The sequence below is a fragment of the Castanea sativa genome, chromosome 1, assembly GCF_040712315.1.
Source record: "Castanea sativa cultivar Marrone di Chiusa Pesio chromosome 1, ASM4071231v1".
NCBI classification, from domain to species: Eukaryota; Viridiplantae; Streptophyta; class Magnoliopsida; order Fagales; family Fagaceae; genus Castanea; species Castanea sativa.
Genome location: NC_134013.1, coordinates 54,069,265 through 54,213,443, shown reverse-complemented (window position 1 = coordinate 54,213,443; position 144,179 = coordinate 54,069,265). Strand labels below are relative to the sequence as shown.

Sequence of the window (144,179 nt, the reverse complement as noted above, 5' to 3'; positions counted from 1 at the left end):
TTGAGATATGTGGGACACTCCTGTTTCATGTGACCGAAGCCTTGACACCCGAAGCACTTAGGTCTTGCGGGAACAGTGTACTAACCGCCATCCCTAGCATCCTTCTTCCCTTTATCTTGACTCTTGAACTGAGAAGAACCGGATCGCCTATGGTTCTTGTCGAAGCCTTTTCCATTGGCATTTTTCATGAATTTCTTGAATTTCCTGGTGATGTAGGACTTCATCTTAGAGACTTCATCTTAGAGTCTTCATCGTCTGATGACACATCTATCTCATTGCTCTTGGCCTTCAATGCCATGCTCTTGCCTTTACCCGACTTGCCAATTCTTGTCAACCCTAGCTCATAGGTTTGCAGATTACCAACCAGCTCAATCAGAGAAATCTTGTCAATATCCTTTGATTCCTCTATTGCTGTGATCTTGGCATGGAATCTCTCAGGCAAAGATCTGAGCACTTTTCTCACAATCTTGGGTTCAGGAATGGTTACCCCAAGATTGAAAGCCGAGTTCACTATGTCCTTGAGCTTGGCATAGAACTCATCGAACGACTCATCCTCCTCCATCTTAATTTCTTCGAAGCTTGTAGTGAGCCTCTGTAGCTTCGAATCTTTGACAGCCTTTGTTCCCTCATAGGTTGTTTGGAGGATGGTCCATGCTTCCTTAGCAGTTTCAGTGAAGGATATCTTCTTGAACTCCTCATTATTGACCGCACTGAATAAAGCATTCAATACTCTGCTGTTGAAGTTTGCTGCCTTGATCTTAGCATCATCCTAATTGGCTGGCACTTCTGTAGGCTTGGTCCAACCTATCTCCACAGCTTGCCACACCTTCTCATCTAGAGACTGCAAGAAAGCTCTCATGCGTACTTTCCAGACAAACAATGGAGGTATAATAAGAGATTGACCTCTATCCATGACAAACAGGGGTCAGTGGATCACACACAAAGATTAACCCTAATCAGAGTGTGTCTGCTCTGATACCACTTGATAGGCCAAAATCGTATTGACCCCTTGTGATAGATTAAGTTGATTAATTAGCCAAGTTATTAATTAATCAAATTAACATGCAAAGCGTGTGGTAGCACAAACAAATCGCCAATTAAAATAAGTATGCAGCGGAAATTAAATTACACGGTGATTTGTTTACGAATAGGGAAACCTACACGGCAAAAACCCCACCAGGTGATTTTAAGGTCACCACTCCTAAAATTCCACTATTATCACAAAAAATGGTTATAAGTAAAGGAATCCCAAGTACCTTACCAAACTACAGTTGAACCCTTACCCTAATACCCAATTGGACTTGTTCTGTAGTGACAATTTCTCCTTTTAATGCACGGCTTCCAAGTACGTGACTAACCAATTGCGCGGATCCCAGTACGCGACTTCAATCACCAACTAGAGAAGATTGTTGGTTGAAAAGTTCTTCAATTCATCCACACGATGAAGATCAAGAAGATGCTTGGTTACAAAACCCTACGGTGCACATTAAACAGCAACTTCTTCACAAGAGAGATGAACTAGTGAAGAACTTTGTCTCTAGTCACAACTTGCTTGAACAAGGATTTCTCAATGCTTGTGAAACTTGTGAATACTTTGATGACCCTTAAAATAATCTTTTTATATGTCTAGGGTTAGGAGAAAAGAAGGCCCAAAGACACATCCACAGATTCTTGAAGTATTAAACACATCCTAAATCTACCCAAATACAAGTAAAGTGCATTTTGTCAAAGGATTACTCAATTACATAAAAGAATGACATATGTTCTAAACAAGTGAAACACATATGTTCTAACAAAATATTTTCTACTGACAATGATAATGCTTAAACAGTTCCATAAAGGAGAAATATGATAATGTGACTATAGTAAGAATAGATTAATAACAAGAAAATTGTGTTAGTCCTTAATCAACCATGACAAATGAATAGAAGATTAGTCTGCTAGAGGAACAAACTTGGCTTCTTGACAGATTCAAGTCTAAGAAGGGAACTGATCTCCAATGTGGGTAACCTTAGAGGAGGATCCTGCTGTAGAAATTACTCACTTTGGAAGATGGACCTAAGTGACTTGATCTCAAATTCTTGACTTGCTAGAGAGTGGGCTATTGAGAGGAAGAGAAGTGGGTAGCCTATTGGTATATGCTTTTTACTCCTATCACTCTTATTTTTCTTACTCACTTTCGGTTTCCTTTTCTTTGTTTTCCTTTTCTTACCTGTTTTTCCTTGTTTTCTTTCTTTTTTCCTCTTTGTTTTTCATGTTCTCTCTTGTTGCCCCCATTTACTGTGCACATCTATGGATTTTTATACTACCTGTTGTGAAAAGATTTATCATTTTTACCCCTAACTACTTTTGGCCTATTGTGGGTGTCCTTCCTGGATTGCCCACTGGTCTGCCTACTGCCCAGCCACCACCACTACACTGTGTTAGTTATGCCATGCCTCATTCCCAGAAAAAGTAGTTTTTGTTTTGCTTCCTACTTCTCTTGGCACTCCAATCCAGATAAAGGCTGGGTTTCTTTCTTACTAACCCTTATACAATGCACCTAGTGATTCTAGCTCAAGTTTGCCTCTTTTGGGTGGGATGTCATCCCAGCAAGACATTTCCCCTAAAAGAGCTTGAGTGGGAACCCAAAACAGGCTCCCTCTTCTCCCTACCGCTATACCACACCCTCTCTTAGCTCAGACCCATGGCCCACCTCCCCTATATTAGCTGGGTACAAGTAGATGGTGCCTGAGCCTTACGTACTCCACTTCCATATGAGTCCATTGCTTTTTGGGCGTTCATGCGTTTGCCATTGCCTACAGGTTTATCTGACTCCGCTACACGTTCTGGTGCTTGTTTAACTCTTGCGACGTGGATGAGTTCTTGGGTCTTCATTCTTTGCATCTCATTTCTTCTTTAGGCTGAGCATTGCTTCGGTGTGGGCTTTCTCTTCTTTAATTCGGCCCATGTCTCCTTTCACCTCTTATCCGTGGGCTGGCTAGTGCTCTTGCCACGCCACTGCATTGTTCCTGTTATGATATCATTTACCCTTACTTACTGTACTACTTCTGGACTTGTAGGCTGAAGTGTCTGCCATGCTAGTTTCATAGGTTATTCATTCATTAGGTTTACACTGCCTAGTATTCTTGTTGGGGCAATTCATACAACATCTTGGGCTTCCCCAACCCATTTTATTCGTTCGGCATCCTCAGCCCGTTTCATTCTTTCCTACTTCTTACATTCTCATAGGCTTTTGCTAAATCTTTTGGGCTTCCCTAGCCCAATTACCATATCTTTTACCTTTGAGTTTATTGGCCTTCAAACCAATCCTATTTACTAATTCCTTCTTTTGGGCTCCTCCAGCCTCTATTTGCTTTGTTTCTACTTCTTATGATTCCTATGAGCTTACTATTTCATTCTTTGGGGCTCCTTTGGGCTCGTTCACTTTCTTTGGGGTCATTTTACTATTTTGTAGGCCTGTGGAACATTATTCCTGCCATTCTGGTCCAATGGTCTTTACTTTGCTATTTTCTTTTTTCATCTCTTTCATATTGTTAGGCTTCTTCTGCCTTTGAGCCCTTTTACCAAAAAAATAGGCATCAACAACCTGTCACCTCAAGATTTTGATGTGGGATTGATCTTGATGAAGTTCAAATTTGGCTTAGACTGGGCTTGTTTTCTCTGTAAATTTCAAGGTGTCATTGGAATTGTTTCTCAAACAAATTAAAGCATTACTTGTTGGTGTTATTTGAGTAAAGAGTTAATGGAATAAGGATCCAAGGAATGAAGCTAATTCTAACCGTGGTGTAGAATTCTCTACTCGCATTGAACCAAATGATACTCATCAAATTCAAATTCAAGAAAATGAGATTGGTAATTGAGGAGGCAAGTTTCTACCTTGACCAAGATGGTGTAATGCATGTATCATCATGCATAGGCCATAGACTTCTTAAAACATAATTATTAATTATTTAATAAGTAATTTAATTTACTCTCTTCTTCAACATTTAAAGTTTTAAGCAAACATGTGTTGATGCCCACTTTGGCAGGAAGGCCTAATGATAGGAAGAAGCCCAACAATATGTGATGGGATAAAGAATAATGACTTAGCAAATGGAGAAAAAACCATTCAGCCCATATGGCAGGAATAATGATCCATAGGCTCGTAGAATAGTAAAAGGGCCTCAAGGAAAGCAAAATGGGCCCAAAAGAGCCCGAAGAAAGAAGTAGTAAACCTGTGGGCATTATGAGAAATGGAAAGCAAGCAAAAATGGGCCGAAGGAGCCTAAAGGAAGGAACTAAGTAAATAGGAATGGTGGAAAAGCCTATAAACCCCAAAGTAAAGAATATGGTAATTTGGGCTGGGAAAGCCCAAAAGACTTAGCAAAAGTTAATGGGAAGGAAGGATTGAAATGGGCCGGGGATGGTCAAAGATGCCCAAAGAAATAAAATTGGGCCAAGGAAGCCCCAAAGGAATAGAATGGGCCAATGAAGCCCAACACAGCGTAAGCACAAGCCCAACAATAGTGCTGGGCTGCTGGAACCAAATGGAAGAAAAGTGTACAATAAGCCCAAAGAAGGTTCGGCAGGCACAAGTCAAATAACAGCATGGCAGAAACAACGGGGCGACGTGACAAAGGTGCCAGCCGACCCACACAGAAAATAAAGGCTAAAATGAAGAAGGAAAGGCCCATGCCCAACCAAGACCCAATCTAGGGAGGACGCAAGGTATAAAGAACAGAAGCCTAATGACTCATTCATGCCACAAGAAATCAAGAATGAACAGCATAATGTGTAGCAAAGGCCAGATGAACCACCAGGTCATGGCAAACGCATGAGCGGCAGACAAGCCATGGACGCACATGAAAGTGGAGCACACACAAGGCACAGGTACCTAAATACAAGAGTGGTAGACTATGAGTTAGAGCCTCTAACTCAGAGGTAAGAAAGGGTATGGTCCAAAATACAGGAGTGGTGGGCTATGACCAAAATACTTCCAAAACCCAAAAAATGACTAAAATACCCTCGAAACCTAAAAAACGACCAAAATACCCCTGAAACCCAAAAAATGACCAAAGTACCCGAAAACCCAAAAAATGACCAAAATACCCTCAAAACCCAAAAAACGACCAAAATACCCCCGAAACCCAAAAAATTACCAAAATACCCTCGAAACCTAAAAATGACCAAAATACCTTTGAAACTTAAAAATGACCATAATACTTCCAAAACCCTAAAAATGACCAAAATACTCCCGAAACCTAAAAATGACCAAAATACCTCTGAAACCTAAAAAAGACCAAAATACCCCCAAAACCTAAAAAATGAACAAAATACCCTCGAAACAAAAAAAATGACCAAATTGCCCCCCAAAACCCAAAAAATGACCAAAATACCTAGAAACCTAAAAATGACAAAAATACCCCCAAAATCCAAAAAATGACAAAAATACCCCTGAAACCCAAAAAATACCAAAATACTCCTGAAACCCATAAAATGACCAAAATACCCTTGAAACCTACAAATGACCAAAATATCCCTGAAACCTAAAAAATTACCAAAATACCCCAAAACCTAAAAATTACCAAAATAATTCTAAACCCTAGAAATTTACCAAATAACCAAAAAATCTAAAAATTATTGAAATAACCCTAAAACAAAAAGATGACAAAAATGCCCTCATAACTTAAAAAATGACTAAAATACCCTTAGAATCTAGAAGATGATCAAAATAACCCCGAAACCTAAAAAATTACCGAAATTCCCTCAAAACCTAAAAAATTACTGAAATTCCCTCAAAACCTATAAAATGACTGGAAGACTCTTAGAACCTTTAATTTGTCAAAAATATCCTCGAAACATCCAAAATACCCTAAACCTCTATTTCGGTAATTTTAGATGTTTCAGGTGTATTTTGGTCATAATTTGGGTTTTAGGGGTTTTTATCGACCATTTTTTTAGGTGTTGGGGTTATTTTGGTCATTTTTTAGGTTTTGGGGGTATTTCGATCATTTTTTAGGTTTCAAGGTATTTTGATAATTTTTTTAGGTTTCAGGGATATTTCAGTTTTTTAAAAGGTTTTGGAGGTATTTCGGTCATTTTTTAGGTTTAGGGAGTATCTTGGTAATTTTTTAGGTTTTGGGTGTATTTTGGTAATTGTTAGATTTTTGGGGTATTTCGGTCATTTTTAAGATTTTTGGGGTATTTTGGTTATCGTTTTAGGTTTTGGGGTTAGTTAAGTCATTTTTTAGGTCTTAGGGTATTTTGATCATTTTTTAGGTTTCAGGGTATTTTGGAAATTTTTTAGGTTTAGGGTGTATTTTGGTAATTCTTAGGTTTCGAGGGTATTTAGGTCATTTTTTTAGGTTTTGGGGGGTATTTTGGTCATTTTTTAGGTTTCCGGGGGGTGGGGGTATTTTAGTCCCTTTTTTAGGTCATTTTTTAAGTTTAAGGGGTATTTTGGCAATTTTATGGGTTTTGAAGGTATTTTAGTCACTTTTTAGGTTACGGGGTAATTTGGTAATTTTTTTTGGTTTCAAGAGTATTTATTCATTTTATAGGTTTCAAAGTTATTTTGGTCATTTTATAGGTTTCAGAGGTATTTCGGTCATTTTTAAGGTTTAGGGGGTATTTCGGCCATTTTTTAGGTTTAGGAAGCATTTTGGTCATTTTTTGGGTTTTGGGGGTATTTTGGTAATTTGTTGGGTTTTGGGGATATTTTGGACATTTTAAAGGTTTGGGTTGGGGGGTATTTTGCTCATTTTAGAGATTTTGGAGGTATTTTGGTCATTTTATGGGTTTTGGGGGTATTTTTGTCATTTTTTGGGTTTCGGGGGTATTTTGGTTTTTTTTAGGTTTTAGGGGTATTTTGGTCATTTTTTGTGTTTTAGGGTTATTTTGGACATTTTTAGGTTTCGGGGGGGGGGGGGGGGGGTTTTTTGGTCATTTTTTGGGTTTTGGGGGTATTTTGGTAATTTTTTGGGTTTTGGGGGTATTTTGGTCATTTTTTAGGTTTCGCAGGTATTTTGGTCATTTTTTGGGTTTTGGGGGTATTTTGATAATTGTTAGATTTTGGGGATATTTTGTTCATTTTTTAGGTTTTGGTGGGTATTTTGGTAATTTTTAGGTTTCAGGGTATTTTGGTAATTTGATGGGTTTTGGGGGTATTTTAGTCATTTTTTGGGTTTCAGGGGTATCTTGGTCATTTTCTTTATTTTGGGATATTTTGGTAATTTTTAGGTTTTGGGGGTATTTTGGTCATTTTTTAGGTTTCGGGGGTATTTTGGTCATTTTTTGGGTTTTGGGAGTATTTTGGTCATTTTTTAGGTTTTAGGGGTATTTTGGTCATTTTCTAGAAATTTAGATTTTATGTTGTTTATTTAAATTTTAGATGGGTTTAGTGGGTATTAGTGAATTTATCCATTTAGACCCATCTAATTAAATAAGCAAATGAGTCTTTACTCATTTAACCCAAATATTCAAATGGGTTAGGTTAAGACTTATCTAAATAAGGTAAGTAATAGGTGGGTTCATGGACATGGATAAAAATTGTCACCCTTAGTCAGAGGTAAGATAGGGTATGGTCTAGTAGTGAGGAGAAAGGAAAAGCCTATTCTAAGGTAGAGCTCAAGCTTTTTTGGGGAAATGTCCTATTAAGATGACATACCATCTAAAGAGGGAAAGATGAACTTGAATCACTGGGTTCATGCCATACGGGTTAGTAAGAGAGAATGCCCACACTAATCCGGATGGGAATGCCATAGGAATGCCACAGGTTATAAGAGAGAATGCCAGTGGGTGGTTTGCGAAGGATGCCTATACCAAGACAAAAGCAGTTAAGGGGTAAAACAGGAAAAAAATTGTCACGGTAGGCAGTATAAAAAGGGGCCTTTGCTGTGCACGGTGAGAAAATGGGAGGCACGGGTGACAGAACAGAAGTAAGGAAGGGAAAAATAGAGAAAAGGAAAGAAAAACGCGAGAGAAAAACATGAAAGAAAAATAGAGAAGAAAAAGAGAGAAAGAACAGAGAATGTGTTAGTAGGCATGGACCAATAGGCTATTTTATTCTCTCCCTCTAATAGCCCGGCTCTCTCTCTCTCTAGTAAGGACTAAGGAATTTAAGGATAAAGGCATCTAGGCCCATTCTCTCAAAGTGGGTAATATCTGTGGAAGGACTTCCTTGTGAGGTTACCCACATTGAAGAGGTTCCCTTCCTGGACTTGACTCCATTGAGAAACCAAGCACGACAAACTAACCATTTTCCTTTTCTTTCTCAGTGATTAAGCATTAATATTATTTCCTTGTCTTTTACTGTTGTTATTAACTCTTTTTTGCCATATTTATATCACTACGTTACCCCTTATTTTTGTGCATTTGGTTAAGTTTTTTTTTTTTTTTTTGGTCTTTGGCTAACAGTAAGTGTATTCTTCTTAATGTTTTCGCTATATTACGTTTGTCTTCTGTAACTCTTTTGTAACAGCATCCTCTACTGTGGGTATGCCTCCAAGCTCATAACAGAAGGGTCTTAGCTTGTGCACAAGTTGGTTTGGGATGTGTTGTAGCCATGCCAGTCCCAACTTTCCTACCTAGAATCAATGTGCTGTGACGTGGTAGGAGACAGCCCAGCCTAAAAGTTACAAAAAGGCCCACCACAACATGTATACTCACATAATTTTGACATTTATTTAAATTTGAGATGTGATAATTTCTAAAACATTCATTTAATAATAGATGGTTATGACTTACAAACTCTATGATGACGAGGAGTTCTAAACAATCTTATTCTAAGATTATGTATCTTTTTAAAAGAGTATTATTAAGAAAAAGACACAATATAATAGTCTTTTAATTTTTTCTTTAATTAAATGACATGAATTCCTTAACTGAATTTTAATTTCCTATTTTTTATGAAGCCTAAAGAACATAGTGAATACAAAATCATGCAAAAATAGCAAGAATAAAACACGAAATGTCTATCTGAGGACTGCTAAGAAAAAAGAAAGACATAAGGAGTAATACTCACAATTCTATGAGACAATTTTATTTATAGATGTAGATTAGATATTATTAAAAACCATCCGAGGGTATTTTTACATGAACAATTTTTAAATATAATTATACTTTTATATTTTTCAAAAAAATTAATAAAAATTAGCTAACCGAAATACATTAAAATGACAAAAATATCAACCACAATAATACAAACTGCATTCTCAAATAAGCCAATACTTGCACTTGAATTAGATATAAGCTTTTATAAAAGAAAATATACATCCAGAAAGTGATGACCACTAATAGAGACAGCAATCTTGTGTCAATTAAGGCTTAGAAAGGGTTCCCTTAATCACAGTGACCGGACATGAAGCATTTGTCACAACGTACTTGCTCACACTGCCAAGCAACACCCTGCAAATCACATAACCCTTTTTAGCTTTAATCAAACAGGTCACAACAAATTAACTATGCACCTTATTCATGTATATATACACACACACACATACACACATTGCTCAGCAAATTCAATATTTTGAAAAGTTACATGGCCAATAAAAGGTTAATTGAGTTTTATATATGATCCACTGGCATTGGTATTAAACTTATTATACTAAGCAGAATGTGATCTTCCATATGAAGAAGAAAACCTAATAATAAACTTCCAGAATACTTTCCCCCTCAATTTTATGCACATGTCAGATATGCAATTAGATGTTTGATGAGATCTTTCATAGGATTCATTTACAAATCAAGGTTTTTTTTCCTTAGATATGTAGGGGGAGGGAGGTGTGTGTGGGTTCAAACTCCTGCTCCTTTTAGAACCACTTGAATTATCCCTTATACCCTGATTTACAAATCAAGGTTAATCCATACACCGATCTGGTTTACATTGTTATGGCTACTACAGATTTTTTAATAGAAAAATAACATTTAATGTATCCCTTAGTCTTCATTAGGACACCAACTAAAATTTTATCTTCCTTTTAACATAAAAATATTATAAGGACGCCTATGTAAAATACTATGCTTGCAAAATTAAGTTGAAATTAAAATCTGCTGTTTTACTTTTAGTGTTCCATTTTATACTTTATCAACTATATGTTATATATCTTTTTTTTTTCTTGCCAATTTAAATTTTAGTTACTTTATAAGAAAAAAAATTAAAAAAGGTGTAGTAAGTTACGATTAATGAAGCATAAAGTAGAATATTTAGTATGAGATCAATACTTTTTATTCATTAGTTTGGTTTATTAAAATTTTAATCAATTTAAACGGCCTCAACATCTTTATCAATTGGTCCTCTCAATCTAATTAAATGATTAATTGCCTTATGAAAAAAATAATGATGTTCTTAGTAATTCTAAAAGATTCATTTAGATGCAAAATTAAGGAAAATTATTATTTCACATTTCTTGATATACACTTTGTACACATGATGTTCAAACTTCACATCAGATGTCTAAATTTTTCAAGAATATTTACATTTAAGACAGGAAATACTTCTTCTCAAAAAAAAAAAAAAAAAAAGACAGGAAGATACTTGATGTGTATGGAGAGCATATACAAGGCCAAACTATGTTTTATCCCTAATATAGTTAGGTTACCACTTTGACTAATGGAAATGGCTATTGGTGAATGATCCTGAATTCTCGAGTAAGCGGTGATAAAAGTTTACCTTTTGATAGCGCCTAGACCCCTGCTTCCAACAACAAGTGAGTCGAGCTTGAGATCTTCTACAGCATAGCACAGCTTCTCCCTTGGATCCCCCCAGTAGACCTTGGCCACCACCTTCACCTGTTCCAACACATACAGTCACACCCATGGCTATGCACAGCTAGCAAAACTTTCATGACAAATATGTATATATACAGCATGAAAGCAAATAAAATCAATACCCCTTTGGTCTTTGACACTGCATCAAGAACTTCAAGAACCTCTGGATCATTTGTAAGTCCATATTGCTTCGAAAAGTTAATCTCCCTAAATTCCTCAAGAGGAACTAAAGCTGCAAAAACAAAAACAAAAACAAAAAAAACAAAAAAACAAAAAAAGGAAATAGGGCTATGAGTGTTTACTATACACATGCCAAAGAGTAGTCATGAACAAAGATTATGGTAAAAGGTAGAGACGTGATCCAGTGTCCTCGAAAAGTTCCTTCCGGGTATGATCAGATTTGGGTGGCTGGACATGGATTAAGATGATACGATCCCCTTCCTCCAATAAATTATCAGTAGCCCATCGAAGTGCTGCTTTGCTGATTGGAGAGTAGTCCATTCCTACACCAACTGTACGAGCTTTTCCCATCTCGAGCTTCTGTCTCTCTTTCTTTCTTTCTTTCTCTCTCAATAATGAAGCTGCAGGCTAGAGCTTTTGAATTAACAGTATTGGCTTGCCACACAAAGTGTACTTATGCTGTTTGTTTGGATTCGATAGAATGAAGGAGAAGGTTCTTGAAGGCACTAGTGGGAACCCGTCATTGATACATGTAACAGATGCTGAAGCTAAGTACACATCTTTATTCCCTGATGATAAGATTGTCTCATATCAAAACCAGATAAGGAAAGTAAAGGAAAGCAATTTAGCATAACGCTAATACTTCTGCCTGTTGTATTGTTAAAAAGGACAGTATAAAACAGGTGTGCCATCTTTAGTCAATTATGTGATTCAAGTAGTCCTTTCAATGCACAGCACATCTACTTTACTTTGTTAGATACTTTAATTTTTTTCTTCCCCTTTTTTTTTTATGTGCCTCAAATTATAGGCATTGAGTTTTTTACTGAAAATTTGAGTCTTTTTTCCTTTGTGTTGTGTTGGGCTCAAGTGAGGTGCCACGTGAGAGAGGGTCTTAATTTTAAGATGAAAATTTTGATGACTAGTGTTGCATAGCATAGGATTGACTAAAAATTGTCTGATAAAAAAAGAAAAGAGAGACTATTGGAGAGGGAAAAATAGAAAAGAAGAGTTAAAAAAGCAGCTTGCTGCCTACCTTGCACCTATGTCAAAGTTTGAAGGGCAGGTCAAATTAATTGAAAAGGAGACAGAAGAATCAAATTAAACCTTGAGCTGCAGAGCACAAATTCGATTAGTCTCTAGAAGAATCCACTTTTTCTCTGGAATAATATAATGAAAACAAGCGGCCATAATGCCGATGTTTTTTAAGGGAAAATTTCAATGTCAAGGTACAATTAGTCGTTGTCAAAACCATTGCATGCTTTGAAGCTTCTGAAAATTATCATCTTTTTTTTTTTTTTTTTTTTGATGAACTTCTGAAAATTTTCATCTCAGACTATTCTCAGTGTGTGTATATATATATATATATATATATATTCATTTCAATGTTTGAAATTAAATATTAAAATTATGTTAAATCTTGTAGTCATTTAAATTTATTTAAATTGTAGATAATTATTTTGCAATTGTAAAATAATATATAATTTGTTCTCTAAAATTTATTAAAGATAATTTATTCTCCCTAAAAATTAAATAATTTCTAAAATTATTTCATCTTTCTATCTCTACTAATATATTATTCTTTTTTTTTTTTTTGGAGAAAGTATTATTCTATTATTTTGGGTGTGTTTGATTGATATTATTCTTTTATGAGATGATCCATATTCTTCTAAATTACGTTATATTTCTTAAGTTTTCAAATAAATTATTTAAGTTCCTCATTCTCTTAAAGGAGATTATCATGATAATAAAAAATCATAATAAAATTGCACTTAATATTACTCAAATGACAGGCACACTCAAATGCATAATCAATATTGTGTTTTGATATAAATTCAATTCTCGCTTCCAAAATAATTATGTAGTATCTCAAACAATAATCAAACCAAAGTTATAAAAGGGAGAGAGTCTACTTGTGATGTGGAACTCAATAATTTTAAAAAACACAATAATTTATCAACTTAAAGTAGAGTTGCAAGAAAGAATGAAAAATCAAGAGAGAGAGAGAGAGAGAGAGAGAGAGAGAGAGAGAGAGTAATCACTTTTTCAAAAGAAAATATTTACAGAAAATAAAATGAGAAGAAAAAGAGTAAAAAATATATATATATATAACATAAACATCAAATCATCCAAGTCATGCTATGTAATAGAATAACATTATACTATCTTTATAATGCAATAAGTTAACATTTATGAAATGAAAGAAAAGAAAAAAGAAGATAACTTGAAAATACAAAACTAAATCTCGCCAATCTGAAGTAGAGTTCTAAATAATACAAAAATTCATCATTCTAAAGTAGAGATGCAAAAAAAAAAAAAAAAAAATCCACCAAAAATAAAAATAAAAAAAATATTAGGAGAGTGAGAGAGAAATAACCTTGTGTGTGAGGGAAAACTATAGATAGAAAGCAAGAGAGAATTGCAAATTTATAGTAAAAAGATGAAAATCAGAAGAGCCAAAAATAAAGGAAGAGTGATATTAAGGGATATCAGTGGAGAGATGAAAAGGTAAAAGGAATGGGAAAGGTTAGAAAGAGTGTAACAATAAGTTAGAAAATTAATAATAAGAAAATATTTCATAAATAAGAAAGAATGAGTTGGAAGTAGGTGGATGATGTGATATGACCGCTAATGTAGCTCAACAAAACGTAGCAACAATAAATGCTATATTTTAATTTGTAGATATATATAGATATAAATTACTCTATACCCTATTTCTAATAAGCTTTGTTTTGATTTAAGGCTCACATTTGTTGACAGATACAATGACATCATTAACCCAACTCAATAAACCTTTCTTGCATTATTATAGCGATTCTAGAAATTTCACCCAATTTTTAATAATCCCGATTTCTTCAGGTCTTAAAACCATTTTTACGTCTCTCCTTCTATGTAATAAGAGATAATCAAAACCATGTGACATGGTGGAGTGTTTTCAAGTGCGAAGAATTCGTAAACCTTGAAAACCCACCAAAAAGGATCTTCACCTTTAAATTTCGATAACCCCATGAAATTTTGATGAAGTGCAACGGATTCATTCATCTCGAATTAACGGTTTTGATACCACTTTTAATGAACCTTCCGAGTTTTAAAAAAAGTGAATGGAAAAAAAATAATGATAATTAGTGAAAATTAACTTGATTCGAGGTAATTACCCACCAAGAGTAAAGCAAAAAGAGAAGAAGAGGGCTTTGAAAAGGAAGTATAGAAATTTGCATTGATCATATAGAAAGAGTTACATGATTTTTACAAGGTTTTATACTAGTGCCTATTCATGAAACTTATCAAGAAAAGTTAAAGAACGACCAACTAACTTGTAAAACCAATGTGTAACTAAGTAGTTTGCAACCAATTATCTATGCAAGTATTGCTCTTCCACTTTGATCATATCCATTAATTCACATGCACTATGTGTCATTCTAATGGGTTGGACTTTGGACTAGGCTCGGCTTGGGTTCATTACAATCATTTGTGCATTTCCTAAGAGGTCCAAATCTCCTATCTCACTCTTCCTACTCCACTGTATACTCCACAAATAAAAACATGCTACATGTCCATCTAATTTATTGTGTCCAAATCTCCTATCTCACTCTTCCTACCCCACTATATACTCCACAAATAAAAACATGCTACATGTCCATCTAATTTATTAAATGCTAAATTTATGCATTCTATTATTTCAATTTCCTAAAATAAATAAATAAATAAATAACCCATCAAATTTAGGTAATTGAAATAATAGAAGGCATAAATTTAGCATTTAATAAATTAGATGGACATGTGCCATGTTTTTATTTGTGGAATATATAGTGGAGCAAGAAGAGTGAAACAGAAGATTTGGACTCTTTCATATGTCCCTCACAACTCATAAGCAACGTGGCAAACTACTATTACTCTCTCGATTCGGGAAAGATTGGTGTATGGGGAGGTAATATAAGCTTTCATAAAGCAATTTTCTTATAACACCATAGGAAAAAAAATTGTCAAAAACACATATGATCAGGGGGAAAAAAAGACTCAAAACTTAGGAGAAAGAAAATATATTTAATCCCAATAATGGCAATGTTGGAAATAAAGGAGAGATAATACCTTAATTTTCCTTGGAAATTACACAATTTGATTTTACCAAAAAGAGGTGGCAGAGATGAGGCGTGGACCAAGTCACTGTCTTAAGACAAATCGTGTCGTCTACTGTATATCCGATGTAGTTAAACAAATAGTTTCTACACGTTGTCCCTATGATACAACAACCCAGCCACCTTTATTGATTATCCTTGCGAGCCTACACTGCTCATAGGATATAAGCTCTCTATAGTACTTTCTTTTTCCAGAAAGTTTTGTAAAAGATAAAATATTTTTGTGAGTGGTAAGAAGCAATAGATGGTAAGTGTTTAAGACAATAAAAAGTTGTTTTTGAAAAGTTTGCAGTTTTGTAATTCAAAAATAAAAATGTGTGTCTGAAACTTTTATTTCTTTCTATATATATAGAGCCAGACATGTTGCTTGTCCTTAGCCAAAAAATAAAAATTTTTGCTATCTTTAAAACTTTAAATGGTCATAAAATTATTGAAATCAATGTATGATGCAATAGCTTTCTTTATATATATAAACCGGTCAAAACCTTTTGCCAAAGTATATACGTTGAGGTGAGGTAAGTTAATAGACAAAATCAAGTTTGTCTTTTAGTGTCATAATGCCATTAAAAACAAAATAACAGCCCCTAACGTGGCTGTCCTTTAGATATCAAATAATACTTTCTATTGAAACTTTGACTATACACAATAATTACAACCAAGAATAGAAAGCAATATATAATGCCATAACCCATCAACGGTAAATTATATAAATATATAGTTGTACAATATCTGATACTTTCTATCTACAACGTTACTATTAAATATATTAAAAGAAACGTTTTAAAGCAAAAGTTTATAAAGGAAAGTATACTAAAAGATGATAATATATGGTATTAAAATTCACCTTAATTTTCAGAGATTTCTTAATTAAAATCATTGACAAAAGCTATTCAAATTTTGAATTATATTTGAATTTCAAAATTTAGCAATCAATGTATCTGACATTAAGGAATAATTTATTTCCTCAATTCACATAAATGAGTATTATAATATATATGATATTTTTTATAAAAATATCCAACAATCCCCAACTTATTTTTATAAAAAATAAATAGGTGAATATATATAAGAAAATTCTCTGGGTTAAGTAGAACATTATGCATAATGGGAGTGCCAATGGCTTGAACCCTCATTTAGTGTTTTAGCAACATTGTTTCAAAGTTAATAGTGAGCTAAGTCTTGAACTATAACTTTTTGTATGGATACAAAACATTACATCACACACATAATATTCCAATACTCTACTACAAGCTTCTAAGCCAGCACATTACGGCCTTGTGCTTAATCCCAGCATCCATGAGCTATTTAGAGAACTAGCCCCATTCTCAAAGGAAGCGGCCTCACTTCCATGCTCACTTAGGTGTAGCTATCAAGGATGTTCTTGTAACTCTAACATCCCATTCATAAGAGCTATAGTCCACATTAAGAGTTTTTTTTTTAATAAATAAAAACTCATCCTATATAATGTTACAAGATACATGCATGCACACCATAGGGAGGGACATGAGTATTATTACTCATACATATATTTAGAGTCTGTTTGGATAGAACTTATTGCTGAAAACTGAAAACTGAAAATACTGTAGCAAAATAATTTTTAAATGTGTAAAAAGTATTGTTCATGCCAAAAATTACTGTTCATTGGCCTAAAATCACTGTTCATGGTCAATGAACAGTGACAGGCACGCTGGAAAAAAAAAATCCAAAACGTGGACGCTGGATGTTGAATCCAAACGCCCTCTTAGTGCATGTCAATCAAACTACTCTATGATTAGTTTTTCCCTTTGAACCTAGTTCTTGGGATCTCCAGTCCCTAGGTAGGGTATCCTCATAGGTAGTTTATTTTTCTTTGGGCTTAAGTCCCATCCCCCTCGATGCTATCCAGATCTTTTGTCTAGCTAGAGCTTTAGTTAATGGATCCGCAATATTATCATTTGTACTAATATAATCAACATTTATGGTGCCATTATTTATGTATAATCTCACAGTATTGTGTTTTCTTCTAATAGATCTGGATTTACCATTATAGTATTTATTGCGCACTCTACCGATAGTGGCAGTACTATCACATTGAATTAAGACGGGTGAAATAGGTTTTTCCCACATGGGAATTTCATATAATAAATCTCGTAACCAACCTACTTCTTCACTAGCTGAAGATAAGGCAATTAATTCTGCCTCCATGGTGGATTCAACAATAATCTGTTGTTTTTTAGATTTCCAAATTATTGCTCCACCACCTATTGTAAATACATAGCCAATGGTAGACAAAGAATCACCTGATAAGGTGTTCCAACTAGCATCACTATATCCTTCAAGAACAGCAGGATATTTTTTATATAGTAAACCATAATGCGCAGTTCTTTTTAAATATCTTGTTAATTGAGTCATGGCATTCCAATGCTCAAAATTAGGTTTGCTAGTAAATCTTGCTAGAACTCCTACGACATAAGAAATATTAGGTCTAGAACAATCAGTAGCATATTTAAGACTTCCAATAATACTAGCATATTCCTTTTGATTTTAAATATCATTTTCATCTTTAGTAGGAAAAAGATGCACATTAGAGTCAAAAGGAATACTTGCAGGTTTACAATCAAAGTAATTATATTTTTTCAAAAATTTTTCTATATAATGAGATTGATCTACAAATATGCCATTTGAAGTTCTAGAAATTTTCATGCCAAGAATCACATTAGCTTCTCCTAAATCTTTTATATCAAAGTTATTTTTAAGAAGCATTTTGGCAGCATATATAATATCCATATTAGGACCAAAAATTAGAAGATCATCAACATATAAACAAATTATAACATGAGCATCATCAAAAGTTTTATAATATATACATTTGTCACTTTCATTTGTTTTAAAACCATTAGAAAGCAAACATTGATCAAATTTAGTGATAGGAGAAAAAGTACTGAAAAATCAATATATTCTTTTTGTTTAAAACCTTTAGCTACAAGCCTTGCTTTGAATTTTTCAATTGATCTATCAGGTTTTAATTTTCTTCTAAGTACCCATTTACATCCAATCGTTTTACAAACTAGAGGTAAATCTACAAGTTTCCAATTATTATTAGAGATAATAGAATCCATCTCATCATTGATGGCTTCTTTCCAAAAACCTGAATCAGGAGAAGATAAAGCTTCTTCTAAAGAAGTAGGGTCACCTTGTAAATTATACACATAATATTCAGGACCAAAAACCTTTTCAATTCTAGGTCTTTTACTCCTCCTAGGTTCAATCTCATATTCATTAATATCTTTTGACTTAGATGTTGAACATTCAAAATTCTCTTATTGTTCAAAACCCCCCACTATTTTTATTTTAAATGGAAATTAATTTATTTTCATGAAAAATTGCATCTCTAGATTCAACTATTGTATTATTATCAATATCAAAAAATCTATAAGTTGTGCTATATAAAGAATAACCCAAAAATACACATGTAGAAGCCTTTACCCCAAGTTTAGGTCTTTTAGGGACAAGTAGCCTCACATATGCTAAGCAACCCCAAACTTTGAAAAAAATTCAGATTTGGTTTATATTTTTTCCATAATTCAAAAGGAGTTAAAAAAGTCTTTTTATGAGATACTCTATTCAAAACAAAATTTGCAGTTAAAACAACTTCACCCCAAAAATATTTAGGAGCCCCAAAACTAACAAGCATAGCGTTAGTTAAATTTATAAGAGTCCTATTTTTACGTTCAGCTACTCCATTTGAAGATGGAGAATAAGGGGTAGTAGTCTTATGAACAAAACCAAGAGATTGAATATAATTATTAAGACCAAGAGTATCATATTCTTTTCCTCTATCAATTCTAAACCTTTTAACCTTTTTATCAAAAGTATTCTCAACTTCTTTTAAGAAAATTGATAATTTTTCAAAAGCAACACTTTTATTTTTCATAAGATAGACATATGAATATTTTGAAAAATCATCTATAAAGGTTATAAAATACCGATTACCTCCACATGTCAAATGTCCTTCAAATTCACAAATATCACTATGGATAAGCTCTAATAACTCAGTATTTCTTTCAATTGATTTATGATGCTTTTGAGTGATTTTAGTCATGCTACAAATTTCACATTTTTCAAGTTCATTTTCAAGTTTAGGAATTAAACTTAAACCACTCATATTTTTCATATATTTATTATTAATATGACATAATCTACCATGCCAAACATTCACACAAGAAACAATATAAGCAAAACTTGAATTTTCATTCATCTCAACATTAAGTTTAAACATGTCATGACAAGCACAACCTTTGCCAACAAACATGCCCTTTTTAGAGAGTACATATTGATCAGCCTCAAAGACTTGTTTGAAACCAGCCTTATTCAACAAAAAAACTAGAAACTATTCTTTCTAATGTCAGGAACATGAAAGACATCTTTGAGAGTGACTTCTTTCCCAGAAGTAAATTTGAGAAGCACCTCTCCAATACCCACAACTTCAATGGTATGAGAATCACCAAGCATAATTTTCTTTTTATCATCCAAGATGGTGTAGGTCTTGAACCAATTTTTATCATAACAAACATGTCTGGTTGCCCCAGAATCAATCCACCACCCTCCTAAGCCTTCGAGAATATTAATCTCGGTAACCATAGCCACAAAAGGCTCTTCAATGACATTGGCTTGAGCCATAGGCCCATGTTTTCAAAAACAACAATTTCTAGCCGAATGTCCAGGCTTTCCACATACAAAACATGCATAGTTGCTATTATTAGGGTGGATGCCATTATTTGGACCATTATTAGGATGACGCGTTTGGTTCTTTCTTTGATTAGAGTGGGTCTTATGTTGAGGCTGATTTCCATTTGGCCTACATTTGAAGTTTCTTTTCTTAGGTCTTACATAGTCATTATTTTTTGCATTGGCTTTTGGCATGTTTTCATTTGAAGAGATAAAATTTACCTTAGGACCATTTGCTCCATGGAGTTCAATAGCTTTGTCTTGGTTCCTTGCCTCTTCTTCCACTCTCAAACGGGTGATAAGGGATTCAATGGAGAGTTCCTTTTGCTTATGTCTCAGGACTTTGGCAAACTCCTTCCAAGATTCAGGCAGCTTGTCAATGATGGCTGAAACTTGCATTTGTTCATCTACTCAAATGCCTTTAGATCGAACATCTTGTGAAATCATTTGGAGTTCATAGGATTTTTCCTCCATGGACTTGCCTTCAACCATCTGAAACCTGAAAAATTGGCTACATGCATATTTCTTAGATCTAGCTTCCTCTGTATCATAATAATCATACAAATCATCAGAAAGACAATTATGTAAATAATTTCTACAACAAAGATGATTTTTTATCCCATAACATCTTTTTCATGTTGAGAAAGTTCTTCTTTAGTCAATTGTTTAGATTTCTTTTTCTTTGGTTTTTTCTTAGTTAACACATAAGCCAGATTCAAGAGAGTATGATAAAATAAAGTCTTTTGTATCCACCTCTTAAAGTTAACACCATGAAAGTGTAATGGCTTATTAAGATCACCCACTCTAGAGGAATTAGACATAACATTACCATTTTCCAAGGATGATTTTGTGCTCTCCATGTCAATTTGTCTCAAATTGTTGGAAATAAAGGAGAGATAATACCTGAATTTTCCTTGGAAATTACACAATTTGATTTTACCAAAACGAGGTGGCAGAAATGAGGCGTGGACTAAGTCACTGTCTTGAGACAAATCGTGCCATCTACAGTATATGCGATGTAGTTAGACAAATAGTTTCTGCACGTTATCCCCAAGATACAACAGCTCAGCCACCTTTGCTGATTATCCTTGCAAGCCTACACTGCTCGTAAAATATAAGCTCTATACTTTCTTTTCCTAGAAAATTTTGTAAAAGATAAAATATTTTTGTGATTTGTAAGAAGAAATAGATGGTAAGCGTTTAGGACAATAAAAAGTTGTTTTTGAAAAGTTTGCAACTTTGTAATTCAAAAATAAAAATATTTGTGTCTGAAACTTTTATTTCTTTCTATGTATATAAAGCCAGACATGTTGCTTGTCCTTAGCCAAAAAAAAAAAAACATTTGTTATCTTTAAAACTTTAAATGGTCATAAAATCATTGAAATCAATGTATGATGCAATAGTTTTCTTTTTATATATATATATATATATATATATATATATATATATATAAACCTGTCAAAACCTTTTGCCAAAGTATATACTTTGAGGTGAGATAAGTTAATAGACAAAATCAAGTTTGCCTTTTAGTGTCATAATGCCATTAAAAACAAAATAACAGCCCCTAATGTGGCTGTCCTTCAGATATCAAATAATACTTTTTTTTGAAACTTTGACTATACACAATAATTACAACCAAAAACAGAAAGCAATATATAATGCTATAACCCATCAACGGTAAATTATATAAATATATAGTTGTAGAATATTTGATATTTTCTATCTATAACGTTACTATTAAATATATTAAAAAGAAACGTTTTAAAACAAATGTTTATAAAGGAAAGTATATTAATAGATGACAATATATGGTATTAAAATTTACATTAATTTTCAGAGATTTCCTAATTAAAACCATTGACAAAAGCTATTCAAATTTTGAATTATATTTGAATTTCAAAATTTAGCTATCAACGTATCTGACATTAAGGAATAATTGATTTCTTCAATTCACATAAATGAGTACTAGCCTCATCACATGCACTTCGCGCGTGCGATGAGGATTTTTTTTTTTTTTTGGATTTAGTATTATAATTTTTCTTTCATTACAATTTGAAAAAATAGATAGGATTTTTTTTTTCAAAGAGAATAGGATTCATTTTTCAATTAGAAGCTTTTGTGTGTTTATCCAAATCCAATTGATGATGTAATAGTTATCAAAAAAAAATTGATAATGTAATAAATCCAAAAAAAATGATAATATAATAGTTTAAAAAAGAAACATGGGATAGTTTAGTCTGACACTTTTTTTTTTTTTTTAAGTGGGATAGTTTTTCCTTATTGTATTGGAGGGGTAGTTATTTTCTTTCAAACGTGAGTAGCGGGAAGTTCTTTTTTTGAGAAGAAAAGTGGAGAACTTTTATTGTACACGTTTCTTTTTTACGAGAAATTCTATTCAGAAAATGTGAGGAAGGTAAATACATGGGTAATTTTTTAAGCTATTGAGTAGAAGTAGGAATTTATTAGAAGTAAGAAGGCATTTTAACGTAGAAGTAGGAATTTATTATTTTTTGTTAATTTACTATTTTAACCCAATTTTTAAGTTTTAGGTAGGGCTATTTTTTACAGTAAAAAAAAAAAGTAATAACTAACTTTCTTTTGTCAATTTACTGTTTTAACCTCATTTTTAAGTTGTTAGTTAATTAATTTAGGGGTATTTTTAACAATAAAAAAACAATAACTAACTTTCTGAATCCTCTTAATATATACAGATTAGAATAAATATGATATTTTTTTATAAAAATATCCAACAGGCAACAGGCAACAAACTTAAAAATTTTGTACAACCGTTTCTTTTACACAAAAATTATTCAGTGTTTATAAAGTACCATATTAGCATTGTTTAGTATTCCTCTCATCCAATAAAAAGATGTCATGTATTTTAAATTAATTAACCATACATTGAACTGAAATCCGGATCCCTCCACCAGATGTGGCTTCTAACTAATCACCTCGTCCGCCGCCGGTAGAGCTACGACAGCTTTCAATTTCTCTGCCCAACCAACTCCAATGACTTTGACTTTTAAATTTGAACTCCACCAACGACCAGCCGCCGTTACTTTCGTTAATGGAAGTTTTGAGAATATGATGAAAACTTCAAAGAGGTATTGCCTTTCAAAGCGAAGCCGTTCTTCTTAAACCTCCTAATAATTTTACCAATATGAATGCAGATAATTGCCTCAGAAAATTGAACTCTGTCTCTATAATATTGTAACTAATAATTGATCGCTATAAATGAAATATACAAGAAGTTGATATCTCTGTTTATCAGAAGGCAAAAAAAATCCCAAACTAAATAAAGCGGAACTTGTTATCACACAATTTTAAACTTTGTCTGCTTTTTCTCTTTTTGCTCAGCAACCAAACTCTATCTACAAATACCATCAATACTTCATAATATATACAACTCAAATAACATTAAAATATACAATAAAAAATATACAGAAAGAACAAAAACCAATATTTTTTCCTTTCCTTTCCTGCATTTTCTCCTAAACGAAACACCATATCCATGCACACTCTTAAGTTATTAAAAAAAAAAAAAAAGAAGGTAAATTACAGATTTCACTCTTTAATTTTGTCCAAAATTCAATTTAGTCCCGTAACTAAGATGGAGACATGCGGTTGCTCCACCTCTATTATTATCACAACATTCTCTTGTACAAAGCAGTATATTGAGCAAATAACCGGATTCAAGGTGTAATTAAGATTTAGTCATGCACTTGTTCCACCTTGTTATTACAGTACGACACAAAATGAGTTATCAGTAATCATTTTATTTCATAATAATTATAACCATAACACTACAACAAGAGAAACATGGAAACTTTATTCTAGCTGTCTAATGCTAGCTTCATCATTATTATGCATGGAATATTTTCTCAAGATAATCAACCACCTTCTTGTCCAATTGGAAGGCCTTGGTGAGAATATCAGGTTTAATGGGAGGATTAGATCCAAAGATCGCGTCTGCTATTGTGATGGCCCCAGGATTTTGGCTATTGAAGAAAGCAAAGGCAACAGCATTGGTCTTTCCTATGTTGATCTGGAAGTGAATGAGAGCAATTGGTAACACAAAGACATCTCCTGGATTTAAAAGTTTGGTGAAGAGGCGGTTGTCAGGGTCGGAAGTCACAAAGCCCGCAAGGAGAGTACCCTCTAAGACTAGTATAAACTCAGTGGCTCGAGGATGAATGTGTGGAGGATTTAAGCCATACGGTGCATAGTCAACGCGAGACAAGGCAACAGCTAGAGTGTTGAGGCCTGCAAGGTTATCCACGTCCACATTTGTGACAGCCGTTCCTAGTTGATTTTCAGTGTTTCCAGGAATATCTAGCCCAGAGAAGAAAAAATCTTCCGGTGTTGCAAGCAGTGGGTCCTTGCAGAACTTTCCATTCACAAATACTACACAAAGAAAAGTTTGTTACTGTCTTGAGTAAGTAAGACATTACTATAAAAATGGTTGACTATATTTCATGATAAAAACAAACAAAAAAATCCATGCAGATATAATTTCACCTTCGTATTGAATTAATATTTAAATTTTTTACACAAACAAAATCAGAGGTTTGAAATGAGTTCAAACTTAAGAATATAATATATATAATACTAGTAGTATAATAAGAGTCTAAAATTGTATACCAGCAGAATCGGTATTGTTAATTGCAACGCAGAAATCTTGCAGAGGACTAGGGTCATACGCAAAAGCAAGGGTGGATGCCAAAGCCAAAAGGGCCACAGTCACAAGGTAATGAACACCTTTCATCATATTTGAGGCTATCTTGACCTTTCTAGTACTTTGTATTCTTGGTGGGGTGAGGAGTGAGGATTGGAACATGTGAATTTATAGAGGGGAGTCAGTGATGAGTGAACTGGTTTTTTTTTTTTTTTTTTTTTTTTTTTTAATAAAATACTAATGGCCTGTTTGGATAGATAGGGGAAGGAAGGAGAGTAGAGTAGTATTGGCTAAAAATGAGCTAATTTTGTGCTAAATCTACTTTACTCCCCCTTCCTCTCCTTCAATCCGAACGGACCATAAATATTTTTAACATGCACACAAAAGGAGAGGAGAGAAGGTTTTTTAAAGAAACTTACAGTAGTGTATATTCGAAAAAGCATAACTTTTAGATACACAACACATACTTTAAACCTCTTAAATTCACATTCATTTTTGCTCCTTTGGAGTAGTTAAGAATTAGTAAGTCATTCATTTTTCAACTTAATATTAATATCTAATGGAGGAACCATTCTTTAACCACAAATACATACTAGAAACTAATCAAAGTGGGCAACTTATAGGGTTAAACTTATTGCACACGCTATTTTACATAGTTTTCCACATATGAAAAGTCATGATTTCAATTTTTTTTTTTTTTTTTTTGCATGTATAAAACTATGTAAAATAACTCGTGTGAAATAAATAGTAGATACTGCTCCAATATCAATGCCATTCTACAGTTCAATTTCTTTAATTCTTTGCTGTATGGATTTCAAGGCCTCTTTTACTCTATACATCAAACATCACTTTTTTTTATTAGTGATGGTACTAGATGATTTTAAGTATTAATTCAAGGTAAGTTTAGACGTTCTAGAGTCAACAGTGGGAGTGCTTCGCATAAATTTTCCGAATCCTATGGTTTGACTTAGTGAGCGTTTGGATACAGATGATTTGGATCAACGTTTGCATTTGGCATCTGTCAATGGGTCCCAAGCACTGTTTACGGGACTTACAAACCTCTTTTTTCAGCAAAATTTTCATTAAATATGGATCCCACGACACTATTCACGCATTTAAAAATGATTTTGCTTCAGTGTTTTCAGTTTTCAATAATAAGTAGTATCCAAACAGACTCTTAGGGTTGGTTTGGATACAGCTGAAAACTGAAAACTGAAAATATTATAGCAAAATAATTTTTAAATGTGTGAATAGTAATGCGAGACTCATTTTTAATAAAAAAAAGTTGCTAAAAAGTGCATAAACAGTATGTACACAGTGCGTATCTTGTTAAGTTAATCTTCTTTTCGCTGATATAAAAAGTGTCGGTTGGGTGTCTAATGGTCTTCAAGTCCACCAACTACCAATGTATTTGGTATATATTAATACATTATTGGCTTTCCCATCTCTTACTTTTCTCTCTTCAAGTTAATGGTGTATTTAGATTTCTTATGGTTGTGGGCAAAGGAATAAACAATTGATTCAATTCAAACATATAAGTTATAGTTTAAACAATAACATATATATTTGAATTGAATCAATTATTTAGTATACGTTGAAGTTGAAGATTTCTTCCCATTGAGAGATAAAAGTCTATTCTTTGTATCTTGCAAGTTTTCCTTAGAAGAAATCAGAAAACAAAAATCACGTTTGAACATTTCGTACTTGTTGCCGACTCCTAAACTAGTAATTGGGAGAAATTATCTGCTACACTCGAAGGACCACATCAATCATGCATAGTGATCCACTCTATCACACTCACCTAACGTAGTAAGGCTATATATCGTTCTAACTTTAACAGAACCTTGAAAAATTAATCCATTAGAAGTACAGAAAACGTCTATTTTATTGCAAGTATATGGTTAATTTCTTTTTGTAGGTTGCATGCCTATTTAAGGGCTCCAAAAAAAAAACCTTATTTTCCATGTAAAATATTTATAAATTAATCCCTTAAAAACAACTAATACTAAAGACATAAAATCTAAAATCTAAATTTTTTTTAAATTACATGAAAATATCAAAATTTAATAAATTATAAAAATGAAATCCTATATTTTGTCTTGCATTAGATCCCTCCACTATAATGAAACTCGACCTCGTGTTTTCATTCAAAAATTGAATTCCTCCACTCTAAATAAAAAGAGATTTTTGAATACTTCAAAAGATAACATTTCCTAGATGAAACAAAAATTAGATTCAAGTAACAAGAGAAAGGTTTACCGTTCCTTAGCCGGAAAAATATATGGCCATAAAATAGGGATTAAGCATAACATAATTAATCGGGTGGTAAAAAACACTTTAAATTGTTAATTTATCACTAGTTCATTATCTAATGGATTTTCCCATTATATTACTCCATTTGATGGACGTGCCGTAGGAGTAGCTCATTTCCTTTCTAGGCGGAATCGTCCAATAACTTGATTCAGTTTTGAAACTTCTATCCTTGAAAAACAAGACAAAATCAATTAACAAACTTCTATCCAATAACATAAAATTTCTTCTCATCGGCCTTATTGATCTTCAACATCAATTAACAAAAAATCAAGACAAAATCAGCATTTTCTACTCCTAGAAAATCAATAGGCTTTGATGCTTTGTCAATGGGATCCTAAGACTTGAGGTTATGGGCTCACTATCATATTTAACTTCAAAAAATCATCCATAGTACTTCAAACAATCTCCTTCTCATTATTTTTGCCACTCTTCTCTTGCAACTCCGTATATATTTTTCTCCTAAGCCTTTCAAAAAATTCTTCTTAATAATTATCATCACCAGACAATTTTTTTCCAACTTTTTTGTCTTCTTCTTCTTCTTCTTCTTCTTCTTTTCAAAACTTTATCGTAATTCATACTTATAAAAGTTTTTTTTAATTAAAATTTTCTCCGCATCAATGACATCCAACTTTTCATCTTCCCAAATGAAATGATATTAAGATTCTTACTACAATCAACTTCAAATAAATTTGTTTGTCTATGACTATAACTTGTATAATAAAATATCTCATTATAATCATGGAGAAAGAAAAAGTAAACCATCAATCTTTTCATACTTGGCCATGAAGAAATTCTAAACTAACCTCTTCACATTCCAAAATATTGTTTATTAATCTACCAATTTTTCACATCACTTTCAAGTTTTCGCGAGTTTAAGATAAGCGGACTCAAACTGAATGCCCAAAAGATCTTTCGTAATGCTTGAGCAAACTTGCCCTCGGTTGTGAATAGCAAGATTAAACTGGTCACACTACAAAAAAAGTGGGTTATAGCTATGTTGTTTTTAGCCAAGTTTACAAAAAAAAAAATAGGTATAGGTTAGGTCTATAGCAACATTTCTCGGTGTTTTTAGCCGCATTTAGAAAACATGGCTGTAGGCCTAGCCAAATAAAATATATTTTTTTTTAAGATGACCTATACCCGCGTTTTCAAGACACATAGCTATAGGTTAGGTCTATAGCTGCATTTCTAGGTGTTTTTAGCTGTGCTTTTTGTGGTAGGACCTATTGCCACGTTTAGAAAACGTGGCTATAGGTCCAGCTGATTTTTTTTTTTAAATGACCTATAGTCGCGTTTTATAAACGCGACTATAGGTCATTTTTTTAGAAGTGCGGCTATAGGTTCATCTAGTTTTTTTTTTAAAAAAAACAAACAAACAAACAAACTACCTATAGCGATGGTTGGAGCCGTTGTAATAGGCTTGACCAGAAAAAAGAAAAAAAAAAGAAAAGGAATTTACTTGAACTGCTGCTATAGGCTGGGAATAAATATTAAAAATAAAAATAAAAATAAAAAACCAAACACTCTACTCAATCAAATCAAGCTCTCACTCTCACATCTCAAACTCTCTCACTCTTCATGACACCGATTGTCGCTGCCATCGAGTGCCAATCCATGCCGTCGAGCAGCCCACTCTAAAGGCCCCTCATCGTCCCTTGAGCTTTCTAACACCGAGCAGCTCCCTTTCAAGTTCTCTTTGACTCTCTTCCCCATCTCCACTCCACCACCCATTTCCCTTCTCCATCTCCACTCCACCAGCCACCATCGACCCATTCAAACACACACTCACAAACCCTAAAATCTCAAATACTGGCCTTTTTCTCATTGGAAAATCCCTAAAATCCTCGCTGGTACAATCACCGCTGGTGTTGACCAGATTTATCTTTGATTCCTAGGCCACTTCCTACATCGGACTTTGCAAAGAGGTTAGTTCTCTCTTTTGTATACATCAAATCGAAATAAAAATTACTTATATAAAATAGACACTCCATTGGTAAGCGGAGAGTAGAATCAAAGAAATGGATAATCAATGCTACAAGGGAGATAGCTAAAACCTTTATTTTACAAGTTCGATCTTATAGACTATAATGGTCAAATCCTATGCTTCTTTACATGAGCTAAATTAGATAAGTTGTTGGATTTCTTGTATTAGCAATAATTGTTATTATTGGCATCTTTAAAGCTAGTTTTTGGGTGGGCATTGAAGGTGTTTGTTGAAATGCTTCATAGAGTTTTTAGTTTATCTCTTTGTATTTTGCCTTCTTTTTTCTTTTCTTCTTTTTTATTATTTTTTTTATTTTTATGTTAATATGATGCTAAAACTGTGATGCTATGTGTATAGAAATTGGATTTTCAGGTTAGTGTATTATCATTTAGAACTTATCTTAGGCAGATAGTAGACAAATTATTCTCATAAAATTTATGATTTTGCCTCCTTCTTTTGCTGGGTTCCACATGTAGTCTGGGACCTAGAATACCAACAATAAGGATTGTGAATCAAATTGTTATAATTTATATGATGTTAAGTTATTTTTATTCAGAAATTTTTTGCTGCTTGTGTGAAATTCTTAAGCTAATTAGCATGCAAAAGACCATTTGAGCTTTTATACAAGGAAAAACTAGCTCTCTATTAGGAGAAGCATTAATTGTATGGTTATCAAATTAACAATTTATTAAGATAATACCGTAGCTGTCACGACCCAAACCTAATACCCGAATTTGTGACCATAACCGACATGCTAATATCAAGTTTAAACCTGATATTAACAAGAACCAACTTAACTGTTACAAAAGTTTTTCCAAAAGCTTTCCTCTTTCTTTTCATTCTTGTTTCGTTACTTAAATAATATAACTTTTCACTTGACATTCTGAGCATCTACACTGTACTCAAAAAATAACATAATCCACAGTTACTCAAATTCTAAAATCCACATAATACATCTCTTAATGCTTTAAAGTACACAACTTTCATTAGGTCCTAAAATACACAATGCTACAAAGCTAAACATCAAATTGCTAGTTTGGGATCTATACTTTTAAAACTAAAATCAGCTCCTTCCAAAACTTGACTAAGGCTCCCTCTGCTCCAAAATAAAAACCTGTTGACTAAAAAAGTGGAAAGGGTGAGCTACACAGCTCAGTAAGGGTAAGATACATAAGAATTTAATAAGAATGCATGTAAATCAAATCATTTCATTTTATAAATGTTTAGATAAGAGAACATCTTTTCATGCGTAGTATTTTATACTATTTATAATAATAACTTATGCGCTCTTAGTAGGAAAATAATTGTTCTTCTTTTTCTTATCAGACTAATATTACCAAAACCTTTCAAATTGAATTTCTTTTATTTCTTACAAAGTCACCAAATATAATATTGATTGTTTAAAATCACACACACACACACACACACACACACACACACATATATATATATATATATTCTTGTTACAAAATAATCATTTTAACTTAAATCAGATAATTGAGAACTTTGTCTCAAACTAGAAACATTTTAACAAATAAGAAGACTTTTCTTTATAAACTTCTTCTCGTAAAATATTATAACTTTCATAGTCATAAAACTTAACGTTTCTTAAAGAACAAATATCTGATGATTTTTTAACATAAACTTGAACTTTCATCAAAAGCTTTATCTTTAAAGCACAACAAAACTTCAGAAACTTTTATCTTTAAAGAACAACTTCTATTTTCATCATAAAATTCCTTTCATGAGAGCTTTTAACTTTTTATAATGCATTTATACAATTCATTCTCTCATGATCAATAAAATAATATAGTTGTTCATAACATATTGGTTAGTCCATATCTGATAAGTCTGTACTTATTTGAGAGGCTTCTAGCACCACTGTGCTAGGCATCTAGCATTCCCCACAATACCAGGTATTCCCGGGATCACATCATAATACATATCTTCAACCATGGGGGTAGGTTGACATCCTCCACAAGTTGGCCGTAACCAACAAGAGTGGGTATAGTAGAGCTAGTCCCACTTTAATGGCCAATCAGATAACATTTTTACATGAAAAGTCAGTAATTAAACCCCTATTGGTAGAGTTCAGATCATCAGAGGACATAACCTAAAAACATTTTATACTTATACATCATACTGAAATTCATAGTTTGGATAACATTTCATAATAAGAGTATTTACATTGTTTTCTTTAAACATCATGTTCGTGGAATTAGTAACAACATCAATATACTTAAATCATATACATAAAGTTTCGAGAACTCAGGAACATATCTTTGTCTGAAACATGATTATATGTCATATCTATAATCAAAAACCTTTTAATGCATAATATACTTTAAACTAACCTTATGACTTACCAAATACTCATATAACTTATCCCTTACCTGCAAGTAGAGGAACCAAAAGCCTACAGTCGAAGGAGCTCAGACCTGGGTACTGGTAACACTTAAACCAAATATCAAAACTTATTACTATCAATTATACCTTAGAATAAACTTACACGTTTATCTCAAAACCTATATCCTAAGAATCAAGGAAATTTTAATCTCACCTCAACGAGGTTCCCACAAACATACAATGCACACATCAACAAATGATGTACCAAACTAAAGAAAAACCATCATTTTTGTTAGGACATATGTGTTTCACTTGTTTAAAACATATGTCATTCTTTTATGTAATTGGCTAATCTTTTGACAAAACGCAATTTACTTGTAATTGGATAGATTTAGGATGTGTTTAATACTTCAAGAAACTGTATTTTAAGATCAAGTGTTGAAGTCATCAAGTCTGTCCAAGAAACAGTCTGAAAAGTGCAAGTTTATTAAATCTCGACAACTAGCATGTGTCGAGATTTAAAGAGTTGTTCCAGCCCCGTGGCTCGACAACATCTCAATACCTCTATCTGTTGAGGTTTAAGAAAAACAAATTTTGAGTTCTGTTTTGATTCCAATCCGTGGATGTGTCTTTGGGCCTTCTTTTCTTCTAACCCTAGGCATATAAAAGGATTATTTTAAGGGTCGTCAAAGAGTACGCAAGTTGCACAAGTATTGAGAAATCCTTGTTTAAGCAAATTGTGACTTGAGAAAAATTTATTGCCCTTGTTCATCTCTCTTGTGAAGAAGTTGCTGTGTCTTTGCACCGTAAGGTTTTGTAACCAATCATCTTCTTGATCTTCATCATGTGGATGAATTGAAGAACTTTGCAGCCAACAATCTTCTCTAGTTGGTGATTAAAGTCGCGTACTGGGATCCGCGTAATTGATTAGTCACGTACTTGGGAGCCGTGCATTGAAAGGAGAAATTATCACCATAGAACAAGTCCAATTGAGTATTGGGGTAAAGATTCAACTGTAGATTGGTAAGGTATTTGAGATTCCTTTACTTGTAACCGCTTGTTATGATAATAGTGGAATTTCGAGAATGGTGACCTTAAATTCATCCGGTGGGGTTTTTGCAGTGTAGGTTTTCCCCATTCGTAAACAAATTACCGTGTCATTTAATTTCCACTGCATACTTAGTTTAATTGGTGATTTGTTTATGCTATCACGCAATTTGCATGTTAATTTGATTAATTAATAACTTAATTAATTAATCAACTTAATCTATCACAAGGGGTCAATACGTTTTTGGCCTATCAATTTTAATATTCATATTCATATCATGTCAAACAACTTTAAAATCAATTTAGAATGTGTTTGAGATTGGAAGCAAAGGTGCATGCATAAACTTACACAAGGCAACATACAACATGTTGAACAAAATAGCTTTATAGAAACAACAGTCGAATGGTTTAGAACCTCTCCTTTGAGCACTAAACCTTGAGCCAAGTATATATAAAAAAATGTATCTATGATCAAGACATTCCAAATGATAAGCATATTAAATTATAGCTCAAAACATTCAACCTAACTTTAGAATTAAATCCTCAAAATTAGGCATGTCCCTTAGTATTCACTATTTTATTCTAGAAGCATATACTTCATTTATAAAATACAAATGGACTATCAATTCACATCCAAACTTCATGAAAATTTACAGAGAAACTCCTATGGATGTTTTGTAAATACCACATCAATTTTGGAGTCAAATCATAAAACCATAATTTACTAAAAATCATACAATATAGCATACTCAAATCTGTCCTGACATAATTTTATGCAACTTAGGAATTAAGCCATTATTTTTATATTGATCCAAATGTTGTGAAACCACTTCCATTACAACCATATGTGTCTTAGAATTCATAAGAAATATCCCTAGCATCCAAATTCACTATATACAATTTAATATATAATTTATCATGCATAAACACAGAATCTGTCACCGAGGCAGCTTTGAAACATTTTCTTGTAAAATCATAAAATGATTGCAAATAGTCTTATTATCATATGGGGATTTTTATACACTCATTAGACATGTTAGAAAACACTTACATAATCATTTAACCATTTAGAGCAAAATCAAACACAACAAAAATCCCTGCAGTAATATCAAAAGTACTCATCCCAACTTTTTCTTACTTCCTTAATTATATACAATCATTAATTAGTAAAAAACATAATCTACCTTCAACAAATCACCAACACAGATTCAAAGCTTCTTAAAATAGCATATATATATATATATATATATGGACTTACAAATTCATGATTTCCTAATTTTATAAACCACAAATTTCAGCTTCTAACAATCATATTAGAAAACATAGAAGTGAAACTAAAGCAAGCCATTCCACCATTAAAGTACCCATAATAAGATGAGGTTTTTATTTACTTACCCACAAATTTTGAAGCTAAAATCTTAGGGCTAATCTTTTAATTTCTTCCTTAGAGTGAGCTATATGGTTTTGGTGAGAAAGGGAGATTGTTGGCGAGAAGCAAGGGGCTACCATGTGAGAACAAGAGAAGAAGAAAGAGATGAGAACAAAGAAAGTAGATGAGCTGAAAAAAGAGTAAAGAAAGAAGAACGAAGTTTTCTGGTATAGCCAAGAAAAGATAAGAGAAAAAATCTTGGGTGGGGCACGTGGGTTGATAAGGAAAAAAAAGGTTGACTCACCTTTTCAACTTTTGGTATTTACACTTTTCACCCTTCCATAGTTCTATATTATAGAAATGCCCTAATAATAAAACAACTTTGCATATAAACCATTTACCTTAAACACTTAATTAAACAATAACAACTATATATCTAATAACTTAACCACTTAATATAATTTTGTACATACTTATATTTAGTATATATTTATAATACAAATAGCCATTTCAATTATTTATAATATTCACAATTCTTATCCAAAAGCATTATAAAGTAATATATTTATTAAATACTCTTCTATTAATTATAAAAAGAAAGTGGCTTAAAATAATAATTAACCATTCAAACACATAGTTTAACTATAAAGTTGGGTCAGGGTGTTGCAATAGCTCTACTTAATTTTATGTAGCTTATTAACTTCCACATCACTAGAACCCATGGTTGAGGCTAGGTTGGTTTAGGCTGCTTAATTAGTTGAAAGGTCTAGTTTTGTATTCAATCCCTTTCTTGTCATCACGCATGCCACAAAATTCTAAGTAGGATTTGCTAAATCACTTTTTTCTTATCAAACTTATTTGTGTGATGCAACTCAGGGCACTGGAGGCACCCCCTCCCACACCCCCCCCCCCTAAGCCAAAATTATCCCAAGTTTTTTTCTTTCAAATCTATATTTATATATATCTAAAAGTTGAAGCGTAATATTTATTGTTACTACGCTCCTGTTAAGCCACCTCACTCACCACACCATTAGTTTTTTTCATATTTATTTTTAAATTTAATTTTTTTACAATATTAACTATATAAATATATTGACTTTACATATTCATTTTCAGTGGTTTTAGCTTTATAAATTCATTTTAGGCGGTTTTAACACTATATAGTCATTTACTTTAATTTTGATGTTATAACTAAATAATAAATCAATGGAAAATCAAAACAAAAGTGTTGTTATAACTAAATTAAAATATTATTTTGCCCTTTTATCTTCCTTTATTTTGGCTCTTCTTATTCTCATTCTCTTACTATAAATTTGTTACTCTCTTCCATTCTATGCATATTTTTCCTATACAAAAAAGGTTCTCTCTCTCTCTCTCTCTCTCTCTCTCTCTCAATTTTTTTTTTCATTGGGTTTTTTATTATTATTTTTCTTGCATTTCTACCTTAGATTGATGAATATTCGAGTTTTTTAGAATTCTACTTTTGATTGTTTATAACTGAAAAATGAAATCAATGAATTTTTTTTTTTTTAAATAGTCTATAAAAAATGTTTTCACAAGTCTTGCTTAATCATTGACGGTAGAAAAGATACAACTTGATAGCTGCCCATAGGAGAATCTCCAACTACAGGTTTGTACCCTAATTGTCCTATTATTGACCAATTCATATGTGCTCTTTGATGCAATTTTTTTTTATCATTTTATTTACAACACTAAAATACTTTTAATGCATGGTGTTTGTTGTTGATCTAATTTGGAAAAAAAATCAGATTATAATATGTTGTATTTTGTGTTGTTGTAAGGTTTTAGCTTATTTGGAAAACTATAGGATAGTTTGAACAAGTTGATGAAGAACAATTAGTTCAGTTGAAGACAATGATTTTTGTGCAATTTCCATTCACTATTTAAAAATATTTTTTTAACAAATTACTAGTAAATTGTTATGTATTTTTTATATGATGTTTTTAGATGCTTGAGTGATTGTTTGTGTTTACAAATATTTTATGTTATTCTTCATCTTCTTTATCTTATTAGTGTATTCTTCAAGATTTTAAGAAAACAAATTTAATTTTGTGTTTAAAATTATTTATTTATCTATTTATTTTTCACATATTGGATTAGAATTTAGATTAGATTATAATAGCATTAACACAATACTTCTTCTTTTTTTAAAAAAAATTCTATAATTTTTCCCCTTTAGATTGTACTCTTTTGTTTCTTTTTTTTTAAAGGAAAAATGGTTACAATCTTTTACTTTTCCCTTTATTTTTTATTTTAAATGGTAGTTTTGATGAGATTTATTCATTTTTTTGGTTATGTTTCTTGGTGTTTTCGATTGTATGGTAGAAAAAAATGGGTTTGAGAAAGTTTGTTTAAAACTAAAAAAATAGTTTCCAAATTTTATATACTTTTTGATGATATACAAAATATTATAAACAACTTTTATTAAAATATTAATATTTTCACTAACTTACATTTTCAATTCTCGAGAAAAATTGTATTGTTTTGATTTTGGTACGGCAAAAATTATATGTATTACATTTGTGATTGTCACTATAATAAATGAAAATATGATTATGAATTATACAATGCTATTTATTAAATTATACCAAATTGAAAGATATATATTAATGAGATGGTAGAAAAAAATGGGTTTGAGAAAGTTTGTTAAAAACTAATTTTATATACTTTTTGATGATACACAAAATATTATAAATAACTTTTATTAAAATATTAATATTTTCACTAACTTACTTTTTTAATTCTTGAGAAAAATTGTATTGTTTTGATTTTGGTACAACAACAATTGTATGTAATACATTTGTGATTGTCTCTATAACAAATGAAAATATGATTATGAATTATACAATGCTATTTATTAAATTATACCAAATTGAAAAATATATATTAATAAGACTACTATAAATATATTATCACGCGCAACGTGCAAGGTCCGCAACTAGTATTAATAACAAATCAAAATTTTTGTATTGAAAATATTTTCTAATTCCCTAATATATTCAAGAAAACTAAAATCACCAACGTATATAGCCTTAAAATTATAAAATAGTATATTATTAGAACACCCCCATTATGATGTGTCAAATAATTGTATTTGCTGTTTTTTTTTCTAAATTCTAATTCCATGATGCTATATACTTCCTTTTCTTTCTTTTTTCTTTTTTTTTTTTCTTTTTTTGGCAATAAATCCACCTTTTGAATAATTGGAAATAAAAGCTAAGGCACAAAGAATAAACATTCATTCTGGTAAGTTCATTTAAAAAATAAAACCTCATACAATCTTCATGCACCCGAATTTTGAAGAAGAAAAAAATGAGAGTTGTATAAAAGTCATAGGTGGCTATTGCACTATATAATACCTCCAAATTTCTCACAAAAATTTTCAAACAAATACAAACAATGATGATTGTGAAACAAATTGTTATAATTTATATGATGTTGTTATAAATTATAATTTACCCGTACAAAATACATTGCACGGATAAGCAACTAGTTTGTTATTATATGTTAGACCATGACATAACCAAGTTGGCATGGTATATATGCGATAGCTTGATCGAAAGCTCCTGCACCTGCTTTGGTGTATGTTATCTTGCAAATTCAAGCTCTTGCAATTGCGTGGCATATATAAATGTGATAGTTTTGTCCAAAAATCCATAACTTCCATTATCTCTACATCATGGACATGCTAATGAAGTAACCTACTGCAGTTGATCTATTGATCTATTATATGTGGAATTTTTTCTATTCATACTACATGGTATATCCTAAGAGCTGGTCAATTTTTATTTTCATTTTCATTTTCATTTTTTTAAAGTCCTGAGATTTTTTTTTCTTTTCTTCAATGAAGTCTTTGTTTTAAATTCTTGCATGTGATTTTTCACCTTGTTTAACACTTCTATTGATTTTTGTTGTGTTAAACCTATTTAAATTTGATGAACCCTTGCTGACACTAATATGTGTCGTGGAAATTTGTTGGATTACAAGCTGGGGAAGAATTTCCATTGAGTTAGACGAGAACAACCAAGTGTGGTATGAAATAATTTCCTTCTCAAATGAGAAAAATGCTTGCCCAATTTAGCCCACATATGGGTTCTTCACATCTTTCTCAAGTACCAAAAAAATTTAATTTAACGAAACTCAACTTATTGCAATATATTGTTATGTGATATTAATATGATGCCTTTAATATATTCAGGATGACGATGATGATTGATGAGGACTCTCTATGGATATTGATCCAATCCTTTTGTATTCTTTTTTGGCTGATCATGAATGAATATCGTAGACAAGAATATTGTTGTGTTAATTTGAATGAATATATATAATATATTATTTTGATATTATAGACAGATTGATATGTAGACAAGTGTGTTAATTTGAATGTGTGTGTATATATATATATAATATATTATTTTGATATTATAGGCATATTGATACGTAGACAAGTTTACATTGTAGACATGTTGATATGTAAACAAGTTGAATATTGTAGGGGGAAAAACAACATATAGCCATGTGTAGGGGTATTGGGCCCAGTAATTTATAATGGACGGCCCAACAAGGTCTTTTGGGCTAGAAACCCAAATCCGAAAACATCGAAATGATCGTGGAGTATTTAAGTGTCCCATACCGTCCGAGGAGTAGATTTGTCCTCGGAATGTTAAGCCGAGGATACACAGTATACGTGGAGGACAGTAGAAAGAGCGGTGGAATGTCTAAAGTAAAGCTGCTACCACCGCCCATATATATTAAAGACCCTGTAATTGATACGCTGACAATATAGATGGAAGGATGGGACCTGAGCATAGAGCTTGGAACTTGGTCCCAAATCCCAGCGGGCTTTAGGGAAGAATGGATGGGACAAGTATCCAAAAATGAGGGTCGCGGCCATAAAGTGGAAGATGATGAAGAGAAGAGGAGGAGTATAAATAGGAGGGAAGGCATACAAAGAAGAGGGAGGCTTTTTGAGAAAGAAAAAGTGTATGATAATCAATATTTGTATCCACACTTGAGAAATACTATTAGAAACTATCCTCGGAAACAGTCCGAGGAGGAATTCTCCATCTTCCTCTTTGCAAACGATTCTTTGTTTTGTTCCATTGGGCCCAAAGCCCGTTCTTTTTGTGATTGTCTAAAGCCATCCTTGAAATCTAAATTATAAACCCATCCTCTACAAATTCATTGTGAAGAAAGGCCTTTCAAGCCCATTTTCCTCCTAGTCGTGGTTTCGGGAACCCGACCGTGTCCTTACAATTGGCGCCGTCTCCGTGGGAATTTAGTTTTTAAGGAAGTTTAGGGCATCATGGTAGTAGGATCGGAACCACCACGTTGTGCTGCGCAGTCCGTCGGCTCAGCCGTGAGGATCACTCCTTACATCCCGATCATGGAGAGAACCGAGAAGGAAGTGTACATACTACACACACCATCGAAGTGCTAGTCATTCGCAAGGAGGAAGTAGAGTTCCTTATGAGAGGAATGCCGTGGCCATGCGTAACGAGATTGACGGCCTAAAGAGGAGACTCGCGTCACGAGAGGAGAAGGAGAACTCCTCCGGTCTCTCGACCCCTCTTCGAAGGATCCGAGGATGACAATTACGAGCGGAGATCCGTAACTCCCCTGTGTGAATATGTCTCTTCCGAGGAAGACAACTGCATGGAAGGCGTGGCAGAGACTACCCCCAGGGGCTTCGGGAAATGACGCAATGGGAAGAGCGTTACACCAAATCTCCGCATCACCCTTCGCGCCCGCATTGGAGGAAGCGGAGGTTACCCTCGGCGCTTCACACAACCGGCCTTCACTCTTCACAATGGCCTGGACGGATCCCGTGGAGCACGTAAGCCATTTCGGCCGAGAATGGCAAGGCATTCCAGAATGAAACTTTGTTATGCAAGATTTTTCCTTCTAGCCTAGGGCCCGTAGCCACGAGATGGCTCGACGGCTTAAGGGCAAAGTGCCCATTGATTCTTTCAAAGAGCTTACTGTGAGCATTCGGTTCTCGCTTTATCATGTGCGTAGAAGTTCCTCGTCCATTGGATTCTTTACTATCCATGGCCATGCGAGGGAAGGGGAAAACCCTCGAAAACGTATTCGGATCGATATTGGGAAATGTTCAACGAAATCGACGGAGACTTTGACGATGTAGCCATAAAGTGACCTTCAAGGTCGGCCTACCAACGGAGCATGACTTGAGGAAATCCTTGACGAAGAAGCCTCGTAAGAAGCGTACGTCGACCGATGGATCGCATCGACGAGTACAAAAGGGTCGAGGAAGATCGCAAGGGGAAAAGGCAAGGCGAAGGTTATCCCACAAGAAAGGAGGGATTTCGTGTCGGACCGATACAACAACAATAGGCCTACGCGGGATTTTTCCAGTGAAGCCGGTCACATACCCCCACAGTGGTCAACACCGTCTTCAGAGCCAGCTTGCAAAGCTGTTGGAGAAAATAAGGCATGAGCCTTTTTTCAAATGGCCGAATAAAATGGCAGGAGACCTTCTTTGAGACGCAACCAAAATCTCTACCGCCATTATCACCGGAGAGAGGTCATACCACCGAGGACCGTCGCACTTTGTGGAATCATCCGGAACAATTGGTTAAAGAGGGAAAGCCGAAGCAAGCTTCGTACCAACCCAACGGCGAGGAAACCAATCAGAGTGGCAAACCACGACGGTCCTTCATCCGCACCTCCTCTAGGTACTATCAATGTCATTTTTGCAAAGACTCGGTAGGATCGGCTCGGCCCTCCTTTCGTGGTAATGTCGTTGGCTCGAACATTTGCCGAGGAGTCACGGGATCAGCCGAAGAGGATTAAGGCAAGTATCCCGCGCTCCTAAGTTTCTCCGAAGAGGACAAGATGGGGACCATCCAGCCTCATGATGATGCCTTAGTGGTAACCTCGAATAGGAACTATGATGTAAAGAGGGTAATAGTTGATCAAGGTAGTGGTGCGTATATCATGTACCCCGACCTATTTAGAGGCTTGAAGTTAAGAGTTGAAGATTTTATGCCATATGACTCACCCTTGATAAGCTTCGAAGGGAGAGCTGTCGTTCCAAAGCGGATGCATTAGACCGCCCGTGCAATCGTCCGGAGGTGGTAGACGTAGATTTCATCGTGGTCGATGCTTATTCTCCCTATACGGCTATTGTGGCAAGACCTTGGCTGCATGCGTGTGGGCCGTTTTCCCTCAACCTTGCATGTCAAAATCAAATTTCATTCGGAGACTGTGGTGGAGTTACTGGGAGTCACTCCGTGGCTCGACAAGCCGTGTCACGGCCGCAATTCCGCGTCGACTGCAACCGTACTCCCCGTCCTCGGCTAACGGTGAAGCATAGCAATCAAAGTCTCTTCCCATAGCCGAGGTAGAGTGCGCATGTGAAGAATTGGAGAAAATTATCATAGACAATGATCCCGAAAAGTTCTTCCAGTTGGAGTTCAATTGCCACGTGAAGAGAAGACAGAGCCGATTTTATTTTTAAAGAAAAATATGGATGTGTTCGCTTGGAACGCGTATGAGGCCCCCCGGGGTTGATCCGAACTTCATATGTCATCATTTAAGGGTCAATCCAACCGTAGAAGGCCGAGGAGGCAACCACCTCGGAGGTCCTTAAAAGAACATTCCGAAGCCGTAAAGGAGGAAGTGCTCAAACTCAAAGCGGCATGGGGCTATCAAAGAAGTGTTTTATCCGAATGGTTAGCCCATACGGTGGTGGTGAAAAAGAAGAACGGGAAGTGGAGAGTTTGTGTAGACTTCACGTATTTAAACAAAGCTTGCCCAAAGGACTCATTCCCGATGCCTCGAATTGATCAATTGGCCGACGTCATCGTTGGACATCCTCGGATGAGTTTTCTCGATGCTTTCCAAGGTTATCACTCGTATACCTTTAGCCGTCGAGGACCAGAGAAGATCGCATTCGTCACTCCTATGGGAAATTATCATTATAAGGTAATGCCTTTTGGTTTGAAAAACGTTAGTGGGCTACCTACCAAAGGATGATGACGAGGATGTTCGAGGCACACTAGGAAAAACTATCGAGGTATACGTGGACGATATGGTGGTAAAGAAAAGAAGTTTCTCGCACATCCGGAAGATCCGAGCAACACTTTTCGAAGCCAAGAGAGTATAAATTGCGGCTCAATGCCTCTAAATGCTCTTTCGTGTGGGGTCGGGCAAGTTTCTAGGATATATGGTGACTCACCGGGAATTGAAGTGAATCCGCTCGTGTTAAGGCAATAAACAACTTACACCCACCTCGGAATCCTAAAGCAAGTGCAAAGGCTAACAGTATGACCGTCGCTCTCAACCGATTTATATCTCGGTCCGCGGATAGATGCGTGTGCCTTTCTTTCAATTATTAAATAAATGGAAGGGTTTTGAATGGACCGAGGAGTGCGCAAAGTAGCTTTCCGCCAGGCCTAAAAGAATATCTCTCGCGACCACTCGCTATGTCTCGACCGCAGGCCGATGAGATTCTCGTTTGCATATATTGCGGTGGCTAACCATGCCGTTAGTTTGGTTCTTATCCGAGATGACAATAACATCCAGACCGGTTTATTATGTAAGCAAATCTCTCGTACGAGGCCGAGCCGAGTTATTTGCCACCGGAGAAAGCTATCTCGGCGGTGGTACATGCTACACGAAGACTTCCCCATTACTTCCAATCTCATACGGTTGTTGTTCTTACACAACTCCCTCTTAAATCAATTCTCGCGAAGTGCAGATTATATGGGAAGAATTGCCAAATGGGGAACCGTCCTAGAGCTTTCGATATCAAGTATATGCCCCGCACCTCTATAAAGTGGACGTCATCGCGACCTTGTGGCGGAATTTGCCGAGCCTTCGTTGGAAGACTATCAAGAAGGCATGGGTAAAAAATCGTAGGCATGATTTCGTGTGAAGTGGCCTCCATTATGGAAAGTCCATGTTGATGGAGCAAACAAATCGTAGGATCGGGTATCGGACTAGTTTTGATATCCCCGCAGGGAATTGCTTTTGAGAAATCTTTGAGATTGGGATTCTCGGCCACCAACAACGAAGCAGTATGAAGCCGTCCTCGCAAGGATGAACATGGTTCATAAAATGAGAGGAAAGACGGTGCGTATGTTCTCGGATTCACTATTGGTGGTAGGCCAAGTAGAAGGCAAGCTAGAAGCAAGGGATTCCGTAATGCGAGAATACCTAACCCAGGTCAGTATATGCAATCTAAATTTGAGTCATTTCTACTATTGCATGTATCCATGTGGCAACACCCATGCCGACTCATTAGCCACGCTCGCGACGTCCTCGGCACAAAGTCTACCACGAGTTATCCTCGTTGAAGATCCGTTGAAACCCACTCGGGACGGATGGTAACTCCACTCAAATTCTTCAAATTAGGACAAAGGCCTAGTTGGATGGATCAAATAGTAACATTTCTCGTAAATGACATCCTCGCCCGGAGAAAAGGCCGGCGTATAAAGTTCGCAGTGAAAGCCACTCGTTTCTCGGTTATCCGAGGACCAAAAATTGTACAAACGTTCCTTTTCGGGACCATATTTGCTATGCATACACCCCGAGGCACCCGAGCTACTTTTGGAAGAGTTACACGAAGGGATTTGCGAAGTCACACAGGAGGAAGGTCTTTAGCTCACGGCCCTTACTCGGTGGCTATTGGTGGCCAAATATGCAGAGAGCGCAAGATTATGCAAAGAAATGTGACCAATGTCAAAGGTTCGCTCCAAATATACATCAACCGTGGAGTCCCGAATCCTCTATCTAGCCCATGGCCTTTTGCCCAATGGGGCTTGGACATTGTTGGACCCTTCCCCAAAGCAACGGGAAACAAGTGGCTTCTCGTGGGAAATCGCATTACTTCACCAAATGGGTTGAAGCCGAGCCATTATCAAACATCGAGACACTAAGCAAAAAAGTTTGTATGGAAGAATATCGTTACCAGTTCGGCATTCCTCATACTCTCATTTCGTATAACGGTTTACAATTTGATAGCAAAAGCCTTTTCGGAAATACCGCCGTGATCTTGGCATTACGAATAGATATTCCACTCGGCTTATCCCCAAGGAAATGGGCAAGCCGAGCCGGCTAACAAAGTAATAGTGAGCGGACTCAAAAAAGAGGTTGGGTGACGCCAAGGGGAGGTGGGTGGAAGAACCGGCCACATGTCTTGTGGACGTATAGAACTACACCACGAAGATCCACAGGAGAAACACCCTTCGCCATGACTGCATGGGGCCGAGGCAAGAATCCCCTTAGAAACCGGGTTCCCAACCCCCGAAGAAAAGCTCCTTTATTCCGTATAGCAATGATGATCCGTTAATGAGAAACTTAGACTTAGTTGAGGAACGGCGAGAAAGCGCCATGGTTCAACTAGCTTATTATCAATATAAGCTCAAGCAGGGGTATGATTCTCATGTGAAACTTCGACCTCTTGGACTGTGTGACTTAGTACTAAGGAAAGTTTTGGGCACGATGAAGAATCCCCGCGTGGGGAAAATTGGGGGCCCAACTCGGGAAGGACCTTATCGTATTACTTCGGTAGCAGCGTGAATAGGGGCCTACAATCCGGAGGATTTGGACGAAAATGTTGTACAACGTCCCCCGGAATGTAAATAATCTACGAAGGTACTATTACTAAATAAAAGGCACTTCGGCCGTTCTTTGTTGTAAACTACATTATATTCGTTATCTTCATTCGTCGAAGTATCAAGTCGAAACTTGGTATGTTCGGATCCTCGGACCACATACCTCGTCTAAATTGATATTATTTACTAAGTGTTAAATGTAACCTAAGTTACGTCCGGTCCCTCGATCACCTACTTTGGGAAAATTAACATTTAAAATTTATTCGTCTAAGTATCAAGTTTCGAAACTTGGTATGCCCGGATCCTCGGACCACATACCTCGTCTAAATTGATATTCTTTACTAAGTGTTAAACGTAACCTCAAGTTACGTCCGGTCCTCGATCACCTACTTTGGGAAAATTAACATTTAAAATTTATTCGTCTAAGTATCAAGCCGAAACTTGGTATCTCGGATCCTCGGACCACATACCTCGTCTAAATTGATATTCTTTACTAAGTGTTAAACGTAACCTAAGTTACGTCCGGTCCTCGGATCACCTACTTTGGGAAAATTAACATTTTAAATTTATTCGTCTAAGTATCAAGTCGAAACTTGGTATGCCCTCGGATCCCCCGACCACATACCTCGTCTAAATTGATATTCTTTACTAAGTGTTAAACAACCTAAGTTACGTCCGGTCCGAGGATCACCTACTTTGGGAAAATTAACATTTTAAATTTATTCGTCTAAGTATCAAGCCGAAACTTGGTATGCCCTCGGATCCTGACCACATACCTCGTTTAAATTGATATTCTTTACTAAGTGTTAAACGTAACCTAAGTTACGTCCGGTCCGAGGATCACCTACTTTGGGAAAATTAACATTTTAAATTTATTCGTCTAAGTATCAAGCCGAAACTTGGTATGCCTCGGATCCTCGAATTCACATACCTCGCCTAAATTGATATTCTTTACTAAGTGTTAAAATGTAACCTAAGTTACGTCCGGTCCCTGATCACCTACTTTGGGAAAATTAACATTTTAAATTTATTCGTCTAAGTATCAAGCCGAAACTTGGTATGCCGGATCCTCGACCACATACCTCGTCTAAATTGATATTCTTTACTAAGTGTTAAACGAACCTAAGTTACGTCCGGTCCTCGATCACCTACTTTGGGAAAATTAACATTTTAAATTTATTCGTCTAAGTATCAAGCCGAAACTTGGTATGCTCCGGATCCTCGACCACATACCTCGTCTAAATTGATATTCTTTACTAAGTGTTAAATGTAACCTAAGTTACGTCCGGTCCCTCGATCACCTACTTTGGGAAAATTAACATTTTAAATTTATTCGTCTAAGTATCAAGCCGAAACTTGGCATGTTGCCCTGGATCCCCTGACCACATACCTCGTCTAAATTGATATTCTTTACTAAGTGTTAAACGTAAACTAAGTTACGTCCGGTCCCCATCACCTACTTTGGGAAAATTAACATTTTAAATTTATTCGTCTAAGTATCAAGCCGAAACTTGGTATGCCCGGATCCCTGACCACATAACTCGTCTAAATTGATATTCTTTACTAAGTGTTAAACAACCTAAGTTACGTCCGGTCCTCGGATCATCTACTTCGGGAAAATTAACATTTTTAATTTATTCGTCTAAGTATCAAGCGAAGCTTGGTATTGTTGGATCCCTGGATCATTTACTTGGGAAAAATTAATACATCGATATTTGCATAGACCATATGCCTTATCTTTACATAGTTCAAACTAGAGATCCAAAACGAAGAAACAAATACTCAAAATGCATCACTTAATGCGCTTCGCATAATTAAGCCTTCCCGGAGTATCAATTTCAATTCAAGCCGTTGTTAATAACTTTGGTAAAAGACAAAGAGATGATATTTATGGAATGATATGATCAGAACAGAGCAAAAAGTAAGAATCATCCAAACAAGTAAAACAAACATTCGTGCTTATATTAAATTCAAAGTAAGTACTTTCTCAATCACATTTAGAAATTACACTTAGAGATAAAACAAAATAATAAAAAAAAGGGGGAAGGAAGATGTATTGTGCATTCATTGTTTCACTTGATCTTCGCAGGGCCTTTGGGGTCTTTAGGAGATGGAAGTTGGACCGAGGACTCAACGGCAATTCCTTTGCTCGGGGATCATCTCGTCAAGGGTATTGGATTAGCTTGATCACCCAACTCATCCTTCGAAGATACCCGAAGGTCACTTCGAGGCCGTACGTCTTCAAGCGCCTTTTCTTGTACCGGGATCGCCTTGTTTAGAAGCATCTTCGGAAGAGTTGAATCCTCAACCAAATCAGCCCCCTTATCCTCGCATGATCCCCGGCGCCTTCTTGGGCAACTTCGTGAATGGAAGAAGCGCGAATTGCGGGAGGATAGTAGACACTCTCTCGCTTTCCAAAGAGTGGAAGAGGCATCAACCCCGCTACTGGGAAAGTGCCTCATTCCACACTTGGAGTGCGTAATGCCTACATACCCCTGGAACCCGAGCCTTGAAGGTTTCGCTGACCTCCTTCACGCCTATATCATAACCGTCTTGTTCGGCTTGGTCCTTGAGATCTCGGCCTCTTCTTTGCTTTCTCGGCCTTTTTCTTCTCCTCAATGGCTTCCTCTTTTCCCTTGATGGCTTCCTCTTTGGCCTTCTCACACTTGTCCGTATCTCTCTTGAGATCCTCGGCGAGCCTCGCGTGCCGCAAGAGGTTGTTGTCGGCTTCGCGGAGCTTTAGGCGCCGATCCTCGGCTTGATTAGTCGTAGTCATCGATCAGCCTCCAAGCCCCGCCTTATCACTCTCCGCCTTGGCCAACTTTGCCGTGACCTCCCGGCAGCTTCTTCATGAAGGTCCGAGATCTTGGGCGGTTTCACGCCCGGATTCCTCGGCCCTCAAAGATTTATAGGAGTTGATGGCAATCTCCTCTCGCCCTACGGGCGCATTGAACGGCCTACGAACAAAACATATAAAAATCGACATATATATATAGGAAATAAAAACAAAGGCCAAGATTTTAGAGAAAGAAAACTTACCATTGCAAGCTCCTTCTTCAAAGTCATGAAGACGGTATGGTCCCTTTTCTTCTCACTTCAACCATATCCTCGGGAGTAATGCCGGCCTCGCTCCAAAGCATTCGCGACGCATGTACCGTCCCTTCATCGAATTCTACGGACGCATCCACGTAATGGCCTCGTCATCCATAGACATATCCGTGGAGCCATAAAGTGCGCGCACGGCCACCCCGTTGGTCGGGCTTCTTCTCTCCGACCTAGTCCGTATAGTGCGGGCCTCGTTTGCACCCTTTTCCACCCCGGCTCCTTGGAAACGCAGCCCTTCCCCTCGCCTCCACCACTTCCTTTTCCTTTCGGCTGATCCCTTTTTCTTTTGAGATCGGGCTATGTTGGTGCGTTGGGTTTGGGAGGACGGGGGAGGAGGAGGAAGCCTAGCTTCGTGGCCTTTGTCGCGCACTTTTCGAGTCCGAGGGCGCACCTCTTTGGTGGTTCTTGGACTCGTGGCCTTATCGCTGCCCTCAAGGACATCCTTTAGACCGGGCTTAGCCTCGCTGAATGCCCATAGTGTCAAGTTCTTCGCAGTAGCCTTTAAGATATGGGTAGAGGTGCGAGGATGGAAGTTGAATCTTCAGGAGAGTAGGGTTGATTAAAAACCTCAAAATCGTCCTCGGAATCTGATACCTCGACTATTTCTTCTTCTTCTTCCTTTACAGTGGAGTGAGAAGGCGCGGCTTCACCAAATGTGAGAAAGGAACTGTGGGAATCCCAACCGGAATGAATTGTGGTGGTTGGATTGGTTGGGTGACCAAGGTGCCTTGAGGAATGGCAGTCCCCTCCGTAGCAAAAAACCCTCACGCAACACCGATCCGAGGAAGACGAGGATCGTGGGCTTTGATCACGCACTTCGGCGCCCGAAAGGCTTTGGATATTGGATTGTAGCCGAGGATCGATGAGCCGGCCGGAGTCGACCGTCGCATGCACAAAAACCTCGCCTTGTAGGATCCTATCCAACCGTCCGAAGTCAACGAGATTGGGATGACGATCCGCGGCGTGTGGATCTGTAGAGTTGTCCAAGTAAAAGAGGGTAAGAATAAGTAAAAAGACAGAGGATAATAGTATGTAAAAGAAATTTCACCTGGAGTCCCTTCCCTTGTCTATTGTGGAGGCCGTCGTGCCAATTCGATATGATCGTAAGTCATTTTTTAGGCCCTTATTTGATTCGAGCAGACATTGAATTAGCCTAACCTCTCGGGTATCTAGATTTTAGGTAATACTCATCTTTTTTGCTTAGGTAATTCGAGGTTGTAAACCCAGCTTCACGTCGTGGTGAGTGAGCCCTAAGTTCATCTTCTCATTTAAGGCATCTATGGAACCTAGGATCCTAAAGACATTTGGGGCGCACGGGTGGGAGCTAATCTAAAGGCCCTAAAATAATCCCTAGTCACGGCTCCTACGGGGATTTTCATTCCCCCTTCGATGAACGCAATCATCGGATTACGACTTCCCCCGTTTTCTTTTTGTATAATACTCTTCCTCGTTACAAGACGTAATGGATACATCCGAGGGAATTTTGTACTTAGCCTTAAATCGCATTTTTTTCGTTCGAATCTACCAGGGACGCGAACCTACCCATTCTTTTTGAAAAAAAGGGGGTGGGAAGAAAACTAACTACGCCGAGGATGAAAGACACAAAGTGAAAAGGAGAAGACGGGAAGGAAAAGAAACAAAAGAAACAAAAAGCCGATAAGGAGGGGAAAGAGTATTGAAGAACTTACTTTTAAAAGAAGAAAGCACGTCACCTGACAGAGTAATTTGATAGAAAGAGAGAGTACGGGAGATGGAAAGTGTGGCAGTACGTTATCGTTTTCGTAAGTGTGAGGAAGTTTGAAGAAAATTAGTATTTATATGTCAAAAGGTGCTAAGCGGCGAATTCCCGCCTCAACACAGAATCGCTCTCGACCGTTGGATATGTGTCATATCAATGAAACGTGGGGGACATAGAAGCGCCAATAATAAATTCGGGGGCGTTTCGCATACCGAAGCACGGAACACGCGATGGGTAATTCAAAGTTATTTCCGTTAGTAATATTCCAGATCCCGCAGGTGAAAAGGTCTTTAAATCGAGATCCTATTTTCCTCCCGAGGTGAAAGAAAAATAAAGAATCTCGAGGGGCTATTGTAGGGGTATTGGGCCCGCAATTTATAATGGACGGCCCAACAAGGCCTTTCGGGCTAGAAACCCAAATCCGAAAACATCGAAATGATCGTGGAGTATTTAAGTGTCCCATACCGTCCGAGGAGTAGATTTGTCCTCCTGGAATGTTAAGCCGAGGATACCGTATACGTGGAGGATGAGAAGAGCGGTGGAATATCTAAAGTAAAGCCGCTACCACCGCCCATATATTAAAGACCCCGTAATTGATACGCCGACAATATAGATGGAAGGATGGGACCCGAGCATGTGAGCTTGGAACTTGGTCCCAAATCCTACGGGCTTTAGGGAAGAATGGATGGGACAAGTATCCAAAAATGAGGGTCGCGGCCATAAAGTGGAAGATGATGAAGAGAAGAGGAGGAGTATAAATAGGAGGGAAGGCATACAAAGAAGAGGGAGGCTTTTTGAGAAAGAAAAAGTGTATGATAATCAATATTTGTATCCACACTTGAGAAATACTATTAGAAACTATCCTCGGAAACAGTCCGAGGAGGAATTCTCCATCTTACTCTTTGCAAACGATTCTTTGTTTTGTTCTATTGGGCCCAAAGCCCGTTCTTTTTGTGATTGTCTAAAGCCATCCTTGAAATCTAAATTATAAACCCATCCTCTACAAATTCATTGTGAAGAAAGGCCTTTCAAGCCCATTTTCCTCCTAGTCGTGGTTTGGGAACCTGAATTGTGTCCTTACACCATGTTTTAAGAACGCGGCTAAAAGAACACCTATAGCCGCATTTGTTAAACGCAGCTAATGTACACGCTAAAGCCGCGTTTTTTTAACTAGGCTAATGTACAACCTATAGCCACGTTTAAAAAAACACGGCTATAGACCTATAGTCACAGTGTATAGGCCACATCTAAAATCACGGCCATAGACCAAATGGATCTATAGCCACGTTTTTAGGAGCTACAATCGCGTTTTAAAAACGCAGCTATAGCCCGCGTTTTTTTGTAAAGATAGTTTAGATCATTGTGCATTTATATGTAACTTGTTATTGAAAGCTTATTTGCTAAAAGTTAGTTAAAATATAGTTATATTTGTACTCTGTTTATTTCGATAAAAAAATCTTCTGTAAAAATAGTTTTTCGTGTTTTTCAGTATTTGGTAGTATCAAAAAAAAAAAAAAAGTCAAAGGAGAACTATCTTTGGCCAACAGAAAAAAAGTATGACTTATTTTTATAAAACTTTTCTCATTAAAATTTTTTGAAAAACAACTCTATCTCACAGCAAGCTAAATAAGGAAAATTAAAAAATTATTTTTCTACTCATTTAAGGTTATTACCAAATATAAGAAAGTGACATAATTTTATCATAAATACTTTTTGAAAAATAACTCATCTTCTTAAAAAAAAAAACATTTTCACCTGAAGTACTTTACAAAGTCTATATAAAACAAAAATGTTAAAAAGCTAAATAAGAAAGTTGTTGCCAAATAGGCAGACACCATGAAGATCTAAAGATGTTTTTTTTTTTTTTTTTTTTGATAAAAAAAGATCTAAAGTTGTTTGATTACAAAGGAAGGCAAGATTGGTTTGGCTTAGTGCATTTAATGAAACCTAAGATTGATGATGAGTTGGTATGTTTAGCTTAATTAGTTAACAATTGTTTTATTAGACTCGTTGGGTCCTAGTAGAGTATTAAAGAGGATTTATCTATATTAAAGAATGAGAAATGATATGTCCACAATATTTTTACAATATTTTTACAACAAATTTTAAGTGGCAGATTGTTACTGGTTGTTATTGTTGGGACAAAAAAGTAATCTTAGTGTTACGTTCAAATTTGAACCAATAATAACTAACCACCTATAATTTGTTGTGATAATATTATAAAAATGTTGTGGACGTAGCACCTCCCTTAAATTATTGCAGTTGCAGGTGATATCTGCGTTGCATTGGTGAAAAATCAAACGAAATGTGATTGGGTAAGCGACAAAATTGTGTTGACGTTCCTTTGCTCTCACGCATCACAATCCAATTGTCGTTGGTGAGGATTGTTTTCCACTCCACAAAAAAGGCGCGTGGGAAAAATCTCTAACTTCCTCACCCCCTAAAACATTGGTATATGTTTCTCTTCTTTCGACTCTTCCCACAACACAACAACATTATCATCATCGTTACCTAAAATTTTGTTCTTTCTCTCTCTTCGTCTCTCTCTCTCTCTCTCAGTCTGTGTTGTGTTAAGCACTGAGGAGAAATGGTGTTGGACATGAAGAAGAAGATTATGGCGTGTTTGGTGGCAGCCATAGTGATCCTCTGCAGCCTAACCCACGTCAGATCCGATGCTTCCAATCATCGTTACAAAGAAGGTGACGATGTTCCTCTATACGCTAACAAGGTGGGACCCTTCCACAATCCCAGGTACTTTGTAGTTGTACGGACCTACTACGCATTTCTGTTTTCCCTTCAATCTCACTATTCATAATTGGATTCAAAGTTCTTTCCCCTTTTACGTGTTTTCTATAAAGATTTTGGGGTTTGGGTTTATGATAGAATTCCCAAATCTGTTTTTTATTAGAATTTGGATCTCTTTGGTTGCCAATTACGTTTAGCTCAAATGGGTGTTCCTTGCTTTTTTCAATGGAGACTTTGAGGATTCGAATTTCCCTTCCTTCCCTTAAAATATATCAAATAAAATATGAGCAAAGTGGAGGGTGAGTTCACTTTTTTTTGGGACTAAATGATGTCTGAATTTGTTGGCCTCTCTATTGGTTCCTCTTTCTGTTTAATAAATTGGGTTTTGAATTTTTATTAGAGTGATGCTAGCAATTTTTTTTTTTTTTTGTGGTTTTGATAAGTAAGACATTTTTATTAAAATGAAGGCCTTATAGAATTGCAAACGAACATTCATGTGATCCAAAAAATCAACTATGGAACAATATGACAACCCCCGATCGAAGTACTATATTCAAACAAACATCTTAGAAAACTCTTCATAATTTCCTCCAAAGATAGCTCCTCATTCTCAAAAGATAGCACATGAGAAAATTCGGAGTAACTTGCCGCACTACCTTATCACCTGCCTTGGCATCACCCATTTTACCCTGAAAGCTGTGTACAAAAGACCAAAGTTCACTGGCTATGGGACAATAAAGTAAAAATTGCTCGATGGTTTCACAACTGAACTTGCACATTATGCATCTATTATCAACCACCATCTTCCATTTAATAAGATTATCCATAGTCAATATGGAGTCCACAAAAAGAATGCCACTTTACGATGGATTTTACTACCCCACTTTCCAAGGGAACCTAGCTGCAATCACATGTCTCAAACATATGTAATAGGATTGAAAACTAAACTTTACCTTCTTATCTTATACTACAAATTTTACTACATAAGCTTTAAACATAATGTGTCACTAATCACAAACTATTACTTCCAAATTTTTCTACATAAGGTTTATAAAGTAATTTAAATATTTATTTATTATGCATTGAAGTAGACCAATCATATTCATTGCCACATTAGTTTTAAACCATTTGTATTAACTTTAACATTTCCCTTTTTATTATGTTAAAGATGGATCTAAATTTTTTTTAAGAAATGGGAAGCTCGCTGATGCTTTATTCATTATTTTTTTGTGCACGTGTTAGATTAATCAGATAAATCATTTGATTAAGCTTTGCATCATCAATTTATATCTGTGTAAAGGAAAACTACTTATAACAAAAAATCTGTGTAGAGGAAAACTAGAATCATGCTAGTGTAAGCTAGATGATAATCAAATTGGAGGCTTTGTAATATTTATATTGATCTTTGGTAGATAATTCTGAGAATATCATGTAGTTAATTTTGAATCTGTTGAAGCTTCGTACTCATCATTGTCTGTTGTTGTTAAGTTGTTCTTTGTTTTTCATGCAACAGTGAGACATACCGTTATTTTGATCTCCCTTTCTGTTCACCAGGTTTGTGCATATTCATGTTTCTCCTCTTCAAAATTCTCTAATTTCAATGTAAAAGCTTCTTTTCCCCCCCAATATTCTGTTGATGGGTGTTGGTTGCAGCCCATATGCAAGAAAAGAAAGAAGCTCTTGGTGAAGTACTGAATGGGGATCGTTTAGTTGTTGCCCCTTACAATCTTGAATTCCTAAAAGACAAAGAATCTGAGATTGTTTGCAAAAAGAAGTTGAAACAGGAAGAAGTTTCTCAGTTCCGCGCTGCAGTTTCAAAGGACTATTACTTCCAAATGTACTATGATGACTTGCCCTTATGGGGTTTGTTAGGTAAATTTGACAAGGAAGGAAAAGATGACCCCAGTGAGCACAAATATTACCTCTTTAAGCATCTTCATTTCGACATCCTTTACAATAAGGATCGTGTTATTGAGATTATTGTAAAAAGTGATCCAGATGCCCTTGTGGACCTGACAGAAGACAAAGAAGTTGACGTGGAATTCACGTACTCAGTCAAATGGAAGGACACAGAGATTCCATTTGAGAAGAGGATGGAGAAGTACTCTCAAATTTCTTCGCTGCCTCATCACCTGGAAATCCATTGGTTTTCAATAATAAATTCATGTGTGACTGTTCTTCTCTTAACTGGATTCCTTGCCACAATTCTCATGCGAGTCCTTAAGAATGATTTTGTTAAGTAAGAACCATTTCCTAGCTGTCAATTAATAGACTGTGTGCACATAAGTGGATCAAACATGTCTTTGTTTAACATTTACATGTCCACGCTCTTATTTGTAAAAGGTATACCCATGATGAGGAGGCAGCCGATGACCAAGAGGAGACTGGATGGAAGTACATTCATGGTGATGTATTCAGGTATCCAAAGTACAAGTCATTGTTTGCAGCAGCGCTTGGTTCCGGCACCCAGCTATTTACTCTGTAAGTATGCTTTTGGAGTTCACTTGTTAAAGTTTAGCACAATTAGGCTTATTTATTTATTTATTTAACTTTTGATGTTAAGCAATCTGGTAATGTTGTTTATGTGCACATGTTTTCAGAGCGATTTTCATTTTCTTGCTTGCACTAGTTGGTGTGTTTTATCCCTATAACCGAGGAGCTCTGTTCACGGCACTTGTCGTCATATATGCACTTACGTCAGGGATTGCAGGCTATACTGCAGCATCTTTCTATTGCCAACTAGAAGGACAAAATTGGGTATGTACTTACAGATTATTTGTTTTGTTGCCTGTTCTATAGATATTTTATGGGAGTTCCATTTTGAGCTTCATATTGTTGGGACTCCTTTGTAGTTACATGTCTTGAATAGTGACTGTACTTAGTTTCACAATATTATACCATATACAACATGGTTTTGAGTTGTTTGAGTCTTTTAAGTAAATTTCCTTGTTATAAAACAATGTGATTGGATTCAAAAATACTGCCTTCTGAAATCTGGTTTAAGGGTGGAAGAAAGGAATTAATAATCTTACTATTTTTATGGTTGCTATTGAGTGATGCATTGTTCAATGGCAATGGTGTAATCTAACTATTTTTATGGTTGTTGTTATCTTGAGTGATGCATTCTTTAATGGCAATGGTGTAATTGTATCTCTTGGTTCAATCTTTTCTTTCTCAAATGAAGTGTTGTAAAAATAAGAAACCTCATGTCAAAAAATGCCAGATTAAACAGTGATGTTTTTGGCATGACAGGTGCGAAATTTGTTATTCACTGGAAGCCTCTTCTGTGGACCACTGTTTCTCACCTTCTGCTTTCTTAATACCGTTGCAATTGCTTACAGTTCCACTGCAGCACTGCCATTTGGAACAATTGTGGTGATTTTTCTCATATGGACTCTTGTAACTTCACCTTTATTAGTATTGGGTGGGATTGCTGGGAAGAATAGCAAGGCTGAGTTTCAAGCTCCATGCCGCACGGCAAAATTTCCTAGGGAGATACCATCTTTGCCTGGGTATCGTAAAACCCTTCCTCAGATGGCTATGGCAGGGTTTTTGCCATTCAGTGCTATCTACATTGAACTTTACTACATATTTGCTAGTGTATGGGGCCACCGGATTTACACCATCTACAGCATTCTGTTTATAGTATTCATCATTCTCTTGGTTGTCACTGCTTTTATCACCGTGTCATTGACATATTTCCAACTTGCTGCTGAAGACCATGAGTGGTGGTGGAGGTATTATTTTCTTTCTCAGTTTTCTGATATTGTCTTTTTTCATCATGCTTAGCACAAAGTATTTCCTACTGCAGTACATGCTGTTTTATTGGGTGCTTATGTTGTCAATATATGTGTTTTGTTGCCTCCATCAATGCTTGCATTAATTTCTCAGACTTTACATTGTGCCACTTGACCATTTTTTTAGCTCAATTGGCTAGTCCAGTTTGTAGTGCAGCTTGTCAATAACTGTCAATATGTTAGTCTCTTAATTATATCATAGAAAAGGCAAGATACAATACCGGGTACTTAATAATTTGGTGGTCTTGTGTATGTGTTTTAGAAGTAAAATGCAAGACAGAGAGAAGGGGGCAGGGGATGAGGTTTGGTTTATATGCAGTTTAGGTAATAAAATGCAAGGGGTGGGGACAGGGGTTGAGGTCTGGTCTGTATGGGATGATTAGGGAGATGTTCTCATAATATCTATGTACATGATTAAGTTGGTGATATTGTGCCTATGGGTTTTAGGAAGTAAAATGCGAAGGGGTAGGGCTCAGTGATGTTTGGTTTTGACATAGAATTTTTTAGAAGTTTAGCACTAGAATAGGATTCTTGATAAGAGCTTGGTGGATTCTTGAATGCCGTTTGATGTTGAGAAGTTTTGGTGTGGTTAGGTGAATAAAAGAATGGTTTTTTGTGGGAATTTGATGGCTGTTTGGTTGGAAACATTAAATTGAGCAGGGAACAAAGGATCACACCTAGGTTCCCTTTAGCGGTCTCATTTAGGAAAGAGAAGGCAATCACACCCTCAAAGTTTAAAATAAGCTGCTAACTTACCAAGATCCTTGTAGGTCAGGCTTAAAGAGAATTAGTGTTCAAATCCCCCTCCCCCACTTGTTATAACAATTGAATTTTTTTTTTTTTTTTAAGTTCTAAACTTTTATTAGATACAATCTCTATATGAATATTATTGACTACATAAAAGCATTTATGTAGGCTATGAAAAGTACTTAAGAACTTTTATTAGATACAACCTCTGTGTGAATATTATTGACTATAAAGAGTGACTTCTACATATTGTTTTCCTAAATTGACTAGGACTCCTAATTACAATGAAAAGTACTTAAGAACTACTGGAATCTTGCTCCCTTATGTTTGATGTGGACTAAATGGAGGGAAAGATATCAGCGTACTTTTGAAGATACGGAGTACACGTCAATTCAATTGCAAGCAACTTTCATTAGTTCTCTTTATGAGTGGTCTTTTGTATTGGATCTCATAGATAGTATATAACTATATCCATTCCTTCATAGAGTCGATCCATATGTAGATATTATTCCAATTGTAATTATTTAGGTTACTTCGTGACTAGAAATAGAAAATAAGATTTATGTGCCTTTGTTCAACCAGTTCTAGAAAATATGGATATATCAAGATGAAACTTATTCTAGTAAAACTCAATTAAAACTGAAGTACTGAACCAACAACTTTCTGACTAAAAGAATCTTAATACTCTAAGACTCAATTATAACTAGAGTAGCCTATAAAAGGTTCCAATAAAGGCCCCAGATGGAAACTAATTCATATTTCGTAAATCTCTTGGTATTTAATCTTGTTTTACATCAAACTCGTTCTTGACTGCATTAGTTTTGTGTGCATTTGTATGAGATCTATTTCATTTTGTTGCACTTTGGATACATACATACATACATACATACATGTGTGTGTGTGTGTGTATTACTGATAAAAGTTAGATCATTAGGAAGATGTTCATGTAATTTATGTCTTTCTGTAAATGTATCTAAATTTATTTGCTGGCATAATGGAATTCAAGGTGCATTAAGTGACCCGATTCGAGGAAATTTTCCAGTTAGGGGTTGTTTGAATTCTGTTTATTTCTTTTGCAATCAGGTCTTTCCTTTGCGGTGGATCAACTGGCCTGTTCATCTATGGCTACTGCTTGTATTACTACCATGCACGATCAGATATGTCAGGTTTCATGCAAACATCGTTCTTCTTTGGGTACATGGCTTGCATTTGCTATGGTTTCTTTCTGATGCTAGGGGTTGTCAGTTTCCGTGCTTCTTTATTCTTTGTTCGTCACATATACCGATCTATCAAATGCGAGTAGCAAGTCACTCGGTCTCCTCGAAGTTCAACAGGTGGTCTGTTTTTTCCTTTAGTGGGCTCATTTCTGGATACTAAACCAAGTTCATCAAAAAAAAGACTGTTGATAATGTTTCTGGTATTCTGGAGAAGATTGAGGCAATGCAACACAGACTTGTGTTCAAGTATTTCTTATCATTCCTTCAGGGGATTGATTGCACAGTACGTGATCCATTAATGTGGTAAGAATATATTAGCGGAGACATCTTGTCGAACTGTAGGATTCCTTAGAAGCTTATACTGCTTACCCAAAGCAGCACCTTGTAAAACTTTATTCATTCCCTTGTTCCTAGCTCCAAAAGTTATATTAATAGATTCTTTTCATTTTATTTTTCACCTACTATGTTTCAATCGCAGTATGTGTATCCAATGTTTCAACCGTAGTATATTTTTTTATGCAAATTTTTAATCTTACTAGTCCTAAATGTGTCCATGTCCTTAAATGACAAGCTTATTTTACTTTACCTTGATAATCCTATGCTCAGGCTCCATTTATTTTAGCATAAAACATTTTCTTTGCAACACCCTTAATTTTTTTTTTTTTTTTTCTTTTTTGAAAAGTAGTTTGGTGGTTTTTTTTTTTTTTTGGTTAAGTTGAGATCTCCAAAATTATATTCAATTAGTGCTTGGTCTACTAGAGAGGTAGTGAGACAGGATGGGTGCGATGAAACAGAAGGAGAGAGATGGTGGTGGCGGCGGTGGAAACAAGTTCAGATTGAGATGGTCCTGACGACAGTTTGGAAGACTAGGGGAGACAATGAGGGGGGTGGGAGTGAGGGAGAAATTATTAGGTTCACCGAGAAGATTGTTGACGTGGTCCCTTGATCTTTCTAATTAATAAAACACTGTTATTTATGCATATGTAACATAACCTAGTTGTTTTTATTTTTAATTCTCTCGCCTTATTTATATATGACATCACACATTTTCATAAATGACATTATTTAATTGGTTGGGGGGATCACGTCAACATTCCTTCCGGTAAACCTAATAATTTCTCGGGAGGGGAGGGGAGAGGTGACTTTAATAATTGCTTTCCTCTTTTGTTTTACTTTGTTTCAATTATTTCCAATGCAATTAAACATGAGTGAGGATATTATATTTCAAATCAATTATTTCTTATATAAATTCTTAAAAAAATAAAATAGAAATTTATTTCATATATATATAATTAATGCACCACATATAAATACATGAAAATAAAAATGCATTTATCCTATTAATATTCTTTGTAATAACATAGTATAAATTAAGGTTATTATAGTGTTTGTTATATACTACATTATTAAAAGGAGGAAAAACAATCAACAGCAAAAAATGAACAAATAGAGCATTATTATTTTGTACCTCTTAAATATAAAAGAAGGCAAGAACCAAAGGAATTATTCATTGATTATAGGCATTATTAAAAGGCATTATTATTCATTGATTTTGGGCAAACTAAAATAAACCACATTCAGTTAAAAGTATTCTTCAACATTTAATCAGTGTTAGATATAATATTACATGTTCCACAGATGTCTCTGAAACAATTATCCAATAACAATGCATTAAATAGAAGGTAACAAAATACCCAACCAAGAAAAAAAAATTCAGAATAACATCTAATATACAGGCAGCCCGGCAACAGCACATGGGCAATAGATGAGCCAGTATGGATAGTATCCATCAATCTACGTAGAGAGAGGCAGAGAGAAAGAACAAAAAGGATCATGTAATTAAGGTGTTTGCTTCTTGATCCAAACACGAGCTATCCTGCTTAAAGACTTCAATGACACATCTGACACAGGAATTGCATGAGAACCACTTAGCACTATTTCCAAGAAGAACCACCTAGTCTAATAACTTCTTCACCACTATTATCCCTCCTAGGAATCCTTTCCATGCTAGCATCTCCTTTATCATTGCCTAAATCACCATAGAGATCCTTAAGCTTTGCCAGATTATTAGACACAGATATCTTCTCCTTGATCCCGTCTCTTTGTGGACTCGAATGCCGATCATCGTTTCCAAGGCCAGCTTGCAAGCTCCGACTTCTGCTTCTGCTCCTACTTCTACTCCTACTATGATAATGCCTACTACCATCGCGGCTACTCCTCTCATAGTCCCTCCTGCTTTCTTTCTCTGCATATTTGGACCTCCGATCATAATCATAACTCCGCTCTCTGTCCCTTTCCCGGTCCCTATCCCTATCCCTGACTCTATCCCTCTCTCTGCCCCTATCCCCGTATCTCTCTCGATTCCGATCATGGTCCCTATCCCTTTCTCGATCCCGGTCCCGGTCCCTTTCTCTTTCTCTTTCTCTTTCTCGATCCCTATCTCGGTCCCTTTCTCTTTCCCTATCCCGATCCCTATCTGAATGCTCTCTATCAGAATAATCACGGCACTGGCTACAACGGCATTTCAACGTAGAAGTAGGAATTTATTATTTTTTGTTAATTTACTATTTTAACTCAATTTTTAAGTTTTAGGTAGGGCTATTTTTTACAGTAAAAAAAAAAAGCAATAACTAACTTTCTTTTGTCAATTTACTGTTTTAACCTCATTTTTAAGTTGTTGGTTAATTAATTTAGGAGTATTTTTAACAATAAAAAAATAATAACTAGCTTTCTGAATCCTCTTAATATATACAGATTAGAATAAATATGATATTTTTTTATAAAAATATCCAACAGGCAACAGGCAACAAACTTAAAAATTTTGTACAACCGTTTCTTTTACACAAAAATTATTCAGTGTTTATAAAGTACCATATTAGCATTGTTTAGTATTCCTCTCATCCAATAAAAAGATGTCATGTATTTTAAATTAATTAACCATACATTGAACTGAAATCCGGATCCCTCCACCAGATGTGGCTTCTAACTAATCACCTCGTCCGCCGCCGGTAGAGCTACGACAGCTTTCAATTTCTCTGCCCAACCAACTCCAATGACTTTGACTTTTAAATTTGAACTCCACCAACGACCAGCCGCCGTTACTTTCGTTAATGGAAGTTTTGAGAATATGATGAAAACTTCAAAGAGGTATTGCCTTTCAAAGCGAAGCCGTTCTTCTTAAACCTCCTAATAATTTTACCAATATGAATGCAGATAATTGCCTCAGAAAATTGAACTCTGTCTCTATAATATTGTAACTAATAATTGATCGCTATAAATGAAATATACAACAAGTTGATATCTCTGTTTATCAGAAGGCAAAAAAAATCCCAAACTAAATAAAGCGGAACTTGTTATCACACAATTTTAAACTTTGTCTGCTTTTTCTCTTTTTGCTCAGCAACCAAACTCTATCTACAAATACCATCAATACTTCATAATATATACAACTCAAATAACATTAAAATATACAATAAAAAATATACAGAAAGAACAAAAACCAATATTTTTTCCTTTCCTTTCCTGCATTTTCTCCTAAACGAAACACCATATCCATGCACACTCTAAAGTTATTATAAAAAAAAAAAAAAAAAAGAAGGTAAATTACAGATTTCACTCTTTAATTTTGTCCAAAATTCAATTTAGTCCCGTAACTAAGATGGAGACATGCGGTTGCTCCACCTCTATTATTATCACAACATTCTCTTGTACAAAGCAGTATATTGAGCAAATAACCGGATTCAAGGTGTAATTAAGATTTAGTCATGCACTTGTTCCACCTTGTTATTACAGTACGACACAAAATGAGTTATCAGTAATCATTTTATTTCATAATAATTATAACCATAACACTACAACAAGAGAAACATGGAAACTTTATTCTAGCTGTCTAATGCTAGCTTCATCATTATTATGCATGGAATATTTTCTCAAGATAATCAACCACCTTCTTGTCCAATTGGAAGGCCTTGGTGAGAATATCAGGTTTAATGGGAGGATTAGATCCAAAGATCGCGTTTGCTATTGTGATGGCCCCAGGATTTTGGCTATTGAAAAAAGCAAAGGCAACAGCGTTGGTCTTTCCTATGTTGATCTGGAAGTGAATGAGAGCAAATGGGAACACAAAGACATCTCCTGGATTTAAAATTTTGGTGAAGAGGCGGTTGTCAGGGTCGGAAGTCACAAAGCCCGCAAGGAGAGTACCCTCTAAGACTAGTATAAACTCAGTGGCTCGAGGATGAATGTGTGGAGGATTTAAGCCATACGGTGCATAGTCAACGCGAGACACAGCAACAGCTAGAGTGTTGAGGCCTGGAAGGTTATCCACGTTCACCCTTTTGATAGCCGTTCCTAGTTGATTGTCAGTGTTTCCAGGAATATCTAGCCCAGAGAAGAAAAAATCTTCCGGTGTTGCAAGCACTGGGTCCTTGCAGAACTTTCCATTCACAAATACTACACAAGGAAAAGTTTGTTACTATCTTGAGTAAGTAAGACATTACTATAAAAATGGTTGACTATATTTCATGATAAAAACAAACAAAAAAATCCATGTAGATATAATTTCACCTTTGAACTGAATTAATATTTAAATTTTTTACACAAACAAAATCAGAGGTTTGAAATGAGTTCAAAATTAAGAATATAATATATAATACTAGCAGTAGTAATAAGAGTCTAAAATTATATACCAGCAGAATCGGTATTGTTAATTGCAACGCAGAAATCTTGAAGAGGACTAGGGTCATACGCAAAAGCAAGGGTGGATGCCAAAGCCAAAAGGGCCACAGTCACAAGGTAATGAACACCTTTCATCATATTTTAGGCTATCTTGACCTTTCTAGTACTTTGTATTCTTGGTGGGGTGAGGAGTGAGGATTGGAACATGTGAATTTATAGAGGGGAGTCAGTGATGAGTGAACTGTTTTTTTTTTTTTTTAGAAAATACTAATGACCTGTTTGGATAGATAGGGGAAGGAAGGAGAGTAGAGTAGTGTTGGCTAAAAATGAGCTAATTTTGTGCTAAATTTACTTTACTCCCTCTCCCTCTCCCTCAATCCAAATGGACCATAAGTATTTTTAACATACACACACGAGAAGAGAGGATAAGGTTTTTTAAAAAAACTTACAGTAGCGTATATTCGAAAAGGTATAACTTTTAGATACACAACACATACTTTAAACCTCTTAAATTCACATTCATTTTTGCTCCTTTGGAGTAGTTAAGAATTAGTAAGTCATTCATTTTTCAACTTAATATTAATATCTAATGGAGGAACCATTCTTTAACCACAAGTACATACTAGAAACTAATCATATTGGGCAACTTCTAGGGTTAAACTTGTTACACACACGCTGTTTTAAACCTAGTAAATTCACACTCATTTTTGCTCCTTTGGAGTAGTTAAGAATTAGTAAGTCATTCATTTTTCAACTTAATATTAATATCTAATGGAGGAACCATTCTTTAACCACAAATACATACTAGAAACTAATCAAATTGTGCAACTTCTAGGGTTAAACTTATTGCACACACGCTATTTTACATAGTTTTCCACATATGAAAAGTCATGATTTCAATTTTTTTTTTTTTCTTTTTGCATGTATAAAACTATGTAAAATAACTTGTGTGAAATAAATAGTAGTTACTGCTCCAATATCAATGCCATTCTACAGTTCAATTTCTTTAATTCTTTGCTGTATGGATTTCAAGGCCTCTTTTACTCTTTATATATCAAACATCACTTTTTTTGGTTAGTGATGGTACTAGATGATTTTAAGTATGAATTCAAGGTAAGTTTAGACGTTCTAGAGTCAACAGTGGGAGTGTTTCGCATAACTTTTCCGAATCCTATGGTTTCACTTAGTGAGCGTTTGGATACAGATGATTTGGATCAACGTTTGCATCTGGCGTCTGTCAGTGGGTCCCATGCACTGTTTACGGGACCCACAAACCTCTTTTTTCAGCAAAATTTTCATTAAAATGGGTCCCACAACACTATTTACACATTTAAAAATGATTTTACTTCAGTATTTTCAGTTTTCAGTAATAAGTAGTATCCAAATAGACCTTTAGGGTCAGTTTGGATACAGCTGAAAACTGAAAACTGAAAATACTATATCAAAATAATTTTTAAATGTGTGAATAATACTGCAAGACCCATTTTTAATAAAAAAAAATGTTACTAAAAAGTGCGTGAACAGTACGTACACAGTGCGTATACCAAGGGAGTTAATCTCGTACCGGAGGTTATACCGGTTTAGTCAGCGGAACGATATATTTTGGTACCGGTCAATACCGGTGTACCGTTTCGAATTTACCGTTATTTTATATATTTAATACACACACACACACACACACAAAAAAAATTTCTCTGCTTACCCTAAAACATTACTTCAATTTAGAATAAATTATTCATAGTTTTAAACTTTAGCATCAACTAAAAAAACACAATATAAAAAAAGAAAGTTACTTGTTGCATACAAAGAAAATAAAATATAAATAATTATATTAACACAACTTCACAAGTACCACATCATCAAGTGTCAAAACTTGATGGTGCACAGTAAATGCACATGATCCAACTGATGCCATCTGAGGCCTTGAAGAAAAATAAAAAGTATGCTCAACGTTGAGGTGCATGTCCCAACACGTTCAGCCTTTGGACTGAAAAATAAAAAGTTGTCTCATTTTAAAATAAAATGAGACTCTGTCTTTCAAGGATGTAGAGAAAATAGGAAGTTTGCTCGCTGAAATGAAAACAAGAAGAGAAAGGATTGTCCACTGAAAGGAGGAAGAAGAAGTGAGGGATGATCTAGCAAGCTGAAATTTGGACTACCATGGTCATCCATCAGTCTGAAGATAAAGATATGTAAGTACCAAAAATATTCAGGAAAAAAAACTCATTCATCTTGTACCGGCCCGGAACAAGTTTACTGGCGAAACACACCGGAATTTGCCGGAACTGCCGAAATGAGCTGAAATACTCCGGTATTTTGGGCGGTACGAAACAGTAGTATTTTTGTACCATTTGACCTGCCGGAACAATAAGTTCCGGCCGTACCGGCCGGTACAGTATGGAATTGTCTTCCCTGGCGTATACAGTATGTGCACAGTAACTTTGTCCCTAAAAGTCTGAAACATGCCGCAGAAAAAAAAAAACTTAATCTTGTTAAGTTAATCTTCTTTTCGTTGATATATAAAGTGTCGGTTGGGTGTCTAATGGTCTTCTAGTCCACCAACTACCAATGTATTTGGTATATATTAATACATTATTGGCTTTCCCATCTTTTACTTTTCTCTCTTCAAGTTAATGGTGTATTTAGATTTCTTATGGTTGTGGGCAAAGGAATAGATAATTGATTCAATTCAAATATATATAAGTTATTGTTTCTAGCTAGGAGAATTATGGTTTAGAGAAAAAGGGATGCAAGTTTAGTATACGTTGAAGTTGAAGATTTATTACCATTGAGAGATAAAAGTCTATTCTTTATATCTTGCACGTTTTCCTTAGAAGAAATCAGAAAACAAAAATCACGTTTGTACATTTCGTACTTGTTGCCGACTCCTAAACTAGTAATTGGGAGAAATTATCTGCTACACTCGAAGGACCACATCAATCATGCATAGTGATCCACTCTATCACACTCACCTAACGTAGTAAGGCTATATATCGTTCTAACTTTAACAGAACCTTGAAAAATTAATCCATTAGAAGTACAGAAAACGTTTATTTTATTGCAAGTATATGGTTAATTTCTTTTTATAGGTTGCAAGCCTATTTAAGGGCTCCAAAAAAAACCTTATTTTCCATGTAAAATATTTATAAATTAATCCCTTAAAAACAACTAATACTAAAGACATAAAATCTAAAATCTAAATTTTTTTTTAATTTACATGAAAATATCAAAATTTAATAAATTATAAAAATAAAATCCTATATTTTGTCTTGCATTAGATCCCTCCACTATAATGAAACTCGACCTCGTGTTTTCATTCAAAAATTGAATTCCTCCACTCTAAATAAAAAGAAATTTTTGAATACTTCAAAAGATGACATTTCCTAAATGAAACAAAAATTGGATTCAAGTAACAAGAGATAGGTTTACCGTTCCTTAGCCGGAAAAATATATGGCCATAAAATAGGGATTAAGCATAACATAATTAATTGGGTGGTAAAAAGCACTTTAAATTGTTAATTTATCGCTAGTTCATTATCTAATGGATTTTCTCATTATAATACTCCATTTGATGGACGTACCGTAGGAGTAGCCCATTTCTAGGCAAAATCGTCCAATAACTTGATTCAGTTTTGAAACTTCTATCCTTGAAAAACAAGACAAAATCAATTAACAAACTTCTATTCAATAACATAAAATTTCTTCTCATCGGCCTTATTGATTTTCAACATCAATTAACAAAAAATCAAGACAAATTCAGCATTTTCTACTCCTAGAAAATCAATAGGCTTTGATGCTTTGTCAATGGGATCCTAAGACTTGAGGTTATGGGCTCACTATCATGTTTAACTTCAAAAAATCATCCATAGTAATTCAAATATCTCCATCTCATTATTTTTGCCACTCTTCTCTTGCAACTCCATATATATTTTTCTCCCAAGCCTTTCAAAAAATTCTTCTTAATAATTATCATCACTAGACATTTTTTTTCCAACTTTTTTGTCTTCCAACCCTTCTTCTTCTTCTTCTTCTTCTTCTTTTTTTCAAAACTTTATCGTAATTCATACTTATAAAAGTTTTTTTTAATTAAAATTTTATCCGCATCAGTGACATCCAACTGTTCATCTTCCCAAATGAAATGATATTAAGATTCTTACTACAATCAACTTCAAATAAATTTGTTTGTCTATGACTATAACTTGTATAATAAAATATCTTATTATAATCATGGAGAAAGAAAAAGTAAACCATCAATCTTTTCATACTTGGCCATGAAGAAATTCTAAACTAACCTCTTCACATTCCAAAATATTGTATATTAATCTAACAATTTTTCACATCACTTTCAAGTTTTCGCGAGTTTAAGATAAGCGGACTCAAACTAAATGCCCAAAAGATCTTTCATAATGCTTGAGCAAACTTGCCCTCAGTTTTGCATAGCAAGATTAAATTGGTCACACTACAAAAAACGCAGGTTATAGCTGCATTGTTTTTAGCCACGTTTACAAAAAAACATAGGTATAGGTTAGGTCTATAGCAACGTTTCTTGGTGTTTTTAGCCGCGTTTAGAAAACATGGCTGTAGGCCCAGCCGAATAAATTTTTTTTTTTTTTTTTTAAAGATGACCTATACCTGCGTTTTCAAGAAACATAGCTACAGGTTAGGTCTATAGCTGCATTTCTAGGTGTTTAGTTGTGTTTTTTGTGGTAGGACCTATTGCCATGTTTAGAAAACGTGGCTATAGGTCCAGCTGAATAATTTTTTTTTAAAATGACCTATAGTCGCTTTTTATAAACGCGACTATAGGTCATTTTTTTAGAAGTGCGGCTATAGGTTCATCTGATTTAAAAAATAAAAAAATAAAAAAACAAACAAACAACCTATAGCGATGGTTGGAGCCGCTGTAATAGGCTTGACCAGAAAAAAGAAAAAAATAAAAGGAATTTACTTGAACTGCCGCTATAGGCTGGGAATAAATATTATAAAAGAAAAAAAACCAAACACTCTACTCGATCAAATCAAGCTCTCACTCTCACATCTCAAACTCTCTCACTCTCCATGACGCCGATCGTCGCTGCTATTGAGTGCCGATCCATGCCACCGAGCAGCCCACTCTGAAGGCCCCTCCATCGTCCCTTGAGCTTTCTAACACCGAGCAGCTCCCTTTCAAGTTCTCTCTGACTCTCTTCCCTATCTCCACTCCACCACCCATTTCCCTTCTCTATCTCCACTCCACCGGCCACCATCGACCCATTCAAACACACACTCACAAACCCTAAAATCTCAAATATTGGCCTTTTTCTCATTGGAAAATCCTTAAAATCCTCGCTGGTACAATCACCGCTGGTGTTGACCAGATTTATCTTTGATTCCTAGGCCACTTCCTACATCGGACTTTGCAAAGAGGTTAGTTCTCTCTTTTGTATACATCAAATCGAAATAAAAATTACTTATATAAAATAGACACTCCATTGGTAAGCGGAGAGCAGAATCAAAGAAATGGATAATCAATGCTACAAGGGAGATAGTTAAAACCTTTATTTTACAAGTTCGATCTTATAGACTATAGTGGTCAAATCCTATGCTTCTTTACATGAGCTAAATTAGATAAGTTGTTGGATTTCTGGTATTAGCAATAATTGTTATTATTGGCATCTTTAAAGCTAGTTTTTGGGTGGGCATTGAAGGTGTTTGTTGAAATGCTTCATAGAGTTTTTAGTTTATCTCTTTGTATTTTGCCTTCTTTTTTCTTTTCTTCTTTTTTATTATTTTTTTATTTTTATTTTAATATGATGCTAAAACTGTGATGTTATGTGTATGGAAATTGGATTTTCAGGTTAGTGTGTTATCGTTTAGAACTTATCTCAGGCAAATAGTAGACAAATTATTCTCATAAAAGTTATGATTTTGCCTCCTTCTTTTGCTGGGTTCCACATGTAGTCAGGGACCTAGAATACAAACAATAAGGACTGTGAAACAAATTGTTATAATTTATATGATGTTAAGTTATTTTTATTCCAAAAACTTTTGCTGCTTGTGTGAAATTCTTAAGCTAATTAGCATGCAAAAGACCATTTGAGCTTTTATACAAGGAAAAACTAGCTCTCTATTAGGAGAAGCATTAATTGTATGGTTATCAAATTAACAATTTATTAAGATAATACCGTAGCTGTCACGACCCAAACCTAATACCCGAATTTGTGACAATGACCGGCATGCTAATATCAAGTTTAAACCTGATATTAACAAGAACCAACTTAACTGTTACAAAAGTTTTTCCAAAAGCTTTCGTCTTTCTTTTCATTCTTGTTTCGTTACTTAAATAATATAACTTTTCACTTGACATTCAGAGCATCTACACTGTACTCAAAGAATAACATAATCTACCAGTTAATCAAATTCTAAAATCCACATAATACATCTCTTAATGCTTTAAAGTACACAACTTTCATTAGGTCCTAAAATACACAATGCTACAAAGCTAAACATCAAATTGCTAGTTTAGGATCTATACTTTCAAAACTAAAATCAGCTCCTTCCAAAACTCGACTAAGGCTCCCTTTGCTCCAAAATAAAAACCTGTTGACTAAAAGAGTGGAAAGGGTGAGCTACACAGCTCAGTAAGGGTAAGATACATAAGAATTTAATAAGAATGCATGTAAATCAAATCATTTCATTTTATAAATGTTTAGATAAGAGAACATCTTTTCATGCATAGTATTTTATACTATTTATAATAATAACTTATACACTCTTCGTAGGAAAATAATTGTTCTCTTTTTTCTTATCAGAATAATATTACCAAAACCTTCCGAATTGAATTTCTTTTATTTCTTACAAAGTCACCAAATATAATATTGATTGTTTGAAATCATATACATATATATATATATATATATATATATATATATATATATATATATATTCTTGTTACAAAATAATCATTTTAACTTAAATCAGATAATTGAGAACTTTGTCTCAAACTAGAAACATTTTAACAAATAAGAAGACTTTTCTTTATAAACTTCTTCTCATAAAATATTATAACTTTCATAGTCATAAAACTTAACGTTTCTTAAAGAACAAATATTTGATGACTTTTTAACATAAACTTGAACTTTCATCAGAAGCTTTATCTTTAGAGCACAACAGAACTTCAGAAACTTTTATCTTTAAAGAACAGCTTTTCTTTTCATCATAAAATTCCTTTCATGAGAACTTTTAACTTTTTATAATGCATTGAAACAATTCATTCTCTCATGATCAATAAAATAATATAGTTGTTCATAACATATTAGTTAGTCCATATGTGATAAGTCTGTACTTATTTGGGAGGCTTCTAGCACCACTGTGCTAAGCATCCAGCATTCCCCACAATGCCAGGTATTCCCGGAATCACATCATAATACATATCTTCAACCATGGGGGTAGGTTGACATCCTCCACAAGTTGGCCATAACCAACAAGAGCGGGTACAGCAGAGCTAGTCCCACTTTAATGGCCAATTAGAAAACATTTTTTCATGGAAAGTCAGTAATTAAACCCCTACCGGTAGAGTTCAGATCATCAGAAGACATAACCCAGAAACATTTCATACTTATACATCATACTGAAATTCATAGTTTTGATAACATTTCATAATAAGAGTATTTCCATTGTTTTCTTTAAACATCATGTTCATAGAATTAGTAACAACATCAATATACTTAAATCATATACATAAAGTTCGAGAACTCACGAACATATCTTTATCTGAAACATGATTATATGTCATATCTCTAATCAAAAATCTTTTAGTGCATAATATACTTTAAAATAACCTCATGACTTACCAAATGCTCATATAACTTATCCCTTACCTGCAAGCAGAGGAACCAAAAGCCTACAGTCGAAAGAGCTCAGACATGGGTACTGGTAACACCTAAACCAAATATCAAAGCTTATTACTATTAATTATACCTTAAAATAAACTTACATATTTGTCTCAAAACTTATATCCTAAAAATCAAGGAAATTCTAATCCCACCTCAACGAGGTTCCCACAAACATACAATGCACATATCAACAAATGATGTACCAAACTAAAGAAAAACCATCATTTTTGTTAGGACATATGTGTTTCACTTGTTTAGAACATATGTCATTCTTTTATGTAATTGGCTAATCCTTTGACAAAATGCACTTTACTTGTAATTGGGTAGATTTAGGATATGTTTAATACTTCAGGAAACTGTGTTTCAAGATCAAGTGTTGAAGTCATCAAGTCTGCCCAAGAAACAAGCTGAAAAGTGCAAGTTTATTAAATCTCAACAACTAGCATGTGTCGAGATTTAAAGAGCTATTCTAGCCCCGTGGCTCGACAGCTGCTCGACAGCATCTCAATACCTCTATCTGTCGAGGTTTAAGAAAAACAGATTTTGAGTTCTGGTTTGATTCAAATCCGTGGATGTGTCTTTGGGCCTTCTTTTCTTCTAACCCTAGGCATATAAAAGGATTATTTTAAGGGTTGTCAAAGAGTACGCAAGTTGCACAAGCATTGAGAAATCCTTGTTTAAGTAAATTGTGACTTGAGAAAAAGTTCTTGCCCTAGTTCATCTCTCTTGTGAAGAAGTTGTTGTGTCTTTGCACCGTAGGGTTTTGTAACTAAGCATCTTCTTGATCTTCATCATGTGGATGAATTGAAGAATTTTGCAGCCAACAATCTTCTCTAGTTGGTGATTGAAGTCGAGTACTGGGATCCGCGCAATTGGTTAGTCACGTACTTGGGAACCGTGCATTGAAAGAAGAAATTGTCACCACAGAACAAGTCCAATTGGGTATTGGGGTAAGGGTTCAACTGTAGGTTGGCAAGGTACTTGGGATTCCTTTACTTGTAACCGCTTGTTGTGATAATAGTGGAATTTCGGGAGTAGTGACCTTAAATTCACCCGGTGAGGTTTTTACCGTGTAAGTTTTTCCCATTCGTAAACAAATTACCGTGTCATTTAATTTCCACTGCATACTTAGTTTAATTGGTGATTTTTTTGTGCTACCATGCAATTTGCATGTTAATTTGATTAAGTAATAACTTGGCTAATTAATCAACTTAATCCATCACAAGGGGTCAATACGTTTTTGGCCTATCAATTTTAATGTTCATATTTATATCATGTCAAACAACTTTAAAATCAATTTAGAATATGTTTGAGATCGGAAGCGAAGGTGCATGCATAAATTTACACAAGGCAACATACAACATGTTGAACAAAATAGTTTCATAGAAACAACAGTCGAATGATTTAGAACCTCTCCTTTGAGCACTAAACCTTGAGCCAAGTATATATAAAAAAATGTATCTATGATCTAGACATTTCAAATGATAAGCATATTAAATTATAGCTCAAAAAATTCAACCTAACATTAGAATTAAATCCTCAAAGTTAGGCATGTCCCTTACTATTCACTGTTTTATTCCAGAAGCATATACTTCACTTATAAAATACAAATGGGCTATCAATTCACATCCAAACTTCATGAAAATTTACAGAGCAACTCCTATGGATGTTTAGTAAATAACACATCAATTTTGGAGTCAAATCATAAAACCATAGTTTACTAAAAATCATAAAATACAACATACTCAAATCTGTCCTGACAGAATTTTATGCAACTTAGGAATTAAGCCATTATTTTTATATTGATCCAAATGTTGTAAAACCACTTCCATTACAACCATATGTGTCTTAGAATTCATAAGAAATATCCTTAGCATCCAAATTCACTGTATACAATTTAATACATAATTTATCATGCATAAACACAGAATCTGTCACAGAGGCAGCTTTGAAACAATTTTTTGTAAAATCATAAAATGATTGCAAATAGTCTTATTATCATATGGGGATTTTTATACACTCATTAGATATGTTAGAAAACACTTACATAGTCATTTAACCATTTAGAGCAAAATCAAACACAACAAAAATCCCAGCAGTAACATCAAAAGTACTCATCCCAACTTTTTCTTACTTCCTTAATCATATACAATCATTAATTAGTAAAAACCCTAATCTACCTACAACAAATCACGAACACAGATTCAAAGCTTCTTAAAATAGCATATATATATATATATATATATACAGACTTACAAATTCATGATTTCCTAATTTTATAAACCACAAATTTCAGCTTCTAACAATCATATTAGAAAACATAGAAGTGAAACTAAAGCAAGCCATTCCACCATTAAAATACCCATAATAAGATGAGGTTTTTATTTACTTACCCACAAACTTTGAAGCTAAAATCTTAGGGCTAATCTTTTAATTTCTTCCTTAGAGTGAGCTATATGGTTTCGGTGAGAGAGGGAGAGCTGTTGGTGAGAAGCAAGGGGCTGCCATGTGAGAACAAGAGAAAAAGAAAGAGATGAGAACAAAGAAAGTAGATGAGCTGAAAAAAGAGTAAAGAAAGAAGAACAAAGTCTTCTGGTATAACCAAGAAAAGATAAGAGAAAAAAATTTTGGGTGGGGCACGTGGGTTGATAAGAAAAGAAAAGGTGGCTCACCTTTTCAACTTTTGGTATTTACACTTTTCACCCTTCCATAGTTCTATATTATAGAAATGCCCAAATAATAAAACAACTTTGCATATAAACCCTTTACCTTAAACACTTAATTAAACAATAACAACTATATATCTAATAACTTAACCACTTAATATAATTTTGTACATACTTATATTTAGTATATATTTATAATACAAATAGTCATTTCAATTATTTATAATTTTTACAATTCTTATCCAAAAGCATTATAAAGTAATATATTTATTAAATACTCTTCTATTAATTATAAAAACAAAGTGGCTTAAAATAATAATTAACCATTCAAACACATAGTTTAACTATAAAGTTGAGTCAAGGTGTTGCAGTAGCTCTACTTAATTTTATGTAGCTTATCAACTTCCACATCACTAGAACCCACGGTTGAGGCCAAGTTGGTTTAGGCTGCTTAATTAGTTGAAAGGTCTAGTTTTGTATTCAATCCCTTTCTTGTCATCATGCATGCCACAAAATTTAAAGTAGGATTTGCTAAATCACTTTTTTCTTATCAAACTTATTTGTGTGATGCAACTCAGGGCACTAGGGGCAATCCCTCCCACCCCCCCCCCCCAGCCAAAATTATCCCAAGTTTTTTTCTTTCAAATCTATATTTATATATATCTAAAAACTGAAGCGTAATATTTATTGTTATTACGCTCATGTTAAGCCACCTCACCCACCACACCATTAGTCTTTTTCATATTTATTTTTTAAATTTAATTTTTTTACAATATTAACTATATAAATATATTGACTTTACAAATTCATTTTCGGTGGTTTTAGCTTCATAAATTCATTTTAGGCTGTTTTAACTTTATATACTCATTTACTTTAATTTTGATGTTATAACTAAATAATAAATCAATGGAGAATCAAAACAGTGTTGTTATAACTAAATTAAAATATTATTTTGCCCTTTTATCTTCCTTTATTTTGGCTCTTCTTATTCTCATTCTCTTACTATAAATTTGTTACTCTCTTCCATTCTATGCATATTTTTCCTATACAAAAAAGGTTCTCTCTCTCTCTCTCTCTCTCTCTCTCTCTCTCTCTCTCTCTCTCTCTCTCTCTCTCAATTTTTTTTTTCATTTTTCATTGGGTTTTTTATTATTATTTTTCTTGCATTTCTACCTTAGATTGATGAATATTCGAGTTTTTTAGAATTCTACTTTTGATTGTTTATAACTGAAAAATGAAATCAATGAATTTTTTTTTTTTTTAAATAGTCTATAAAAAATGTTTTCACAAGTCTTGCTTAATCATTGATGGTAGAAAAGATACAACTTGATTGCTACCTATAGGAGAATCTCCAACTACAGGTTTGTACCCTAATTTTCCTATTATTGACCAATTCATATGTGCTCTTTGATGCAATTTTTTTTTTATCATTTTATTTACAGCACTAAAATACTTTTAATGCATGGTGTATGTTGTTGATCTAATTTGGAAAAAAAAAATCACATTATAATATGTTATATTTTGTGTTATTGTCAGGTTTTAGCTTATATGGAAAACTACAAGATAGTTTGAACAAACTGATAGAAAACAGTTAGTTCCGTTGAAGACAATAGTCTTTGTGCAATTTCCTTTCACTATTCAAAAATATTTTTTTAACAAATTAGTAGTAAATTGTTATGTATTTTTTATATGTTGTTCTTAGATGCTTGAGTAATTGTTTTAGTGTTTACAAATATTTTATGTTATTCTTCATCTTCTTTATCTTATTAGTGTTGTGGGGTCATGGATTTTGGGATTTGGCCGAGAGCATGTGGTTTTGGCAAAGAAGCAAGGGTGGTCCGAGTCCGAGGAGTACTATCTCCTCGGATAAAGCCAAACGTAAATCTGGTATAGATCCTAATGATCAAGGATGACCTTCCAGGAAGTTCTAATGATAGCAACGAGCATTATGAACATACAAGAGGGATAAGGACTCAAAAATATCAAAGGAAAAACTGCTATCACCGCATTAATGAGAAAGTAACCTCTGAACAGTATTATGGCAGTCTTACAGCCACCCCAGAAGACTTTTAGAGGGGGCTGATGGGACAACCATCAACTGTCCACATGTGGTCCACGTGTAGGGTAAGGATGAAGGGTAAGGGTAGAGATCTCAGAGAATGGGGGATAAAAGAAAGGAAAAGAGAAAGCACTAGAGGAATCTCAACAACTCCTGTAACCATGGTCATCCAATATATGCTAGAACAGAGCTCCTCGGACTGTGCCGAGAACCAACTTTCTCGCCAAACCGGGTTCAATTCTTGTTGGCTCATCATTCAAAACCATACTAACTGTTATCCAAGCACTAAAACCTAGCTCTTTGACCCACTCTCTACAAATTTATTGTACTGGGTTCACTGGGCCAAGATCCCTTACATTTTGGGCTTGGTCTGAAAATTGTGTCCCCACAAGTGTATTCTTCAAGATTTTAAGAAAAAAAATTCAATTTTGTGTTTAAAATTATTTATTTATCTATTTATTTTTCACATATTGGATTAGAAGTTAGATTAGATTATAATAGCTGTGGGGAGTAAAAGGACCCAAGCGGGCATTTGGGCCTTTGGGCTCTAGCAAGGAGGGCCGATCTGTTCTTGAGCTAAGAATTTGTTAGCACTGCGAATCGGCCCATACGCCGAGGGTCCGAGGACACATCCGAGGGTGAGTTTCTCCTCGGACAGACCCAAGAGAACTCGGAGATTCACTACGAAGGTCAAGGCAGAATTCTGGAAAGACTGTTGGTTAAAAGGGGGAAACCCTGAACCTTCTAAATACACCGGTGTTAGAAAAATATCAAGAGCAAAGGCTGCCACCTCCGCATTAAAGACTCTGCACCTACCTCCCTGGTCGCATTAATGGGGAAGTGACCCCTGAACAGTAGAACTGAAACTTCTAGTCACTATTCAAAGGCACTAAGAGAAGAAATATCTAGAGGGGAGGGGGTTTGAGCAACACATGGATAAAGCATCAGGAAAAGAAGTATTTAAGGGGGGTGAAGGCCAAAGAAAAGGGGGATCAATCAATAACCAAGAGAGAAATTAAGAATTGTAAACTTTAAGAAAGAAAGAGAAATAATACAGAAGTAGTCCTCGGCTCACGTCCGAGGAGGTCCATCTGCAATTATCATTCATTATTTACAAGTGTTTGCACACCATAGCCTGTTATCAAGTTCTCAGTACTTCTAATCTAGATTTCAAGCCCACACTCTACAAATTTCATTGTTTAAAGCTCATTGGGCCTGAGTCCATAATAGTCTTTGGGTCTAGGTGCAATTGTGCACTTACAATTGGCGCCGTCTGTGGGAAATCTAGTCTGAAAGGAGTTGGGATACGATGGCAGGCCTAGGTTCTCACCATGCAGAATCACAGGGATCACAACCGGAGGATCTTTTCGAGCATCTTGAGCGTCAAATGGGTCGAGAGGGAAGCGTCCATACAGAATACCCTAGGGCGAGCCATACTCATGGCGGGGGTAGCACCACCCACGAGGATGGTGCTAAAGCCATGCAGAAGGAGATTAGTCGTTTGAAAAGAAAGCTGCGCCGCGCCAAACGTAGGCCTTCACCGTCCTCATCTAATCCTTTCTCAGCGGAGGTCCGGGAGGTAATTACGGCTCGAGGTCATGCTCACCCCCCAGCGCAATGTCCTCTTGTAAGGAGGACGACCCGCCAGCTCGCAGACACAAGAAACTTCCTTTCAGGGGCTTGGGGAACGATGCTATGAGTCGGGCATTGCACCAACTGTCAATAACTGTCAATATGTTAGTCTCTTAATTATATCATAGAAAAGGCAAGATACAATACCGGGTACTTAATAATTTGGTGGTCTTGTGTATGTGTTTTAGAAGTAAAATGCAAGAAAGAGAGAAGGGGGCAGGGGATGAGGTTTGGTTTATATGCAGTTTAGGTAATAAAATGCAAGGGGTGGGGACGGGGGTTGAGGTCTGGTCTGTATGGGATGATTAGGGAGATGTTCTCATAATATCTATGTACATGATTAAGTTGGTGGTATTGTGCCTATGGGTTTTAGGAAGTAAAATGCGAAGGGGTAGGGCTCAGTGATGTTTGGTTTTGACATAGGATTTTTTAGAAGTTTAGCACTAGATTAGGATTCTTGATAAGAGCTTGGTGGATTCTTGAATGCCGTTTGATGTTGAGAAGTTTTGGTGTGGTTAGGTGAATAAAAGAATGGTTTTTTTGTGGGAATTTGATGGCTGTTTGGTTGGAAACATTAAATTGAGCAGGGAACAAAGGATCACACCTAGGTTCCCTTTAGCAGTCTCATTTAGGAAAGAGAAGGCAATCACACCCTCAAAGTTTAAAATAAGCTGCTAACTTACCAAGATCCTTGTAAGTCAGGCTTAAAGAGAATTAGTGTTCAAATCCTCCTCCCCCACTTGTTATAACAATTGAATTTTTTTTTTTTTAAAGTTCTAAACTTTTATTAGATTAGATACAATCTCTATATGAATATTATTGACTACATAAAAGCATTTATGTAGGCTATGAAAAGTACTTAAGAACTTTTATTAGATACAATCTCTGTGTGAATACTATTGACTATAAAGAGTGACTTCTAAATATTGTTTTCCTAAATTGACTAGTACTCCTAATAACAATGAAAAGTACTTAAGAACTACTGGAATCTTGCTCCCTTATGTTTGATGTGGACTAAATGGAGGGAAAGATATCAGCGTACTTTTGAAGATACGGAGTACACGTCAATTCAATTGCAAGCAACTTTCATTAGTTCTCTTTATGAGTGGTCTTTTGTATTGGATCTCATAGATAGTCTATAACTATATCCATTCCTTCATAGAGTCAATCCATATGTAGATATTATTCCAATTGTAATTCTTTAGGTTACTTCGTGACTAGAAATAGAAAATAAGATTTATGTGCCGTTGTTCAACCAGTTCTAGAAAATATGGATATATCAAGATGAAACTTATTCTAGTAAAACTCAATTAAAACTGAAGTACTGAACCAACAACTTTCTGACTAAAAGAATCTTAATACTCTAAGACTCGATTATAACTAGAGTAGCCTATAAAAGGTTCCAATAAAGGCCCCAGATGGAAACTAATTCATATTTCTTAAATCTCTTGGTATTTAATCTTGTTTTACATCAAACTCGTTCTTGCCTGCATTAGTTTTGTATGCATTTGTATGAGATCTATTTCATTTTGTTGCACTTTGGATACATGCATACATACATACATACATACATACATACATGTGTGTGTGTGCGCGCGCGCGCATATATTACTGATAAAAGTTAGATCATTAGGAAGATGTTCATGTAATTTATGTCTTTCTGTAAATGTATCTAAATTTATTTGCTGGCATAATGGAATTCAGGGTGCATTAAGTGACCCGATTCGAGGAAATTTTCCAGTTAGGGGTTGTTTGAATTCTGTTTATTTCTTTTGCAATCAGGTCTTTCCTTTGCAGTGGATCAACTGGCCTGTTCATCTATGGCTACTGCTTGTATTACTACCATGCACGATCAGATATGTCAGGTTTCATGCACACATCGTTCTTCTTTGGGTACATGGCTTGCATTTGCTATGGTTTCTTTCTCATGCTTGGGGTTGTCGGTTTCCGTGCTTCTTTATTCTTTGTTCGTCACATATACCGATCTATCAAATGCGAGTAGCAAGTCACTCGGTCTCCTTGAAGTTCAACAGGTGGTATGTTTTTTCCTTTAGTGGGCTCATTTCTGGATACTAAACCAAGTTCATCAAAAAAAAGACTGTTGATAATGTTTCTGGTATTCTGGAGAAGATTGAGGCAATGCAACGCAGACTTGTGTTCAAGTATTTCTTATCATTCCTTCAGGGGATTGATTGCACAGTACGTGATCCATTAATGTGGTAAGAATATATTAGCGGAGACAATCTTGTCGAACTGTAGGATTCCTTAGAAGCTCAAACTGCTTACCCAAAGCAGCACCTTGTAAAACTTTCTTCATTCCCTTGTTCCTAGCTCCAAAAGTTATATTAATAGATTCTTTTCATTTTATTTTTCACCTACTATGTTTCAATCGCAGTATGTGTATCCATTGTTTCAACCGTAGTATATTTTTTTATGCAAATTTTTAATCTTACTAGTCCTAAATGTGTCCATGTCCTTAAATGACAAAGCTTATTTTACTTTCCCTTGATAATCCTATGCTCAGGCTCCATTTATTTTAGCATAAAACATTTTCTTTGCAACGCCCTTAATTTTTTTTTTTTTTTCTTTTTCGAAAAGTAGTTTGGTGGATTTTTTTTTTTGGTTAAGTTGAGATCTCCAAAATTATATTCAATTAGTGCTTGGTCTACTGGAGAGGTAGTGTGACAGGATGGGTGCGATGAAACAGAAGAAGAGAGATGGTGGTGGCGGTGGTGGAAACAAGTTCAGATTGAGATGGTCCTGACGACAGTTTGGAAGACTAGGGGAGACAATGAGGGGAGGTGGGGGGGGAGTGGGGGAGAAATTATTAGGTTCACCAAGAAGATTGTTGACGTGGTCCCCTGATCTTTCTAATTAATAAAACACTGTTATTTATGCATATATAACATCACCTAATTGTTTTTATTTTTAATTCTCTCGCCTTATTTATATATGATATCACACATTTTCATAAATGACATTATTTAATTGGTTGGGGGGGATCACGTCAACAATCCTTCCGGTTAACCTAATAATTTCTCGGGAGGGGAGGGGGAGAGGTGACTTTAATAATTGCTTTCCTCTTTTGTTTTACTTTGTTTCAATTATTTCCAATGCAATTAAATATGAGTGAGGATATTATATTTCAAATCAATTATTTCTTATATAAATTCTTAAAAAAATAAAATAGAAATTTATTTCATATATATATAATTAATGCACCACATATAAATACATGAAAATAAAAATGCATTTATCCTATTAATATTCTTTGTAATAACATAGTATAAATTAAGGTTATTATAGTGTTTGTTATGTACTACATTATTAAAAGGAGGAAAAACAATCAACAGCAAAAAATGAACAAATAGAGCATTATTATTTTGTACCTCTTAAATATAAAAGAAGGCAAGAACCAAAGGAATTATTCATTGATTATAGAATAAAATTATATTGACCAATAGAAAAAGGAAAAACAAAGAATTCTTTCATTTTTGTTAAATAAAATCTCAAAAAATACACTTGCAAAACATTCAAATACATTTTAGATATATAAATTTGCTAAGCATCGTGCTCTTACGAGGTTCATTTCCATCATAATTACAATATCTATTGGATACAACTCCATTTTGTGCTTTAATTTATTCAATTTATTTTAATTTAAATGTCATCTTATATATACACACACACACACACACAAGATAGAAATTCTTCTCTAACCTAATCTAAGTATATATGTGTGTGAAGCTCCTTCCTAGAAACTTAAACAAATAGAGCATTAGTATTTTGTACCTCTTAAATATAAAAGAAGGCAAGAACCAAATGAATTATTCATTGATTATAGAATAAAATTATATTGATCAATAGAAAAAGGAAAAACAAAGAATTTTTTCATTTTTGTTAAATAAAATCTCTGAAAATACACTTGCAAAACATTCAAATACATTTTAGATATATAAATTTGCTAAGCATTGTGCTCTTACGAGGTTCATTTCCATCATAATTACAATATCTATTGGATACAACTCCATTTTGTGCTTTAATTTATTCAATTTATTTTAATTTAAATGCCATTATATATATATATACACACACACACATACAAAATAGAAATTCTTCTTTAACCTAATCTAAATGTATATGTGTGTGAAACTTCTTTCTGGAAATTTGAAGTCCAGCCTTTGTCTTACCACACCTCATAAGCACTTATATTTATGGAATGACTATCGCGCTAAGAGTGCGCGGTGATAAATGTCATTTTTTAAAATTGCTATAAGTGGTATATTATTAATGGCATCACCTATTTCTAGCATTTAATCAAAGCTTTCTTGTTAAAATATAATGATGTGATGATTGAAGTAATCTCCAACTTATTTCTATATCTATATATATCTAGAAGCTGAAACATAGTATTTATTGTAGTTATGCTCCAATTGAGCCACATCATTATCTTTTTTATTTCTAATTTTCTTATAATTTTTTTAGCATTTACTTTTTGAAAAAATATTTAAACTTTCTCAAACATTTCTCTCTCCCTTTCCTTTTCATCCCCCTACTACCATCTACCTTAATATCAGTCTTCCTCTTTCCCTTTATCTTCCTTTATTTTGTCTCTTCTTATTCTCTCTCTTACTATAAATTTGTCATTCTTTCTTCTACTCTATGCATAGTTTTCCCTTACAATAAAATGCTCTCTCTCTCTCTCTCTCTCTCTCTCTCTCTCTGGTGGATTTTTGTATTCTTTAGAACTCTACTCTGGGTAGATACAATTTAGTTTTGTGTTTTAAGTTTTTTTTATTTTATTTGATTGTTAAATATTATTCTATTACATTATAAAAAACTAAAGATAGTATATAAGAATATAATATTATTTTATTACATAGTATGATTTGAATAATTTGGTATTTGTTGTTATATATTTTTTTTTTACTTTTTTTTTCTTCTCATCTTATTTTATATAACATTTAAATTCAATCACATCCTTCTTGTCATTAAACTATTTATATTTTCTCTCCTTTTTATTTTTAAAAATTAAACTTGTAATATTTTACTTAAATTCAAATAAATAAAATTGTCCTCATAAAATTGTAGTCATTTTTTTTAACATTTACACTTTCTCTTACCTTTTGCCTTCCCTTTACATTTTTATCTTTCCACCACCATCTACCCTAATATTACTCTTCATCTTTTCATTTATCTTCATTTATTTTGTCTCTTTTTATTCTAATGTTCTCTGTCTGGTCATCTCTATTTTATTTTATACTTCTACTTATAGCCTATTTATTTTCCAATTAACAGTTACTAATTGACATTTGATTTATGTATTGCTTTTTTTTTTTTACTTTACCATAAATCTCTCTCTCTCTCTCTCTCTCTCTCTCTCTCTCTCTCTCTCTCTCTCTCTCTCTCTCTCAATTTTTTGGTGGATTTTTTATTTTTCTTGCATCTCTGCTTTAGGTTGATAAATTTTTATATTTTTTAGAACTCTACTTCATGTTGATGCAATATAGTTATGTGTTTTACATTTTTTTTTTTTTTTGGTTATGTAAGATTTTTTAATGTTATCCTATTGCACTATAAAAATTAATGATAGTATATAAGAATATTAGTAATGTGAGGTCACTTCCCCAATTATCAGGATTTATCCGCTTTGGGGAGCCAGTCCCTCACGGTTTATCGGCTCGTCCCCGAGTGTGGGCAGGATTTTCACCAGGAGCAAGGGCTAGACCTTGGACTCGCAGGCTTGACACCAAGTCCCACATCGGTTAGAGTTCCCTCCCACATATGGTTTATAAGCTTCTGGAGCGACCATATGTGTACCATTACTAACACCTGAGTGTTAGTAGTGGTACACATATGGTCGCTCCAGAAGCTTATAAACCATATGTGGGAGGGAACTCTAACCGATGTGGGACTTGGTGTCAAGCCTGCGAGTCCAAGGTCTAGCCCTTGCTCCTGGTGAAAATCCTGCCCACACTCGGGGACGAGCCGATAAACCGTGAGGGACTGGCTCCCCAAAGCGGATAAATCCTGATAATTGGGGAAGTGACCTCACATTAAAAGGGCCCTTTTAATGTGAGGTCACTTCCCCAATTATCAGGATTTATCCGCTTTGGGAGCCACCCCTCACGGTTTATCGGCTCGTCCCCGAGTGTGGGCAGGATTTTCACCAGGAGCAAGGGCTAGACCTTGGACTCGCAGGCTTGACACCAAGTCCCACATCGGTTAGAGTTCCCTCCCACATATGGTTTATAAGCTTCTGGAGCGACCATATGTGTACCACTACTAGCACTCAGGTGTTAGTAATGGTACACATATGGTCGCTCCAGAAGCTTATAAACCATATGTGGGAGGGAACTCTAACCGATGTGGGACTTGGTGTCAAGCCTGCGAGTCCAAGGTCTAGCCCTTGCTCCTGGTGAAAATCCTGCCCACACTCGGGGACGAGCCGATAAACCGTGAGGGACTGGCTCCCCAAAGCGGATAAATCCTGATAATTGGGGAAGTGACCTCACAAGTAATATATCACATAGTATGATTTGGATAATTTGATATTTATTGATATATCTTTCATTTTTATTTTGTCTTCTTCTCATCTTATTTTTCTCAACATTTAAATTCAGCCACATTCTTCATATCATTATATTTTTTCTCCTTTTTATTTTTTAAAAATAAAAATATAATATTTTACTTAAATTCAATAAATAAATTTGTCCTCATAAAGTGGAGTAATGCTATGCTAGGGATGCACTCATTCTCACATCCAGAGCATAAAGGAAAAAAGAAATACAAAACAAATGCCAAATTAGAACACCATATAAATAAATAATTAATTAATGAGGATATCAAACCAACTATAACATATAAAAAAAACTATTAGTAATGGGTATATTAACTTAAGGGTAGCAAAATTAAATGAAAAAAAAATGCTAAAAATGCATGTTTAATGCAATAGAATCATCATCAAATTTTGGAAAACAATAGGTGCCAATGCAATTATAGGTTTTTTTTTTCTACGGGGAAGAGGGGTTGTTGAGAAGGGAAAGTCTAGAAGGATGAAGGAAAGTGCTTTATGTTGATTGGCATATAGACTTTGAAGGTGGAGACGGAGGGAGGGAAGGTTCCAAAATCGTTTTCCTTACCTAAATGTCAAGTCACTTTGAAAAGTGAAAGCAAAAATTTATTGCCTACTTGGGTAAAACACTCAAAACTCATACAACAATTATAGGTTTTTTTTTCTTTGGGGAAGAGGGGTTTTTGAGAAGGGAAAGTTTGGAAGGATGAAGGAAAGTGCTTTATGTTGATTGGCATGTAGACTTTGAAGGTGGAAATGGAGGGAAGGAAGGTTCCGAAATTGTTTTCCTTACCTAAATGTCAAGTCACTTTGAAAAGTGAAGGCAAAAATTTATTGCCTACTTGGGTAAAACACTCAAAACTCATACAACAATTATAGGGTTTTTTTTTTCTCTCTGGGGAAGAGGGGTTTTTGGGAAGGGAAAGTCTAGAAGGATGAAGGAAAGTGCTTTACGTTATTTGGCATGTAGACTTTGAAGGTGGAAACGGAGGGAGGGAAGGTTCCAAAGTCGTTTCCCTTACCTAAATGTCAAGTCACTTTGAAAAGTGAAGGCAAAAATTTATTGCTGGAAATTTCGTGGTGCAAAAGGCAATGTCCAATTCTCTATGTCCTAATTAAGTATTTACAATTATGACTTGTTGGTGGGATCAATGATACTCATGTGTGTGTGTGTGTGTATTTTTTTTTTTTTTTTTTTTTTTGAGAGAGAGAGTTTCAACTTATGGCGTTCGTTCCTAATAATAGTTTTTCTATTATCAGACCAAGACACTAATTAGTTTTTGGAAGTAGGCGAGGATTGAACCCCAGATCTCTTATTCAACCATCAGAGACTTTACCAGTTGAGCTATATATATAGAGAGAGAGAGTATTTATGACTTTCGATGGGATCGATGATAATCAAGTATATATTCCTTCTTCTTCTTCTTTTATAATTATATAATCAAGTAATGTTTAAAAAATAATCAAGTAATGCTACCAAGACACACAATTTTCACAATCATGGATATGAATATAGAGATTTTGGTATTTATTTTTTTCATATGAATGGTAAGCCTTATTGTGAATTTAACTAATAAGACTCATAATCCATGTAAGATCAAGAAGTACAACACCACTATACTCTGATGTTCCAAGAGTGAATGATTACTCTTGACATGATTTGTTGTGGCAAGTGCCTAATAAAAATGGTAATACCAACAAACTCAAGTATTAAATTACTAATTATATTGTTCCGCCCCTATAGGGACTTCCAAGTGGTTGATTCAATGTCCTTGACAACCACTTGGAAGTCCTTAAAGGGGCGGAACAATATGTGCAGTAATTTAACCTAATGAAATCAATGATCATTTTTAGCAAGAACGTGCAACAAAGAGTAAGAACTCGCCTAGCAAACTCAATGGCCTCATGTAGAGATAAAAATATTGCAACTGAAGAAATTATTGACAAAGTGAAAAAAAGACTTCAAGGGTGGAAGATGAAGACTTTACCATAGGCAGGCATAACCACTCTAATTACATTAGTGACCTCCTCCCTCCCATCTTATCAAGCTTCATCTCTACTCTTCCCTAAACAAGTTTGTTCTAAGCTTGATGCTGTGAATAGAAATTTTTGGTGGGGTTTCAATGATGAAAATAAGCCGGGGTGTTGTCTTAAAAGCTGGGATTCTATATGCACTCTAAAAAGTGTTGGGGGTTGGGTATCAAAAAACTAAAAACATGAACAAAGTTCTGGTGACAAAGATGACTTGGGAAATAGCAAGTAATGCTAACAAACTATGGGTTCAAATTTATATATATATATATATATGTGTGTGTGTGTGTGTGTGTGTGTGTGTGTGTGTGTGTGTGTGAAGTATAGAAACTTTATGAAAATGCCCTCACCTAAAGGGGCATCTTGAGCTTTTCAAAGCATTTTTTAATGTAGAGATGTAGTAAAGATTGGGATGTGCCACAAGATAGGGAATGGTTTGAATACTTGGATTTGGGAAGACCCCTAGATTCCAAATGAGCCAAATCTAATCCCTCTAAGAAGAAATGGAGCTAGTCTTGAAGCTCATCTGGTGGTGGAGTTGATTGATCAAGACACTAGACAGTGTTAGAAGAAAGCTTTATGAGTTATTTGAGCCAGATACAGTAACCAAGATTCTGGCCATCCACCTTACCCAACTATCACAACTCACAACAAGACCAAGTTTTTTGGTGTCTTAACCCCTTAGGTGAATTCACTGTGAAGATAGCATATAATGTCTTAAGGGTTATCAATTATCCACCGAACCCTTTGCTGCAAGGTAAAGATTGGAAAGAGTTGTGGAAGCTGAAAAATTCATGTCAGGCTCAAAATTTTGCTGTGGAAGATGGCTTGGGAGATTTTAACTATAACCTTAGTCCTAAATTCTAGGTTCTCTCTATATTCGATAGATTGTTATTTATGCAATAATGTCATTGAGTCTTTAGAGAATATTTTTCTACAATGTGATTGGGTTGCCCAAATTTGGTTTGCAGGTCCATGGCTATTAAATATGAGCCATATGTATAATATGTTTGTAGCTAATTGGGTGAAGATGATAATCAACCCAAAGCATGGCCTGGGTTTAGAGGGTTAAGAAGCTAACGATTTCCAATTATATGCAGCAATTTTATGTCATCAAATTTGGATGATGAGAAATAAAATTAGCCTAGAAGGAATCAAAACAAGCCTAGAAGAGGTGGCAAGGCAAGTGAATAAGGCCCTGTTTGGATTTTATTTTTTCATCTGTCATCACTCCTCACTCAATTTTCGTCACTCATCACTCAAATTACCTCATCACTCTACACAAGTCTGTTTGGCTGCCATCACTCAACTTATCATCACTCAATATTTTTCAACTATTTGTGGGCCTCATACCCGTCACTTGGTGCAGTTTTTACTTTTCTTTTTTTTTCCTTCAACCCCCAGTACCCAAACTCACCAAACCCAATGAAAAAAAAAAAAAAAAACCCAGCCAACAGAGACCAGTGAAAGAAGAAGGAAAAAAAAAAAAAAGAACTAAGCAAAGACCAAAAATATTATGTGATGAAGAACCAAAAAAAAAAAAAAGGAAGAACGAATTGACAAGAGCGAAAAGGAAGAAAAAAAAAATAAAAGAAGAAAGAACAACGGAAGAATAGTGAAGAAAGAAAAGTGGAAAAAAAAAAAAAAAAAGGTCAAAAGTTGGTGCTAACCCTGACTAGTGAATCCCTCCATGTGTGTTTAATTACCAAAATGCCATTGAAAATTGAGTTTTGGAAACTAAAAACACCTACATTGTGTTTTCAATTTCCATAACGCATAACTCAAAAATCAGAGAATTAAGTGATGGAAACAAAAACTGGAAACAGAGTTGTGAAAATCCAAACAAGCTTTTGAGTCATGGGTCCCACCATTTTTGAGTTATGAGTTATGGAAACTAGAAATCCAAACACCCCCTAAATCTTATGAAGAGCACAGGAATGCTTGGAGAAATCAACCAAAAAAAAACCTCCAAAAGACCCATCCTAAACTCCCCCACCTTTAAATTGGATAAAACTGAATTTTGATGTTGCAATTAGGGTAGACAAATCCTCAGTGGCAATGGTGGCAAGAGACCAAAGAGGAAATTTAGTTGCGGCATGGACAAGGCAGTTGGATCAAATAGAGCTTCTGTTAGGAGAAGCCAGAGCAACTTGGTTTGCTATCAAAAAGACGACTGATGAAGGGTTCAAGAGAATTATCCTTGAAGGAGATGCACTAAATGTCATTGAGCCATTGAAGAACAAAGTAGTTGTCGCTCACTGGAGAATTAAAGCAGTTCTAGAGGATATTTTGTTTTTAGCCAAATTTTTTGATAATGTAGCATTTTCTTTTATATATAGAGAGGGAATCGTTATTGCCCACCTTCTAGCCCAATGGGCTACTCTTTTGAACTGGAGTGGGTTAGTTCCCATTTCTAACTTGTCGCCGTTGTTAACTAAGATTTTAGATAGAGATGATCACAGGCCCTTCTTAGATTGTATTTCTTTTGTTTCTTCTTATAAATAAAGTATTTATTCAAAAAAAAAAAAGCCTTGGTGCTGGGGACACCACTTCCTTAATTAAAAATAATAATAATAATAATTAATCTCCACCAAGTAACTGTTGCTGTACTAAAATGACTAGAATTTTCAACTGCGCTGTACAAAAACTCTCTCTCTCTCTCTCTGTTGAGATGATGTTGCTCATGGACAGCTGTGTCCTAGCTAGAATTATCAACTGAGCTAATTTTTGTACTTCAATGTGAAAAGTTCACTAAAGCAACTTGGGGGAATTTTTTTTTTTTTTTTTTTTCCTGCTTAATACAACAATTCCCAATTCATAATAGATTTTGGAATCATAATTATTTATCCAGAGTAGATAGAAGGAAAAGCCTTTTGAGTTACAGTTGCACATTTTGGTTCACACAAATCTCAAAATGATTGTTTTTTTTTTATACAAGATAAAATTTCTACTCTAACCTAATCTAAGTGCATATGTATGTGAAGCTCCGTCCTAGAGACTTGAACTCTGGTCCTTACCCTCCCACACTCCACAAGCATTTATATTTGTGAAGTAACCACCATACTAAAAGTGCGCAGTGGTAAATCTCAAAATGATTGTTAAACATTCAAAAATACATAGAAATTAGTTAAATAATAGCTTTCTATTAAAATGGCAGTACTGCAGTGCAACTCAACTATTTATAACAGTTTTAACTAAATTTTTAGGAAAAATGTAAATTTTACCATTTAAGTTTGGTCAATTATCATTTTAGTCCCTTAAATTCTTCTCTATTATCATCGTTAGTCCATCCATCAAATCCGTTCCTTTAAAAAAATCTTTTTTTTATATTAAAAACTATTAAATTTTCTTTTAGATCAAAACTTGAAAATCGAAAAATAAATTTACCAAACAATACACAAATTTTGTACAAAACAATCGCAATAACCCCAAACCGGATCTTACAAAAATTGTCAATTTCTGCACAAAATTCCAATAATCCAATCCCAAATTATGCCAAAATTTTTCAAATTCCTCGCTCATCAAAATTCCAAAATGCAATTGGTGTCCATATCCCCACCATCGGACTCAATATCAATGAGGATTGAGCCAACAATTCAAAAAATGCTATTTTCTTGGGAAACAAACAGACTCACAGGAGAGAGAAAATTGAGCAAACACACCCTAAACTCTACACAAAACAAATCACTTCCAAAGAGATTAAAAGTTCTAATTTTTTTTCTTTAATAATTCGATAATTGGGGGAATAAAAAATTGAATCATAAACATCTCCATCGAAAACATTCAATCGTAACAATTGAGTTACACAATTCTCAAAAGAGATTAAAAGTTACATACTACAGAGAACACTATCCACAGCAAGCTTCATTGGTACTAGAGGATTTTTTTTTTTTTTTTTTTTTGGATAAAGGTACAGGGTACTAGAGGATATTTGACAATTAGGGGCTAATGATATGCATATTTTTGTGATAGTGGTTCCTGTGGTGGTCAGAGGTGAAGCATCAACCTTAGCTAATTTAGCCTCCAATGCTACTGTAAAATTAATGTGCTACTTTTCCTTCCAAAAAATAGAAGAGGGTAGTCCAGGGAGGGAGAACCAAGTTCCCTAGAACAAGCTCAAAACTAGAAGTTACAAAGCTGCATTGAACCGACATCCGTATTCCAGTTCGAGCTTGACATAGGTTTCCGAATTGGTAATACTTTACAACAGTTCTATCGTACACCGCTGGTTGATTTTTAGGCATTTATGAGCAGCCTTAGGCATGCTTAGTACCAAAGCATAAGACTGTCAAAGATTTTGGGCAAACTAAAATAAACCACATTCAGTTAAAAGTATTCTTCAACATTTAATCAGTGTTAGATATAATATTACATGTTCCACAGATGTCTCTGAAACAATTATCCAATAACAATGCATTAAATAGAAGGTAACAAAATACCCAACCAAGAAAAAAAATTCAGAATAACATCTAATATACAGGCAGCCAGGCAACAGCACATGGGCAATAGATGAGCCAGTATGGATAGTATCCATCAATCTACGTAGAGAGAGGCAGAGAGAAAGAACAAAAAGGATCATGTAATTAAGGTTTTTGCTTCTTGATCCAAACACGAGCTATCCTGCTTAAAGACTTCAATGACACATCTGACACAGGAATTGCATGAGAACCACTTAGCACTATTTCCAAGAAGAACCACCTAGTCTAATAACTTCTTCACCACTATTATCCCTCCTAGGAATCCTTTCCATGCTAGCATCTCCTTTATCATTGCCTAAATCACCATAGAGATCCTTAAGCTTTGCCAGATTATTAGACACAGATATCTTCTCCTTGATCCCGTCTCTTTGTGGACTTGAATGCCGATCATCGTTTCCAAGGCCAGCTTGCAAGCTCCGACTTCTGCTTCTGCTCCTACTTCTACTCCTACTATGATAATGCCTACTACCATCGCGGCTGCTCCTCTCATAGTCCCTCCTGCTTTCTTTCTCTGCATATTTGGACCTCCGATCATAATCATAACTCCGCTCTCTGTCCCTTTCCCGGTCCCTATCCCTATCCCTATCCCTGACTCTATCCCTCTCTCTGCCCCTATCCCTGTATCTCTCTCGATCCCGATCATGGTCCCTATCCCTTTCTCGATCCCGGTCCCGGTCCCTTTCTCTTTCTCTTTCTCTTTCTCTTTCTCTTTCTCGATCCCTATCTCGGTCCCTTTCTCTTTCCCTATCCCGATCCCTATCTGAATGCTCTCTATCAGAATAATCACGGCTCTGGCTACGATGGCTCCGGGGAGATTTTCGCGGATCATCACTGCTGGCTCTATCATAAGTGGGTGGCTGTATGGTTCGACGAACAGGCGATGAGTCCCTTGTAGAAGCACGATGAGGAGCACGCTGACCAAAAGAGACAGAAAGTGCAGCTTTCACAGAGGGTGGCCGACGAGCAGTATCATCAGATCCATGACGGGTGGTTTCCCCTGTCACACCAGAATGTTTACTGGGAAGCTTCAACTTCTCTAGATTAGCTACAATCTGGCGCAATACAGGAACAGGGATGCGGGGAAAAAGGGTATCAAAGTAGTACTGCAAGAGCAAAGTATTAATTCACTGAACCACAATAAATTGAAGTTGATAAATGTAGCATGTTAAATCACCTTTTAAGGTGCACCTTCACCAGAAGAAGGTATTTAAAGACTGAAATACAGTAATTACAACTAGTGCAGAATAAATACCACAGAATGTAATGATAACAGGGATATTTCTCAGACAGAAGTTTTTTTTTCTTTCTTAAGTGAGTTTTCAGAATAAATACCTCAGTATGAAATGGTAGCGGTGCTATTTCTCATACTGAATTTTTTTTTTTAAGTGAGTTTTTGCCTAAGGGCCTGGGGAAGGGAAAATTCAAACTAGTAACCATTGTAGGTCGTGTATTCAGAGATGGAGGAATACACGGAGTTTTGAGGGGGGGTGAATTACCCATTCTGAAATTTAAGTTTTATTTGCACTCTCTTTATGAATAGACATCAGTCAGAAGTTAATTTTCCTAACCAGATTCGTGAGCTTTTGGACTTTTGATGTGAATGTAAGATTTTCTTGACCTTTGGTGTTCTAGAGTGAGAGAGGTGCAGTTGTTAACATCCCTAAACACCTGATCAACAGCTAAAATTGTGCGAGGTTGTAAAAAATCCCTTTTTTTTCTTTTTTCTTTTCAATTTCTTTCACCATCTTGGGACCTTGTCGTGACAGTGTCCCAGCCATGTCTTGAACATTTCCAGAATAACAATTTTATATATATATATATATATATGCACAGGACACTTCACTGTGAGCTTTTTCCCGTGCTTCCTAGGTTTATGTGTACAAGCAGCTTTTGATATGTAACAAGATTTATTGATATCAAAAAAGGAACACCCTAGTACACAGGGAGTGTACAAGGGGTCAACAATCAAGTATAAAAATTACAAGAATCAAGAAAAGAAAAGAATGATTGGTTTCACATAGCAGCTAACCAATCCAATAAAGATCTAAAGAAAAATACTTAAGGTCTGGTATGGATCTCTCATTATCTTCAAAACACCTACTATCTCTCCCTCCAAAGACACCACATTAAGCAATGGGCAAAATTAACCAAATATGACCATTTCGATGACGACCTATGTGTACAAGCAGTTCTGCTTCACATTAAGATATGTGGAGCAGGTTCTGAACCTACTGCCCTCTACACCATCTATTGTGTGTGATCAAAAAGATTTCTGTTTTGCAACGCAGTGACAACAATCCAAGCAAGAAAGTTGACAACATAGTGTGCAAGTCATCAAAGCATGGCATCGTTTGATAAAAAGTCTCGGTGCTTTACAGCTTATTTTTGTAACTCTTTGAACATGGACTGTTTGGAAAAGCCGTATCTAGAAAAAAGTGGGGTTTATACCACCTTTCTCTCAAAAGAAAATCTAAGATAAAGTTTGTATCTGTTTTGTTAACTAATTGATTTTTGGGGGAGAGAACAAATATAATGTTGCTGATAAAAGAAACCCAACATAAAAAACAAAGCATTTCCTTGGTAAATGAATTTGAAAACTTGGGACAGAACCTATATTCACTACAACAGATTGACGATTGGACAAAATGTCAGCCCTGTATGCTTATTCATACGCATTCCCCCTAAAACTATATGCAACCAACAGATACAAAGACAAGCTGTGATTCTGTCCAGAGATTTTGTAAGAACTAACAAGAGCAAAACATCAAAGAAAATACAATATTCATTGCATTTCATCTTGCAACCTTATTTTGTAAGTAATCACAGGAACACAATATGATTTCTTTTCTTTTTTCTTTAACCATTGAGCTCCAGCTTAAATGGCACTTCTCCTCTCACAAGAATGGGTGGCGGGTAAGTTACACATGCACCCAATGAGTTCACAATGTACAACCTTGACTCATTCTTGTGAGAGGAGGAAGTGTTATTTGTTTCAGGGCACATTGGTAGCAAAACAATATAATTGCTTTTCTCTTTGGCATGAGACTTAAAGTAAACTCCCTCATACCTTTTCAAGGAGAAGGTATCTCATAAGACTTCTCTCTCATATTATGTGGGAGCCAAACATGTTGTGGGAAGGAAGTCTCACAAGACTGTCTTATAAGATAAAATTCTGGGGTCGAGCGGACAAAATTCTCCTCCTCCACTGGGCCATGGTACACTAAATAGCAGATGACAAGACATAAAGCATTTCATGCTTTGACACAACAGAAGGACAAAGTATGGTTTTCAGACAGCTGGGTTAAAACCCAATAAATAAAAGGGAAGGGGGTAGTGGATTTAAAGACTAACCAGTTATTAGTATTACTCTTTCTGTCTTGCTCTCGTCTCTTCAATTATACTCTACTAAATTAATCTAGTTATTAGTATTACCATTTAAAGCTTATTCTATCAAGTGGTTACCAGACTCAATACTCTATAGATTGTCAAGAAATGGCAAAAAACATATTCATTTAGTCATCTCTATCGTACTAAACTCTAAAAAATGAACACAGAAATTCAAGCTCACTTCAAGTTTTGACCAGAAAGCTATACATAAATGATATTACTCAGATCATTGGCACTGAGGTCTTCACATGAACTTAGGAGAATTCAAGTGGTCTACTCAAGCATTTCTACCATAAAAACAACTGAACTCGCATCTCATAGAACTGTTATACCAAATCATGGGCACGTCACTTGAAAGTATTTGCTTTTGAAAATTTCAGGAACACTGGGATTCAAGATGAAAAAAAAGATCTATAACTCATAAGTATTGTGGTGTACAAAGTGGTGTGCACTTTATTATTTATGAACATTGAATATTATTAACTGATTTTCAAAACCACTCGCGGGAGGTGGGGGGGGCAGGCAGTAGATAAGAAAAAACTGTAGATGGCTCATGTAAATTTGAAATATTAAGAACACCAGAAGTTTACGACAACTAACCTGTCCAAGAAGTAAATCGCGAACATATACACCCATTGTGGTCATTCGTCCATTTGATCCAGGAGAGAATTCCTGAAGTACAACATCATGATTCTAAAATCAATGAAAAAGTGTAACAAAAATTTTAAGAAAAATTACTAAAATTTGAGTAAGTGGTCTTAACAGTTTCACAAGACCAGCACTAATAGATAGATATGGTGAAAGTGAGGAAAAATATTATAACTGGATAAGAAGAACTAGCACTTGCAGACTAAAGACAAAGTAGCAGAAGCATTGAGCACTAATTGAGCATGTTAAAAGAGGTCTCATTTTAAGTTGTACTCAAACTAGTCCAGCATAGGAGCCAGAACATCCTTTAATTATTTTCTGATCTAAAAACAGAACACTATCATCTCGAATAAAAACATTCATTTAACCTTGTTTTGGTCTTTTAATTTTTAAATTTCTAGCCAAATAACATATTAAAGAATATATGCTTCCCTAAAATACTATACACTTAGTATCTAAAACTCATATTGTAGCAGTTCCCAACCACAAGAAACTTGAAGGAGAAATTCAAGACAGTGACGCAGATAGCCTTCACAAAGATTGCAAGTCAATGTGAGGCTCACTAATAGATCCTACCATAGGTCCCTCCTCCTAGAGTTTTATTTTTGGTGGGAAAATTGACCCCACATTGTTCTAGCCAGTGTAGATTGGGGAAAGCAAAGGGAGAAAAAAGAATTTCTAGATTTTGTTTGGTAATTTATAGCATTATTATCATATCCCAAATCCTCCATAATTCTTTTTCTAATAAGTGAATACAAGTCAGGGAGTAAACCCATGACCCCACCCTGAACTCTTTATTAATGCAGTAAGAGGATATCATTTAGTCCACAAACCTCTGGACCAGATTCTCCAGAATTATCAAACTAGCCTTCTTAGTAGTTACCCTACAACTCAAATCCTAAGCCTGCCTAATTCAACTGTAGACAACATAACTCTTGGAATTTAGAATGCTATGATGCTGCTCTTTTCTCCACCATGAAGCATAAAAACAATAACAGATTTAGAGAAGACAAGGAGAATCACGGAAAACAATCAGCTTAAGTGAGTTGTAACTGATTTAGGTCTTCATAATGAAAAACTCAGTGAGAACCTTCCAGACCAGGATTGTGCTTGAATCTCTCTAGTCTGAATTAGAAGAAGAAAAGAAGACAAAGCAAGAACAGCCAAAGTTATGGGAGATAATCGTTAAATATGCAATGCACAACAAATTGCAGAATAGGATAGAAAGGAAAAACAAGAAAGAACAGGCTTAGGCTTCACCTCCTAGAATTTGCCTGGAAACCTTAGGCTTCACCACCTACAGTAGCTTGGAATAATCACCAAGCTTAGAGAAACATCTCCAATTAGAAAATTTTTGTTCAAATTGCACTACCTCGAACCATTTCTAGAGCCTCTTTTTATAGGCTTCAAGTATTACACTAAAGCACAATTAAATCCCATAGAACCCTCAACAACATTAAAGCCAAATTCTTTTCTTCTTTTTTTTTTTTTTGGCTAAAATGCAAAACTGACCCTCTAACTTTCTTTAGATTTCATTTCAGTCCTCTAACTTTACTTTCGTTCATTTCAATCCTTTAAGTTTCAAATTTATTTAATTAAAGCATTTCCATTAACTTTTGTTAAAAAATTTTGAAAAAAAAATCTGGAAATTATTTTTCTATCATTAATTGAATTTTTTTAGTTTAAAAAATTTGAAGAAAAATTTATAAAATTGAAAAATTAACCACAACATATAACAAAATTTGATGAAAAAGCCTTAATTGAATAAACTTGAAAGTTAGAAGACTGAAATGAAATTTGAAGAAACTTAGAGGGTCAGTTTTGCATTTTACCCTTTTTTTTATGTAAGTAATAAACTTCATTGATAGAAAAACAAATACAAAAAAGCCAAAGCACACAGGGCATGTACTAAGGAAACCAAGGGAACAAACAGAACTAAGAAGTATTAAGACTACATCTGTCAAGCAAATCAGACAGAGAAGTAAAAAAGAAAACACCCAGTGCATTTGTCCATCTAATCAAAGTCTGGAAGAAAGACATCTTCAAGTCTTGGATCAATATTTCAGTTTCTTCAAATGTTGTGGCATTCCTTTCCCTCCAAATACCCCACATCAAACAGTGGGGAATCATATTCCAAAGCACCCCATTTTTATGTTTCCTAAATTTGCCAGACCAGCTAGCTAGGAGATCTAATACATCCTTGGGCATAACCCAAATATCCCAAAAAGTGTAAACACCATACTCCACAATTCTCTGGCTATCAGGCAATGCAAGAGTAAATGATTAAATCCAAATTCAAATTTTAAAAAGAAACCTGGTTCAAAATTCAAAAATGAAATCTGGAAAAATAAATTCTGAAATAAAATTGACTGTGCTCCTCACATCAATATGTGGCAACACAACACCTGTGATTGGACTGCATCAAGTCAGTTGAGTTGAGAGCTAAAAGCAACGATCTAAAAATGTAAACAAAATTAAGGTCAACCAGAACTTTCTAGTTTCATGTTGGATAGATGTCATATGCAAGGTTAGTGTCATGACCAATTCCAAATCTATACTTTCTAATTGACTCCTGGAAACAAATCAAGAGAATGTATATTCTTCATGGAATTTGTCATTAAGAGGTAAAGAAACAGTCAAAAGTATTGCCACTCAATGACAAACAAAACTATACAGCCAACACCCACAATTTTTTTCCCTCAAATGTTAAGGTAAGCCATCTCCACCAATCCTAAAATCTTGCCTCCCTCAACTCATCCTTAGTAAGATATAAGTCCTAAAGAAGTCTTAAGGAGCAGCATTTGAATGTGAGAGAAAAAGACGATGAAAGCTTAAAAATTTGCATTTCTAAAAGCAATTGATGAAAAAGGAGAGAATTCAACTCTGATGGCCTTCCAATGTAGCCAACTTATGTTCTTGATATTAGGAAATGTTAAACCACTGTAACATAGCACAATGGCAATAACCCAGCAATAACCCATATGATGTGCAACACAGATTTGTTCCTTGAAAGAAACAGATGAGAACATTTTTATTTAAAAAATAACTTCAACACGATCATATCTCATTAGCAAAATGAACTATCAAACTGGCTAAAGTTTTAAAGCAAAAAAAAAAAAAAAAAAAAAGAGGTTTCTGCCCTGGCAACTTCATTACGTGACAAACCATGTTACTATAACATAAAATGAACCTATCAAAAACGAAAAAAAATACACAAACACAATCTGCAACCCTTCTCTGACAAAACAGATAACACTATGGGCATATGAAGTGTTGTATTGCTTAGATTTCTTCATTGATGGGACCAATGTTAAAAGGGCTAGGCCTACTTCTACCAAAAATTTTCCAAATGAGCTGTAACTCAAGTCACACATCTGTTTGTAAGAGTGAGGTGGAGGGTGAGATTGTGGTTTCAAGACCTTCCAGGTGCAGATGTAACTTACCAGTAGGGGAAAAGAAAGTGTTAAAAGCACTAAGCAACTTGAGCTAAAAAGGCTTTCTAGAGTCTCGGCACAAAGTGTGAAGTGGAAGCACATAACTAACTCTTTTTTTTGATAAGTAAGAATGATATATATATGAAAGGCTACTCTATGCATGAAAAACATAGAGCAAACCCAGATAATACAGCAAACCCAGCCAACACCCACATATACGTACAAATTTAGTAGCTTAGTACATTATTCAGTAGCTGCTGAACTGAACAGTTAAAAAAATGAACCAATAGCAAGTTTCTGGATAAAACAAGAACAGAAAAACCAATGCTCTCTTTTGAATGGCATGTTGTTTTCATTTAACAGTATGTCCCTTTTGGTTTCATATAGTTTTTGTTTTAACTTTTAAGCATCACATTATTATTTGTTTCTTGAACTTTGGACATCTTCATCTAGACTTTATCACAGATTTAGATATGTATGGGAAAGCATGCTTGTAGTGTAGTAGACCATAAGATAGGGTTGATATAGCTAATCAGCTATAAATTTCAATTAGTTTCAGATTCAATGCTTATTTTTCATTAAAGTGATTTTCTAATAGAAAATCAAAAGGCAAGCTTTTTAGCAATTAGCACTTCGCAAATGAGTGCTTTTTTTTTATGCTTTACATGCTTATTTACATGCACTTTGCTAGGGTAAGACTGTTTTTCTTCTGGTGGTGCTTGCTTTTACTGCACCTTTCACAACACTGGGTATTACCAAATAAGCATTTTGCTTTAGGGTTAAGAAGTGGTTTTCTTCTGGGGCTTCTTGCTTCAAGTGCCCCTTTCACAACACTGGGCGATACTACATTAGCACATAAGTAGTTCCAAAAGTTTTCATTAATATATAAGCAAAAGAGATTATACAGGATGTCAAGGGAATGCCACCCAACCATACAAGACAGGAGAATCTATGACAGTCCCAAAAGAGAGAGAGAGAGAGAGAGAGAGAGAGAGAGAGCATAGGAAATTGAAAATAAAATGAATCTTAAAAATCCAAGTTCCAAAACTTCTTAATCTCCTTCTACACTAGGCGCATTAGAATACATAGGTTCATTCTAGCCAGGAACATACGTAACATAAAATCTAACCATATCGATAATTTCGATAAATGCCTTTATTCCTGAATTTGGAAATGAGACTAATCTAAAAATTAACCACATTGCATTTAACACATGTACCTGCTCTATACAACAAGGTAACCAAGATGGACACTTTAACATAGTCAAATGCAAAACTAAGACATGGATGAAAGGTTATATTTTTAAAAAAATAATAAAAAGTTTTACTGAAATGAAGAGAACTTCATGGCTCATGTACACATGACTCACCTATAAAATTACAATTATTCAATAATTATATTTGAAAAGAGAAAAAATCAATGAACCCTACAACAGAACATGCATCAATGTGACCAAACCTACAGGACCACTCAAACAATGACCTTACAAACGTTGATTTCAGCTTAATGATAGAGACCTTCCAATGACTAAAAGTACAATTATTTCATTCTCTCCATAATATTCACATTAAGCAAAGTAGGACTGCAATCCAAATAAGAGTATACGACTCCTATGTTTATCACACCAATTCCTCCACCCATCAAGTACCTCACCCTCTTTGGCATGAAACACAAAATGTCTCAAGCTAAGCATTTATGCTAAAGGTAACTAGTAACACTAGCTTCCTTGACATTGTAAACCTTGCCAATGGGGCTCGACACCCTTGCCCACTTATCATGCTTTAACTATATGTTTTTTTTTCTTCTCTTCTCAAATTCATTACAATATAGTTGTTTCCCATGAACTAAAGCTAGAAGAAGATATCAGTCTCAAGAAAACTATTTCATGTCTCCAAATCTGCAGTTTCAAGTGTTATCATCATATCTACAAAAAATTTCCCATGTCAAAGGTCAATAAAACTCAACTTACTGCGACAATGTGACACAAGAAAGTAACAAAAGTTTTGAAAATGGGAAATAGGATACTCTATGCCAAGATACAAATCCAACGCACAAGAATTGTTTTTTTGGTAATACTCAAGTCAACAATTTTTTTTTTTTTTTGGGGGTATTTGACAAGTATACTCGAGCCAACAATATCAAGGTTTAGGACGAAAAAATCATCAAAGTCTAAATTTTGAGGGCAAGAGAAAAGGCATATGTAATCATAAAAGAAGAAAGCAAACATTCAATAAATTCCTTATAATTTAGGAATTATGATGCTTCTTCAAATTATAATGAAATATAAAATACCAGATGCCATTAGATAAAAGCAGCTGAACACCTTTCAGTACCTCTTCGTCTTTAACATATGGTTCAAACCAATTCCACAAAGTCTTTGGATCTGCAGCATATCTCAAGTAGAGGAATCCAATCTGCACCAACATTTGACATATCAGTCCTAGATATCCCTGAACAGGACAAGCAATATATAACATACCCAATCTGCAACCAATATAGAATCCAATCACCTATTCAAGAATTTATTCTATGGGGTCCATCTGTGAAGTCCAGTTGGAGTAAAAGTTCTGTAATTTTATAGGTCTAGGTATGAACATTCTCTTCTCACTTTTCTTCTTCTCTTTCTTGTGGTATTGTTTATAGTGCTGTGAATACCACCCCTAAACGCCATAAAAAGCCTTTCTTTCTTCAACAACTCTAAATCATATTTCCACAAATCCTCCCAACTCTAAACCCGCCACAACCACACACAGAAATTCCCCAATTTGTCCTGTGTCAATTTGGAATCAGAGCCAAAATCCTACCACAAGTGATTTGTTGAAATCTTTTTCTGCCAACTGCTCAGACAAAATTTCTCATCCAAGATAATGGTGACTAAATTACTAATGCAAAATTTGAGCCCCAATTTATAGTTTTTTCTCAAGACTACAAAGGAACAAAGAAAACTTTGAACCAACTGTATGTGAAGGTGAATTCATTGGAATCAAAGCTCAAAGACTTATCCGATATAAAAGAAACTTTGCCAATGATTTGTGGTCCATGGTATTGGTTTTGTTTGGACTTTAGAGTGTGTTGGGTGATGCCGAGGTCAGTTGTGGAGTTGTTAGCTTGCTGGCAAGGTCCATTTGGCCACCATTGGAATGGCGATATATGGATGGCTGTTGTTTGATGCAGTGCCTTTGGAGGGAAAGAAATAATGGGAGCTTTGTAGATACAGAAAGAACTATCCCTGATCTTAGGTTATTCTTTTTTAGAACCCTATTGGATTGGTTGTCAGCTTTGCAGATTCACTCTTTATTTTCTATTGTTGATTCAATAGATTTATGTAATTTATGCAATTGATTGTTTGATCTTGGGTGACCCTTTTTTATATCAATAATATTTTATAACTTATGATAAAAACAAAGCAAAACAACTTTGGATAGGTTGAAAGTTGCTATTTTGGCTAAATATCTTGATAGAATAGCAACTTATCAAGAATTTAGATATTCTAAGTTAGACCCAAGTTCCTCCACACCCTCATTTGGCAAGCATTGTACCCATTATCCTATCAAAAAATGATGAATATGGCTCTACCAACTTGCTGCCACAGCAGTTGGGTATTGGTTCAATACCTCAAGGTATTGCCTTAAGGAGAGAAACTCAGCCTGATTGACATTCCAAACTTGCATGTATAAAATGCACATATAGGCATACAAATAAGTTCAACTAATCTAATTCAAAAACATAAATAGGGAAAAGGATCCACTTACGCATCTAATGTAAGGAGAATCCGTGTGCTTTAAGAGGCCGTGCATTTGTTTGACGGTGAGTTTCATAGTAAAAAACTTGTAAAGAAGACAGAAAGCTGTTGAAGGACCACGACAGTTTCCCGTCATCCAAGGCTCCACGTGATCAACTTGATTGTAAATTTCATCTATCACCTCATGGTATGTCTTTAATCGGTATAGCTCTTTGAAGTAATCAGAAGAAAGAATGTTCATACAGAGCACTTTTTCTAGCAAAGAATCAATCGATTTGCCACAAGTCTGAATCTCCATTGTGGGGTAATCAAATATATATAACTCTATATATTTATTTCTGCCCACGCTTTCAGAAAATAAAACAATGTATTATAATTCTCAGCAAAAAACGCAAAATCGAAGCGTCACCACCATGACATTCCTGCAACAACAACTAAAAAATTTCAGGCCAAAGGGGCTGCTAAGAATCAAATACTATGTCACATTTCTTTGAACTTTATTTTTCAATCTTTAAAAAAAAAAAAAAAAAAATCAATCAATCTTGTGCATTCTTATTCAGTTTGTAAAACAAAGAAAACCCTACTAATGAGAATTTAAATTACGAACTCTAATTTTCAGTATTAAGAAACCCAACACAACACACACACACACACACACACAAAATCAAAGATGACTATTTGGAAAATAGGGAAAGAGGTAACATTGAAAACCCTAGAAAATCAGAAAGAAAGAGAGAGATCGAAAAAACCCTAATTTTTACAATTGAGCTTGGAAGCTGTAAAAGAAAGAAAGAAAGAAAGAGAGGAAGTAAAGATTGGGGGTTTTGAATACACACCAATTTGAATATGGGGCGGTGGTGAGAGTTAGAGCTTTGTTTAGGGTCGCTAATCTGGTGCGATGGCGAAGTTGAAGAATGCGATAACAATAATATTATGTGTAAAGTAACAAACCTCAAACCCTAAAAAGTTAAACAATGGCGCAGACAGCTGAGTTGGGGTTTTTTTGGTATTCAACGCGATAGGGAGAAAAGGGATTGACTCAACAAAACAGAACAAAACAGTTAGTAATATTTGGTTCACAGTTATCGTTCTCACCGCTCCACATCTTAAACCGGACCGGACCGGACCAATCCCGCACCACTTTTTTTTTTTTTTTTTTTTTATTAGAGTTCCAAAAAAAATAAAAATAAACACAAATTAAACTATATATTTGTAAAGGACTAAGCTAGTTTTGGAGAAATTTTTCAAATTCTCGCTTAAAAAATTATCATGATTATATATTTTGAAAATCTAATTACTGGATTGCATGTTATTTGTGCTTTTAACACGTATATTAAATTTCATTTAAATCCGTTTTTTTTAATAAAAAGATAACAACTTTATTAAGGAGAAGATAAATTAGGTACATCTTAAGTCAAAATGGACTAAATAAAAATTGAATTTTCCTCTATCAAAATTACATAATTCTCAATACTCTTGGCATGCTAAGCCAAGATGTGAGCTGGCTGATTTCCAGTTCACTTAACATGTGAGATCAAATATAGGAATAGCTACATTCCTAGAAATGTGATTCCTAAAAACATAATTCCTAAGAATCTGGATGCCAGGAGTAATGTGAATTTTTCAATACCAAACGCCACATGAATGCTTATAACTTCTGACAAATGCTTGCAATGATGTTATAGATGAACACTTGAGGACTGCTAACACTGAGCACGACATCTACAATCAGTTTTGAATCACATTCAAAATAAACATCCCTTATACCAATGTCCCAAGCAAAGTCCACGGCCTCCTTCAATTATATAAGTTGTTCCCAAACAGACACTAAGTAATCCTTCTAGAATATAGCACAAAAAGTCCTCGTCAAGAATTTAAGTGGGGATTTGGCACCAAACTACAAAAATCACATCATTTTTTCATGAAACGACAGTTTTTTTTTTTTTTTTTCTATTTCTATTGCAGTAAAAAGGGGGGAGGGGGGGAAAATAGAGGTAATGATTTCTAGATGAGTTTTTTCCTTTTTGGTAAAGTCTCTAATGTGAGGACATAAAATGATGAGTTATACTAGTTGTGTGTGTGTGCGTGCGCGTGTGCATATATATATATAATTTATTTATTTTTGTATTGGTGTTTTATTTCTTTTTTTTTTTATATGCAAAATTTAACTGAATGGGATAGGGGTTTTAATAGTGTTGGGGGGCCTTTTTGGTGTGTGGCCTTGTGTCCACCATGAAGGGCTAATCTTGCTAGACTCGAGTTTGTTTTTGAGAATCAAGCCTAAAACTTGACATTAGCCTAAAGAAGGCTAATGACTGGCAGTAGCAGTGCACCTCTTAGGCCAAATAAGAGAAGCCAAGCCCAAAATCTAAGAAATAAAACACGTCATAAGTAGACTTTGATTTATGTAGCGATAATATTAGGTGTCCATCCATGAGACGAAAATAAAGCAATAAACGTCCAACAGTAAAATGATGGCAAAATTTGGGAAACAGTACAGGTAGGGAAAAATTTTAGGACGAAAGCATGCGTTCAAACTTAATTAGTAAGTTGGACTCTTTTTGGAAGTCGAGTTTAGTAAACTCGACTTCCGGGTAACTTCACACATGTTTTCTCTGTCTGACGTGGATTAAAAAGGGTAAAAAAAGACCCCGTTGAAGTCGAGTTTTTTAAACTCGACTTTTATAAGTCGATTATAGTGAACTCGACTTCAAGGGCGCCAAAAATACCCCGAGAACTGCATTTTAAGGGTGCCATGAACACATAAAATCGAGTACAGGGTACTCAACTTTCAGTTAAAGTCGAGTATAGGGTACTCGATTTTTAGTTAAAGTCGAGTACCATGTACTCGACTTCTGGGCATTAATCCCACCAGTGACGGTAAAAAATTTTAAATGGAAATCGAGTATACTGTACTCGATTTCCAATTAATTCTACAACTACCTCAACTGCCTCAGATTATTAGTCTGATGACTCTTAATCCTTTACTCTCACTTCTCCCACAACTCTCACTTCTCCCAGCTCTCTCCCACGTCCAAATTTCTCCCTTTCACCACACATCACATTCTACAAATTAAAAAGGTTGTTTTCTTCTTCTTCAATAAGGGAGGTAAATTATTCAAACATTTTAAATATATATATATATATTTTTTTTTTTTTTTTTTTTTTGTTATACCTGGTTATTCAACCTTGTTCAAATTTTTTTATTATAATAAATTACTAACTTTTTCAGTTGATGATGTGTTGTTTTTAATGGTAGTTTATTATTATGATGGGCTGTTATATTATTATGAGGTGCTGTATTTTTTTTTTTTTTTTGATCCCAGCAAAGAAAAGTTTCAGCTCTGTTATAGTGATTCAAGAAACATGAACTTGATGGGCTGTAATATTATTATGATGTGCTGTTTTTTTGTTTTTTTTTTTTTTTGATCCCAGCAAAGAAAAGTTTCACCTCTCTTAATATTACATTGTAAATTATAGTGATTCAAGAAACATGAACTTGATGGGCTGTTATATTATAATGATGTGCTGTTTTTTTTTTTTGATCCCAGCAAAGAAAATTTTCAGCTCTCTTAATAAAACATTGTAAATTATAGTGATTCAAGAAACATGAACTTGATGGGCTGTTATATTATTATGATGTGCTGTTTTTTTTTTTTTTTTTTGATCCCAAAGAAAGAAAAGTTTCACCTCTCTTAATAAAACATTGTAAATTATAGTGATTCAAGAAACATGAACTTGATCGTTATATTATAATGATGTGCTGTTTTTTTTTTTGATCCCAAAGAAAGAAAATTTTCATCTCTATTAATAAAACTTTTTAAATTATAGTGTTTCAAGAAACACGATCTTCTCTTGTTAGTTGTATGGTGTAACGTATTAATTTTATTAAAATTTGTTTATAGTTTTTTAAAATTTTTTTTAATGTTAGCGACCATGTTATCTTTATATTTTCCTTGAGGCAATATTTGTAGTTCATATCGAATAAAGGTGTTATATTTGTCACTAACTTTCAATAAACTTATTTGACTTGTAGGCTTGTAATGAGTTCGATTGATTTATATCTATATTATGGTGGGGAGGTCGCAATGATGTGACTTATGGAGTGACATATGAAGGGCCCGGTACAAAGTTAGAAATTATTCAGCCTAAAAAACGGCGGGAGATCAATTTGAAGAAGTTGAAAAAGAAAATTATGAAAGAGCCGAATTTGGACCGTCGGTAGGACATAAAAATTACATATCGTGCTCCTCTTGCAAAGGTTGTTGACCGTATTGTCTTCACACCTATTGAAATAAAAGGAGACAAGCATGTTAAGATTATGTTTGACAGATAAACTCTACGCCCCAATTAAAAGCCGCCGAGTTGTATATAAGTGTGGAGCCTCGTATAGAAGTTGGCGGTGAAGATGTGCAACAAACAACTTCGAGGGTGGTATGGCGGAAGAATTCCAATCATTACATGCGTATAGTCATCCGACTCTTACCCCGTCCACTATAGTTCGAGGGTTATACACTACCATGTCAAGAGACACCAACTCCACCCGAGGCTTGCATCTAGTTATCAACAAGAACTTCTTCAATCTCTCTGTAAGGGGTGAAGACGAAGACGGAGATGATGTTGATCATGGTAGAGATGAGTATGAAGAGATGATTGGGAGAGATGACTTTCACGAGAATACTATAAACTATGAAAATGTTGACAATGTCTCGTGATGATGTCGTGGATGATCATGATGATGATGCTATAGAGTTTCAAGATGATATAGGCGATGGTGATCATGCTACAGCCTCCTACATATGAAGCTCATGGCCGTCATTCCATGCAAACACTTGGGATAATGTTATTGATCCTTCAAGTGTCGAGATACCATTTTCATCAAGTTGGGGGCGGGAATGAATTTTAGCAAAGGGTTGATTTTCCCTTAATAAAGAGGTCGTGAAATGTGCATTAATAGTTTACTCTTCCGGATAACAACAAGAATTATATAACCGAGTGGTCCAACCGTAAAAGATTTTGTGTGAAGTGCGCAAATGAGTCATGTGCATGGAAAGTCCGAGCATTCTCGCAACCGAAGCTTAACGGATGACATGGGCTGTCAAAGTATTTGGCGGTCCTCACACTTGTCCATCACTGGGGTGAACAAAGATGGCAGAATGATGGATTCGAATTTTCTTGCCAAAGAACCGCATAAATATATACTTGACGATCACACCAAGAAAAATAAAGGATCTCCAAACACTGATGAAGGAAAGGTTGAACCACGATATATCATACTACAAGATATGGGATGCGAAACAAAAGGCTATTGCAAACATACATGGGAATTGGGAAGAGTCGTACCAAAAGTTGCGCAGGTTGTTGTTGGCATATAAGGATAGCGATCCAGGTACACAAGTAAAGTTTCGGTCGATCAACTAGACATACCGGTACTATTATATTCAAGTATGTGTTCTGGGCTTTTGCTCCTTCCATTGCCGGATTCGCACATTGTAGGCCGATTAGTATTGATGGAACTCATCTTTATGGAAAATATAAAGGAAAGTTGTTGATTGCAATGGCTACCGATGCTAATAATGAGATTTTTCCGCTTGCCTTTGCGGTTGTGGATGAAGAGACGGGGCCATTGGGGATGGTTTTTAGAATGCTTCGCGGACCGCAATACGGGATGTGGTACCCAATTCGGCATTTGCATAATATCGACCGACATAAAGGTATAATATCATCCATTGCCCAAAGGCCCAATAATTATGTTCCGTATATCATAGATATTGCATTAGACATGTGGCCAAAGAATCTTCAACACCCAATTTAATGACAAATTCTTAAAGTCTTTGGCCTTGAAAGCGGATACGAGCATCAAGATCGCAAACTTGAAAAAATATTGGATTGCCTTAAGGAATGTGAACTCAAATTCAGAAGGATCCCAATCCCAATATAGCAAAAAAGAAGCCGTACTCCTATCTAACGAAGGAGTGGTCTAGATAAGTGGACACCGTCACATGATGGTGGACACCGCGCGGGGCAATGACTACCAATATGTCCGAGTGTTTCAATGGAGTTCTAAAAGGTGCACGTGGACTACCCATATCCGCATTGGTTGACTACATTTGGTGCAAACTTGTCGCCTATTTCAATGATCGACGCACTAAAATATTGGGTGATATTCAACATGGTCGAAGTTCAAGAAGCATGCCATGGAGAAATATGAAGCAAATTACGAAAAAAGGGACAAGACACTATGCGAGGCCATTTAACCAACAGAACGGTGTATATCGTGTTTGCACAACACATAATCCACACAAACTCTAATGGGGGAGACCATAGTCATGAAGTAAGATTGCCGGAGAACACATGTACTTGTGGCAAATGGGAAATCTATAAGATCCCTTGTTCTCACATGTGATTGCATAGCTTGTATCGTGGAACATGTCAATGCAATGAGGTATATTGACCCATGTTATACTTTACAAAAGCGACTTGCCACCTATTCACATGAGTTTTGTGTGCCCAAGGATAAGTCATTATGGCGGGAGGTTGCCGGCCCAAAGTTGTACCCTGACCCTGAAATGTTGCGAGACAAAGGTCGACCTACGTCAACAAGAATAAGAAACGAGATGGATTGGAGGGAGAGTCAACCCAAGCCGAAATGTGGAGTGTGTCACGAAGAGGGCCATAACCGCAGGAGATGTCCGAATGTGATTCGCGCATCAACAAGCAGCCATGTTCCAAACTAGGTAAGCAACGCATGCAATTCAACTAAAATCAATAGCTATGATCTTGAAAAAAATCAATTTCTTTTCATTCACATCTTTGCACATATATCCTCATAAAGTAGCATTGTGTTGTTATTTGTTACTTACCATAAAACAATACTGCATTATCTATTAAAAGTTTATGTTTGTGAGGAGCCACAAAACTACATTAAATGTAATGTGCAGCGTGTTCCTATAAGGCAGATCATGTTAAATGGATTACTGCAAATTTGCAAGTTTTGTTAATCGTGGCCGTTCTTTTCCATCGGCCTTAGGTTTCCTTTGGTAGATGAACTAATTGTTTCCTAAAAACAGAGAAACAATAAAAAATTAAAAGCTTTGTTCAATAATTTACATTGTACCTAGAAGAATGACCACAAATTCATCTTTAGCCAACTTCAAACAGAATAAACAAAATTTCGCTCAACTAAAAAACGTAATATAACCTATAACAAAAAATATTTTAGAAAAAAAAGGCTAAGGAAACTACAAAAGTCTTTTAAAATTAAACAAATAGAACCTATTGTAATGTACAAATCATGTCATTGTCACAAATCATGTCATTGCCATAGGAACAATGCCGTGAGACTTCTACTTGTGGTTATCTCGGATACTTTGGATGGAACATAATAGTCACACTTTTGAAGGTGTGGAGAGATTTGTGGTTGATCTTTAGGCCTTTTTCTTGCGTTTTCCTACTTCATTAGTTGATTTTATGGATCATTTGTCTTTGGTTGTAATCGTTAGGAAGCTCCCCAAGTATAATCTGAACTTGTGTTCGAGTATGACCATCCTACTCCAGCCGGTGACTCAACAAAAAGGAGATTTGATGCTACAGAATGAAAAGAATAGGAACAATTTGATGGATGCATTAGTATCACAATTTAAAAATTTTAAACAAAGGGAACTTTAGTCCATACTACATGATCCAGCCAAACTCGGGTTGGGGCACCATCTGAGGGGACATATGTGGGAACCTAACATATATCCACAATTGGACCAAAATCAGTGGTCCGCCAATCTGCTTTGCCTTCTTGTCAGTTGCATTGCACAGCTGTCTATACAACCATGATAAGGCTGCACTACCCCAACTATACTTGCGTGGATTACGAAGGTTCTGCATGAACTCTAACCACATGAGATGGACCCTATCTCCGGACTTGTCAAGAAAAACCATATCTCCTAGTAGGGCTAGTATATAACAACGAGCATACTGATGAACTTGAATCTCATTGGCATTCGGAGGCAGTGGTTGTCTGATTCTTTCAACAAGTGCGGGTATTAGAATCCTTTGACCTTTTAGCACGCTTACCAGGGCCATTTGGAATTTGAATTCCAAGCATTTCAAGACACACGTCTTCCCAAATTCTTTTAGAAGGCCCAACCATTGCCTCACCCTCAATGGGCAACCCCATGATAACTTCCACATCTTGCAATGTGATCGTCATCTCACCATGTGGTAGGTGGAATGTATGGGTCTCCGGGCGCCATCGCTCTACAAATGAAGTGATCGCTGCATGGTCAAGCCGTATGGACGGGACCAAGTGCAAACCCTCTAGACCAAGCAACCTCACAATGGCAAGGACACGATCATCTACCATAGGATCTTGAAGTCTCAATTCTTCATGGCGACTTCGACAATCCAAAGGTGCCGTGAGGATCCTACAAATATTATAACAATAGATGAAAAACGTATGCAAATATTTAGTATTTATGGCTAATTAGAGTTGTGACATGAATGCATAGTTACATAAAACTCATGCAATTACATGTCCCCTGTGGTTCCACAAGAATCGATCGATGTTTAACTTGTTCCGTCAATACACTACGATCAATAGGTCCAGATCTATCGTCATACCGCAAAAAGTTTATGTGTCATAAGGCATAACAAGAAAAGGAGATCAAAAAAGTCAAGCTCAAGCGTAACATGGATAAAGAGGAGCTATGCTCTACTAGAACAATATTAATCATGGAAACAATACAAATGACTTGGCTTGAACCGCCACATTCGTTTGCCCACCAACACAAAAATTGAATTAGTCCTAACATATTTCACTAACCATTAGCACATAAGAAACAACTAACATTCAAGAGCACTATCTACACAAAGTAACTAAGATACTATTAAACTCATAGAAAAGTAATCATGATTTGGGCAGATTATATAGGTGGAAGAGGGAGAAAGAAATAATTAGAAGATTCGTAGGCATAACAAGAACAAATAAAATAAAAACAAGTATGTATCGAAGTTTTAAGTCGGTGCTTCGTTGTTTCGAGTAATTGACAAGTCCGAAAACTTCTAGTTTGTTTGAGAAAGCTACAAAAATTGAATCATTCCGTATAGCAATGTACACAAACATGATTTGGTTGATTATATAGGTAAATCATGATTTGGTTGATTATATTTGGGCGTATTAAATTCATAGAAAATAAATAATTAGACGATTCGTATGCATAACAAGAACAAATAAAAACTAAACCCAAATCTCCAAATCACTAAACCTAAAAACCAAATCAAAACCCATTTCACCAATAAATAAAGAGAAACAAATCACATTAGAGAGAGAGAGAGAAAACAAACCCCGCCGGTTGATGATGGATGGATAAAACGACGGCGTAGGAAGAGAGAGACACCGGGAGAGAGAGACAAGACGACGGCGTAAGAGAGAGACGCCGAGAGAGAGAGTTACGGCGTAGAAAGAGAGAGACGCCGAAGAGAGAGCGACACACGGCGTATACAGGAGAGAGACGCCGGAGAGAGAGAGGAACGGCGTAGAGAGAAGGCAAATCGAGTATACGATACTCGGATTAGAAGACAAAAAAACAAATTTTAACCGCAGTGGAAGTCGAGTACAGGATACTCGACTTTTTTGGAAGTCGAGTATCTTGTACTCGTTTTTAGTAGTTTTACTACGTTTAACTGTTTATTCATTAGAAGTCGAGTACACTATACTCGACTTCATAAGTCGAGTACAAGTTACTCGCTTTTATAGAATTCCACCTGGCTTTTTTCCTCTTTTTTTAATCCACGTCAGAAATATTTTTAGTAGGAAGTCGAGTATACTAAACTCGACTTCCAAAAAGAGTCCAACTTACTAATTAAGTTTGAACGCATGCTTTCGTCCTAAATTTTTTTCCATCCTGTACTGTTTCCCAAATTTTGCCGTAAAATGATAGACTATTATAATTCCAGTCATAAGATGAATCACAATAATACGTGCCAAGCGTTAAGGTAAAACTAAAACAAAAGAGCTTCAACACTTAATTAATATACATATAAGAATCAGTAATTGACGTGAGCTCAACAATAACAATGATTCCAACAACAATAAAATAGTAAACTAAGATTAAATCTTCCCATAGTGCCCTTGTATTGAAGAGGGCAAACTTATTGTGCACTTAAATGTCTATCCCCATGATAATATACTTTAGGTTTTAGTGAGACTAGTCTATTGTATGGCCTTTTGGAACAGTGTTTTGAGTATATATTTATGAACAAAGTTTCTCTCCAAACTAGTTTGGAGAGAAACTCTACAAACTCATCATATATCTTTATATTTAGTGTGAATTTTGAAAATCTAACCGTTAGATTGCATGTTCTTATTACATTCTTAATGATTACAAAATTTCAAGAAGATCAAAGATCAATTGCTATGCCATCAAATAAATGTTATAATTTCAAGTTTTTGTGATTTAAAGTTGTATATAAAAAATAAGTTAATTGATCAAATAGTAAATAATATCCAATTTGGACAAAATTTGATACGTATGTTAAGAACATAAGGAACATGAAATTCAACGGTTAGATTCTCAAAATTCACACCCAAAAGAGAAATATATGAGAAGTTTGAAGAGTTTTCTTCCAAACTACTTTAAAGAGAAACTTTGTTCTATATTTATAGAGTATCATAGAGATTGTGGGAAGTATGGAGAACAAAGGCTATGGTTGCCATAAGATAGATGAGTTATTGTTCCGATACGAGGTGTTGTGTTTATATCACTACAAAAAAAAAATAAATAAATAATAGTGGACTTTTGCAGTGTTTGGCTTACAACGTTTGTGAAAAACACTTCAATAGATAGTGATATATACTGTAACATTTTTGTAAAATACTACTAAAAGAGTAATATTGCAGTGCTATGTAGGGTGAACATTGCTAATTTATTTGGATTTTGAAGCGGTTCTATGTACGCTACTACTAAAATGCTACAAGAAAGCTTTCATTTAGGCGCTAAAATTCCAAAAGTTAAAAAACTCCCAGCAAAATTTTCCAGTCCCCCTAAAACCAGAAACACTCCCACATTTAGATTTTTAAAAAAAAACACTCCCCTGCCACAGAAATACAGACACTCCTACATCCTACGTTTAGATTTAAGAAAATAAAAGAGAGAAAAAAAAAAAAACTAAAGCCCTAATTTTACTTTCCTTAGTACTCAATCCCAATTTCATCTCCCATCAAAGATTCTCTCATGCTCTGACATACCCACACAAACACCATTGTTACCTAGCTTTGCCGCTAGTCGATGTCTACCCACGTCAACTATGTCCTCAAGAAGAGAGACTACCTCCACCCCTAATTGGTGCAAGGTATATACAGCTAATGTTTAGTTATTCATTTTGTAGACATTAATGTTATGATTAAGTTATGTGTTAAGAGCAAAAAGAAGTCTCATCATTCTAAATGTTGTCAAGCATAAGAGATGCTGACCAAACGTTGTTTATTGCATACTAGCCATAAGAGGTCAAGGTGTTGAAGAAGACATGCCAAACTTCCAACCATTGAAACTTTACTAAACATAACTTTTGGGCCTCCAAATCATCTCTCCCAAAATTCCCCCATGAAATCTCGTGTGCTTGAAGCTTGAATCATAGTTTAAAATGACAAATCAAGTTTATTTGCTATTGTTAAAGAGATTCCTTCAAAAAATTGTTTTCATGACGTGCGCAGCATGTTGGCATGTATATGGTTGGTTCACATATTTGTACATGCAATTTTCACACACATTATTGTATATGCATTAGCCTTGCACTGGGTCATAACCATGGGCAATCATCATGCACACTATGAATGAGCCTCCAAGCTAAGCTAAAACGTTACAAGGTAAAAGGGCTATATGCGTTAGTATATTAGTAGTAGTAGGTTATCACACCATAATATGTTGCACCCTTACTTATACAATAACCCTCATTTGGTGGATAGTGTTGCTTCACCAACCTATAGTAGAGAATTAATTAAGCATTAGAGTTAGTTATTAACTGAAAAGCTATGTCTCTTAGATAAGATACAACTCTTGGTAAACAGACATATGACTTCCCAAGAGACACGAATGAGTCTATAAATACTGAGACTCCTCATTCATTATAACGTTACATTTTTATTTCTTTCTCTTTCTGTGTTGGTGATTCCCAGTCTAATGACATTACCATTCACATTAAGGGACTATAAGTGGTATCAAAGCCAATAGTTTCATAGGGAAAAAGAAAAAAACAAACAAACAAACACACACACACACACACCACCACAACCACAACGACTACCACCCTCACCCACAACTTATAGTCATTCTACAATTTGTTGAAATTAATTTTTCAAACAATCCGTAAACATTAGGCTTAGTAACTACAGTGTCTTATAATAATTATCATCAAGACATTGCCTATACTAATGTACTACCATTTTGGGTGAGAATTGGCGGTACAATTCACCGATAATATTCATCAAGTACATGAAAATTTTGTTCTTCAAGAAAAATATTAGGATTCTTATACATAACAAGAACATGTACCAGAACAAACATTGAATTCATAGGAATCTGAGATTGACGGTTTGGAAACTGAAGAACAAGAACATAGCCATCTGATAGTGACCCTTTTAATTTGTAATTTTGGATCCGGTTGAGAAAACTACAATTTTTGGAGAAGTTGCTACCAAAGAATTTGTGTTAGAGAACCAAAGAAGCAAAAAAGAAGAATAGTTTGAAAAACATTGCTACAAGTAGCAAACCCACCAAGCACCGCTTTAAAAAGACACTTCTAGTGCTTGAAGGAGAAGACACCGTTTTGTGTTCTCCCAATTTAGATCTAAATATATCTTTGTGTGATTTTGTCTTGGATGAGTCTGCAACATACTCCAAAGCAATCTAAAACTATAGTATACAAATCTATTTCCACGCCTAATCCTAATATACCTTTTATTAAATCTAAGTTGGGTCCACGTGTTAAACAAACAGCCAAAAAATCTATAAGGCCTCAAATAAAACTTCCTAGCGCACTTCGTTAAGGCCATCAAAAGTTGGAGTTATTCAAGCCTTGAAACAAGCCCACCAATTACCGCACTAACAATAATAAAAGAGAAGTTTATCCTCAATTTCAAGCCGAAAACAAATAAACAAGTTAAAAGTATTTCTAATTCTCATTACCAAAGAAAAAGAAATTTTAGCAAATTTGAGAGAGGAAGTCATCCAGGTCCATAAGACAAAAATGTAATTTAAGTTCCTCACAATACAAGAGAATGTACATAGAATCATGGGATAATTACATTTTACCTACCTGTGGTTTGCCTCTAATTTGATGTGCCTACCTATGGTTTAAATTTTGACACTTTGCCCACCCGTGGTTATCACCGTTAGTCTCCTGTTATCCACCTTTGTTAAAAAGAAGGATAAACATGTATTTTTGCACTATTCTTATGTCTCTCTCCTCCCAAAACATAAAAATTCAAGAGAAAACAAGATCAAAATGTGCTATTGGTAAAAAAATCATGCAATTTCTTAGAACTTCAACTTATATTTGAACCTATTGTCTCAACCACAAGCAAACAACTATTCAAATTTAGATCCAAATTTTTACAGAGCCATGAATTATTCAAATACAATTGCTCTAACAAAAATATGGAAAAAAAAAAAAAAAGAGTAAGTGTTTATACCAAATTGGCTTCAAAATTAAGCCCACAAAAAATAGTCATAAATTGCTAGTAACACATTGAAAATTAACATGCAGAGAGAGAAAAATCACAGTTTCAACTTCTTTGTTTGAAGAAAACGAAAGGAAAAAAAAAAAAAACTTAGAGAACTTTAATGGAACTTAAGAACAAATGAATTCAACCCAGGCATATATTTGAAACCCCAATTTCAAATCCAGACATATATTTCAGGTCTTCTCAAACCCAAAAAAATTAAACTCAAATCAACCACTCCACAGATCTCAATCCCAAGACCCACGGTGAGCTGCTACCCACGACCCCACGAACCCAGGTCCACCCACAGCACCACGACCCCACGCTGATGTTCACCGTGACAACCCAAAATCTCAAATCGACCACCACTAAAACCCAAATCGCAACCTACACGTCACGCTCCTCAAAACCCAGACCCAAATCAGTCATGCTCCTCCTCCACAAATCAAAACCCAAACCCATAGATTGGCTTCGCCGACGACGGATCGGAGATGTTGGAGGTGGGTATGGCTTCGTTGGCGTGAGGGAGATTTTTGCCTTGGTGGATCGGGTACATGCAAAGCTCAAAGTGGGCAGAGGTGAGAGGAGAGAAGAAAAGGGAGAAAACTCACCGGACTGGCGTCGGAGTGTGGGGTGGAGCTGCGTCTCTCCGTCGTCGGTGCGTGGGGATGGAGCTGAGGTGAGCTTGAGGATGAGTTTCGGCGTGTGTGAGGAGTGTGTGAGAGAAGTGATGAAGTATCAATTCAATTATTAAAGGTAAAATGGATACAACCAAAGATTTTTAGAAGGTAAATCCGGAAATCTATTGAAGGTAAAATGGAAAGGGAAATTTATTTACGGTATGGGAAGCTTAATTTTACAGTCAATATGATTTCTATTTTCAGTTTGATTGTATTTTCAATTTGATGGAGTGTTTGATCTGATTTCTTGTTTGATTTTTTTATGAAACTTGTTAGAGTAATGGAAAAATTAGAGGTGGGTTACAGAGCATAAACAGAATGAACCACGGATGGGCAAAGTGTCAAAATTTAAACCACAGGTAGGCACATCAAATTAAAGGCAAACCATAGGTGGGTAAAGTGTAATTATCTCTAGAATTTAGAAGATATCTGTGGCAAAACCCAAAAAGAGCATAGGAGGGGATATATGAATGACTACAAGCGTCATTATATGTAATAGTTTTACACTTTCTTTTAAACAGTGTTCTTATATATAATTGTGTTTCATTATAAAATTTAATTTAATTTTTTCAGTTTGGTGTTTTTATATTTTTCAAAGACAGTATAAGTATTTTTATTGTACTTAATATGCTTATATAATTATGAGTTTGGTGTGTTTATTAATTCTATTTTGTTATCACATTATATACTTTTTTTTTTATTTCTTGGGTTCCATATTTAATTTGCAATGGCAATTAAAACCTCATTTGATTCTAATCGTATTGAAAATCTTAATGGTAGTAATTTCCGATCATAGAAGGGTCATATAAAATATTTATTGACGCATGAGGACTTTATGTACATCGTCAACAATAAAACATGTACCAATAGATAAAAATGACAATGAGGAAATTAAAGTCAAAGATAAGTGGGAAGTGGATGACTCACTTGCTAAAGTTTTTATGTTACACCATATGAAAGACAATATAATACCTTTATTTGAAGTTAAAGAAATTGCTAAGAGATTGATGGAAGCCTTAGAAACTAAATATCGACCAAGATCTGACACATGTGCAATTACTATTGGATAAAAAGAAATTTAGTAGTACACATATGAATGAAGGTGATTATATAGGTGATTGTATTAATACAATGTAACTTTTAGCCAAAGAGTTGGCTAATGCCGATAATTCTGTGTCGGACAAAATACAGGTAACCACCATTTTAAATAGCCTTCCACCATCTTGAGATCATATAGTTACAACACTTACACATAGTGGTAAAGAAGTCATTATGATATCATTGCCAGTTTTGTTAGTTCTTGAAGAAGAAAGAATGAAAATCAAAATCACAATTTGATGATGACTCAAACAGTTCCTAAATCAATAGCTCCTAAACAACAATGGAAAAATACATCATTTCCATATAAGAAAAGAAAATTTCAAAGAAAGTGGCCAAATAAACAAAGATATAATCGAAAACCAAAATATGCTTGTTATCATTGTGGAAGATTTGGACATATTATGATTAATTGTCCTAATTATAATAATAATAACAAAAATAATGAATCAAAGTAGATTATAATGACCATTTCTGAAGCAATGATAATTGAACCATCATCAGACAATTGGTGGATCGATTTAGCTGTGACTCGTCACATAGCAAGAAGTAAAGAATTGTTCGTTGAACAAAAGGAAAAGAAGATAGGAGAAAAGAAAGTCTATATGGGAAATAATACCTTATAGTGATGTATTAGGTGAAGAAAAATGTAAATTATCAATTAATGGAATTGTTGTAATTTTAAGTGATGTATTATATGTACTAGATGTTCGTAAGAATCTTATTTCTATTTCTGTGCTAGATAAAAAATGTTATGAAATTAAGTTAAAGTCTGTTGTGTGACTATTTGTAAGGGTAATATAAAACTCAAAGGAATAAGAATTTGATGATATGGATGTATTTGGAAGGAACGGAATTAGAGGACTTTTGAGGACTTGGATAGCTCCGATGATCAAATGCTTGCTTTTTTTAGTGGAACTCTTTTTGATTGGTTTTGGGCTTGGAGACTCACGTCTAGGGATTCTCACCCTTCTTTTCTTTGCTCCCTTTCTCTTTTGTAACTATTTTGTTGTTTGGTTTTTTTTTTTTCTCTGTTTTCTTCTTGTTTTTTTTGGGTTTGCTCTATGTTCTTCATGCATAGAGTAGACTTTCGTATATATATCATTTTTACTTATAAAAAAAAAAAAAGTACTTAGCAATTATATTTATAATAAAGATTATGTTTGCTATTACTCTGTTGTGTCAAAATCTTCACTTGTGGCATTTTAGATTAGGACATATGAGTAAAATAGATCAAATGAGTAAAAATGATTTATTACCTCTAAACACAGAAAATTTTGATTTTTGTGAATCATGCATCAAAGGAAAGATAACATCAAAGGTTTTTGCTATACATTGGAAATCTTCAGAGTTATTAGAAGTAATCCACTTTGTGGACCCTTGAGAATCAAAACACACAAAGAAATGGAATACTTTATCACCTTTATTGATGATTATTTGCAATATGGATATATTTATCTACTCAAACACAAATCTAAAGCACTCAAAAAAATTAAAAATTATAAAAATAAAGTAGAAAAACATTTAGGATGATCAATTAAAAGTATCAACAATGATAGAGGTGCTGAGTATGAAGCTTTTGATGAGTTTTGTAAGGGGGAAGGAACTAGGCATATTTACACTGCCTTACAAACCTCAACAAAATGGTAGTGCTGAAACACGCCATAGAACTCTGATGGAGATGCCGAGATCAATGATGGCTCATTCAATATTTGCACTCACTTTTTGGGGAGAAGCTTTGTCAACTGCCACATATTTATTAGGCGTAAATGCACTTTTAGTCCTTATATTTTGACATTTTTTCATTTTAGTCCCTAAATTTTAATTTTACCACTTTTAGTCCCTAATTCAATTAACGCGTTTCATTTTGGTCCTTTCCATTAGCCCACCAACGAAAATTGCTTAGATGGCAAACGGATGCTGACGTGGCCAATTAAAATAATAAAAAAATTTAATTAGCATTTAAAAAAATGCCACGTCAGCTTTTAAATACAAAAAATTTATTAATTAATTTTAACGAAATTAAAAAAGAAAATCTGGGTTTTGCCTGATTGTGTTTTTGTGTTTGGTTCCGGGTTTGTGCTTTATGTTCTTGTGTTGATGTTTAAATTTGTGACTGTGTTCTTGTGTGTTCTTGTTCAAAATGAATTAGATCTGAATGGATGTATTTTATTGTTTTCAATTTTGTTTTTTGTTTTTTAATTTCGTAAAAATTGATTAATAATTTTTTAAATGCTAATTAAATTTTTTTTTATTTTTTAATTAGCCACGTCAACATCCGTCTGCCACCTAAGCAATTTCTGTTGGTGGGCTAACAGAAAGGACCAAAATGAAACGTGTTAATTGAATTAGAGACTAAAAGTGGTAAAATTAAAATGTAGGGACTAAAATGAAAAAATGCCAAAATGTAAGGACTAAAAGTACATTTACGCCTATTTATTAAACAGAGTTAATACAAAACTCCAAGAATTCTACACCTTATGAATATTGGATTGGTCATAAACTAGAATTATCAAACTTAAAGATTTGGGGATGCAAGGCCCATAGACTTATACCGAAATTAAAAGGGAAGATCTGGGAGTGCAAATTTATTGGATATGTTCAAAATGGATGAGATTACAAATTTTACAATCAGGAAAAATGATTGATAGAAAGCAGGGATGCTATTTTCCTTGAAAGTGCTAATCAAATTACACCACTTGAAGAGATAAGGTTACAAGAATACCTTGATAATGAAAATCAAGATCAGTATACGGATGCTTCTAAAAGTAGTTGCAAAATAAAATTAGATATATTGGTACCAAACCAACAAGCCTTTGTTCCAAATCAACAAGCTTTCAATCCTAAGAAGAGTGCGAGTAAAAGGATTAGATGACCATCAACTGCATGTGCTTAAAAATTATCATTTGTTTAATCTAGAAGAAAATTTAAGTGAGTAACCAACTAATTATGGACAAACAATGGCAAGATGCTATGATGGATGAACTAGAATCCATCAAGAAAAATGATGTTAGGGAATTAATATCTTTACCAGATGGAAGAAAAGCCATTGGCTGTAAGTGGGTTATAAGAAAGAAATTTAAGGCTAACGGTAGTCAGGTAAATATAAAGCAAGATTAGTAACTAAAGGGTTTACTTAACAACCCAGTGTAGACTTTGTTGATATATATTCACTAGTAGCCAAATTCGCTTCAAATAGAATTATTACGAATATTGTGGTGAGAATGGATTTAGAATTGCATCAACTGGATGTCAAAATAGCTTTTCTCAATGGTGAATTAAAAGAAGACATTTACATGTTAAAACCAGAAGGTTTTGAAATGCAAAATTATTATATCTCGATTGCGAGAACTATTTGGAAAAAGTACTCAAGAAATTAAATATGGCTGAATCTAAGGCTTCGAGTATGACTGTAAGTAAATGAAGTATATTAAGTAAGAACATGCACCCTAAAGATAAGGAAGAGCAAGAATTTATGGAAAATGTCTCATATGCCAAAGCTGTGGGCAGTGTAATTTTTGCAATGACTAGCATGTGGCCAAACATTTGTCATGCGAAAGGATTAGTAAGTAGATATCAATTTAATCCTAGAAGGGCACATTGGCAAACAGTCAAAATAATTTTTAAATATCTCCAAGGCACCAAAGGTATGAAATTATGTTTTGGAATTAGCGATCTAGAAGTAATAGGATATACAAATGCCAATTTTGCAGGAGATGTAAATGATAGAAAGTCTACTAGTGGTCATGTGTTTCTATTCGGTGGAACAACTATTTATTGGTTAAGTAAGAAACAAGTTTGTGTTGCAGAACATACCATGGAGGCAGGATACGTACAACTGTAGGTGAAGCGGTCTGGATTAAACAATTTTTCTACAGTTTAAAATTATGTATACCAAATAGACTAGTCGATGTGTTTTGTGACAAGAAGTCTGCTATCTTGTTAATAAAAAGTGGAGCAAATAACTCTAAAGGAAAACACATAAAAACAAATTATCACTACATTCAAGATATTGTGGAGAGGGGCGAAATATAAGTCAAGTTTATCCCCTCGAATAAGATGGTGGCTGATCCTATGACCAAAAGATTGACTCTAGATAGATTTAGAGTGCATGTAGGAAATATGAGACTAGTGGATCCAAAAACCTAGGTGGGATACTACATGTATTTGCATAGATGGAAGGACTGGGGACGCTTAGAGAACATAGTTATGCAGCTTCTACTTTTGGGACACAATTGTTCAATATTAAGCAGAATAGCATTGTATGAGAAGTTAGTGTATGAATGCAAAGTCCACTAGTTTGCATCATACATAACACAGCTTGTACAACAAAAGTCGCTAAAGTCGTACAAAACTTCAGGATACTGGCTTAGAGGAAGTATCAAGCGATTCAATGCAGGTCAACACATGTTTGGTGTGTGTGGTTGAAGGACGTTGACCGACAATGCAGGTGTGGACTAAGATCCCCGACTGCGTATGGTGACAAACATCATGTTCGATGCCATTCATTTAAAATAATAGTGAGTGATAAGACATCCGGAGTATACTACTGGAGTGGTATAAAATGAAGGGTGTGGTTAGTGGTACATGACAAGATGTGTACACAGTTTTGCCAAAGTCTAACATTGACACCAATCTATGAAAAGCATAGATGATGATCAACATTGGACAATATCCTGGTGACACCATAGTATATGTTGATTGTAGTTAACACCATTTATTATGGTGCGATCAAGTGGGAGATATTAATATATAATAGTGATAGGTGATTACACCATAATATGGTGCACTCTCACTTATACAATAACCCCCACTTTGCGGGTGGTGTTGCTTCACCAACTTACAATAGAGAATTAATTAAACATTAGAGTTAGTTATTTACTAAAGAGTTGTGTCTCTTAGATAAGATATAACTTTTGGTAAACAAATATATCTCTTTCCCAGGAACACGAAGGAGTCTATAAATACTAAAACTCCTCATTCACATTTTATTTCTCTCTCTTTTTATATTGGTGATTCCCTATTTAACAAAATTATTATATACATTAAGGGACCATTAGTATGAGTTTACGTCCTTTCGCACAAATAGGCAATCTTCACTTACACTGTTAAGAGTAAGGTATGAATGATTCTTTTTTTTTTTTGAGAAACACACACACACACACACAAATAGGGGAAGGGGGTTGAGGTACGAATGATTCTTAAGAGAGAGATAAGTGCAACTTTTATAAGTTTAAACTTCAAATAACTATATAGAAAATTCTTAGTTTATATTATATTAACAATGTAAGCAGTGGCGACTCCAGGATATTCTTTTAGGGGGTCAATAGTGTCTTGAGCTAGAATTTTGTTATGGGGAGTAAAAAATAAAATGATTTATTTTTCTCTTTGTATATACCATTGTCATATTACATACAATAATATAATATAGTATTCAAAATAGTATACAATACAACTATATTGTAAAATAGTCTAAAAAAATTATTAATAGTTTAAAAATCTATAAGAAAACAACAATAGAATGCATATAAATAAATAACTAATCATAATATTTGTCAAATTAATAATAATTTATTATAATCATATGTAATATCAATTAAATTAAAATATATGATAAAGAAGAATAGCAACATACCTAAGAGTAGGTCTGAGAGTAAACGTTAAACTAAGGAAAATAAATAGTAACTTATATAAGTTTTGCTTTTGAAGTGTATGAATTTTTAACCACACATGTAGTAATTCTCTTGAAATTGGAGCAAACACTAAAAGACTTTTTGGACTCGAAAAACTGGAGAATACTTATCAAACTACTTGATTAGATAGAAAGAAAATATAGAAGGGAGAAAGAGAGAATGAGAAAAGAATCATAGATGTAATTACAGATTAGTTAGTAGTACAAGTGACGTAATTTTTTGTTGATGAAGAAAAGTGCAGGAAAAAAAAATTCATTCTACCATCAACTGTAAAGTGAGCCAGCATCCATAGAGAAGCTTTATTTATTTATTAATAAATGAACAATTTTAAGAGTACAAAACATTTACGCAATAAAATCTAGATGGCAAGTTGTTAAAGGTATGTAAAAAAATTATATTTGTTATGGGTTTAGATAAAAAGTCAATATATTACAACTTGTCACTTAACCTTTATTGTAAAAATATTATGATAAATATTGTGAAAATAGCACTAATATGATCATATTTCAAGTTTATTTCAATTGGGTTTAAAAAACATTTAGGGTTAATTTAGGGTTAGGGTGTTCAAAATTTTATTTTAAGGTTTAAAACAAAAAAAAAAATTAATTTTTTTTTTTTTTTGGGGCAAAGCCTATAGAGCCGCCTCTGAATGTAAGATTTATATTGTAGACTAAATAAATGTGTACAACATTGTGTATACATTTAATTGCTTAGTCTACAATGTAACATTTACATTACTACAGTACAATGTAAACCTATAATTACCCTAACTATATATACCATAAATAATTACTCATACTAAGGAAAAAGCTGGCTTTCCCTTCGAAGAAGAAGGAAAAAAAAAAAAAAAACTGGCAGCAATGGCCCCCATTCAATGAGAGAGAGAGAGAGAGATTACAGATCAAAACACAAGTGACATTATTTCGACTAGGAGAAAGTCGTCTCCTTCCCTAGTAACATCAATCAAGAGAGAGAAACAAACGAAAAAAAAAAAAGTAAAAGAAAAACTAGGAAAATGTCACTAATTTCTCCCTAAAAACGATCTACCATATCACAACTAAGTACAGTACATAACAGTCGAAATTTCTATGATCTACGCGTTGTACAGCATGCATGAACCAGCATCAAGAGTACGTATGTTTCACAAACTTTTTTCTTTAGCCATGTGATTTTATTATTTGATAGCATTCAGACCACCATGACTCCCTTGAAAAGTGTATAGTCCATTGCAAGAGATATTGCAGCCTCCGCACTTGCCACTCCTCATGCGGAAACTTGGTTCTCTGGGAACTGTCAAGGGCCTGCTTGATCTGCAAAATGGGGAAACAATTGGTGGTATCAATAGTTTCCAGCTCCCATATGAATTGAATCTCAGACATAGATCCTCTTATTTAAAATGGAAAAAAATTACTTAAGGTTCTAAAACGTAGTAAAAGACTAGTCATACATAAAGGCAAAATTCATTTGTTGTGCTATATTAACTCTAGTCTAGGTTATGAAACCTGAATTGCATAAATCAACGAATTGTCAGAATATTAGCCATAATTCTATGGATCTTTCACTAATTTCCTATTCAAAAAAGAAAGGAAAAAAGGTCTATTAATTAAGTTTTTAAATCCAAGATGCTTCTCAAAATACAAGCAAAACTGTATCAATTACTACAAGATTTCAACAATTCCGTGAAGTTGATTAATATGGCTTTTTCCATTGTTTTTTTTTTTTTTTGAAAATTAAATCAGTTTTCCATTTTTTGGCCTCATCATTTCGAAGAAAAATTTCAATTCCGATTTGATGTACTCCCCTTTCCCAAAAAAAAAAAAAAGGATGATCATTTAAATATGTACTTGCCAAAAAAATTCCGTTGATGTACACAGTCTGAACGCAAATTTAGGATACCTAAACATAATTAAGGCCCTTAATTACCTTTGTGGGAAAAAGGGTCTATCAAAAAAGGGCATCAATTGAGCTCTTGGAATCATCTCCTTTCTAAGCAAACGAACCTCTTCCTCTTCTATCATCTGTTTATAATCAGAATTTCTATCAAAGTGCTCTCACATAACATATAATTGGTTTTATATATATACATATATGGTTTACCTTCTGCAACCTTTCTGCTTGTTTCTTCTGTTGCTCTATGACAAACAACTTGGTTGCAACCTGCAGGTATAGAAATTTGGAGAAATGATCAAACTAAACTCTAGTTTATACACAAATTAAACAAGCAAGCTCATGATCAAGACCCACCTCGTAGTTGAACATTGCGCGTTTGATGGCTCTTTCTTGGGTATGAAGTTTGAAATCTTGTGGCTTGGTGTTCTCTCTTGGTGGAGACTTCTGAGAAGCCTAGAGAGATGGATAGAAATGCATTTGGAGTCTCACAATTGAGAGAGATAAAGAGAGGAATGGGATAACTGAAGTTGAATAAATTTACCTTAGATTTGCCAAAGAGCCTGTCTTTGAGCTCATCTTTTGTCTGAGAATTAAAAAAATCCATTTTATATACTTTAGCGACAATCATGTACCACCAACCACGTAAGCTTCCAGACCAATATATATGTAAGAATGAGAGTATGATAGAGAAGAAAAATGCCTATATCATGATTGCGCAAATAAAGGGGCCTTCTTGCTGGGACTCTTTTGACCTTTATTTCTTTTAATTGCAATTTTGGTATTGACGTGTGAGTGTATTCTCTTATCTCATCCCATTCCCTTATATATATGTGTGTTTCTCAAAAAACAAAAATTTATATATATATATATATATATATATCTTCATACCTAAATTTTTTTTTTTTTAATTTTTCTAGGCTGTGGTTTGATATGGTAGAAACACTTACAAAACTTAAGTTTAAAATGTCTTACATACATATTAGGGATAATTTGAAATGAGAAATGAATCTAGAAAATTCACAGTATGATGCATTATTATAACAAGTATACGGGGCAATATCTAGGTGATTATTGAAAATCCAATTGATTATCTGAAATATATGGTATTAAACAGTGGATAAAATGCACATGGTACCTAAACTTGAATAGTGTTAGAATAATTTTATTTGAAATAAATCCATTTTATTATTCGAGTTAAATATTACAAATTTAGTGGTACATTATTTAAAATTTTAAATAATATAATACTCTATAAGTTATTAAATTTAAAAAATAAACTATTAACCATAAAATTGATTTAAAATTGAGAAGATTATGTTCTACATGAGTCGAGGTTTTTTTTTTTTTTAATGTTTCAAGCTGATAAGTCGTCCTCAACAGTCAACACAACCAATTTAATTTGAGAACTCTTACTGAATGGAAGCTTTCTTTATTCCTCTTTTTTCCCACTCTTTTTTTTTTTTTAACTTTTTTTTCCCACTCTTTCTAAGTGTATGTGTTTCTCCTATTTTCCAAGTGGAGAAATACTTTGGAATAAATGACGTTTCACATGTGAAAATGTTATTTTTCACAACTAGTGCACTAACCGTTACTATTGTGCATATGTGGAAGAACCTAGAATTAGATTGACTAGTTAGGCATATGCATTGTGCACTTCCTGTGGATCCTGAATTATTAATTTTATCAATATTAAGGAAACAATAATGGCAAATAAGGAACTTCCTCCATAAAAGGGATACCATAGGAGAAAGGTAGCAACAATGATTAGATTTTCTTTTCCACTTTTGCTCTCTAAAGTTATGTAAAGTTGATTCTCAAAACAACAAAAAAAAAGTAATGTAAAGTTCTCTATAATCATAACTTCAAAGATAAGGTCGAGCGTGTCTATATTGCTTCTACAGTATGTAAAGCTGTCCACAATTTTATAAATTATGACTTCATAATTGAGGTAGGGACAGGGTAAACTAAAATGAGATATCTTTTTGCTCACACAATAAGTTATGAACCTAAGATATATCTCACCCCCCCATGCATTCCACTTTTCAAATCCAAGTATGCATCAACTGTAACTTAGATTAAATTCATTTGGTACAATTTATTTTTAAAATGTGATTATTTTAAAAACTTATACTTAGAAAAAGGTGAAGTTTAAAAAATTATATACGGTTTCAAAACACTTTAACAAATGTGTTCTAATTCTAGGGGCCAAACTCATGTGCTACTTTGGTAATGATATGTTTATAGGAAGCCTAGCCTGTTGAAGTAGAACATTTATCTCACCATTCCTCTAGAAGTAGAGCTCCACGAGAGTGCAGATTGTGAACTAGCCTTCATAAACTTTGAAGCAAAAAAAGAAAAAAGAAAAACCAAACAAAAATTTATATTAAGTACAAACATTGTACTAATAGTATTAAAGAGTAAACAAAATAAAGAAGAAGAAGAAGCATAAACAACCTTAAGTGCTGATTTGGTGTGTGTCTTCTCCATGTTTGCTAGGCTTTGATGGTCGAACCGTTACTGAATTGAAGTGAATATATAAAGGGTTGGAAAATTGGAGGTTGGAGATTGGTAGCTGTCTTCACTGCTTATTTCTGTTGCTACATCACCAGCATGCTTAGGAATTTGCATGCTCTCTTGCACCAAACTTTCTGATTAAACCTCCCTCTCATTCATATATTTGTCATACGTAATTACCCTACTAATTAAGTTTCTTCAAATCTCCTTTTGGGGGTTTTTAATTAAAGACATAATTCCTGGTTCCTATCAACTATCATCAAAAAACTTCAGTCCTAATTAAAGCAAGAGCATGACATGGTTTTGTCAACAGCTTACGATCTCAGTAAGACTAGCTAGCAACTCAGCTAGAGTTGTCAGTGTACGAGAAAATTTGAAGTGCTAATTTCTATATTAAAAATTTGTCAATGACAAAAGTTTTCAGAAAATAGATAAAAAGAACAATCTGCAATGATTCTACATTTTTTTAACTAGATTGAAATAGTGTAGTTCAATTGTTTAATGTGATAATTGCTAAGTGAGAGTAAAGTGAAGAAAGTGAACTGTACATGTAATTCTTTTGGCTTGCCATGGAGGGAATCCCAATGATTTAAAAATTTAAATTACACGTACCAAAAAAAAAAAAAAAAAGTTCGCTAGAGTACAAGTAATGTAACAGTAATAGCCTTGAGGTTATTATTATAAATAAATAATAAAGTGACAGACTTAAAGTTTCAGTAAAAGTTCCATCCTGAGCAAATTTCTAGTAAAAGCTTAGTGTTTATTTGGGTAGAGCCTCTGTGACCACGTTTTTTTTTTTTTCATTTTAGTTGAGTGCCTCTTGTACTGTTTATGGGACAGGAACAGCGCATTTAGGCATGTGAACAATTCAATGTGCGTAAACAGTAATTTATTTTTTTATTTTCAGTTTTCAGCAAAATAAGTTGTATCCAAACGGACCCTTAATATGCAAATAGTGGTGAAACCAAAATTCTTTCGCAAGGGTCAAGCTAATTACTAGAGCTCAAATAGGACAATTCATAATGCTCTCTTCCTTCCAATTTAAAAAGAAAATTCAAAGAATATATATATATATATATATATAACTTGATTTAACATATGATATTTTACATAACTCAATTTTTTTTCATTCAATCATTTATAAACTATGAACTATCTTTTAAATCATATTAATTACATTTAATATTTGTAAGCATTTTAGATCAAGACTTTTTACAAAATAAGTTAAGGTTGCATAATTAAAGTATACCAATAATTTTAAAAATTATGACACATATAAAAAATTTAATCTATTTTAAAAAATTAAAATAATAAACGTCCCTTACATGCATGCATAAACATCTACAAGTCGATATAAGAAATATAACAATAATAAAAATAAATAAAAGCCTTATTATTCATAGAAGATAAATGTAATAAGAATCTTTAACTTCTAACACAAAATCCGCATCTTTTATTTCTACTAAAAATTGAAAGAAAACTGAAAACATACCATCCATATTTCTAACTATTTGTAAGCAAAATTATTTTTTTTTTTAAATTCAAAATAAAGAAAGTTTTTACTGAAGAGATTTTGTATGTGTGTGTGTGTATATATATATATATTTTTTTTGATACAAGATAGAATTCTACTCTAGCATAATCTAAGTGTATATATGTGTGAAGCTCCATCCTGGAGACTTGAACCCCTGCCCTTGCCCCCCACACCCCACAAGCACTTATATTTGTGGAGTGACTATCGCACCAAGGATGTGCGGTGGTGATTTTGTATATTTCTAAGAGCATATATCTTGAATATTGGTTTGATGGCCTATATATAGTGTAAGAGTAATAATAGGAAAATGATTTTTAAACATTTATTTATTTACACTTAATAAAATATAATTTGATTACACTTTAATTAAATGAGTTATGTATGCTATAAAAGTAATAAGAGGAAACAAAATTATGCCTTAGTCATTTAAATAATGTAGTACAAATTTATAAAAAAATTAAATTAAATAAAAATAAAGGGGGATTATTAATTATATTTTTATTTTCTTATAAAAAAATGTATATAGTGGGAAAATTTTAAAAGTAAGTAGGGCCATTCCCTCGAGGACCCCTCCCTCCCCCAATAAAACACACACGTATGTGTGTCTATATATATATTAAACTATATGAAACAAAAATAGTTTTATAATTAAAATTATAAAATACATATTAAACTAAACATCAATACTTTTATTGACAGTGTAATTGTTTATTATGCTAAGCTGTATCATTATAAGTGATCACAATTATCAAAATCAATATCTATAACTATATGTTTCATTAATTAACATCAACATTTTCGTAGTTTTTAATTACAATCTTGATTTTTTTTTTCCTTTGATCGATTCATAGTTTTCTTTAGCTTGGGTAATTATATAGATTTTAATAATACATACATATTGATAGGGTTCATAGGTATAACTCATAAAGTCAAAACATATCAATTTTAAATTGTATCAATAAAATTGTGTTAGGATTGAGTTTGAGCTTGGACTTTGGATTAGAAATTACTCAAAGATAATAAGGTTGTAATTTACTCAAATGATGAATTGGTGATATTTTGTCCGTATCAATTGCACCATATTGAATTTTGAATGACACTTGTTTTATTGGAAAATATGTATAGAGTTTTCAACAACACACAAATTGAATCCAATTGGGATTTGAAATAAGTGAGATACAACTATTTAAAGTTGGCATAATTGTACTGTCTATGAGAATTCACTCGACAATCGACGCTAGCTAAATTCTCGCTGAACCGAATTAAATTGCGACAAACAATAAAACAAATTTTCACATCCACACACATTAAAAATTTTACATAAAATCAAATTATTTAAGTTATAACAGTCTGAGAAATAAATAATTTTTTTATATTGCTTGAACACTATCAAAAAATTTAAAAATATATATATAACATTATATTAACTTACTTAGTATCCTGAATTAGTTGTTTTTATAGTATCTCATGAAATTATATTACAATAACATAATGATAATTATTATACTAAATTAGAATACAATAAAAGTAATATGTAGCAGAAATAATCGTACTTTTTGTTTAGAATTATTTATTCACATCCATGTATTTACATTCACTTTTTTTTTTCATACATGTTTTTTATAATTTTCTTACAAAATTGTGAAACATTTGTAAAATTCTAGAATAAATGAAACACGTCATTCATATTTAGTACTGTATATTCTATGATGTTTCCAACTACCATGATGAGGTATGATTCTTTCTATTTAACCAAGAAATAAAAATACAGATGTTTAGTAAACTGTAGTAATCATGATGAGGACCAATGTATATGATGAATAGATAAAAAAAATAGATAAAAAAATAATAATAATTAACCGCAACAACTTGAATGAGTTGCCTAGTAAGTTGACTCAGCAAATATAGCACGTTGCTTTATGTCACACTCTCTCCTTCAAATCATCACAATCAAGGGTACAAGAAGATGAATAAAAAGATGAACACGGGTTGTTAAATACCCACTTTCAAGTATTTCTTGTTAAAGCCGTTATCTAACAAAGACACAGAACAAAGAAGCTTTGATTGCATTTGTGGGAAACCCTCAGAAGCTATTTTGGCTTTACTATTATATGGGTAAGCAGCATGTCATATAGTTAGTTAGGTCATGATTCGAAAATTTACCTACTACTATTAATTGCATTGCTTGTCATTTAAGTTTTGCAAAACAAATGATTAGCTCACTAATAGAATTTAACAAATTAATAACCCAATCTCAATCTCTCTCTCTCTTCATTAGAACAATCTTAACTGAAGCAGACAAGACTGGCAAACCACTACTCTTTAGTCTATAGTAAAACTGTTGTCAATGGAGGATGATGATAACACTTTCTCTAGCATTGGAACAAGATTTCTCACTTACCACAAGTGTGTTTCTGCAAGGAAGCAAAGTCAATTCCAATATGGAATTAATGAGTGACATTGTTCCAATCCAACATTCAACAACCAAAGAATAATAAGTAAGATTTGCTCAATATTTTAGGAAGCAATTTGATATTTGGTTGGAACTTGGCTGTCTGCTTCTTAATCAGGATTCAGATGTATCTTTGCTGCATGCTTGTGTTGTGCTTTTGTGAACTAATGTGGGAATAATTGCCCCATAGGAACTTTTGTTGGCAATTTTGTTGGTTGCTAAGGAACTTTAAATCTATTTAATAGCAGAAAGTGGATTTTCGTTTCAAAATCTAATTAATATGATTTAGAAAGGAAAAAAAATCAAAGTAGGGGTTTTTTTTTATCATGCTTGATTGATCACTTGTCAACTGACTCTTAAAAATGTTTGAAGCTTTCAACTTCAGCAATGTCCCTGCCCTCGAAACTTTTATGGCCCCTTTATTAATTAATTTCAATCAATTACGAATGCATATATTGGTACTTTAGATAAGGAATTTCATATATCGTTCATAGAAATAATGATTTTCCAGTTGATAGCTTGTCTAGAAATCAAGGATAAAATAGTCTACAACTGTTTTATACAAAAACTAGATTTGAAAAATGTCTTTCCATATCCCCAACTCTTCCATCTCAAATCCTAATTCGTGAAAAGAAAAGAGTATGGATAAATTACACTTACCACTCCTGAAATACGATGATATCAAACTCCTTATGCTTAATTTTCGAAAATCTACATCTCTAAATTTCCAAAATAGTTGACACTTTGCTTCCTAACATCCCCTTCAAGTTGAACATTAAGAGTCTGTTCGGTTGGAAAAGTAAGAGGATGAAAAATTATGGGGGAACGGAAAAATGGGAGGACGAAAAATATTTAGTTTTCCCTTTTGTGTGTTCGGTTGGAGGGGTGGAAAAGTAGAAAGATAGAAAACTTTTTTGTTCGGTTGGAAAGAAAAATTGAATGATGGAAAATGTAATTTATATAAATTGACTATTATACCCTTGTTACATAATATGTAAGAAATAGATTTATTTGTACTCATTATATAATATAAAATTTATCACATCATATATATATATATTTTTTTTTTATTATATTTTTTTATTATAATGTAAAATTAGATTAGGTCACATTGAAAAATAAATAAATAAATAAACGTTCAGGTAATGTTGAAAAAAAAAAAAAAAAGAGAGAGAGAGAGAAGAAGAGAACGTTGAAAAAAAAAATGTGAAAAGAATGTATTTTTGTAAAAGTACTACCATAACACTTTTCTCTCCAGATTTTCCTTCAGATTTGGAAGGAAAAAAATGTGAGCCCGAAGAGAAAACTTTCTCCCCATTTTTCTCTCCTTCTTATTTTTCTTCCCCAAACGAACAGTGAAAAACAGTATTTTTCACCCTATTTTTCTTCCTTTATTTTCCATCCTCCCTGTTTTTCACCCAAAATAATTTTTTTATAAGGAATAATCTCAATAAATATTCTTTCTTTTAAAAAAAGGAGAAAAGGGAAAATTATTGTCAATACTTAATACTTTTTAATGTATAGTAGTTTAAAATAAGATTTAAAAAATAAACATAAATGCTTATAATTCATCTATTAACTAACTTGTATTTTGAAATGCTTCGACATATTTTAATTGACCAATTGTGGAGACATTCTCAAATATTTGGAATAAAAATTAGAATTTTAAAATTTTAGGGACTAAGGGTGCGTTTGTTTCGACAGTAAAGCAATTCCGGAAAATGTTTTCAGCATTTACGGGTGTTTGGCAACACCGGAAATTTTGGTCAAACGGAAAAGAGGAACCATTGACCGTAAAATTTGCCCTCCCCACCCGGAAAATATTTTCCATGTGTATTTTACCTTCAAATTGAGTTTTCCGTTGGAAAACAGAGAAAGAGAAGGAGAGGGAGAGAGCAACAACCCACACCAGAAAAGAGAGAGAGAGAGCTAGAGGGAGATCGCCGGTGAAGCCAAGATCACGCCGTCCTCAACCCAAAGGCCCGCCATCGAGCTCGCGCCGGGCGAGATCGAGGTGCGATCTCGCGCCGTCGAGCTCGCGCCAGGCGAGATCGCGCCGGGCGAGATCGACGTGCGATCTCACCCACCGATCTCGCCCACCGATCACGCCCACGCACGTCAATCTCGCCCACCGATCTCGCTCTTCCTCCTCCCTGTCTCACCTCCCTCTCTCAGTTTAATTTGATTTAGTGTTTTATTTTATTTTTGTTTGTTTAGAAGTTGATGGATTGTAATGTTGTATTATAAAATTTGTTTGGAATGTGAGAAAATGGTTGAGAAAATATGAGAAATCAGTAATTAATTTGCATTTTCAGAATATTACCAAACACTTGAAAATATTTTCCAAAGTATTTTTTAAAATGCCACCAAACATCTACAAATATTTTCCTTTCCCGAAAATATTTTCCTTTCCTGAAAACATTTTCCGGAATTGCTTTACTGTCGAAACAAACGCACCCTAAAAACAAAATTGCCCAAACTTAGTGGGTATAATTTGATTTCCACTTTGCTCAATAAACTAATATCACATCATACTACAAATACATAGGGGAAAAAATCGCATCTTCAGTTTCCCATGAAGATGGAATAATCAAATAGGAAATCACAAAATTCAGAAAATAAGATAAACCATGTAACATCAAAAATTGATATTTATTCTTTCTCAAAAAAAATTTTTGATTTATTACGCTTGTTTCCCTCTTCTTTAATACAGAAGTCTGGTCCCTCATGATCTCAGGTAATCTTCTTCAAGGCTACAATAGCAGTTTCCTTTTTATTCATCAGAAACCTTGAAAAAGGTATATGACAAAATCAAGTTATTGATACCATCCATTCTTGGATCTGTCTCAAACTCGGGATCAATATAAAAGAATACCTGCATTTTGATTAAAATTAGTAATATAATTCAATAATTTGCTGATAAATTATTTAATAAATATAATTATAATTTAAAAATAATAATAAATAAAAACACGGCTTACAGGCATATCAATCTGCTCCCCCGGAAGGAGGCGCTGCTCCTCAAAGCAAAAGCATTGTATTTTATTGAAGTAAACTCCAGCCTAGAAGTGGAGGGGAATAAAAAAATATCACTACCAGATCACTCTCTCTCCCAAGGAATTAAAATATATATATTAGAAAAGAAAATATTCAACAATCTCAGTAATCAAAACGCTCTAAAGTTTATGCAATCATGATATCAATCAAAAAAGCAAAATGCAAATTTCTGCTGCCAGGCCCTGAAGGTATCATAATGGGCAAATACTCGTTTACATTCCATGCAAATGTGGAACCATGATCTCATAGAGTCAGCATTCCCAAGATTATCCCCTGACCTAGTTATAACTTGCAAACTTTAGAAATGAAATGTGTAGACTACAAGAAGAGTATTGATAATTCGAAGAATTATCAACCAACATCAATCAATCCAGATTATGTGTACTTTGTCTATAGCCAAATTTACCTTTGACCAAGCTTTTGTCCAAAAAACTTTATCACTTATACTTTAGTGCCCTTTGCTGTCCATCATATTCAAATTAGTTGGCAATGGCACCAATTAAAAAAAGGGATGGGTGCATCTGCAACAAAGTGATCCCTAAGTTCTAACCAAACACTATACCATTCTGAAAACATAGTTTAGATTATTGCAGTGTTTTGGATCTTATTCAAGCACAAGTTCTACAAACATGAGGCACTTACAGTGTTTTATCCAAGTTACTATCATCTCTCCACCATATCAGAGTGCATTAGACTGGCCATAGAGAGTTGATATTGTTCATTTAATTCCGCTTCTTCCGAGTTTAACATATGACACACTCCTCATTCCAAATGAAATCACATTTAGACAAAATATAATGTCATCTGTCACAAATTTGTTCAAGTGATTCACTCCCCCACCAAGCATCCTCTAGTTCCCTTGTAACTTTCATTATCACATTAGATAGAACATTCAAATCAGCCTCCACTTGAGAAATAAAATAAATAAAAAGAGATGAAGAAGAAGAAGCTCTCATGTCTGGCAGCTTACCATCATCCAGATATTTGCAGTCTTAATACTGAAATCCAATCAGATTGTACCATTCCACAAAAACTAACCACCTTAAACCTAGAGCTCTAACAAGAAATGACTTCAGTGAAAATCAAAGTGCATTAAAGATCTTATTCACGATATCTCTCTGGCATGTCAACTTATGAGTGCAAATTCCCATGTCAGCTAGACCATACTTCAATCACTCAACTCTATAGATTCATAACCAATTCAGTTCATCAACATCTTAAATGAAATGACATAATCTCAAAAGGCAATAGGTGATAGCTCATGTTGCAAATTCCAAAATGCTAACAGCTTATTTCTACACTTGAATACATTTTTTGACTTGTTTTCAAAAAAGCCTTGGTCTCAATAGCTCGAAGTTGGCTATGTGAGCAAAATAAACAACACCAAGCATTGATACCAAGCAATGGCATGACCAGAAAACATGTCAAAACAGCTGATATCTTCTTCAGAATCTGAAACTTCATGTTCCAACCATCCATAGAAAAATCTCTTCTCTTACACAAACCATGGGCAAAGATTAGTACTTTTTTTTTTTGGGGGGGGGGTTACTATTGAAGGCAAAACTGATCGGTTTAACTAGTACATGATCATAAGTTGTTCAGGTACATAGATATAGCTACGGTTAGCTAGTTGGTAAGCCTCCTTGAGAACTAGAGGTGGTACCACAAAAATCCTATTCTTAGATTATGATCTCCTAACAGGAAAATGTCTTCTAATACTTAATAATCTTGCCAAGGCCATTGTCTTCTTGAACTCATGATTTGTTAAAGCCCTGTTTGGCAAAGATGAGTACTCTTTTTTGGAGTGTATCCCCTCTATTTGGCAAAAATGAGTACTCATCAAAGGAAAATGAAGACATAGTTTTTTAAGAAAATGAGAGGGGGAGAGGGGAGGTGAAGAAAGAACAAAGAAAGGTACAAATATTATGAAGAACCAAATAATAAATAATAAGCCAGTAAAATGTCGTATTATGTAGGTAGATTGAATAGGCCCCAGGCTCAGCTCAGGTGGTAAGGAGTATGATACAGACATCAAATTGGACCTATTAATCTGATTGATTTTGTCAGACTTACTTGATCATGATTTTTTAAAAATAAATTTGACAGTTACAATAGAGGAGAGGGCATTTGAACCCTAAATGTCTTCATTAGAAATGCCAGGAGCTGTCAATCGAGCTACAAGGCTCTTGGCATCAAATTTTTTATTTTTTTGGTTAAAGGCTCTTTGCATCGTGATCATTGATTGATGCTATTAGAGAGATTCAATTCCTGTTTGATTTTTATTTCCATATATGATTTAATCTTATTATGAGTTTATTTCTTTCCATATTTGATGTTATATATGAATCCTATTTAAAAGGGCCCAAAGTTCACAATTGTCGACAATTGATCATGGATTTATTGAAATTTGGGTTGACAGTTTTCTTCCAATGCTTTGTGCTAATTCCAAGCAAGCCAAAGTGCTGGTTCCTGGTTCCTATTTTTATCCCACGCTTGTGATTCTAAGCAAACCTAGGTGGTGATTTCTGCAATCTATTTTTCTGTTTTCATTGTATGGTATTAACTCCGAGGTCCTAATTCCGAGTTTCTATCCCTTTTTTTGTTCTCTTTTTATTTCCCAAACACGTTCCCCTTGAGACCCCATTCGCCTGCATCAGATTGTCCCATAAACCACAGCAATCTGTTTATCACCATCATTAATTGTCACTCAATGAGTATATGTTAATAATGATCTTAGGATGGTGCTGGAACCACATGTCAGGTTTTACTGTGGGAAACATGGTGAATAGTTTGACAGTGTCTCATTTACTCTTTGCCGGTGATACACTCAATTTTTGTGATGCTAATCCAGACCAAATTATATTTATTCGCCTGGTTTTTATTTGGTTTGAAGTGGTGTCTGGCTTGAAGGTAAATCTTGGTAAATCTGAATTGGTTCCTGTGGGGGCGGTTTCTATTATAGAGGTATTGGTGGATATTTTGGGTTGTAAGAAGGGGTCTTTTCCAATGAAATATTTGGGGTTGCCACTGGGAGCTAAGTTCAAAGAGAAGACAATCTGGAATTCTATTATTAAGAAAATGGAAAGGAGCTTGGCGGGCTGGAAACATTTGTATTTGTCTAAGGGTGGCGGAATTACTTTAATTAAAAGTACTCTTTCTAATTTGCCAACTTATTATATGTCCCTTTTTCCTATCCCTTGCGATGTAAGGCGCATTGAACAGATGCGGTGGAACTTTTTATGGAGTGGGATGGGAGACAAGTCTAAGCTTCACTTGGTAAAATACTTAGAATTTTTTTTTTTTGATAGGTAAGAAATATGTATATTCCAAAAACTGCCAAATGCAAAGAAGCACTAGCATATCAAGCGTACATAAGAGAAAGAAAAGCACAAACAAAAAAGAAAAGAAAAACTAAGAACAAAGAAGGAGAGAGCTAAGGAATAAAGGAAGAGAATCACTAGATGTGAGTCCCCAAACCCTAGCTCAATCATACAGGGAACCAGAAAAGAGAGCGAGCATTTAGTCATCGGATCTATCCAAATCCTCAAATGTCCGCCAGTTGCGTTCCTTCCAAATACACCACATTAAACACAATGGAACTAAATTCCAAATGTGTGATGAAACCTTCCCCAACTAATTTCACCAGCCAAAAAGAAGATCTAACACCGTACCAAAGGGGACCCATGAAATCCCAAAGGTTCTATAGACAAAGCACCACAGCCGATATGTCTTTCCACAATATAACAACAAGTGATCCACTGTCTCCCTACAACAACGACACATAATACACCAATCAACGAAGTTAAAGCCCTTAAGCCTCAAGTTATCTCCTGTGAGAATCCTATCCCATGCCGCTATCCAAACAAAGAAAGAGACACGCCAGGGTGCCTTAACCTTCCAAATACCTTTCCATGGAAACACAATGGAAAAAGAACCATGTAACTTGTGATAATATGAGCGAATAGTAAAATCTCCGTTCTTTGTCAACTTCCATCTCATCCAGTCCCCATCAATCACAAGAGGTAAGTTGGAGGCCAAGAATCAAAAGAAATTATCCACTACATCTGCCTCCCAATCATTAGGACCCCGGATGAAACGAACATCCCAAGTTCTCCTATTCCCCACTCCTTGGTGCAACAAAGATGATTCAACAAAAGCTTCTTTGTTTGCAACAAAGGTGTACAATATCAGAAAAGCCAAATGGAGAGGAAGATCTCCACACCACCTATCTGTCCATAATTTCACTCTATCCCCCACCCCAACCTTAAAGTGGACATTTTTGCAAAACAATTCCCATCCCATCCAAATACTTCTCCACAAACCACACCCATGAACACCCCTTCCCAACTTAGAGGTCCATCCCCCCCATTCCCCAATTTTCAAGGCTACCACCCTCCTCCAAAGCCTATTCTCCTCGATCCCAAAACGCCAAAGTCACTTTCCAAGTAAGGCTTTATTGAAGGTGGTCAACTTCCTAACACCTAAACCGCCATTAGCAATAAGCATACACACCTTATCCCAACCCAACAAATGTGTCTTAGTGTCACCCCACAAGAAGTCCCTTTGCAGCTTCTCAATTTTGTTCGCCACATGTGTAGGAATGGTGAAGAGAGATAAGAAATAAGTAGGGAGACTAGATAACCGTGACCCTCTTGGATGACCCACCTCATGCTCCCTCTGATTCCTTTTCACCCAAATAGATCTCCTCGAGCCACCTTTATAAGACTTCCATACCACACTCCTTTTTCCTTCCCCATTTACCTCTATAGTCAAGCCTACTGCTGTCCAGTCAGACTTCCTCAAATCACGTTTTTTTCCATAATCATATTCATTCCAATTTGATTTAAATTTCAGCAGAGGTATCCTATTATTTCATGCCGGATTTGTCCCTCCAAAAGTAGCTGCCTCATTAATGCTCCGAGTACCCTCATCTGTAGTTCCTAGAGACGTCGGACCTGGTATGCCCACCGGCATACCGCTCAACATCCTTTGTTCAAAAACTGGGTACTGCTTCCCTCGCACTGTATCAGCATAGGTTTTAAAAGGTTGAACCCCTGAGTTAACCTTATGAAGCTGAGCTGCAAAAATCAAATGACTAGACCCACCATACGCATAGTTTTCAGGTTCCAGTAACTTCCTTAACTCTAACCCAAAACCCCTCCATCCATATTTTTCTCTGCCTTCTGGTATAACAATGGACCTCCTAGGCCCGCCAGCTTTAAATTCAGACAAAAGTAAGAACAGGCCAGCAGAGTTGGAGCTCCGTTGGATGGTGTAGGCTAAATCACCTTTCCTGACCTTATACAAAAATTTTGGATTGGTCCCAATGGCAAACTGATGGTATAAGGTTCGTGCTTCTTTTCAATCAGGGAATTTGGCAATTAGAAATTTGAGACGTTTTTAATGAAGCATTACTTGGGAAATGGTTGTGGAAATTTGGTAATGACCGGGATGAGCTTTGGAGGAGAGTGATAGAGGTGAAGTATGGACGTATTTGGGGGGGATGGCGCACCAATATTGTTTCTGGTTCTTTTGGATCGAATCTTGGCAAATTTTTAAGACAATGGTGGCCTGTATTCTCACAGTAAATTCTGTTTGAAATTGGTGAGGGTCCAAGGTGAAGTTTTGGGTGGATTCATGGTGTGGGGATAATATTTTGAAATCAGTTTCCAGAATTATTTGGGATCAGCCATGAAAAAGAGGCAGTGGTAGTGGATCTCATGAAATTTTCCAATGGTGCTCTTCATTGGGATTTGCATTTCATAAGACCTGTTCAGGATTGGGAATTGGAGCTGGGTATGATAAGATATGCTGGAAACCTAATAGGAGAAAAGGCTTTCGGGTGGATGGGTATTATCAAGTTCTGACCCTTCCTAGTGATATGTATTTCCCATGGAAGAGCATTTGGAAGGCAAAAATCCCGTTTAGGGTTAATTTCTTCTCTTGGACAGCAGCTTTGGGTAAAATTTTGACCATTGTCAACCTGCGTAAGAGCATCATCTAGGTGCTAGACTGGTGTTATATGTGCACAGGTGATGGGAAAACAGTGGATCATTTATTAGTTCATTGTCCTATTGCTACAGCGTTGTGATCTATGGTGTTTGGCTTGTTTGGGGTGTAGTGGGTCATGGCAAAGCCAGTCGTTGAGTTATTTGCTTCTTGGCAAGGGCAGTTTGGTCATCAGAGAAACGGAATTATTTGAAAATCTTTTCCTCACTGTTTGAAGTGGTGTATTTGGAGGGACAAGAATGCCCTAAGTTTTGAGGATTTGGAACGACATTTGGCAGACATTAAGCTATTTTTCTTTAGAACCTTGTTGGATTGGATGTCTGTTGTTGGTTGTTCCTCACTGTTTGAATCTTGATTTGATTGATCATTGTAACCTGAGTGCATGATTGTATTGTGACTATTGTCCCCATTTGTATACATCCTGTATAGTTGGGTGACTATTTTCTGGTTTTAATGAAATTTTAATTATATATATATATAAATAAAATACAAAAACAAAAAAAACTTAATAATGATCTTTATGAAGACACCATAACCCTCTTCATCTTGCAGTTTTACTTGTGCCATGACAGTTCACAAACATCCTTATGAGCTCATTTCCTTTTAATTGGGCACTAGGCATGCTCTTTCAGACAACCCCCTTAGTTAACAAACCCTAGCACTTGATACCATACATAGTATGGGTATAGATGACTGCAGATTACAAAATTTTAGATGTTCAATCCTTCCTATAGGATCTGTTTGAAACCAAAAAATGATATTCCATAGAATTTTAGTAACAGAATTCAGTAAAATCCATTTCTAAATTGAATTCTATTATTTGGTATATAACCAAGAAACAAAAGTAATCGAACTAATTGTGTTATTTCAGAAAATTTTCCTAAAATTACCATTATGATTGTTAGAAGATTTTGTGAAACAAGCACCAAATTACTATATCTTTCTCCACATTTAACAGTCATGATATCTACAGAGGATATAGGGGCAATTCTTAAGGGCATATGATTCACTACCAAGAGTAAACTTTTGTACCCTTCCTTCTGAACAGATCCTAAGGGAGGACGGCTTGTTTTAATCAAGGGCTTACCCACATATTTTACATCACTCTTCACAATGCCCATTCATATTACCAATAGATTGCAGGTGATAGAGTTGCTGTTTTCATGGAGAGGCACAATGGACATCATTGAAATCAGGTTATTTGGCTAGCGACTCCTCATATTATCATGTGGACCATTTGGGGGTGACATGTAGTTCCATAGTTGATTTTTTGGACCAAATGAATGTCTGATTGTAATTCTTTAAGGAAACTTGCCACTTTGAGCTTTCTTTTAATTAAACATCTTCTTTGCATAGAATTTCTTTTTTTTTTTTTTAAGTTACAAATTTGTGGGAAGGAGCTGGGATGTTCCTAAATTTCATTTGGTGGACTGGGGGGTGGTGAGTTCCCCTTTGAAAGGGGGTGATTCAGGGATTCACAAGTTGATCGTTTTAAATAAAGCTCTTCTTGGCTATGTAGATTTGAGGTAGAGAGGGATCACTCGTGTAGAAATTTTATTTGTGCTCAACATGGGAGGATTGGAGGTGTTGGTCAACGAAGGAGGTCCGAGGTTCTCATGGGGTGAGCCTACGGAAAATTACTAGAGGAGGATGTTCCCTAAACATATTAAGTTTGTTGTTGGGAATGGAACACGTCCAGTTTTGCCATATCAAACAATGTGGAGACTCACCTTAAAGACCATTTCTCTGTTCGCTTTGGCTTCAAATAATAATGCATCAATTGCCTCCAATTTAGCAGTAACGGTTGACAGTTTAACAAGGAATTGAAATTCTCAATTCATGAGACAGGTCCAGGATTGGGAGCGCTATAGTTCATGGAAAATCATTTTGAACTATTGTACTCTAGTTTCCCCTTCTACTCGAGGTGAGGATCAGATATCTTGGTATTTGACAAAAAGTGGAAAATTTTGAAGTTTAATCGCATTATGAAGTCTTCAGGGTTTCAAGAGGTATTCATTTTCCTTGGCAAAGCATTTGAGGAGCTAGGGTGCTTCATAAGGTTGTTTTTTCACAAGGACAGCAACAAATGGTCAGATCCTAACTAATAATGATATGCAAAAAAGACACATTATGATTATGGCTGCCGTGGCATGCATAAGAATAGTGATGAGATATGGAATATCTTTTATTTGCTTTATTTGGAGTTCTTGAACCATGCCAAAGACAGTGATCCACATGTTTACTTGTTGGCAAGGCCATAATAACAGGGTGAAAAAGTTTGGAAGGTTGCTCCTTTATGCATTTTATGGAGTATATGCAAGAAAGGAATAGTAGGGCTTCTAATAGCGTTGAACGTAATCTTCACATTATCAAAAAATCCTTCTAAGATCCTTGCATGATTGGATGAATGCCTTGGCAACGTCCCTGTTGTATCTTTTTTTAGATTTCCTATATTTGTTGAATTTAGGCTGTAATTGTTTAGGATTAGTTGGTTAGACACCTTGTGTGTTCCAACTGGTCCTTTATTTACAGAAATTATTTATTCACAAAAAATAATATATAATTCTTTGTTAAGAAATAAATATAATTTTTTTGTAAATGATGAATTTCATAGTAGGAATAAGATCGTTTTTTTTTTTTTGGGGGGGGGGGGGGGGCCCCCAGTAACGCAGGAGCATAACCAAATGTTATTTCAATATTTCATTTTAGATTTTTAGTGGATACTTTTAGATTGTAACAAAGTTATTTGTTTAGCTTGGATTGGTATCTAAGTTGTTTAGGATTAGTTGTTCATCATTATCCTTTGCTTAGGATTATCGGATTAGTATTTGAAATTATTTAGGATTATCAAATTAGTATTTGAAATTGTTTAAGATTTGTTTAGGAGAGTTTATCTTTATCTTTGTGATTCCTGGAAGCTACATATAAAGCTCCAGATGATTTCTTGTGTATATACAGACTATGATTATTATTATTGAGATTATTTGCAGATATTGCATTGTGTTTGTTTGGTGGTGAATCCAAACACCTTAGGTGGTAAGCCTAAGGTCTACGGTAGGACTAATCTAGGTGGGAAGCCTAGGTTGTCCTACATCAACTTGGTATCAGGGCTCAATACGACCTATCAAAATTTCAGCAACCCAAAATCTATCGTTCTTTCAACTACTGTCAATCCAACATCACTATGAACCCAGCCTTTCAAGCCAAACAGGACACACATCGAGCCACTTTGATCAACTCTACAGCCCAACCACCAGTACAACCCACTATGAGCAACACTCCAAGTATTCCCCACGAGATCTTTGCAATTACCACCAATCAAGCCATTTCTGCTCAGAAACAAAGAATATAAATTCCACCAAAAATAAAAAGTCATGTAAAGTCCAAAAGCAGGCACAAGTCCCAAGAATGTTCCAATTCTATGTTTTGTGCCCCTAAGTCTGAGCTAAAATATGACTTCCTTTGATAGAGAACGTGAGAAGCAACTTAAGGAGGCTGGGAATAGACTCCTTAACCCTCCTTCCTCCATTGATGACCTCCTCACTCTTCTTGATGAAGTTAAAAATTTGTTAGCATATGTGGAGCAAGCACCATCCAAATCAATGTGAGGTGCACTTTTACCTTCAATGAAGGCACTGATTAATAGTAAACTTTTGAGACATGCTGAAGTGGATGTGAAGGTTTCAGTTGCGTCTTGCATTATTGAGATTACAAGGATAATAACACCAGATGCCCCATATAAGGATGAGCAAATGAAGGAAATATTTCAGTTGATTGTGGCAGCATTTGAAAATATGTCTCATGTGTCTACTCGCTCTTATAAGAAGGTGGCTTCAATTCTTAATAACATTGCTAAGGTCAAGTTATGCTTGGTAATGCTAAATCTTGAGTGTAATGCATTGGTTGTTGAGATGTTTCAAAGTTTCTTAAAGATAATTAGGTCCAACCATTCACCTGCTGTACTTTCAGCCATGGAAACAATTATGACTCTACTGGCAAGGTCGTTTTGGTCACCATTGTAATGGAGATATTTGGATGGTTGTTCCTCATTATTTGATGTGGTGTATTTGAAAGGAGAGAAATAGTAAGTGAATTTGGAAGGAGAGAAATAGTAGGTGTTTTGAAGACAATGAGCGTTCCATGCCTGTTCTCAAGCTTCTTTTTTTAAGAACCTTATTGGACCGGTTCTTCGTGTGGAGAAACCATCCTTTTTCTTCCATTTTGGATTTGCTTGATTTTTGTAATGTTTGTATTTGACTTTTTCACCCCTGTGTACTTGGGCGTCTCTCTCTTTTTTATTTCAATAAAGCTTTATTACTTATCAAAAAAAAAAAATTAAGACTCTAGTCATAGATGAAAGTGAAGACATTTCCTTGGATCTTCTCAGTTCACTTTTTGCTAGTGTAAGAAAGGAAAGTTAGAATGTTTCACCTACTTCGTGGAAATTTGGGGAGCAAATAATCATTAGGATTAATGCCCAGCTAGAAAAGATAATGACACCCACTCAAAAACTACTCAGCAAGCTTGAGGATGCACTTGATGTGAAAGTTGATTCTGATGAAAGTGCTACCATTAAGCCCTTCATGATCCATGAAGATCTACAGGTTGATGAAGTCCGAAAGATTGATACTATGGTTCAAGATAAGATTGTGCCTATTCAACACATTGATTTTGTGTTTCTAGAGGAGTTCCATGTTGTCGTGGAATTGAAGGTTATTCTACTCTCAGTGCTTCCTAGGGTGATTTTTAATCTGAAGGAAGTATTAAGCACCAAAGTCTTCATTCTTTATCACTACAAAACTCGAGGTTGAGTTTTCTTAAACCAGGGAAGTATAACGCAGGAGCATAACCAAATGTTATTTCAATATTTCATTTTAGATTTTTAG

At 34.8% G+C, this 144,179-nt stretch overlaps 8 protein-coding genes and 1 long non-coding RNA gene across 13 annotated transcripts in view; 1 reads left to right on the top strand and 8 right to left on the bottom strand.

Moving 5' to 3' along the window:
• Nucleotides 1-9,193: 9,193 nt before the first annotated feature.
• On the bottom strand, nt 9,194-11,625 carry LOC142621843 (universal stress protein PHOS32). Its single transcript, XM_075795211.1, has 4 exons — nt 11,106-11,625; nt 10,872-10,981; nt 10,652-10,770; nt 9,194-9,387 (listed from the first exon to the last, which is right to left on the bottom strand). Exons 1-4 carry the CDS (start codon nt 11,278-11,280, stop codon nt 9,300-9,302), a joined length of 492 nt encoding a protein of 163 aa, XP_075651326.1. The 5' UTR covers nt 11,281-11,625; the 3' UTR covers nt 9,194-9,299.
• Nucleotides 11,626-23,435: 11,810 nt separating this feature from the next.
• Nucleotides 23,436-24,580, bottom strand: LOC142622441 (germin-like protein subfamily 1 member 7). Its single transcript, XM_075795904.1, has 2 exons — nt 24,411-24,580; nt 23,436-24,173 (listed from the first exon to the last, which is right to left on the bottom strand). Exons 1-2 carry the CDS (start codon nt 24,535-24,537, stop codon nt 23,632-23,634), a joined length of 669 nt encoding a protein of 222 aa, XP_075652019.1. The 5' UTR covers nt 24,538-24,580; the 3' UTR covers nt 23,436-23,631.
• Nucleotides 24,581-51,412: 26,832 nt separating this feature from the next.
• Nucleotides 51,413-57,999, top strand: LOC142615499 (transmembrane 9 superfamily member 2-like). Of its 3 annotated transcripts, none has more exons than XM_075788254.1 (8): nt 51,414-51,698; nt 53,206-53,246; nt 53,346-53,564; nt 53,712-53,931; nt 54,036-54,173; nt 54,293-54,449; nt 54,945-55,429; nt 57,320-57,999. In XM_075788254.1, exons 1-8 carry the CDS (start codon nt 51,535-51,537, stop codon nt 57,537-57,539), a joined length of 1,644 nt encoding a protein of 547 aa, XP_075644369.1. In that variant the 5' UTR covers nt 51,414-51,534; the 3' UTR covers nt 57,540-57,999. The 3 variants fall into 3 exon arrangements, with proteins under 3 accessions (XP_075644354.1, XP_075644369.1, XP_075644360.1); XM_075788245.1 differs by having other exon boundaries at nt 53,346-53,597; XM_075788239.1 differs by having other exon boundaries at nt 51,413-51,698; nt 53,346-53,931.
• Nucleotides 58,000-59,021: 1,022 nt separating this feature from the next.
• On the bottom strand, nt 59,022-59,996 carry LOC142629857 (uncharacterized; the record flags this gene model as incomplete). Its single annotated transcript, XM_075803906.1, has 1 exon — nt 59,022-59,996. A coding segment is annotated over one exon (609 nt), but the record flags the coding sequence as incomplete, so codon positions are not given.
• Nucleotides 59,997-61,201: 1,205 nt separating this feature from the next.
• On the bottom strand, nt 61,202-62,310 carry LOC142622772 (germin-like protein subfamily 1 member 7). The gene is made up of 2 exons (XM_075796305.1): nt 62,142-62,310; nt 61,202-61,905 (listed from the first exon to the last, which is right to left on the bottom strand). The coding sequence occupies exons 1-2, from the start codon at nt 62,266-62,268 to the stop codon at nt 61,364-61,366; spliced, it is 669 nt and encodes a 222-aa protein (XP_075652420.1). The 5' UTR covers nt 62,269-62,310; the 3' UTR covers nt 61,202-61,363.
• A 6,181-nt stretch (nt 62,311-68,491) lies between these two features.
• On the bottom strand, nt 68,492-72,621 carry LOC142615522 (uncharacterized). Its single transcript, XR_012840782.1, has 3 exons — nt 72,398-72,621; nt 69,990-70,051; nt 68,492-68,716 (listed from the first exon to the last, which is right to left on the bottom strand). It is a non-coding gene; the product is annotated as an uncharacterized LOC142615522 (long non-coding RNA).
• A 16,666-nt stretch (nt 72,622-89,287) lies between these two features.
• On the bottom strand, nt 89,288-101,709 carry LOC142615480 (pre-mRNA splicing factor SR-like 1). Of its 3 annotated transcripts, none has more exons than XM_075788222.1 (5): nt 101,492-101,709; nt 100,666-101,077; nt 99,247-99,327; nt 93,432-93,503; nt 89,288-90,547 (listed from the first exon to the last, which is right to left on the bottom strand). In XM_075788222.1, the coding sequence occupies exons 2-5, from the start codon at nt 100,951-100,953 to the stop codon at nt 89,645-89,647; spliced, it is 1,344 nt and encodes a 447-aa protein (XP_075644337.1). In that variant the 5' UTR covers nt 100,954-101,077; nt 101,492-101,709; the 3' UTR covers nt 89,288-89,644. The 3 variants fall into 3 exon arrangements, with proteins under 3 accessions (XP_075644337.1, XP_075644349.1, XP_075644345.1); XM_075788234.1 differs by having other exon boundaries at nt 99,237-99,327; nt 101,492-101,697; XM_075788230.1 differs by lacking the exons at nt 99,247-99,327; nt 100,666-101,077; nt 101,492-101,709 and adding an exon at nt 94,533-94,554.
• Nucleotides 101,710-122,731: 21,022 nt separating this feature from the next.
• On the bottom strand, nt 122,732-126,229 carry LOC142621721 (microtubule-destabilizing protein 60). The gene is made up of 7 exons (XM_075795071.1): nt 126,182-126,229; nt 126,008-126,064; nt 124,269-124,310; nt 124,082-124,180; nt 123,935-123,994; nt 123,761-123,855; nt 122,732-123,147 (listed from the first exon to the last, which is right to left on the bottom strand). Exons 1-7 carry the CDS (start codon nt 126,212-126,214, stop codon nt 123,012-123,014), a joined length of 522 nt encoding a protein of 173 aa, XP_075651186.1. The 5' UTR covers nt 126,215-126,229; the 3' UTR covers nt 122,732-123,011.
• Nucleotides 126,230-132,684: 6,455 nt separating this feature from the next.
• Nucleotides 132,685-144,179, bottom strand: part of LOC142639495 (cytochrome c oxidase assembly protein COX11, mitochondrial) — a 26,197-nt gene continuing 14,702 nt past the window's right edge. Inside the window, exons 7-8 of the mRNA XM_075813661.1 lie at nt 133,209-133,289; nt 132,685-133,102 (exon numbers count right to left, since the gene is read on the bottom strand). Of these exons, the coding sequence (XP_075669776.1) occupies nt 133,001-133,102; nt 133,209-133,289 (183 nt within the window). The 3' untranslated portion in view covers nt 132,685-133,000. The remainder of the gene's footprint in view (nt 133,103-133,208; nt 133,290-144,179) is intronic.

What these genes read in the sequence shown, in the direction of transcription:
- LOC142621843 (XM_075795211.1), bottom strand. Translation starts at nt 11,280, where the DNA reads ATGGGAAAAGCTCGTACAGTTGGTGTAGGAATGGACTACTCTCCAATC. An exon ending in TTTCGAGGACACTGGATCAC is followed by an intron (nt 10,982 to 11,105) that starts GTCTCTACCTTT and finishes TTGTTTTTGCAG; the next exon opens with CTTTAGTTCCTCTTGAGGAA. An exon ending in CAGTGTCAAAGACCAAAGGG is followed by an intron (nt 10,771 to 10,871) that starts GTATTGATTTTA and finishes GTGTTGGAACAG; the next exon opens with GTGAAGGTGGTGGCCAAGGT.
- LOC142615499 (XM_075788239.1), top strand. Translation starts at nt 51,535, where the DNA reads ATGGTGTTGGACATGAAGAAGAAGATTATGGCGTGTTTGGTGGCAGCC. An exon ending in GGACCCTTCCACAATCCCAG is followed by an intron (nt 51,699 to 53,205) that starts GTACTTTGTAGT and finishes TTCATGCAACAG; the next exon opens with TGAGACATACCGTTATTTTG. An exon ending in CTTAAGAATGATTTTGTTAA is followed by an intron (nt 53,932 to 54,035) that starts GTAAGAACCATT and finishes TATTTGTAAAAG; the next exon opens with GTATACCCATGATGAGGAGG.
- LOC142621721 (XM_075795071.1), bottom strand. Translation starts at nt 126,214, where the DNA reads ATGGAGAAGACACACACCAAATCAGCACTTAAG. An exon ending in ACACCAAATCAGCACTTAAG is followed by an intron (nt 126,065 to 126,181) that starts GTTGTTTATGCT and finishes TTTGCTTCAAAG; the next exon opens with TTTATGAAGGCTAGTTCACA. An exon ending in AAGCAGAAAGGTTGCAGAAG is followed by an intron (nt 123,856 to 123,934) that starts GTAAACCATATA and finishes GATTATAAACAG; the next exon opens with ATGATAGAAGAGGAAGAGGT.
- LOC142615480 (XM_075788222.1), bottom strand. Translation starts at nt 100,953, where the DNA reads ATGGAGATTCAGACTTGTGGCAAATCGATTGATTCTTTGCTAGAAAAA. An exon ending in CATATGTTAAAGACGAAGAG is followed by an intron (nt 93,504 to 99,246) that starts GTACTGAAAGGT and finishes GTTGTACTTCAG; the next exon opens with GAATTCTCTCCTGGATCAAA. An exon ending in GCGATTTACTTCTTGGACAG is followed by an intron (nt 90,548 to 93,431) that starts GTTAGTTGTCGT and finishes TTGCTCTTGCAG; the next exon opens with TACTACTTTGATACCCTTTT.
- LOC142622772 (XM_075796305.1), bottom strand. Translation starts at nt 62,268, where the DNA reads ATGATGAAAGGTGTTCATTACCTTGTGACTGTGGCCCTTTTGGCTTTG. An exon ending in TAACAATACCGATTCTGCTG is followed by an intron (nt 61,906 to 62,141) that starts GTATATAATTTT and finishes TTCCTTGTGTAG; the next exon opens with TATTTGTGAATGGAAAGTTC.
- LOC142622441 (XM_075795904.1), bottom strand. Translation starts at nt 24,537, where the DNA reads ATGATGAAAGGTGTTCATTACCTTGTGACTGTGGCCCTTTTGGCTTTG. An exon ending in TAACAATACCGATTCTGCTG is followed by an intron (nt 24,174 to 24,410) that starts GTATACAATTTT and finishes TTCTTTGTGTAG; the next exon opens with TATTTGTGAATGGAAAGTTC.